The 144,179-nt window shown below is 39.1% G+C and overlaps 1 protein-coding gene across 1 annotated transcript in view; it reads left to right on the top strand.

Annotated features, from left to right (window-relative positions):
• Positions 1–136,969: 136,969 nt before the first annotated feature.
• PRNP (prion protein (Kanno blood group)) overlaps positions 136,970–144,179 on the top strand; it is a 20,341-nt gene continuing 13,131 nt past the window's right edge. Inside the window, exon 1 of the mRNA XM_020985342.2 lies at positions 136,970–137,144. The gene's annotated coding sequence lies outside the window, so the exon portion shown is untranslated. The remainder of the gene's footprint in view (positions 137,145–144,179) is intronic.

Genomic DNA, 144,179 nt, shown 5'->3' with positions numbered 1-144,179 from the left:
GGAAGAAATGACAGTGATGAATATGGAGAAGCACGAAATGATTCAGAGTGAAGTCAGCGGAGCCAAGAAAACTATATACACAGTGACAACAATAACTTTTCAATGGAAAGAACAACAGAACAGATGAAAGGGATGATGACAGAGTTACAAGGAAGCAGCACTGCCCCAAAGGAGAATTGTAAGAACGTACCACCCCAACTCCTTGGCAGAGAAGGGAGGTCCAAGGCTGAGGACCATTGCATAGATGTTCTGATTTTTTTCCTCAATAAATAAGTTGGATTTGCAGATTATTATTTCTTCTTTTTCTTTTTTTGTTAAAATATTCTAAGTTATTAGACTTTCTGAGAGGGGGGCAATTTAGGTGATATGAAAACAAAAGATATCAATAAAATTTATTTTTTCAAAAGAAACAACAAAGGTGATGAATACAGAGAAGTATGGAAAGACTCATAATATACACTACAATACTGTAAATGGAAAGAATGGCCACCACAAAGCAATCAGAAATGAATGTTATAAGACTACAAAGAGCAAGCTTGATTCTCAATAAGAGATATAGGAGGCTACCTTCTCCTGCCACTCCCTTCCCAGAGGTAAAAGATCTCTAGGTGTGGAATATTGTCTAAAATGTCAGATTTTTCCAATGTATTGATTGATTTTACTGATTCTTCTTCATCATATTTTTCCTTTTTTAAAAAGAATGTTTTAAAGGATGACTCTGGGAGAGGGTAGGGAAAGGGGACAGAAGAGGAAAACTTAGGGGTATAAAAACAAAAAATATCAATACAAATTTATTTTTAAATAAATTATAAATTTTAAACCACATATTGTTTTTAATCATTCATCCTCCTTCTCTCTCTCCTTTTTCTCTTACACACACATGCACACACGCACGCACACACGCACGCACATACAAGCTTGACCAGGTAATAAAAAATTGCTCTATTTTGACCCCTTCTGTACCTTCCCTTTTTTTCTCAGTGCAACTTTTTCTTTTTTTTCTTTTATTCATCTTATCTGAACTTAAGATATAAAAAAAGCATTTCCAAAACATAGTAGAATAGGAAAAAAAAGATGATGATTGCACATGAAACTATAAATCTATTATATACAACCTGCTGTTTCTTTTAAATATATAATAATCATGGAAATTTCTTTTTTCTCCTTTTTTCCCCTCCCCTCTCCCCCTACAGATGGCTACCATTAGACACAAATATGTATCTATATGTATACATACAGACATATATCTGTGTATATGTATATATATGTATGTGTGTGTGTGTGTATATATATCTATATCTATATCTATATCTATATCTATATCTATATCTATATATCTGTTTGTATGTAAAATCATTCTATACTTGTATTTATCAGTTCTTTCTCTGCCCTCAATTGGGGAATGGCTGAACAAGTTGTGGCATATGATGATGATGGAATCCTACTGGGCTATAATAAATGATGCGCTCGATGATCTTAGAAAGACATGGATAGACTTGCATGAAATAATGAAGAGAGGAATGAGCAGAACCAAGAGAATATTGTATGCAGTAACAGCAATATTGTTAGAAGAACAACTGTGAACAACTAAGTTTTTTTGACTATTATAAATACCCAAATTAACTACAAAGGACATCAGTGCAACTTTTAAAATGTTCTATTGATGCTTTTTTATAAAAAAAAATCTGTCACTGTCCTCAGTCCCTTTCATTTTCTCTCCCCCCAAAAAGAACCTCTATTTTATGACAAATATTTGTAAAATCAAATAAAAACAAGATATTGAGTATTTCTGTGAATATATGTCTTGTTCTTTACCTCTGAACTAGATTTCTAAAGTTCTTTCCATCTAAAAAGAAAATAGGGTCCTTTTGCAAAGCCTTTTTAAAAGAACTTTGTTATTATCAAAATCAGAAATGCCCAAGAACATTCAGGTCAACACACCTACTTGTACAAAATTATACCAGATGTTGGACCATTCATTTAAATTCTCTGGGCCTCAGTTTCCTCATCTGTAAAATGAGGGGATTGGACGTAGAATATCTGTTTCCTTCTCTCTCTCATGTTCTGTGTTCTATATTTGAAGCTTTCTTCCAGCTCTGACATTCTTTGTTCTAAAGTCCTTGACAGTTCTGGAATTTTATGCTCTATGTTGTAAAATCCAGACCTAACATTCAATGTTCTTTTCTTGTTCCCAATCACTGTCTCTTTCTGGCTCTGATAGTCTATGTTCTATTGTCCATTCTAGCACTAACATTCAATGTACTTTAAAAAAAAATTAATTTTTTCAGTTAAAAAAATTCTATTTTCTCTTCCTTCCACCTACCCCTCTTTTTTTTTCTTAAAGAAAAAGGTAAAATGTTCTAACTAATAAGTAATAAGTAATAATAAATGATAATAAACTTGGGCAGCTAGGTGGCACAGCAGATAGGGTGATGGGCCTGGAATCAGGAAGACTCATCTTCCTGAGTTCAAATCTGGCCTCAGATGCTTACTAGCTATGTGACCCTGGGCAAGTTACTTAACCCTGTTTGCCTTAGTTTCTTTATCTCTAAAATGAGCTGGAGAATGAAATGGCAGACACGTCTAGTATCTTTGCCAAGAAAACCCCAAGTCGGGTCACAAAGAGCTGGACACAACTGAAAAAATGACCGAAGGACAACAGTTATAGGTCCTAAGTTCCCTTCCAACTCTGACACTCCATTTTCTTTGTTCTAAGGTCCCTTCTAATTCTAAAATCCAATAATAAACCTGCCCAGCACCTAAGTTAGTGTCTCAGTGGTTGAAGGGGTCGGGAGACCAAAATTCAGAAGTTGGGCTTGTAGGTATAATTCCATCTTTACTGATAGATTCTGCTAATTTAAAAAAAAACCATAAAAACACAAAACCTTAAGCCCCAATTACAGAGTGTTATTAGAGGCCCTGAAGGCTCCACCAAACACCATATTTACATACAATAGTTATTTCAGCGAACCCATTCAAACTCGTAATTGGTGAAGGTCATTGACTCAGCTTATTAAGGGTTCATTCTTTATAGGCTCTGGTTTGCCCAGTGAAAGTGGGAGGGAAAAAAAGGCAAAGGAGAGCAAGATAGAGTCAGAACCACAGAGAAGGTTCTCTTTTGTTTCAGTCACAGACTTGGCACTAGAAGGGATTTAAGGGTACATTTTAGTCCAACTGCATCATGGTCAAGGCCCAAGATGGGGAGTGACTTGTTCACACACGAAATGAGTGGAAAAAGCCTAGGCAATCTCAGCCTAGGTTTTCTGATCCCTTTTTGTCCTAAACATTAGTTGCTTCCCTTTCTCTTTTAATTGTTGGAAAGTACTGCCAAGGAAGCCCTTCTACTACATGAGGCTCAAGGGTCTGTTTTCTTTCTTCATGATTAATGAACGGTGGAGACCCTTTACAAAGTACTTGTTTTGGAAACTCCAGAGAGCTATCAAACCCCCCTGATTCTATAAATATCATAGGCATCTCCAGCTCAAGATGCAGCTAGGCCTGGAGGGATGAGGAACTGAGTTCAACTGTAGCCTCAGACATTTGCTAGCTGTGTGACCCTAGGTGAGTCACTTCATCTCTGTCTGCCTCAGTTTCTTACCTGTAAAATGGGGGATAAGAAGCATATGGTGGCTTAGTGGATAGAGCACTGGTCCTGGAGTGAGGAAGACCTGAGTTCAATCCACCTCAGATACTTCCTAGCTGTGTGACCCTGGGCAAGTCACTTAACCTCCAACTGCCTAATAAAATGGATCCACTGGAGGAGGAAATGGCAAACCACTCCAGTATCTTTGCCTAGAAAACCCCAAATGGGGTCACGAGGGGTCGGAAATGACTGAACAACAACAAAAAACGGAAGATAACAAGAGCACCTGCTCTCCCCCAGGATCGCTGTGCTTAGCACGGGACCTGGAGCATCATAAATGTTTCCTTCCTTTCAACTTCCAGAGGCAAGTGATGTTCTCAAGGTGGAAGTATTACACTGGACTCATTTCTTAGGCATGAATTTCAAAAGGCCAGTGCCAGATTCAGCCTTCTGTTTGGTGCTTGCTGCTTGTAGATTTCAGCAGCAGCACAGAAAGATTGAGAAAATCCCCAGAGGCTGGGGTGGGAAAAGTTATCATCTGTGTTGCTCACTTCCGCCTAGGTTCAGAGGCTTGCCTCGGGGTTTTAGGAGTTTCTGAGCCCCTTCTTTAGTTTCACTCAGTGTCTTCCCGTGGGCTGTTTGGGAAGGAAGGACTGCACCCCAGGAAGGGTGGATAATAATGGTTTGTTCTGGGTAGACTAACAGTCTGAGTTAGCAAGGTGAGGCAGAGATTTTGTACTACTGGGACTCCAGAAATAGTTATGAGCATGTAAAAATGTGTGTGCAACTGTGGGGACTGGGAGGAGCATCAGAGAATTTTAGGGCTGGAAGATATCTTAGAGATCATTTATTTTAACTCTCTCATCTGACAGATGAGGAAGCTGAGGGGAAGTGACTCATCTAAGGTCATGCGCTCAGAACTGGAAGGAAGTTTGGAGGCTATCTACTTCAACCTCTTTATTTTACAAGAGAGAAAACTGAGACCTAGGGAAGTCAATGACTTACCAAAGTCACACAGGTGGCACAGACGACATTTGAAACTTTGTCACAGAGTTGTAAGGGACATCACAAGTGGCCTAGTTCAGTCTTTCTTTAAATAACTCAAGGAAGAGGGGCACTAATTCCCCAAATAACTCATTTTGCTTCAGTAGGGTTCTAATTATTAGGAAGTTTTACCTGAAATAAAATCGGGGGGAGGAGGTTGTTTTCACAGTCCTTTGACTTTGAGTCTTCAGCAGTTGTCACTCCCCAGCACTGCCTCTGGCTGGGGCTCAGGTATCCCCAAAGAACCCCAGCATGAAACGCTGTCTCTGTTGGAAAATGCTCATGTTGCTTCCTCACCTACTCCAGTGGGAAGATAAAAAGCCAATGTCACTAGCTTGCAGCCAAAGGGAAGAAACGGAGTGAAGAGGAAATAGTTGGTCAGCCAGCCACCAACCATTTATTAAGGATTCCCAGGTGCCAGGCACTGTGCTAAGTTCTTGGGGAGCTTAGAAATGCAGATGCCAAGAAAGACAAAACATAATCTTTAGAGGAGTGAAATCAGAAGAGGAGAATGGGAATCCTCACTGGGTCACTTCTTATCTGTAAGATCTTGCCTAGATCTCTTATCCTTTCTCCACCTCAGTTTTGTCAGTTGTAAAATGGGACCAGGATCAAAGATGGGGAACCTGTGGCCCTGAAGCCACATGTGGCCTTCTAGGTCCTCAAGTGTGGCCCTTTGACTGAATCCAAACTTCACAGAACAAAGTTTGGATTTAATCAAAGGACTGCACTTGAGGACCTAGAAGGCCACATATGGCCTCAATGCCAGAGGTTCCCCACCCCCGGATTAGGTGATCTCAAAGTCCTTTCCGACTCAATCCTATTAACTCTGCAGGGTGTGAGTGAATCTCTCCAGAGATTATCAATATGAAAAACACTCTCTTGTGGAAAGAATGGAGAAAGGACAGGGGATCTGAGAACAATGTAGCATAGGCCCATTTCCCAAGCACTATAAAAAACAGCCTTTCCTTTGGCCTTGAACTAACCCTAGGGAAGTCACTTTATTTACTTTGTGCCTCAGTTTTCCATATCCAGGAAAAGGGCTGATAATGCCTACCGCTTGGAGGCAGAGGGAGGATTTAATTAATGTTTCCAAGGTGTTTTGAGATCCATAGATGAAAGGTATTCTGGAAGGGCAGAGTATCATTACATTCCACAGTACACCACAGTTTATCCAGCCTAAGTAAAAAACAAGGACTGTCTGTTTAAATTGGCGATAAAGATGGCAAATGTGTTCACTAATTAGCACTCTATTAGTGTAACAGGAGTATCAGTATGGGGATTACACAAGAATATATTTGCTATAAGCTACCCTGCTTAGTTTAATATCCAACCAAGCAACTATGGCCCAATGGAGAACATTGGATTTGCAGTCAGAGGATCGAGGTTTCAATCCCGACTCCATGCTGGCTAGCTCAGTGAACCTAGACCAATCTTTCCCTTTTCTGGGCTTTAGATTCCTCATTGGCAACATGACAGGGATGAAGTAGATGATTTTTAAGGTCTCTGACTCCTCTAAAGTCCTATGATCCTGTCCTGGGAAGGAAACTTGAGCATGCCTCACAGCATGAAGAGATAATTGCTGAAACCTTCCCTTAGAGCCAAACAACCTACAAAGAATTGTGCTAAGGGCCTGGGGGGAGATGCCAACAGATGCCAGCCAAACAGGTGCCAGTTCAGGGAATATGATAACCAGTAACCTGAGTTAAGTGTTTACAAACAGAAGGCTCTGGATTTGTGAATGAAATCACTGAGGAGCCTGGATGTGGGAAGAGCGTCACCTGCTGTCACTTCAGGGCATTTTTCCTATCTGTGAGATCGTCCACCAGCCTCCTCAAGGTTATTTTGTTTCTTTGATAAATAAGAATCAAAGAAATTTTGTTTCTTTTCATAAGTAAGGGGAGCAGAAAGAGAGAGAAAAAAGACAGACACACAGAGACAGAGAGACAGACACAGACAGAGACAGAGAAAGACAAAGAGAGGCAGAGACAGAGAAATACAGAGACACAGAGAAAGACACAAAGAGAGACAGAGAGAGAGACATATAAACAGAAAGACAGAAACAGAGACAGATATACAGACCGAAAAAGTGACAGAGACAGACAGAAAGAAAGAACTAAAGTATTTCTTCCATGAGGCAGGCAGAGCAGTTGTACTTTGGTAGGAAGAAAGCTGGAGTGCCCCCAGTGAGGGCTCCCATGTCTTTCTCACTTTCAGGTTGCCTTGTAGGTAGCTTACATAGTCAGGGAGTTCTTGAACCTCTGGGCTGGCATTGCCTAAGCTGGCGCCTATTCTATGACTTGGGCTGAAGTTTCTGAACCAAAAAGAGCAAGAAAGCTGGATGAGAGAGCTCAATGCGGCATAGCAATGAAATGGCTCTGGGACAGCTTTTCTTAGTGTCTGTGTTTGTTCCCCTGTGCTATCTGTCCTTCTGGGAGAGTCTTGTGTATTTAACAGTGCTGTGAACTTCCTGAGGTCTTAGGCACAGAAAACGCTTAAAAGGTTGGGCTAGAAGTAGGCAACCTGTGGCCTCCAGGCCACATGTGGCCCTCTAGGTCCTCAAGTGTGGCCCTTTGATGGAATCCAAACAAAGTTTGGCCACGCAGTCTCAAGGCCACAGTTTTACATTCTATCATAGGGCCTCACTTGAGGACCTAGAGGGCCACATGTGGCCTGGAGACCACAGGTTTTCCACCCCTGGCACTGGGCAATGATAATGCCACGTCAGAAAATCAGTAAGAACAGAGACAGTATCTGTATACTGTATATAGTGTGTACATATATATGTATATATGTATATAGTGTACATAATATCTATATATCTATATATATCTATATACTAGGGATAGAGCACTATAGACTTAGAATCAGGGAGAACCGAGTTCAAATCCTGCCTGAGATATTTGTTGTGTGATACTGGGTAAGGCACTTGATTCCTCTTTGTCTCAGTTGTATTATCTGTAAACTGGGAATAATAATATCTGTAATTCCTATCTCTCTGTGTTGTTGTGAAAATCAAAGGAGATATTGTATTTATAAAAGAGATTTGAGAACTGAGGTGCATGCTGGGATTTGTAGTTCAGAAAGATAAGCATGCTGTCTCTGCTGTGAGTGCAATTTAAAACTATCAAAATCTTTGAGCCAGAGGGCAGATTAGACTCATGCCCAGGGGTTCTTAAAGAGATACACACGGTCTGCAAGAGGCATTGAGTGGAATGAGTAGGGATTGTAAAAAACCGAGCAGCAGCGGCTATGGGGAGCTAGTATCCTTAATAGGTAGCACAGAGGCACTGATGGAAAGGAGAAATGGAGAGGAGGGCTGGGCTGTGACAGAGAAGGGAGGGATTGAAGAGGACCACTGGGGTCTGTGAATATTTCTGAATAGAGAACTCAGAATGAGGCTATTGGTTATATTCACCTCCTCAAGGACTGAAGGACTGAAATTCCTAGAAAAAAAATTTGCTCTTCCTCCAAGTTTTCCTCTTCATGTCTGTCCAGTAACAGACATTAAAATATACTCTTTACTCTTTTATCTAAATATTTCTTGTATCCTGATTTTTGCCTCAAACATGAAGAGTCCAGGGGTTAAGTAGAGATTCACAAAAATTTTTAATTAAGATGAAGAGCTAACTGGGGACTCTGGAGTTATTATTATTGTAGTAATAACTTTTTCCTGCTATCAATTCCATAAGACAGTGAAGGAATCATAAGGCAATTCCATTGCCCCTAAGCTAAGACTGAGCAGCTGTTACGATTCAAATGTGGCTGATGAAATTTCTAGTCTCCCAGATGAGAAAGAAAAGGGGTCAGAGTGCAATCGGGTAAGGCCTAGGTGGTGGGATGGGGGAGACCAAGGTGAGATTCAGGTTTACCCCCTTCTAGAAGGGAGGAAGAAGCCGAAGCCTAAAGGACCAGGTATGTAATGAAGCGCCACCTACTGGTATTACACATGTAAGGCATTATGTACATTTTAAAGAGCTATATAAATGTCAGCTATTACCCCTGACAGCACCATCTGAGACCTTCTTTATTCTTTCTGATATATCAAAGGTCATGTGACTCTGCCACTTAGAATCATTTAATCTTTCTGAGCCTCTGTTTCTTCATCTGTAAAATGAGGGGTTGGATAAGACAGTTCCTGAGGTGCCTCCCAGCTCTAAATCTGGTGATTTTTTAGAATCGCAAAACAGTAAAGGACCTTGAGAAACATCTTTAGATCTCATTACTATTTTTTAAATTAAGTTTTATTTTAGACTGAAACACCAGAACACAAATAAATACAGAATAGAGAAAGGAAAAAAGAATATCATAAACTTAAATATTGGAACCTAATTACAAAGTAAGAAAAGAAAAAAAGCATGTCATGTGCATAGCAGAACACAGGAGAGGATTCAAAATATGAACGATAAATGTTCATTTCAAGAAATCCTGTACGATAAATACTACATGTGTCAAGAGATGTCCATCTTTTCTTTGCTTCCTTGTAAGTTTTCTTTGTTCTCTGCTGTGCACTTTTTAAACTTTGGTTTTTTTTTCCCTCCCCCACCCCCAAGGCTACAATTGAGTGTGGATATGTTTCTCTGTAGCTATAGATATATACATATACATATATACATATACATATATACACATATATACTTACATATATAGACATATACTTTCTCAAACAAATTCTATTCCTGATCTTTGTTTTCATGTTTTTATATTTGTGCACATATCCCATATCCTGTCTCTCCTGACTCCTCTACTTTACTTCTACTCCATTACCTTGCTCTTCTATTACTTAGCCTACTCCCCTCCAGAAGGATCCCTCCCCTATCCTCCCGTTCCCATAAATCTGAACACCCTTTTATAGCCCCCTATAACCTATTATCACCCTCCCCTCTAGAGATCCCTCCCTATCCCATTAATATTATTGCGCTACATATCAGGCAGCTACTGGCAGAGAGAATAGACAGCTGAACCTGGAGTCAAGAAGACCCAAGTTCAAATCTTGCCTCAGAAACTTACTAGTTATGTGATCTTAGGCAAGTCACTGAACCTCTCTGCCTCAATTTCCTCATCTGTGAAATAGGATACTAATAGAACTCACCTCTCAGGGTTATTGTGAGGTGAAATTTGTAAAGAGCTTTATAGACTTTGAAGTGCTGTATAGATGCTATCATTATCACTGTTATATTATTAGCAAAGTCTTACCCATCCATTCTGAGAACCTGTATACATAATATATGTATTTATATCAGAATTGCAGAGCCTGAATTGACACTTGTATTACCAACCTAATGATTTCCTTATTTAATTGATACCTGTGGTCTTCATTAGGGGCTGTTAGAAGATCAAAACAGTATTTACTGATGCAAGTCCTGACATGTCCTAAGTTCTGTATACATTTATTTTTGTCCACAGAGCTAATTGTTAGGGTTTTAAAAGGCCTCTTTGATGCACTAACAGTCCCTAATGAGGACAGTTACATAAATAGACAACTAGGTTAAAAACAGGATTGTCAACAGAGGTATAATGTGATGAGCTGTTGATCGTCAATGGACAGTAGCCAGGAATAAATATTAGCTAGGCCACAGAGAAAATGAATGAGGTTCGTCTTTGTCTTGAGCCTCATCACGATTCATTTACTAAAGAGGGCTGATAGCAGCTAATGTTCAGGAAGGAAACCATGGTAGTAAAATTCAGGTTAGAGGAAGTTAAAATATGGCTGTAGGAAGAATATGTGAAAGATATATTCAGTCATGTCCCACTCTTTGCGTTTTCTTGGCCAAGATACTGCAGTGGCTTCCCATTTCCTTCTCCAGCTCATTTTACACATGGGGACATTGAAGAAAACAGAGTTAACAACTTACCCAGGGTCATAAGCTACTGTCTGAAACTGGATTTGAACTTGGGTCTTCCTGACTCCAGGTCTAGCATTCTATCCACTGCACCACCTAGCTGACTTATTTTACAGATGAGGAAATGGAGGCTCAGAGAAGTTTAGCAGCTTGCCCAAGGCTACACAGTGAGTGGTAGAGCTAAGATCAAAATCCGAGTCCTCTGCCTTGAAATCCATTGCTTTCCACTTTAATGTGATATGATGAATTCATTAATGACTCGATTATTTCTGAAACCACTGGCAGGATATTTAGTCCTTTAGAAAATTCTAGTTCTTGAGTACAAGATCCTCTGATAGGATATCTGTTTCTTTGTTCCTACCAGTCCTTCACTTCTGCCTTCCTATCTCTGCTGAATTACTAGGATGGATGGTGGAATGGTAAATAGAGTGCTCTTACTTGGAAGATGGAGCGAGCAGCTCTAGTAAGTCAAGCTGACCATGCTCAGACCCGTTAGCCTTTTTAGGTTCATTCATCCATCTGGCATCTAGACCTCACCAAACCAGGACCCTCCATGGACACTTGGACCATTTGTTCTTCTCTTTTTGCTTTTTTCCCTCTCCCCATTCTCAACAGATAAGCAGCATTCATCACTGAAGCCTGGCCTTACTTAAAAAGTATAAAATCTCATTTTCACTTGCCAGGGTGATTCTAAGTTAGCATGCTGAGGTTTCACCCCATCATCCTTTGTTGTTATTGTTGTTGTTGAGTTGTTTGGTGACCCCATCTGGAGTTTTCATGGCCAAGATATTGAAGTGGCTTGCCATTTCCTTCTCTAGCTCATTTTACAGGTGAGGAAACTGAGGCAAACAGAAGTTAAGTGACTTGCCCAGGGTGACACAGCTAGTAAGTGTCTGAGGCTGATTTGAACTAAGTCTTCTTGACTGCAGGCCCAGCATCCTGTTTACCAGACACTTAGATGTTTCTAAGTTTTCCTTAGAGAATATTAATCACTGTTGTAAGGGAGGTGAGAAGGGAAGTGTAAGCCACCTAAACAATGTATAGGGAAAGAGGAGAGGTGTAAGCTCAACCCATATTGTGGGGAAATGCTGGCAGATATTAATCTTATCACACCCATCACTGCTACAGGAACTCTTGCTTAAAGTACTAGAGAAATTTGGGAATTAGATGACAGCATGCTCCCTCAGGTGGAAATGGAAGAAGGGTGTAAGGCACACCAGAAAGTCAGGAGAACTTGTATATCATTAGGGTTACTAGACCACTGATGTCTAGGATTCCACGATCACTTATATATACACGCCTAAGAGAAGAGAGAAAGGCTTAGAAAGTGGCAGAACAGATGTAGCCGGCACTGCCCTTGTGGCACAAGGTCACCATTGCCTGGCCCTTGGGTTTATTTTATGTCTAAGAATGTGGGCATCTTGCAGCCCATGTTGTCATGGACATGCTTGGCACAGAGGAGGTTAACACAGACACACGGGGAAAGCCGTCCAATTCATCGGAGCTGCTTGCTCTCAGGCGTCTCACCTGGCTCTCTTGTTCCTCTGCCAGTCAATACAATCAGCTCCTTAGTCACAATACGGAAGCTCTCCTATCAGGCTTTGCTGGTTTTCATAACTTGCTTTCAGGTAGCTTCGGAATGGAAGTGAGGCTGGTGTGCTCATTGGAATTTGTGGCAGTAGCTGCTACCTTTCTGCTGCCTCGGTTCAACTTTCCTGCCTTCCTGATTTTGGTAGCCTTGATTCTGAGTCCCACTTGGGGTCACCTTGTGACCTTGGGCAAGTCCAATCTCTTTTCCAGGCCTATTTTCTCATGTGAATGATGACAGGATTAGACCAAATTAACTCTTAGATACCTTCTAGCTCTAAGATCCTATGAATCCTTTTCTCAGGCTACAAATCCACCTCATATTTTCCTTTTCTAATAAGTGAAAGGATCCTTCTGCCCCATTCCAAGGCTCCCTAGACAATCTGAGCTATCTCTCGTCCCAGTGTTGGAACTAGATATCTAAGGCCTCTTCTTGATCCCATGACTGAAATATTGTCTATATCAGAATGCTCAGCTTCAAAGAATGAACAGGTCTGAAGGAAGGAAGGAAGGAAGGCGAGAGGGAGGGAAGGGAGGTAGGAAAGAAGGAATGAAGGAGGGAGGGAAGGAAGGAGGGAGGGAAGGAAGGAAGAAAGAGAAAGAAGTATCTACTATGTGCCAGACAGTCTGCTAAGTGCTTTACAACTATTACGTTACTTGATTCTCGCAGTAACCCTGGAAGGTAGGTGCTATTATTATCCTCACTTTACAGTAGGGGAAACTGAGGCAAAGGTTAAGTGACTTGCCTGGGGTCACCCTCCTAGTGAATTTCTGAGGTTGGATTTGAACTCAGGCCTTCCTAACTCCAGAGCCAGAACTTTATTTGCTATGTGGCCTATGGGGAAGACAAGAAACCACCTGTGATAGTTAAGTAACCATCAAGAAGGCCGTGGAGAATTAGGTGCCCAAATGAATGATGTGCAGCCAATAAGTGCTGCTGTGAAGCTGAACAGTAAGGAAGGCTTCCCAGAGAAGGTGGGGATTGAGCTGGACCTCAAAGGCTAGGGAGGATTTGGAAATGGGATGTGTATGAGAAGAAAGAGGAAATTCTGGAGGGCTGAAACAATAGAAGCAAAAATACAGAGGTTGGAATGAGGGTGGTTTTCTAAGAGATGATGAAGAAGGTGGCCTGGCTGGCATGGTTGGCATGGAGGCTGAAAGGCAAGGAAAACCCAGATTTGGGAGGGTTCTGACAGCTGGCTTCTTACTACTATGAGAGGTACAGAAGAACTAGAGCTCAAAAGAAACCACTGGTGATCCGAGGCTACTGAGGTTATCGGGCTGGTTGTCAAGCACAGTGGAGAACAGACAGACAGTCCAAGGTGTGCGTGGTGGTGCCATCGCTCAAGGGAAGCCTTCCAGGGTGTCAAGGGGGTCAATGGGAGGCCATCAACAACAACTGCGTGAGATTAGCAGTCACGACGGGAGTGGAGGATTTAGAACAGAAGGAACGGGAGGGAACATTCAGCCCAAGCCCTTCTTTTTCAGATGAGGAAATTAGGGCAAAGAGAGTTTTAAGCAACTTGCCCAAGGTCATATAGGTCATATAGATTTGAACCCAGGACCTCTGTTTCCAAATCCTCTCATAATTACACTATAAGGTTGGGATCTGTGTTGAGGGAGGAAATAGTCATGCCAATGAAGAAATCAAAATATCAATGTGTAATAGAAGAAAATTCTCTTATAGACTGGGAAATTTATTATTTGTCCCAAGACACCTCTAAATTGTCAGGTATATTGTCTTTTAAAAATATTTATTGTTGTGCCAGAAGTGTTTTCTTTGTTGCCTCTAGGGTGCAGCAGAGGACCACTGGACATAATTGAAAACCTTCCATTCAGATTCCACACAGGTTGATTAAATCCTTACTGAGTGAAAGACAAGATGCAAGATACTGAGGATAGAAAGATGGAGGGGGGGTGCTGAGGCACATGCACAAGTAAATCTATCGGAAGGAGAGGCAGCACTTTATGAAATAAAGTGCATCAGAGAACTCTTCATGAAGGTAATCCTTGCACCCAGGCTTAAAGAAAGATCAAGGTTTTGGGAAGTGGATATGAATAGGAAATGCATTCTAGGCACAGGGGGTGTTTTATGGAAGTCTATAGAAGCAGGAGGTGGAATGTGGAATTCAGAAAATAGCTAGTCATTGTGTTTGGTTGGAATGCAGAGATAAAACATTGAGTTGGGCTTGGGAAGATGAGTGAAATTTCAATAGGTGGAGATGGAAAGGAGGATAGTGCAGGTGCAGACAGTGTCCTGCCTAAAGGTGGCAGAAATAAGGACTGGACCTCCTATGATGAAGAAAAGCAAGGAGTAAATCAATCAATAAGCATTACTTAAATGTTCCCCATGTGCCAGGCATTGTGCTAAGTGCTGGAGTTACAAAGATAAAAAAGAAACAATCCCTGCCTTCAAGTAGCTTACATTCTAAGCAGGGGAGTACAATCTACAGCCTATACTTGTATATAGATATACCCAAGTTACATACAGAGGAGATAAAAAGTAAACCTTAAAAGAGAAGGCATTAGCAGCTGGGAGATTGAGAAAGGGATCCTGCAGGAGGTCATGTTTGGGCTTAGTTTTAAAGGATGCCAGGGATTCTAAGAAGTGGAAATGAGGAGGGCAAGCATTCTAGGCACGGAGGACATGAATGGTAGCATGAGATAAAGCTGCAAGGATGGAGAATGGGGCACTACATTATATCTCTTGCAGTGGTCTAGGTTGGTGGGAAGGAAAGGTTGTACCAAATCGGGGCAGTGGAAATGGAAAGCCAGGTGAATGGGTGAGGTGGAATAGATGGGGGTATAGATGAGAAAGATGCTGAAGAGATAGGATTGACAAGACTTCTCAACTTATTGAATGCGGGAAATGCAAGAGAAGGAATCAAAAGATGATACTGCAGTTTCTAACCAGGGTGATTGGGTGAATGGTGATGTCCCTAATAATAATGGGAAAATGGGGTATTAGGTTACTATTCTAGAACTGTTTCAGTTTCTAAAGTTTATTCTCCCAAGTGCCACCAGGGGGCGTGTTGGTATAACAGGACTAATTATGTACACCTTTACTAATGGACAGCTGGTGACCCAATTCTGTGACAGTTTCTACGGAATATATGAGCTGGAAAGGACACCCCAGCATACAGACTGTAAAGGTTCCTGTTGTGATCTAGAACCCAGCGGTGTCTCCTGACTTTAGGAATCCCATAGGGTCAATGCTGCAAAGATTGTGGCGCAGTCCAAATAGTTTGGTAGTTTAAGGATACTAGAACGGCAAACAAAAGCAGGGGTATACTGGAGCCAACTTCAGCTGGCTGGAGAGAGATGATTGTTAAATTTTCAGTGTGGGCATTTACACCTAAGAAATTGGAAAATACTACAAATCAGGGGCTGATCTATTGTTTTGTTGATTAGCTGACTTAAGAAAGTGATGGAGGAAGTATTAATAATACATGTTACATTTAAAAGTATGTTATGTTTACACTTTTCTTTTTTTCCCCCAGAGAACCAATCTTTAAACATTTACCAGCACACCCCTGCACGTACACATTCCAGCTACTGCAACATGCCTACTGCAAAGAGTTCTTGCTTTGAAGTCAGAAGGCCTAGATTTGACTCTTAGCTCTGACAATTGCTGGGTTTGGGATCATAGGTGAGGCAAGTCATAAAATCATTAGATTTAGAGCTGGAAGCGAATTTAGAGATTATTGAGCTCAATTTTACAGATGAGAAAATTGTAGCCTCTGTTTGGGGAAGTGACTTGTCCAACTTCACCCAGGTAAGAAATAGAACATCAGGCTCAGATCCTCTGACTCTGACCCAGCTCTGAAACTAGTGTGCTTTTGTTTGTTTGTTTTTGGAGGCAATTGGGATTAAGTGACTTGTCCAGGGTCACACAGCTAGTGTCTTTGAGGCCAAATTTGAACTCCAGTTCTCCTGACTTCAGGAGTATTCTGGTACTCTACCCACTATACCAGCTAGCTGCCCAAAATCCAGTGCTTTTTCAAGTACACCCTGCCAGCTCGATGAACCTCAGTTTCTTCATTTGCAATATGGGATCCAATCCAACTTAATAAGCATTTCTTAAGCAGTGTACAAAGCACTGTTCTCACTCCTGGGGATACAAAGTCAAAATGAAAAAAATGTTTCTGCCCTCAAAGAACTTAAATTTTCCTGGTGGAGGAGGGAGAAAAGAAGTAAAGTTAATGTGAACAGGATGCAGGAAAGTTCTCACATTTTATAAGTGAAATATCTTGCTTTCTTATCTTTTTTAGGACTAGAGATCCATACACATAAAGAGCAACCAAGTAGACCCTTTAATGCTTGATTCTTGAGCTATGGGGCATATGGAGTGGAGATGGTCAGCCTTGAAGTGACACTAGAAACTTACAAGGCCTACAGTAACACTGAGGTGACTGTGGATTGTTGGGAGAAAGGTAGTTTGTAAACTTTAAAAGCTATAAAAATGTGAGTTGTGACTACTGTCACAGTGGAAAAGAGGGTTGGCCTCAGAGTTAGTAATAATAGTTGTCAGCATTTCTATGGTGTTTAAGGTTTGCAAAGCACTTGACATGTTTTATTTCATTTCATCCCCCAACAACCTTGTGAGGCAGGTGCCATTTTACAGATGAGGAAGCCGAGGCTAAGAAGTCAAATGACTTTGCCTGATCCGTGGAATTAGCTGGTGTCTTAGTCGGGTCCTTAGGGCTTCCTGACTTCATGTCCAGCACTTCGTCCACTCCAAACCCTAGCTGTCTCTGGAAAGACCTAGACCCAAGTTATGTAACCATGGGCAAACCACTTAGTCTCAAGACAGTTCTCTAAGGCTATAAACTACAAATAAATTGCTGATTTGCAGTGGTGGAAGGAGTTTTTCCCATGCTGATGAAATCACTACTTACCTAATTTGGAATGGTTTTTGGTCTTACGTATTTTATTAGCTATTTATATATCTTAGATATCAAATTCTTATTAGAGATATTTGATACAAAGATTTTTCCCAGTCAACCACTTCCCTTCTTATTCTAGATGTGTTAATTTTGTTTGTGTAAAAGCTTTTCAATTTATGTAATGAAAATTCGCTGTTTTATCTTTTATAATTGTTTCTCTTTTTTTGGTGAAGAATCCATCCTTTATCCTATGAAAGACTTATTTTGACATTTATTCTCTTTGACCTAGAAATTGAACTGCTAGACATATACCTTAAGCTGGTCATTGACTAAAAGAAAGGCTCAACATATACGAAATATTTTTAGCGGCATTTTTTATAGTAGCAAAGAATGGAGACAAAATAAATGGCCAGTGGTTGGGGAACAACTAAACAAATGAAAGTAATGAAATATTACTTTAGCCTAGGAAATGATAAACATGATGAATACAAAGAAGCATGGAAATACTACCAACTGATGCAAAGTGAAGTAAATGGAACCCGGAAAACAATACCCATATTGAGTACTACAATGTAAATAAAAACAACAGCCACAAAACAATAAAAACTAAGTGTTATACATGACAAAAAACAAGCTTGCCCCAAAGAAGTGAGAGAATACCTGTCCCAGTTCCTTTATAGAAACTGTATCCGCGGATATGGAATATTGCATAAAACATCAGATTGTTTTTGATGCATTCATCGGTTTAGTTGATAATTTTCCTCTTTCTCTTTAAATTTTTTTTTCTGTTATAAGGGAAAGATCTCATTCTGGGAATGGGTATTGGGAAGAAGACAAGTGGAAGTGTAGACAATGTAAGGGTATAGTGGTTCCGAGTCCCATAGTATTAATCCTTTTGTTTTTGCATATAACCCATTATACTCTTCGAAGAGTTTTTCTAAAATTACTTCATTTCATTTGAACAAAAGCTGTGCGGCTAGGAGGCATAGTGGACTCAAGTCAGGAAGACCTGAGTTCAACTATGGCCTCAGACATTTACTAGATGTGTGACTCTAGGCAAGTCACTTAACCTGTCAGCCTCATCTTAAAATGGAGATATAAGAGCACCTACCTCTTAGGGTTGCTGTGAAAGTCAAAATGAGATAATATTTCTATAGCTCTTTGCAAACCTTAAAGTCTATATCAATACTATTAAGTTAAGTAGGACAAATATTATTGCAAGGGGCAGTAGAAAGAGCACTAGATTTGGAGTCAGGAGAACAGGGTTCAGGCCTGGTTCTGCTACTTTACTACCTATATGATTTGGAGCAAGTCACTCAATGTCACTTGGTTTGTCTGAAGCCTCTGCAAGACAATGGGCTAGGACTAGCTGAAGTCTCCTCCAGCTCAAACATTCTGGGATTCTGTGAAACTGAATAACCTTTTTTAACCTTAGGGAATCTTATCTGTAAAATATCTGTAAAAAAAAGTCTTTACCTGTAAAATCTATAATCATTCTTTCGTGGTCTACTTTATTCAGTTGTTGTGAAGAATATGCTTCGTAAGCCATAAAATACTGCAGTAATTTGAATTGTTCTAACTAGTCCTAACTTCATTTTGCTGATGAATAAACAGGCTTAAGAGTTCAATGACTTACTCAAGATCACGAGTTAGAAAGACAGGATTCCTGGCTTGTTCATTCCCGCTAGGCCATGCTGTCTTGTTACAGTCACCGTAACACCTTTCTTCCCAACAAGCAAGGAAGACTTAATTAATACTTTAAGAAGATCTAGAGATCCACAGATGAAAGATCTGAGAAGGTCAGGCTTGTCATTACATACATAGTACTTTTGTCTTATCTCTAACTTTTGAAGTTTTTCTCCCTCAGTGGGAGAAAACAAAGGATTAGTTTTCCCTTGATTTACCATGTGAGAGACTCAGTCGACAAGCTCACTTTCTGGGGTTCTCCTCCTAGCTCAGTAAGCCCTTATTGCCGCACCAGAGCTAGTCATAGGGCCACAGAAACACTGTTTAAGAGATGGAAGGTCCCATAGGGGTCAATTCATCTAACTTTCCCATTTTACAGATGAGAAAGCCAAGGGCCTAGGGAGGTGAATAACTGAAAGTCACATAGGAAGTAAATAACAGATCCAGCATTCTGACTCCTAGGTCAGTCCCATTTCCACTCTATTACCCTGCCATACATTCTGGCTTCATACACATTCTACCTATGTGCCTGATACCTGCTTGGGCTTGGCTGCCATCTTGTGTGAATGAAATTGTCAAGACTTTGACAGCCAGGTGGCAAGACGTAGGAAGAAGATAAACACATGGCATTAAAACAGGCATTTTTAAAGCAAGGAATGATTGAAGCTGTCAACACAGGGGAGAGAGAGGCTGCCTACTGAGGTGCAGTAGTTTGCTGCTTCTGGTATCATTTTTACCCCATACCTTGGCGTACTAAAGGAGTCTTGAACTTAAGACTCAGAAGACCTGGATTAGCATCTACTAGTTGGATGAGCCTGGGAAAGTCACTCTGCTTTATCTGTCTCACAAGGTTATTGACGTGAAAAGCACTTTGCAAAACTTAAAATGCTGTAGAAATATGAACCATCATTACATTGGGATCATAGATTTTGAGCTGGAAGTGATCTTAGAGACTATCATAACTAACCCCCTCATTTTAGAGGCAGACGGAGGTAAAGTGACTCCCCCAGGGTCACAGAGCTAGTCTGTGTCTCAGGCAAGATTTGAACTCTATCCATTGTATCCCCATGACTATCATCATTACTCACTCATTTCCCATTCTACCCATTGCCAGCCAAGGAATAAAAAGTCAGTTGAGAAGATATATTCTTTACTGGTAATCTGCTATTGATTGAACCCCTCCCCCCATAGGGGCTAAAATAATAATTTAAAAAATAATACCTACTATAAATCAAATTCAAGTTTATACAGTCCAGACTTGGGGGATAAGTGTAGCCTAGATACTGACCCAAGTGATGTGGATACAGACGGCAAAAGGTCTAAGAAAGACATTGACAGGACACATCTAATATACTGCAATCTAGTAGGTATAAATATAAGGTTCAGTGCTTGTATTTAAAAAAAAAAGTCAGTTGCACAAGTACAGAATGGGGGCTACATTGCCAAAAACAGTTTCTGTGCAAAAGACCTGGGGGAGGGGGAGGTTATATGAACCAATGGTTTTCAGTTCCAAATTCTCTCTCTCCCTCCACTTCCCCCATCTACTGGGAAGGCAAGAAATATGATATTCTTTCTGTCGTTGTTGTTAGTGTTTGGTTCTCAGCAGTGTCGGACTCTTTGTGGCCACATCAGGGTTTTCTTGGCAAAGATACTGGTGTGATTTGCCACTTCCTTCTCCAGCTCACTTTACAGATCAGGAAATGGAGGCAAACAGGATTAAGTGACTTGACCAGGGCCTTACAGCTAGGAAGTGTCTGAGGCCTGATCTGAACTTGTGAACATAAGTCTTCCTGATTCAAAGCCCTGTGTTCTATCTAGTGCACTACTTACCCATTATGTATGTATGTATGTATGTATGTATGTATGTATGTATGTGTATATGTATATATAATAGATATATATACACATATATAGATATATATTTAGTTATACAGTAGCCATGTTGGGGGAGGAGGAGCAAGGAAAATAAATAAAAAATTATACCTCTATCTATACGCTGAGTCTATCATTTCTCTGTCTGGAGGTATACAGCATTTTTTGTCTTGAGTCCTTTGTTTGTTTTTTAGTTTTTTGTTTTGTTTGTTTGTTTTTGGTTGGGCGATGGGGGTTAAGTCACTTGCCCAGGGTCACACAGCTAGTAAGTGTTATGTGTCTCCGTCGAGATTTGAACTCAGATCTTCCTGAATGCAGAGCCAGTGCTCTATCCACTGCACCCTTGTTTGTTAGTTTGTTTTTGAGTCCTTTGGAATTATCATGGATTTTGTATTGACTGGAGTTAGAGTATCGCTGTCACTGTGTATATTTCTTTGATGATTCTGCTTCCTTCACTTTGAGTCAGTTCACATAAGTCTTACCATGTTTTTATGAAAGCATGCTGCTCCTCATTTCTTATAGCACAACAGTTTTCCATCACAATAGTATATCACAGTTGGTTCAGCCATTCCTTATTTGACGGGCATCATCTCAGTTTCCAACTCATTGCCACCACAAAAAGAGAAGCTAAAAAGAATTTTGCTCATATGAGTTCTTTCCCCCCCCCTTTTTTTTTTTTAAAGAATCTCTTTGGGATACAGACCTAATAGTGATATTACTGGGTCAAAGGGTATGCACAGTTTTATTGCCCTTTGGGCACAGTTCCAAATTATTCTCCAGAACAGTTGAATTCATTCATAGCTCCACTAATAGTGCATCAGTGTACCTATTTTTCCACCCCCTTCCCCCAGCATTTGTCATTTTCCTTTTCTGTCGAGTTAATGGGTGTAAAGTGATACCACAAAATTGTTTTAATTTGCAATTCTCTAATTATTAATAATTTAGAGCATTTTGTATGACTATTTCTGTTTTCGATTTCTTCTTCTGAAAACTGCCTGTTCATATCCTTTAACCATTTATCAACTGGCTCTAACTTTTATAAATTTAACTCAGTTACCTATATTTTTTTGAGAAACGAGGCCTTTATCAAAGAAACTTGCTGTAAAATCCACCACCTCCTTCCCAGTTTCCTGCTTCTAAAGGAATCACTTTGAATCAACTGTGTGTATGTAGTTGATTTAAGGAGGGGAGAGGAGAGACTCGAAGAAGACCAGAGACCCAAAATATTTAGGAAAAGAGAATGGCTAGTCAGAGAAGCCAGAATATAGCATCGAAACAATCCTTCCAAAGTTAGTCAGTTCATCAACAAGCATTTATTAAGCACTTACTATGTACCAGGTACTGTGCTAAGCTCTAAATATACAAAGACAAAAAAAAAAGTTCCTGCCCATGAGGAGCTCACATTCTAATAGTAAATAGTTAGATATATACAAAGGTATATAAAGAGTATAGATGGGCCTATATTATGGGTATATTTTGGGTCACCTGCCCAAAAATAATTCATAGAAGAACTTTAAAAAGACTTTAAAAACCAAATAAGAGAGATTGAGGAAATTTTTTAAAAAATAAGAACAATCCAAGAAAAACAAGAAGATTATGAAAAGAAAGTCAATCAACTAGAAAAAAAGATTCAAAATCTTAAGGAAGAAAACGACTCCTTGAAAATTAGAATTGGGCAAAGGGAAGCCAGCAAAGTTATAAGAGATGAAGTAATAATAAAACAAAATATAATGAATGAAAAAATAGAAGAAAAAGTGAAATACCTCATAAGAAAAGCAACTGATCTGGAGAACAGATTAAGAAAAGAAGACATAAGAATAATCAGACTACCTAAAAGCTACAAGAAAAAAAAAAGAATCTTGATACAATAATATAAGAAATAATTAAAGAAAATTGTCCTGAAGTGTTAAAACAAGAGGGGAAAGTAGAAATATAAAAAAAATCCACTGATCACCACCTGAAAGAGATCCTATGAAGAAAACCTACAGGGAAAGCATAGCTAGATTCTGAAATCCCCAGCTCCAGGATAAAATATTACAAGCAACAAGAAAAAAAAACTTCAAATATGGTGGAGTCACAGTTAGCAGCAGCTACACTAAAAGACCTCAGGTCTTGGAACACTCTATATCGAAGAGCAAAAGAAATGGGGTTGCAGCCAAAAATATCACACCCAGCAAAGCTAGGCATCATCCTGAATGAAAAAAAAAATGGGCATTTAATGAATTGCCAGACTTTCAGGATTTTGTTGCAAAAAGACCTAAAACCAACAGAAAATTTGACATACAAGTTCCAAGAGAAATATAAGGTAAATATCAAAGACTGATTATAAGGGACTGAATAAGAATAGACTGTTTACTTTTTATATGAGGAAATACAAATTGTATGTCTAAGATTGTTATTAGCACTTGGGTAGTTCCCGAAAGATTGGGGTAGAACTAAGTATGATGTAATACTAAAAAGTAATACCGTCTAGGAAAAGGTAAAAAGAGTAATTATCTTATACAAATGAGGTGTGCGAGGAAGAACTGACACAGAGGAATTAGATAGGGGAGGAAGGCTGATAGTTCTGGAACCCTACTCTCATTGGGAATAGGTTAAAAGTCTTCTAAATTCAGAAAGAAATAAAAGGCTAAGGGGAAAGGGAAGGGGAAGAGGATAAAAAAGGAGTCTTTTGGGGGGTAGGTTAAGTAATAGGAGGGCAGAAGTAAAGTAGAGGAGTCAGGAAGAATAGGAAATAGGAGATACACACAAATATAAAATAAAGATCAGGAGCAGAATTTATTAGGAGAAAAAAATATCAGGAGTAGTAATCATGAGCTTAGACAAAGTTAAAGCTAAAATAGATTTAATCAAAAGAGAGGAAAAGGGAAACTATATGTCATCCATATTAATCAGTATTGTTTCAGACTATTTAAAATAACCAGACAGTGTAAGGTTGAAATATTGCTGTGGTATAGGAAACAATGAGTTGGTGGACTTAGAAAAATATGGAAACAAGTATAGTATGGTCTTACATAGATGTATGTGAATGTATATATCTATATTTGAATGTGATTATAGATACCCAAGTATATGTATGAGTATGTAAGCGCATGTATATATGCGTATATGTGTGTATATGTTTTTGTGTATGTGTTTATAAATATATGTATGTGTATATTATGTATATGTGTGTATATACATATGTATGTAAAATGTATGTGTGTGTATATATATATACATATATATATATATATATATATATACACATATATACACACATGTGTGCCTCTGTGATTAATTGTAGCCTTCTTTGGGGAGGCGAGGAGGGGGGAAAAAAGAACAAAGTAAAAAGTGCACAGCAGAGAACAAAAGAAAACTTCCAAGGAAGCAAAGAAAAGATGGACAGCTCAGAACACAAAAGATATAGGTTTTCTTGAAATGGAAATTTATTGCTGTATATTTTGAATCCTCTTTTATGTTCTGCTGTGCATGTGGCAATACTTCTTTTTCCCTTTCTTATTTTGTATTTAAGTTTGTAATGTTTCTTTTTTCTTTTCTTATTCTGTATTTAAGTTTTCAATAAATAAAGTAATACAAAAATAAAGTGTATAGATATGCAATATCAAACACAAATAGAAACAGGGCCCACTAAACTGTATGTAAGGATCCCTGCAGGTCACATATTTATTGCTTTAGAAAACCACACATTAATATTATATATTTTTCTATTATCATCTATTAGTATTTGTACTTATTTTGTTAAATATTTTCCAATTATATTTTAATCTGGTTAGGGATACTTCAGAGTGTGGTGGACATGGGCCTGCATGGCAGTAGCCTAGTCGCAGTGTATTTGACATCTCTGGTGTAAGTGGATGGTAATCTGAGAAGGGCAGGCATTAGCAGCTGGGGAAAGGCCTCTTTCAGAAGGTGAAGTTTTATTTAAGCACTGAAGGAAATCAAGAATTCAGGAGCAAGATAAGATTCCCCTACGTGCCACAGCCAGGAAGTTCGGAAAGTGAATCTAGGAGAACTGTCAAAATGGAGGAGAGGATATTCTGTCAGGACAAGGTTGTTATAGAGAAATGAAAACTAGAAGGGCTGAGCCACCTAAAGTTTCGCCAAATGGACACAAAACAGAGACAACCTTTAACCTAGCCAATGTGTAGTACTGCAACTGGGGTGAGAGTGAATTATTCTTTCTATTTCTTCAAAGAATGCTCAATCAGGCATCGATATGCTTGGGGCTCCCTCTTGTGGCTAAAACTTGTACATGACAGCCCTTTATTTCTGGTCCCCAGCCTGTCCTCCATGACTGTGGAGAACATGGCACATTCTCCTTCCTTCCTGTTCATTTTAATTAATACTCTGAATCTACAAAGTATAAAACATCCTGTTATTTGTTTAGGTATGTAGTCATTCTCTCTCTCTCTCATTTTGTCTTTCTCCTCTCCTCTCCTCTCTGTCTCCCTCCCCCTCCCACTCCCCCTCTCCTTCTCCTTTTCCTCCTCCTCCATCTTCTCCTCCTCCTTCTCCTCCTCCTACTCCTCCTCCTCCTCCTCCTCCTCCTCTCCTCCTCTTCCTCCTCCTTCTCCTCCTTCTCCTCCTTCCTCTTCTCCTCCTCCTTCCTCTCCTCCTCCTCCTCCTCCTTCTTCTCCTCCTTCCTCTTCTCCTCCTCCTTCCTCTCCTCCTCCTCCTCCTCTTCTCCTCCTCCTCCTTCTCCTCTTTCCTCTTCTTCTCCTCCTCCTTCTCCTCCTTCCTCTTCTTCTCCTCCTCCTTCTTCTCCTCCTTCCTCTTCTTCTCCTCCTCCTTCCTCTTCTTCTTCTCCTCCTTCCTCTTCTTCTTCTCCTCCTTCCTCTTCTTCTTCTCCTCCTCCTCCTTCTCCTCCTTCTCCTCCTCCTTCCTCTTCTCCTTCTTCTTCTCCTCCTCCTTCTTCTCCTCTTTCCTCTTCTCCTCCTTCCTCTTCTACTCCTCCTCCCTCTTCTCCTCATCCTCCTCCCTTCTTCTTTTTCTTCTTCTTCTCCTTCTTCTCCTTCTTCTTTGTTGCCCACAACTAAGTGTTGCATCAAATGGAGGAGTGTGCAGTGAAGAAATGTGGGCCCGGCGAGTCATGAAAGACTGAGCTGTTTATTATTCTGAGGGTCTTGGTTATATAGTGAAAGCTAACAATCAACCCCAAGGCATTCCCAGGATTCTTCCATGACTAATCCCAGCCCTTATGCGCATCTTTAATTGTTCACACCTCCTTGCCATCAAGGTTCAAGGGGCAGAGTATTCTAACACCTTCCAGGCATGGGAAATTGGTGAGCCAAATATTCTGAATAATTAAGCTCTTTTGGGTAGGAAAAGGAAAGAGTCAAGCTCTAACCTAAATTTCTTATCCCATATTAGACTCTTCAGCTCTGGCCCTCAACACTTCTCCTCCTCCTCCTCCTCTTCTCTGTCTCTCTCTGTCTCTGTCTCTCTGTCTCTCTCTCCCTCCCTCTCCTTTCCTCCCCCCACTGTACAACATTCCAGGGGTTTAATATTTCTCCAGAACAAGACTCAAGAAGTCAAATGTCTCTCTAGGGACGTCTTCTTGAGCCATAGGGGTGCAAACTATATACAACTTGGCCATTACAAATACAGTTGATAAAGAGTCTAATTTTGTCTGGTTTAGGAGACAGGAGACAGAAAAGGGGGCAGAATCTGTGATTCCACTGGTATAAGCAAATCCCTGGTGAGGAAAGTTCTTTTTGCTAATGCAGGCCGAATGTTCTTGGCACATTACTCCTGGCTCATCACTCTTGGTGAGTTCCTCAGAAAACTAAGAGATTATATGATTCGCTGGGGGTCATACAGCCAACTGGAACCCAAGTCTTCCTGACTCTGAAGCCAGATCTCTATTCACTACAACCAGGCTGCTTCTTTTAGGGGGATAACATACTAAAATCCCCAAGTTTGGGGTATCTCTTTTGTACCTCTCAAGTTTAGCCAGTTCTAAGCTGAGAGGCAGTATGGTTCCACTGGGGGAAAGTGTTGGGCTTGGAGCTTCAATACTTAGGCTCAAATTTGAATTCTGATTCTTATCAGCTGTATGACCTCGGGCATGTATTATAACCTCTATGAGCCTCAGTTTCATCATATGTAAAATTGAAGAATATTTGCATAACCTGCCTATTGGAATTGCAATAAAGAAAATGCTTATCAAGCATCATACAGGCAAGAGATAAGAACATGCCTTTCTCTCCTCTCTTTGCAGAGCTGGGAGAAGGTGTTGAGAATATTGCATATTTCACACTGCTAGGTGTTAGTTTTGCTGAAATGCTCTTTTCTCTTCCTTTTTCAATCTTTTCCCCATGGGATGGCTCAGTAGGTAGGGAAAGGAGAATAGGGAAGAAATATATTCTGAAACAAAGGTTACAAACAAAAGATATCCATACATTTCAAAAAATAAAGCAAAGTGCTTGATCTATTAAACACTATACAAATACAGGTTGTTATGGGTATCTGCCTGATTATCAAAGTATCCAGAGCTTAGCACAATGTCAGGCACAACAAGCACTTAATAAGTGCTTGTAGATTTGACTTGATATACAGATACCAGTCAGGCCAATTCCCAACTAAGCAGCCATGACTACCATGCTGAATAACCCTCCTGGTCCCCACATTCTATCAGATTCTTTTATTTTTCTGCTTCTGCCTCTCACTCAGATGCCCACTTTGTCTCTACTAGAAGAGTCAGAGAAACATACTTCTCCGTTAGCGATGAACAATTAAGCTATAGTCTTCAACGGTTCAAGGACCTGTGATTTCTTCAGCATGCTTCCTGTCTCCACCAAGGCAGATTACAACCCTTCAGTAACTTGGTAGGTGGTCTTTAAATTCCTGCGGAGAGAAACAACTCCTCATTCATCTTGTGGCCAGTCTGTTTATGAACCTCTGAACTTAGCTAGGTTAGTCTTTGGGCAACGAGTCTAGTTAGGTGAAACTGTGTATAAGTTATACATCTAGAGTCTGAAAGAACGTGAGTTCAAATTCAGCCTCAGACATTTAATAGCTGTGTGACTTTGGCCAGTCACTTTAACTTCTGTTTGCCTCAGTTTCCTAAACTCTAAAATGAGAATAATAATACTTCCTGCCTTCCAGGGTTCTTGTGAGGATCAAATGAGATATTTGTAAAGTGCTTAGCCCAGTGCCTAGCACATAGCAGGTGGTTAATAAATATTTGTATCATTCATCCATTCATTTATTCATTCAAAGCCTTTCCATCTTGGTAGGACCTGTCGGATCTTATGCTCTGATGGCATAGCTTTTGAAGACCCAGGGTCAATTTTATGCCATAATGAAGCATGAGAATAGGACACCAGTGAATTAAGCTCTGGTCACTGAATATTATACACAGATGTACACATGTGTATATGTGTATAATTAAATCTGCATATATGTATATAATTAAATATATACATATTTGTATGTATACATGCCAGATTCATTAAATCTACCACAAATATTTTGTCATTGTTCAGTCGTTTCAGTCATGTCTGACTCTTTGTGACCCCTTTTGGGGTTTTCTTGGCAAAGATACTAGAGTAGTTTGCCATTTCCTTCTCCAGCTCATTTTACAGATGAGGAAACTGAGGCAAAAAGCTAATAAGTGTCTGAGGCCAGATTTTAACTCAGGAAGATCAGTCTTCCTCACTCCAGTCCTGGTACTCTATCCACTGCACCACCTAGCTGTCTGCTAATTCTCTCATTTGTATAAACTCTTTATGTAAATGATATACATTAGGATATTCTTAATGAAAAGATTAAAAAGAGAATAGGTAAGGATTTCATAAAATTTTTTTAGCAAATCACATTTTTATAGTTATACAGCTGACTGAATAGTGGAGAAAATACAAGATCCTTCTCGGTTTATTATTCATTGATTTTCAAAAAATCTCCCCAAAATATGTTGGACTTGATAGAGCCCTTTAGGGTCATGTTTTCCTTTAATAAGAAGTCTCTCCTCCATATGTTAAAATCTACCTACATATGCATATAATTTAATTTAACACACATAAATGGTATATATAATGAGGCTATCATTGATACCTTTGGTTGATTGCTTACTTAGTGAGAGTAAAATTCAGCAAACCTTTGGGAAATGTGCCACTGCATTGTCTGAGTCACCCAAGGGAGCTCCTCTGACATGGATGTCTCTGCATTTCCACAATGGCATGTTTACCAGTAGGGAAGTATCCAGTGAAGAGCATATCACTGTGCAGCTCTCTCTTGATACATGTATATATATATATATATCTGTGTATACAAATATATACACACATATATTCCCTCATGTTGAGCTGAGTCGCCAAACTCAGACACATGACAGGAAATATGGGCATTTTTACACTCTTTTGAAATGTATTTTATTTTTAATATGTTTTAGGATTTCATCCTGGGGTTCCAAGGCAAAAGATCTCAGTCTGAAAGAAGGAATATATCTTGGTCAGGATCTTTTCACAGTAATTTGAAAGGGCTGTAAGAGGGATTGGATTTTTTCTGCTTCACAGTAACAGTAATACTGTAAGAATAATGAACTGTGAGAGACTTGGTAACTGATTAGTACAATTAATAATTATAATACCAATAAAATCAAAAACAATATTAATAAAAATAATATAATAAATAATAATAAAGTACAAAAATAATATAATCACCCATCACAATTTCAAAGGACTGAGATCTCAGAGCACAGACTGAAGTATACATACAAACATACATACATATATATGTATATGTCATTTTTCTTCTTTCTTTTAGAACCTAGCTAATGTAGAAATATATTTTACATGATTTCACATGTATAATGGGTATCATATTTCTTGCCTTCTCAATGGATAATGGAGGGGTGGAGGGAGATAGAGAGTTTGGAAGTAAAAATAAAATAAAATAAAATTTTCACCCCACAGAAAATATTTTTTCTATTTGGTCCCAGAAGGCAGAACAAGGAGCAATGGGTCAAAGTCACAAAGAGACAAATTTAGGCTTGCCATCAAGAAGAACTTGTTAAAATCTAGAGCTTCCCAGAGGAGGAATGGGCCACTCTGAGAGGTGAGAAGGTCTTCAAGCAGAGTCTGGATGACCTTTGTTGAACATGTAACACTGGAGACTGCTTTTGGGTCTGGGTAGAAGTTGACAAATACTGAGTTACTTTCCATCTCTCCAACTCTGTGATTCTGTGCTAATTCTCTCATTTGTATAAACTCTTTATGTAAATGATATACATTAGGATATTCTTGATGAAAAGATTAAAAAGAGAATAGGTAAGGATTTCATGAAAAATTTTTTAGCAAATCACATTTTTATAGTCATACAGCTGACTGAATAGTGGAGAAAATACAAGATCCTTCTCGGTTTATTATTCATTGATTTTCAAAAAATCTCCCCAAAATATGTTGGACTTGATAGAGCCCTTTAGGGTCATGTTTTCCTTTAATAATAAGTCTCTCCTCCATATGTTAAAATCATTCCTTAACAATGCAACCAGAGACACCCTCTGATTATTAACATAAAATGAGGTATAACACAGGAATATACATCCTCACCAAAGCTGTTCACCACTTGCATGGAGTATGTCCTTGCAGAGTCCAAATGGAGGAGAAATTCCCTATAGATGGTGAAGTCTTTCAGGTGCTTCCCTGTGTGGTTGACATTGTGCGTATTGCATGAATCTCCAGCAAACAACAAGGCTTCGTCAATAAGATCTATGAAAACTCAAGAGATCAGCTTAACAATACATGGAGGAAAAACAAAATAGGCTAAAAATGCCTAATGTACATCCTTAGACATACTGATGAATGGGCAGTCCATTGTGTTAATACATCAGTACCTATATGTTGGATAGAAACAACAGATAGACATCGATCTAGGCTGAGAATTGCAAAGGAGGAAGAGAATAGATTGACTTGAATTTGAGAAATTATTCCATGATTTCAATGCTTTTGAATTGCTGCATGACACAAAACCCCATTTTATTACACTTACAAATATGCTGCATGGTTTCAAATCTCAGAATGCCAGTTTCTGAAGCATCCAAATTCTGATTGAGCCAAAAGGTAATGTACATACTCATGGTGTGCATAAGCAGGCTACAGTATATTATCAGAGATTAATAACATACAAGAAGATTCATATAGGATATCATCTAGGAAATGTGTTATGGGAAAAAGCAGGCAGGCCAGGCAAGCAGCAGGAATAAGGAGTAACACCTGGATAACCAAGGTATTGTATTAATATCTCTGAAATATGAAAGAATCTATAGGAAAGATTCTCTCTTTGGATAGATTTTCTATGGAGAACTTATGGGAGATTATGGACAAGAGTCAGATAAGATGAGAAGGCATAGGTACAGGCAGGGGTGTGGTAGAGCCAGCTCCAACGAGCATAAGAGAGCTGATTGTGAAATTTTCAGTGTGAGCATTTACATCTTAGAAATCAGCAAACACAACAAATCAGGGTTTGATTTTTTTTTTTGCTGTTTGTATTGACGATTGTCTAGCCTTTTATTTATTTTTATTTTATTTATTTTGGTTTTTTTTGATTGTCTAGCCTTTTAAAAGGGATGGAGAAAATGTAAACAGTGCAGATCAAACTTACAAATATGTTGTGCATATTTTTTTTCAAAGAGCCAGTTGTCAAACATTTACCCATATACCTCTGCTTCTAGCTCTGATATTGACATTCTGTGATTCGGCAGGAAAAAATGGGAACATTCTTCCTTCTGGCTCAACATACTCATCCTACGTAAGCACTCAAGGTTTTGGTAGTCTGCCTTGGCCATGTCTGAGTTGTTCCAAGTAGTACAAGTATTTATTGCAAGACACTCTGTTAATTTCAATGGGAAATTCAAAGATGGATAATAATAACTAGCATTTATATATTAAGGTTTACAAAGCAGATTACAAATAGTAGCTCATTTGACCCTTACAACAACCCTGAGAGGTGAGTGCTATTGTTATCCCCATTTTACAGGTGAGGAAACTGAGGCAGACAGAGGTCAAGTGACTTGCCCAGGGTTACACAGCCAACAAGGATCTGAGGCTGAATTTGAACTCAGGTCTTTTCAACTCCAGGTCCCATTCTGTATCCACTGTGCTTTCTAGCTGCCTACAGTCCTAGCTCAATGAGCTTATGGTAGAGTAGCTGAGATAGGATGTGCATGAACAAGGCAGGAGGTGGTACACACCACAGAAGTGAGTTCACATACAGAAGAGTGTAACTGGTCAAGGGGATTAGGAAAGGCTTGGGCCTGACAGCCAATCAACAAGCATTTGTTAAGACTTCACTATGTGCTATGCTGTGGAAATATATAGAAAGTCAAAAATAGTACCTTTATTGAGTACCTCATATTCTTTTTTATATTTATTTTAATTTAATATAAATTTATTTATTTTTAGGCTTCAATATTTACTTCCACAAGATTTTGAGTTCCAAATTTTCACCCCATCTTGCCCCTCTCCCCACCCCAAGATGGCATGCATTCTGAATATCCCTTCCCCTAGTCTGTCCTCTCTTCTATCTCTCTCCCCTTCTATTATCCCCTTCCCCTTCTATTTTCCTGTACGGGAGGACAGACTTCTGTACACCATTTCCTGTATTTCTTATTTCCCAGTAGCATGTGAAGACATTTTTTTTTAAAGATATGTTTTTAAAACTTTAGGTTTCAAATTTTCTCCCTTCCTCCCTCCCCACCTACCCTCATTGAAAAGGCAAGCAACTCAGTAGAGGTTGTATATGTGCAGTTATGCAAAACTCTTCCATAGTAGACATGTTGTGAAAAACTAACTCTATTTCCCTTAATCCTATCCTGCCCTCCCATTTATTCTATTCTTTCTTTTGACCCTGTCCCTCCTCAGAAGTATTTACTTCTGATTACCCCTTTCCCAATCTGCCCTCCTCTCTATCATCCCCCTGCTCTCTTGTCCCTTCTCCCCCTATTTTCCTGTAGGGTAAGACAGATTTCCATACCCAATTGAATGTGTATGTTATTCCCTCCATAAGCCAAATCCTATGAGAATAAGATTCATCATTCCCTCTCACCTTCCCCTTTCCCCTCCACTGTAAGAGACTTTTCTTTTCTGTTTTTTTTTGTGAGATAATTTACCCCATTCTACCTCTCCCTTTCTTCTTCTCCTAGTATAATCCTCTCTCATCCCTTAATTTTATTCTCCAGATATGACCCCTTAATCTTCAACTCACCCTGTGCCCTCTATCTATATATACATACATATAATTTTTTTCCTCCAACTACCCTAATACTGACAAAGGTCTCATGAGTTATAAATATCATCTTTCCATGCAGGAATGTAAACAGTTCAATCTTAATAAGTCTCTTATGATTTCTCTTTCCTGTTTACCTCTTCATGTTCCACTTGAGTCCTGTATTTGAAAGTCAAATTTTCTATTCAGCTCTGGTCTTTTCATCAGGAATGCTTGAAAGTCCTCTATTTCACTGAATGACCATTTTTTCCCCTGAAGGATTATACTCAGTTTTGCTGGGTAGGTGATTCTTGGTTGTAATCCTATCTCCTTTGCCCTCCGGAATATTATATTCCATGCCCTGCGGTCCTTTAATGTAGAAGCTGCTAAATCTTGTGTTATCCTGATTGTGTTTCCACAGTACTTGAATTGTTTCCTTCTGGCAGCTTGTAATATTTTCTCCTTGACCTGGGAACTCTGGAATTTGGCTATAATATTCCTAGGAGTTTTCCTTTGGGGATCTCTTTCAGGAGGAGATCTGTGGATTCTTTCAATTTCTATTTTGCCCTCTGGTTCTCTATATCAGGGCAGTTTTCCTTGATAATTTCTTGAAAGATGATGTCTAGGCTCTTTTTTTGATCATGGCTTTCAGATAGTCCAATAATTTTTAAATTCTCTCTCCTGGATCTATTTTCCAGGTCAGTTGTTTTTCCAATGAGATATTTCACATTGTTTTCTAATTTTTCATTCTTTTGGATTTGTTTTACAGTGTCTTGATTTCTCATAAAGTCACTGTCTTCCAATTGCTCTATTCTAATTTTTAAGGAAGTATTTTCTTCAGTAAGCTTTTGGACTTCCTTTTCCATTTGGCCAATTTTTCTTTTTAGGGCATTCTTCTCCTCATTGGCTTTTTGGACCTCTTTTGCCATTTGGGTTAGGCTATTTTTTAAGGTGTTATTTTCTTCAGTATTTTTTTGGGTCTCCTTTAGCAAGCTGTTGACTTGTTTTTCATGATTTTCTTGCATCACTCTCATTTCTCTTCCCAGTTTTTCCTCTACTTCCCTTACTTGCTTCTCAAAATCCCTTTTGAGCTCTTCCAAGGCCTGGGACTGATTCATATTTTTCTTGGAGGCTTTGGATGTAGGAGCTTTGACTTTGTTGTCTTCTTCTGGTTGTATATTTTGATCTTCTTTTTCACCAAAGTAAGATAATATAGTCTGACTCTTTTTGCACTGCTTGCTCATGATCCCAGCCAATTACTTGAGTTTTAAACTCTTTGTTAAGGTAAGAATCTGCTTCCAATGTGGAGAATGTACTGTCCCAAGCTTCAGGGGTTTGTACAGCTGTTTTCAGAGATACTTGTAGGGACCTGTAAATTTTCAGTTCTTCCAAGGTGGTATGATAAGGGGTGAGGTGTTTACTCCTTTCCTGGCCTGTGACCACAAGTACTCCTTTCTGTCCTGTAACTGTGAGGAGGGATTCCTCTCCACAGCCACTACAAGCTCCACCATGCCAGTGCTCCTCCTCACCCTAGGACCACCACCCAGAACTGTGGCCCAGATCCAAACATGGGCAAAGCAAGAGATTCCTGCCTCAGCACTGGCAAAAGAGATCCCTGCAGTCCCTCTCTGATCAGCCACTGGATTCCCCTTCAGTGTATGGGCTGGAAGCTCGGGAAACAGCTGCCCCACCCAGGGCCACGCTCTTGGGGAATGTAGCTGAGACCCCATCTTCCTGTCTCAGTACCACAGAAACAGACTTTTCCCACTGACCTTCTAAGTTGGTTGGACATTACTGGATTGAGGAGTCTGGAAACCTCCACAGCTGCCGGATAGTCAGTCCTCTGAGGCCTGCTCCAGGTTCCCTGCGGCCTGGCCTGGCATGATATACCTTTCTGTTCAACCATCCAGGTTGTCTTGGGCTGGAAATTTGTTGCACTCTGTTTTTTTGTGGGTTCTGATGCTTCAGAATTTTAGAGCCATTTTCATAGTTATTTGGAGGGGTTTCGGGGAGAGCTCAAGCAAATCACTGCTTTCACTCTGCCATCTTGCCTCCACCCCCCAGTACCTCATATTCTAATAGGTGAAATAATATAAAAATAACTAGGAACATACAAGATATATAAGAGAGACAGATGAGACTTCCATAGATAAAGCCCTTCCTAGAGAACGTTGGAATTCTCCCTCATCACTACTACATTTTATCTTTTGCCATACATAATTGTGCACATGTTGTTTTGCGATGGCAGCCTCTATCTCATGTTTTCCCCAGCTTTTTATCTCTCCCAGCTCTGAATACAGGGCTTTGTATACAGAGGTGCTAATAGATGAAGGAGTAAAGTTAGGAAGGTGCTTAGCATCCTAGGATTGATGGCATTACAATGATCCTCACTTCTCCAAGTACATGGCTCCTCCTTTTGGGGGAAAATTCCATGGAGGGACATGAAAATTTAGGTCTGCAGGATTAAGGAATAGAAAAGACAACAGAGATCACCTGCTTACACTCCATATGAATAAAGTGAGGCCCCGAGAGATGTAATGACTTGTTCAAGAGTGATTTGGTGGTAAAGCCACCAATGGGGCCCAGATCCTCCTGTTCCAAAGCTATTTAACAAGGTTACATTTCTCCCCTTCCCTACCCAAGGCCTGTCTTCTCTAGGTCTTTCAGTTTTTTTTTTTTTCATTTTTTTAAGGCATTTGGGGTTAAGTGACTTGCCCAATGTCACACAACTAGTAAGTGTCTAGGCTGCATTTGAACTCAGGTCTTCCTGACTCCAGGCCAAGCACTGCACCACCCAGCTGCCCTACTTAGGCTCTAATATTTACTAAGTATGTAACTTTGGACCAGTCACTACACTTTTAGCTGAAGAATAGCTAAATAAATTGTGGTACTAATTCCTTCTATGATACAAATATGATCTTGCTACCTAAGTGAGGGAGTAACAAAACTGAGAAAGAAATCTACAATCAGTCCTAATGAATAGAAACACAAGTGTTTTAAATTAAATGTTAGCAAAGAGGCTGCGGCAACATAGGAAAAAGATTGTATGCTGTGGCCAGGTTAGATTTATACTAGGAATTCCAGGCTGGTTAATAGGAAAACTATAAACATAATAGACTGTCTCAATAACAAGAACAATACAAATCACATGATTATATCAATAGATGTAGAAAAAGCCTTTGACAAGATTCAACATCCATTTCTTTTAAAAACACTAGAAAGTATAGAAATAAACGGGCCTTTCCTTAATATAGTAAATAGTCTCTATCTAAAACCAAGAGGCAGCATTATATCTAACGAAGATAAACTAAAGACTTTTCCAAAATAACCAGAAGTTGACAGAAGAGAATTTCTTTGCCACCACTGTTACGTCACATAGTGCTAGAAATCATAGCCATAGTTACAAGAGAAGAAGATGAAATCGTAGCTGCCCACATCTGTATGCCAACCTCATAGTAAAAGGTTATTAAATGCTTTTCCATTCATTCACTCATTCTGAAAATCACTGTTCTGGTGATCCTATTTGGCTTTGAATCATGAGACATCATGATCTCAGAAGAATCAAAAATGGATTTCCAAAGAGCAATGTAGAGACCTGCGATGTTCATAAGTGGGGTCCATACTACACAGGCTCGCAGAATCTCTTGGAGTTAGAAGGCACCTCAGAGGACATTTAATCCAAATGGTGTTGAACAAATGTCTTTTCTACAATATTCCTAACAAGTCATCTGGCTTGAAGTCCTCCAGTATGGAGGAACTCACTACTTCCCAAGGAAGCCCATTCTTCCTTTGGGTAGTTCTAATTGTGAAGACTCTAAACTAGATGCTCTATTGAAGAACAGACTTGAAGTCTATTCTAAACTTGATACTCTGCAAGGTCTACCCACGGTCTCTTACTTTTTCTCTCTAGAGCCAGGCATAAGAAAATCTAAGCCCTCTGTCACATGAAAGATTGTCAAATCCTTGAAGATAGCTATCCTGTCTCTCAGTTCTCCCACTAGGCTAAAAGATCCCCTTTTCCTTCAACTGATCCTCATGTGACTTGATTTCATCACGGTTACACTGGTCTAGAAGTTTTCCTATTTACCAATGTCCTTCCTAAAATGCAGTGCCCAGAAAGTGAACATGATTCTCCAGGAGTCTGGGAGACCTCACAGAGCACAGAGGACAGAGCACATAAGGGCTATCACCTCCTAAGTCCTGGACATTATTCCTCTCTTAAGGTAGATCTGAACGTATTGAGCATCATATCACCCTATTGACTCATATTGTGCTTGTGATTCACTGCAACCCCCAAATCTTTCTCAGATGACCTGCTATCTAGTCATGCCTCCCTCATCTTCTACTTATAAAGTTGGATTTTTTAGCCCAGGTATGACTTTAAACCTCTGTCTACCTCAGTTTGCTTATCTATAAAATGGGGTTAATAATAGCACCTACCTCCCAGAGTTGTGAGGATAAAATGTAATAATAATAATGAAATAATAAATAATAATGATATTTGTAAGGCACTTTGCAAAACTTTAAAACATTATGTAAGTGCTAGCTACTACTAGCTGCTACTACTAATTCTTATTATTATAATTTACCCCCTATAAATTTCATTTGACTAAGTTTTAACTTAAAACTCTAGCTGTCAGGATCTTTTTTGGACCCTAACTCTTGTCATCTAAAGTATTAGCTATCCTGCCTAGTTTTGTATCATCTGCAAATTTGATAAACATATCAACTATGCAAGTTGCTGATAAAATGTCAAACAGTACGAATCCCTGTGGCACCCCACTAGGGACATCCAGACACATTGACATTGAATCATTAATCACTGACTATTCTTTGGGTCCAACAATTGGGTCAATAAGTTCCAAATTCACCTCTGGCTTCCCTGAAGGTGGCTGACTATTTCTTCCCTCAGGCCTCTAATAGTATCTCTGAGGGGCAGGGTTTCTGATATTATTACTCACAAACTCCCATCTGTTAAGTTCCCCAATCTTGTTTAATCAGTTAACATTTCCCCAAGGCAAATTAACCAGTTGACATTAAGCATCTTTTACAAAAGGATATTTACTGAGAAGGTATAGCAAGGATACAGCATCATCCCCCCAAATTGAGGTCACACTCTTTCCTCTGCACACCCACTCATTCCCTAGGGAGAATGGACTCAAACTTAAAGTGATTGCTACAAAACATTCTCCCCCTCCCCTCGTGCTGGGAATCCTTTTCTCTCTTCCGGTAATCCCCACCAAGTTCACTTTAGTATGTTTTTGGTGTGATCTCAGATGACTTTGATGGATCTACGACCCTCATAGGTCACCAAGGCACTGCCATCTTAGGATATTCATTGACCTAAGATCAAGGAGGTGCCACAACGAATAGAGTCCAGGGACTGGATTAGGAAGACTCATCTTCCTGAGTTCAAATCTGGCCTCAGGCACTTACTAACTATGTGACCCTGGGCAAATCACTTAACCCTATGTTCCTCAATTTCCTCATTTTTAAAATGAACTGGAGAAGGAAATTGCAAACCATTACAGTATTTTTGTCAAGGAAACCCTACAAGGGGTCATGAAGAGGTGGACACGACTGAAACAACCTAACGACAACAGAGATCAGGAAAGAAGAAACACACCAGGAACGAAGATATCATATGTTCACAGACACATGGTAGCCAGATAGAAAGACAAGGCCATCAAAGCTGCTGCCCTTTTCTCCACAAAGAAGTTCATAGCAGTCCTTCTTCTCTGAAAGCTGTTAGGGAAAAGAGAGATAGTCTGCTTGATACTTTTGTATGTGCACCAAGTTCTGGCTTAGTAGCCAGTTAAAAGGGTTCTTAGTATTGGGAAGTAAGCTGAGGAGTAGCAGTCAGAGGCTATCTGAGTGTGTTCTGAAATGGAGGAAAGGGGCTCTAGCATGCCCAGAGGCACATTCACTAAACCTCCATGTGGGTTGGAACCAAGCAAGGCATATTGTGAATACTCTAAGGATGAGGCCATCTCCCAATGCAGAGAAATGGAGACAGAATTACAGACTTAGAGCCATGACCTAAAGAGGTCTTCCAGTCCAATTTCCTCTTTCTATCAGTGGAGAAACTGAGGTTCAGAGTGACTTGCCCAAGGTCACACAAATAGTCAGTTACAGAATCAGGATTCAAGATGGTGCTGTGAATAGAGCATTGGATTTGGAGATAGGAAGACCTGGGTTTAAAGCTGGCCTCAGATACTTACAAATTATGTGATTCTAGGCAAATTGCTGAGCTCTGTTTGCCTCAGTTTCTTCATCTGTAAAATGAAGATAATAATAGCACCTATACTTAAAGTTGTGAGGAGAAAATGAGACAGTATTTGTAAAGTACTTTGCAAAATTTAAAGCTCGATATAAATGCTAGTTATTACTAATTATCATTAATAATAATATTTATCCTCTGACTGCAAATCTAGTATTCTCTCTATACCATGCCACCTCCCAATTTCCCTATTCTAGTGCTCAATCTGTAGATTGAGAAGGTTGTTCTAAATGCCTTTTAAGATTTCTTCCAGAGCTGTGACATTCCAGGTACTAATGTCACTTCCAGCTATAACTTTCTATGTTCTATTTCTAAAAAGATTATCTCATCCTTTCTAGTTCCCAAGAGTCCTGTTAGATACCTTTAAAACTGAGATATAAATAAACTTAACAATAGACAGTAGGGACCAAAATGATGACTTGATGACTATCTCAGTTTAGCAGAAAAGAGTCGATGCTTTGCTTTGATGCTGTCCTCATTCCCCCAGCTGCTGTTAATAAGACATCATCCTGCAATCTGTTAAGATGCAGCTGGGGGACTTCGACTTTTTATAACAAAGAAACTAAAAACAGGTGCTTTTTTTAATCCTTAATGATAAAATGACCTCAGCAGATCTCTGATCTCTTTCAGAAAGTTTCTGGGGAAAAAAACCCAAAACTTTCTTTCTGATTGATTTTTAGTTCAAAAGTTTGAAGGGTGTTCAGCCTGGCAAGGGAGTTCACACCAAAGCCAATAGGAGTTGGAACATGGCAGTAAGGTCAGAAATTAGGTGTCTATGATCTGAATTCTGGGCAATGAACAAGTCTGAGAAATCTGAATAAGCTGGTGCTATAGCTCCCTTGGCCTAACAAGGCTCACAGTATCCATTAGATATGATGAAAGAACCTGAGCTCTGGATTAATTTGCTGCTGGTAGAGATTCCTGGAGTTCCTACATGTCTAAAAAAATCCCAGATCCCATCTCTGTAACAAATCTCAGCCACAGGGAACCCTAGACTATTTATTTCTCAGGATGTACTTCAAACATAGGGCCAATCTCCTCATTATTTTCCCCTCACAAGTATTTTCTTTGTTAATTTTATTCAGCCTACACTTGGGTAGCATATACACTAAACTAGAATAAAATCAAGCCAAGTAAGGCTTTATTTTTTCCCTCCAAGGTCAAAAGCTTTATTAGGATCAAAGGATTTAGAGTTGGAAGAGGTCTTAGTAATCTTTTTTTCCCTTTTAGATGCATTAATTTATTTATTTTTAGTTTTTAGCATTCACTTCCACAAGATTTTGAGTTCCAAATTTTCTCCCTCTTTGTCCCTCCCCCCACCCCCAGATGGCATGCATCCTGAATATCCCTTCCCTTAATCTGCCCTCCCTTCTATACCCCCTTTTCTTATCCCCTTCCCCTTCTATTTTCCTGTAGGGCAGGATAGATTTCTATACCCCATTGCCTGTATATCTTATTTCCCAGTTCAAGAAAGGCTTTATTAAGCACTGGACACTATGCTAGAGATATAAGGACAAAAAAATAAGACAAATTCTATCCTTATGGAATTTGCCTTCCATTACGGAGCTATTCAAGGGAGATTGGCATGGTATCTATGCAAGATGGACACCCCCATTTGAGAAGCATTCTTTGTAAAGAGAGGCAGAGAGGAGTAATGGTTGATGAGTGGAGCTAGCTTTGGAGTCAGCAAGACGTGGGTTTAATCCTTTCCTCTAAGGTAGCCTAGTCATTTGACCAGAAACAAACACTTGATACCCCAGTCAACTCTGGAAAGCTATATGGATGGATACTTTTGTTGTGCAGAAGCAGAGGGTGTTCCCTCACATGAGAGTTGCCCATACTGGTGAGATCACAGATTCCTAACCCCAAAAAAGGAATAGAAAAAAATGTTATTCAAGAGAAACTTCATATTGTAATGACGATTCATTTGTATATCAGAAATCTCATAAGCATTCCATAGCAAATATAGACACAGCCAATGGGAGAAACAGTATATTGTAGTAGGAATCAATCAGAAAACATAGCAGGGGTTCTTAACTTTTTTAGTGTGATGGAAGGCTTAGGGGAAAAGGGAATTAAGTATTTATGTAGTTCCTACTATGTGCAGGTACTGTGCTAAGTATTTTTATAAATATTTCCTCATTTAATTCTCAAAGAGCCCTGAGGGTAAATGCTGTTATTGTCTCCATTTTACAGTTGAGGAAAATGAGGCAAACAGAGGTTAAATGACTTGCCCAGAGTCACATAGCTAGTAAGTGTCTGAGGCTGGGAGTAGAATTCAGGTCTTCCTGACTCCAAGTCTAGTACTATATTTACTGCACCACCACCATCACAGACCCCTTTGGCAGGTGAAGTCTAATATTGTGGTTTCTTGCCTATGTTCATAATGGAAGGAAATGCTATTTCAGCTAGAGAGTAGTGAAAATAAAGATGAAATTTTTCATGGACTCTTTGAAATCTACTCATAGGCTTGGGCTTCTGTGACCTCTAAGTTAAGAACCTCTCTGTGGAAGGATATGTTCAAACCATACAGGTGAAAGTGAGCAGGATGCCCCTCTGTCAGTCACTTTGTAGCCTAGATTCTCTGTCTCCCCTCCCCACCCTCCACCTCTTAACATGGATATGGAAGAGAAACACAAGACAAGTGGAAAGAGAGGTGATTTCATCCTTCCAGATGGGCCAGCCTCACCATACCAAGGATGCTTTCCTCTAATCCGTCACTACTTCCCCTCTCCCTACTAAGTTTTGTAACACTAAAATTGTGCAGGGAAATGAGAGATTTGGATGGCATTCAATCCCCCATTCACTGGGTTCTCATTTCTAAACTAGAGCTCTGGCAAGAAAAGGTGGACCTCTCCCTCCTATACATCATTTGGCAACTTACTATCAAGTGTGGTTGTGAAATGAATAATAATAACTCACATTGGAAGAATCATAGAATTTTAGAGTTGGAAAGAAGTCATCTGGTCTAATCTCTACAACACAGCTTCCTGTCCCCCAATTTATTGATAAGGACATTGAGGTAACACATTAGAAAGATTTTTTTGTGTGAATATGTTACATGTATGTACGTGTACATGCCACAAAACACCTACATTTTTGAAAAATCAATACTCCCCAAATACCCATCTGTACCATTATCATAACAACCCTCTCAAACCCAGCCCACAGCCCTTGTCACTGGGGGAATGGCAGAGTAATATCATGCTAAATGGTCTACAGTGGGGGTTCTGCATGCCTGAGGCCACTCCAACAGCTGTGAAGGCCTGGCAGGAATCTTGAAATGTTGGCTGATTGAGTCTGATGATGCTGTTGATTCATAGCTTATAGCACCCCATGCCAAAATCTATAAACACAAGAAAGTAATATGTTGAATAAAGAGCAAAAATTATGTCAGAAAGTCATAGGGAGTATAAATAGCAACTAATTATCATTCCAGTAATTATTGAACAGTCTGCCTAAATACATACATGCTGCTTCGTTGATCATCACAAAACCTTTGACTCAGTTCCACACCCATGGCTTATTCATGTATTGCAAACAAAGAATATAGACCCAAGTCTAGTGAAAACACTAACAGGTTCCCCACCCCTATACTAGAGTATTTAATATTCACATGGTGAACCACCCTCCTTAAAGCATGAAACCAACATAATAATGCTGAGATAAATTCATATTGAATATAGCATTTTCAAGGAGACATTATAAGCCCATTATGTTTCTGCCTGACCTAAAATCCGTTATCATCTCTTCTAAATAAATGTCTAAAAAATATCTTATCAATCACTTGATTTTCATGGATAGCATCAAACCATGTGGCTCCACTCAAAAACACATTCAACAACTTCCTTAATTTATGGAATCTTGATCCAGCAACATTGAATTGCCATTTGTACTCTCAAATATTCAAATGAATCTGATTTCTTTCATGTGGAAATTCCCTATACAGCTGCACATGGCAATTCATCCATGACTTCCCATCCTGTGTGACTCTTGTCTACATCTTTTCCAAGTCCACTATAAGGGATTCACCCAGTATACTGGATACTTTCTTTTTCTTTCTCCTAACACTGTGACAGTTCCAGTGGAGGACTCTGACTATCTACCTGTCTTCCTTTGCTGTCACCATGTGACCAACCTATCTATTCTTTCTGTCACACCATTCTTTGATCTCTTTTATTCCTGTTATTTTTTGGATTTCCTTGTTGGTTATGTGTTGCAGCCTGCTCACACCCACCATGTGCCTCTCCATTGCCCTCTGTGGGATACCAATTTTTAATTCTTCAAAGGTGGTGAAGTTCCATGTCTTGCTGCCATAAAACAACATCTGCAAAATATCAGTGTTAAAAAGATGAACCTTTGTTTTCATGGGAAGTTTAGGGTCAATAAAAGGGCTTTGCAATTTCCTGAAAGTAATCCAGCCCACTCCTTTTAAACTCTGGGTCCAGTTAATTGTCCTTCTGTACAGTATGTCCCAAATATACATGTTGTTGGACAAATTCTATAGGGCATTCATCCAAATGCATGGTGAAATCTAGGCACAAGATTCTTCTGACTCTAAATGTAAGATCCTTGTCTAATGGCCAATGAGTAGACATTGCTACAGGAGCTGAATCATATCAAAAATGCCACCATGAAAATAATTCCATTTTATGTACCAGCATACTGAGGATAAAGGATAAAGTGGGAGAAAAATTCTATAAATTCTGTAAAACTCAATAAGGCCCTTCATATCAAATCAACATATGCTCTGATACTTGGTGAATTCAATGCAAAGGTGGGAAAAGGTGAGGGTAGAAGAAAGTACATCAACTAATATTTATAAAGCACTTTAAGGTTTACAAAGCACTTCACAAATATCATTTCCAATTTACCCTTATGACACCCCTGGGAGGTAAGTGCTATCATCATCCTTATTTGACAGATGAGGAAATGGTGGCAAACAGAAGTTAAATGATTTGCCCAGGGTCACAGAATTAATTAGTGTCCAAGGCTGAATTTGAACTCAGGTCTTCCTGACTCCAGGTCCAGAGCTCTATTCTCTATTCCACAACATTGCCTCTAGGAAAGAAACATATGAGCTGGTATGATTCAAGAGAAAAAAGAGAACGGTCAAAGATTTGTAGATTATACAGAAGCCTCATGGCTTTATATCCTGAACCTTTCTTCAGAAAAAGTATTGGTAGGCACTAGATACGGGGAGCACCAAATAACGCCACAAAACCCCACAATTGACTATATTTTAAGAGACAGAAAATCTGTTATTATTGACAGGGATGGTAGTCCCTGAGTAAGCTGACTGTGTACAGTCAGACCATTAACTCCTTCGAGTTCATATCAGAATTTGTAGCAAACAAAACACAAGGAGAAAGAATAATAATGAGACACATGAACTCAAGCATCTCCTGAATCCACCACGCTCATCACTCCACCAGTTGCCTCTCTTACTAACTCCCACATTATTTACTTTACAGGGTTAATACCCAGATCCTCCCAACTCTCAGCTCAGCATTCGTTCCTTCCCATTACCTCTCTGACAAGCTGTTTGACCTGTAAATGGGAAAGTTAGATTAGGTGATTTGAAAAGTCCCTTCCAGATTCACAAGAAAAATAATCCACTTCCTCTGCTAGTTGTCACCTGTTTGAACAAGTCATATAACTTCTCTATTTTTTAGTTTTCCCATCTGGGTTATCACTAAAAGTTCCCCAAAGACATAGATTCCCATGAAATCCAACCTCCATAAAACCCAAATAGAAAAAGAGATAATATGTTCAGTTGCAACTTGCTCAAACCCTTGCCTCCTGATTCATAGGATTATAGATCATAGAATGAGAGTGAGAAAGGACCTTAGTAGTCATTTAAGCCATGAGCACAGGTAGTTAGGTGGCATGGTGGATAGAGTGCTGGGCCTGGAGTCAGGAAGTCTCACCTTCATGAGTTCAAATCTGGTCTCAGACACTAACTAGTCGTGGGACCCTGGGAAAGTCACTTCATTCTGTTTGCCTCAGTTTCTTCATCTGGAAAATAAGCTGGAGAAAAAAATGGCAGACCATGCCTGTATCTTTGCCAATAAAACTCTCAGTGGGATCACCAAGAGTTGGAAACAACTGATCAGTAACAACAAAGCCACGAGCTCATGCTTATTTTTATAAATGGCCGAAAATTTCACTGTTGGACCGAGAGATGTGTCACTAAATTCTGATTGGATTTGTTAACTTCCGGCTGAAATGACTGACTCATTTTGGAAGGGGCAAAAAATCTCCATTGCACACTTGTAGATTGGCATCAGCTCCAACTTGAATGTAAACTGGTCACAATATATGCAAGGCCACATTCATACACAGGTAGGCATGGATCATAGTTTGGGTGTGCCAGTCTCCCAGACCACATTCCATGCATGCCTATGATACCATACCATGTACTCCATACCATAAATACTAGTCCAAACTATACAATTTGAAACATATTTATTAAGCACTTCTGTGTAGAATACTTTTCTTCCTGAGAGAAATAAAAATATTCATCCCCAACGTGGTTTATCTCTTCAAGGAACTTCTAATCTAGTAGGGAATTTATAATATGGCTTTTTCTGTATAACTCCTGTACTTAACTCAGTACCTGGCACATAATAAGTACCTAATATATTCTTACTGATAAATATCAAAAGAAAATCTTATTAAAAGTAAAGAAAGGTTAAGGAAATTATAAGGCTTCCAAATCTCACAAGGCCCCAAATTTAGTGTCCCCCTCTACCCACACACATTCAGGATCAATGAGAATTTGCTCATATGGGCACCATACACTAAGTCCTCTCTTTCTTGATCTCTTCTGAGCCCTTGATGTTCCTTGCTGACATTCTCCTCTATTTCACTGGAATACTCTAGGTATCTTTTTATTGCTGCACTGGGAGAAGACCACTGCTCTCAAAGAACCCATGATGTGAAAGAAAGCTGAATTTAGCATCATGGTACATGCATTAGAATCCTACGCCTGCCATTTACTATCAGAGTGGCCTTAGTCAACCTGTCTTGGACTCAGTTTCTCACCTATGAAATGATGGGTTTGGACCTCTAAAATCCCTTCCTATGCATCAAATGGTATAGCATCTAAATTTTTAAAGTTAAATGATTTTTAGGAGGACATAGATAATAAAAATATACTAGTGGGGGACCTCAACTTTCCCTTCTCAGAATTAGATAAATCTAACCAAAAAATTAACAAGAAGTTAAAAGTTAAGGAGGTGAATATAATTCCAGAAAAGTTGAATATGATAGCTCTCTGGAGAAAGTTAAATAGGAATAGAAAGGAAAATACCTTTTTCTCAGCAGTACGCGGCACCTACACAAAAAATAACTATATATTAGGGCATAAAAATCTCAAAACCAAATGCAGAAAGGCAGAAATATTAAATGCATTCTTTTCATATCATAATGCAATAAAATCACATTCAATAAAGGGCAGTGGAAAGATCAAAATTTAATTGGAAACTAAATAATTTAATTCTAAAGAATAAGTGTGTCAGAGAACATATTATAGAAACAATCAATAATTTCTTTTTTTTCCTTTAGGCAATTGGGATTAAGTGACTTGCCCAGGGTCACACAGCTAGTAAGTGTCAGGTCTGAGGTCAGATTTGAACTTAGGTCCTCCTGACTTTGGGCTGCTGCTCTATCCACTGTGCCACCTAGCTGCCCCTATTAATAATTTCTTAAAGAGAATGACAACAATAAGACAACATACCAAAATTTATGGGATGCAGCCAAAAGCAGTACTTAGGGGAAATTTTGTATCTCTAAATGCTCACATCAATAAAACAGAAAAAGGGCAGATTAATTAATTGGGCATACAACTAAAATACATAGAAAAAGAATAAATTTAAAATACCAATTAAACACCAAATTAGAAATTCTGAAAATCAAAGGAGAGATTAATAAAATTTAAAGTAAGAAAACCATTGAACTAATAAATAAAACTAGGAGCTGGTATTATGAAAAAACTCAATAAAATAAATAAACCATTGGTTAATTTGATTTAAAATGAAAAGAAAGAAAGAAGAAAATCAAATTACCAGCATCAAAATGAAAGGGATGAATTCACCACCAATGAAGAGAAAATTAAAATAATTATTAGGAGCTATTTTGCCCAATTATATGTCAACAAATCTGACAATCTAAATGAAATGAATAGTTACAAAAATATAAATTGCCCAGATTAACAGAAGAAGAAATAGAATACTTAAATAATACAATCTTAGGGGGGAAAATTGAACAAACCATCAATGTGCTCCCTAAGAAAAAATCCCCGGGGCCAGATGGATTCACAAGCAAATTCTACTAAACATTTAATGAACAATTAATTCCAATATTATATAAACTATCTGGAAAAAAAGGCAAAGAAGGAGGGCTACCAAATTTCTTTTATGACACAAATATGATATTGATACATAAATTAGGAAGAATGAAAACAGAAAAAGAAAACTATAGACCAATTTCCCTAATGAATATTGGTACAAAAATTTTAAATAAAACACTAGCAAGGAGATTGCAACAATATATTACAAGGATCATACACTATAACCAGGTGGGATTTATTCTAGGAGCACTGAGCTAGCCCAATATTAGGAAACCTATCAGCATAATGGACCATATCAATAACAAAACCAACAAACATCACACGATTCTTGGAATAGATGTGGAAAAAGCCTTTGACAAAATACAATACCCATTCCTATGAAAAACACTAAAAAGCATAGGTATAAAGGGAGCTTACCTTAAAATGGTAAGTAATATTTATCTAAAACAATCAACAAGCATTATCTGTAATGGGTATAAGCTAGAAGTCTTCCCAATACAATCGGGATGAAGCAAGGCTGACCATTATAACCACTATTATTCAATATTGTACTAGAAATGCTAGCTATAATCAATAAGAGAAGAAAAAGAAATTGAAGGAATTAGAATAGGCAATGAAGAAACAAAACTGTCACTCTTAATAGATGATGTGGTGGCATACTTAGAGAATCCCAGAGAATCAGCTGAAAAACTAGTTGAAACAATAACTTTAGCAAAGTTGCAGGATATAAAATACATTCTCACAAATCATCAGCATTTCTATATACTACCAACAAAACCCAGTAACAATAGGTAGAAAGAGAAATTCCACTCAAAATAACTGCAGAATAGAAGACAATTCTGAAGGACTTATGATGAAAAATGCTATCCATCTCCAGAGAAAGAACTAAGGAGTCTGAATGCAGATTGGAGAATACTTTCTCTTTACTTTCTTTATTTTTCTTGAGGTATTGTTTTTTTGGTCTGTGTTTTCTTTTACTAACTTTTAACTAACATGGAAATATGTTTTGCATAACTGTACGTGCATAATCTATATCAATCTATATCAAATTGCTTGCCTTCTCAATGGGGGTAAGAGGGGACAGAAGGAGGAAGATAATTTGGAAATTTTAGAAAAACAAACATTAAAAATTATTATTACATGTAATTGGGGAAAAATAAAATATTAAATCATCAGAAAAAATAAACTAATTGTGAAGTTTAGCTTACCATACAAAAAGTAAACACATTAGTAAGAGCATGTGATCCACAATTTCAAGTAGATTTGGACCCATAAAACACCTGGAACCTGGAGTAGCTATTCTAGGGGTTCCATATGTGAAAAAGAAGTACCTTAATTAATTACCTTAATTAAAGTACTTTAATATGGTAATTAAGCCTATTCTTTACAAATGTAATTTTCAATAAAAATATTATAGATTACAACTTGTACATTTGTAATTTACCTTGCATTAATAAGTCATGTATTTTATAAATAATTTTGGACAATGAAAGTACTTGCCCCCCCAAAATGATATTATTTCAAGAAAAATAAAATAAAATACCTGCAGATGACATAAAATACTTGGGAGTCTACCTGCCAAGACAAGCCCAGGAACTATATGAACACAATTACAAAACATTTTTCATAGAAATAAAGTCAGATCTAAACAACTGAAAATATATTAATTGCTCATGGGTGGGTTGAGCCAGTATGATAAAAATGACAATTCTACCTAAATCAATCTACTTATTCAGTGCTATACCAATCAAACTACTAAAAATTATTTTATAGAGCTAGAAAAAATAATAAAATTCATCTGGAAAAGCAAAAAGGTCAAGAATATCAAGAGAATCAATGGAAAAAAACGTGAAGGAAGGTAGCCTAGCCATACCAGATCTCAAATTGTATTAAAAAGCAATGATTATCAAAACAATCTGGCACTAGCTAAGAAATAGAGTAGCAGCTCAGTGGGATGGATGCGGTACACAAGACACAGTAGTAAATGACTATAGTAATCCATTGTTTGATAAACCCAAAGACTCCTGCTTCTGGGATAAGAACTTGACAAAATAAATAAGAATTTGACAAAAACTGCTGGGAAAACTGGAAAACAGTATGGCAGAAACTAGGTATAGACCAACATCTTACACTGTATACCCAGGTAAGATCAAAATGGATACATGATTTACACATAAAGAGTGATACCACAAGCAAATTAGAAGAGCATGGAATAGCTTACCTGTCATATCTATGGATAAGGTGAAAATTTAGGACCAAACAACATATAGAGATCATTACAAAATATAAAATGGATAATTTTGATTATATAAAATTAAAAAGGTTTTGCACAAACAAAACCAATGCAACCAAAATTAGAAGGAAAGCAGAAAACAGGAAAAATTTTTGCTTATTGTAAGTATATCTGATAAAGACCTCATTTCTCAAATATGTAGAAAATTGAGTGAAATTAATAAGGATACCAGTCATTCCCCAACTGCAAATGGTCAAAGGATATGAACAGACAGTTTTCAGACAAAGAAATAAAAGCTATCTATAGTCATATGAAAAAATGCTCTAAATTACTATTGATTAGAGAAATGCAAATTAAAACAACTTTGAGGTACTACCTTACACATATCAGATTGGCTAATATACAAAAAAGGAAAATATTGGATATCAGAAAACTACACACTAATGTACTTTTGGTGCAGTTGTAACACTGATCTAACCATTCTGGAGAGCAACTTGAACTCTGCCCAAAAGAGCTATAAAACTGTACATATCCTTTGATCTACCAATATTTTCTTTATGTATGTACCCTAAAAAGATAAAAGGAAAGGGCAGGAAAACTATTTGTACAAAAATATTTATAGCAGTTCTTTAAATGATGGCTAAGAATTGGAAATTGAGGAGATGCCCATCAACTGGGGAATAGCTGAGCAAATGGTGGTATATGACTCTAATGGAATATTACTGTGCTATAAGAAATGACAAGAAAAACCTAGAAAGACTTACAAAAACTGATACAAAGTGAAGTGAGCAGAACTAGAAGAACATTGTACATAGTAACAGGAACACTGTACAATGAACAGCTGTGAATGGCTTAACTATTCTCAGCAATATACAAGATAACCCCAAAAGAGCTCATGATGAAAAATGCTATCTGCCTCTAGAGAAAGAACTGATGTCTGAATACAGACTAAAACATACTTTCTTTCTCTTTCTTTTTTCTTTCTTTCTTCCTTCTTGTTTTGTTTATCTTCTTGCACAAAATGACTAATATGGAAATGTTTTACATGATTTCACATGTATAACCTGTATTAGATTACTTACCATCTCAGGGAAGGGCGAGGGAAAGGAGAGAGGGATAGAATTTGGAACTCAAAACTTTAAAAATGAATGTTAAAAATGGTTTTTTACATATAATTGGGAAAAAAATAAAATATCATTTAAAAAATAAAGTCCCTTCCTAGTAGAAAGAATCTAAACATTGATCTGTTTTATGTGGGGCGGGGGTGGGGGAGTTAGGGGAAGGATGAAGAAATGATAAAGTGTTAGAGCTTCCCTTTAGAATTTTTAGAATTTAGGGAATTAGCACTGTAGTACCAAACTTATGTTTCCACTTTTGATGTAGTTAAAATAATAATTATTTTCTTCTCCAATTGTTTCCACAGGAATCCTCTTTTAGTGCTTGGAGGTGACCTTGGGTTTTCGAAAACTGTGTACCTTACTCGCCCCCACATACTCTCTAATCTGATGGCACTGGCTTCCTTGCTGTTCCTAGCACAAAATGCTCCATGTCCTGACTGAGTATTTTCACTGGCTGTCCCCCTTGCCTACAATTCTCTTCCTCCTCATCTCTATTTCCTGGCTTCCCTGGCTTTCTTCAAGTCCCAGCTAAAATCTTAACATCTGCAAGAAGCCTTTCCCAGTCCCCTTTAAGGCTAGTGCTTTCCCTCTGTCGATTATCTCTAATTTATTCTGTTCTTATCTTGTTTGCAGGATCTCTCCCCATTAGATTGTGAGCTCCTTAAGATCTGGGACTTCTTAGCACAATGTTGATTAACTGCCTGCCAGAACACTGGCTTTGGCAGGTGTTACCAAGCTAGAAATAACTTTAGGATGAGGTCATTAATGAATGGCATGTATATACTCTTTGAGCACCAATTTAGCTAAGCATGGAGAGACTCATCACCAGAAGGATGACCAGAAACGATGATTATTTTGTGTGTCCACAGCAATTTACAAAGACTATCTACTAAGGCAGGGAAGGGTTTCAGTCTACAAAATTACTGGAAAGAGTATCCACACTGGGAAAGAAGATTTATATTAATATACTTTTATTTAATTAAAAATGCATATGAAGCAGGGGTGTATCTGATTACGTCTCCCCATGCAGCATTTATGCATTTGGAGAAGGCCCTAGAATTCTATTTCCTAGTCAGGATGTGTCTGCATGTTGGACAACTACATCATAAGGCAAAAACTGTGGGGTGGAGACTTCTGAGAAGAGGAATCTGAATAGTGATTATTATGAGCACACAGTACAGGAATGGGACAACAGCTGGCCTGACTGCTAGTTATAAAGAATAAGCCAAGAGAGGCTAAAAGAGAACAGGGACCTTCTTGCAGTTACTGGGATGCTGCAAGAGGGTGTCTATGCGTGTGTGTGTGTGCGTGCGCTCACGCATGCACCTGCTAGCACACAAATGGTGAGTGTTGAGGGTGGAGGGAGTTCAGGTATTCCATGCGGAAAATTTCCTCCTGCCCTCTAGTTTGGCCATACAAAAGGCAGTGTGTCATAGTGACTAGAGAACTGGCCTAGAAGCTAGGAAGACCTCAAGATTAGGCCACTCTCAGACTTCGAGATGCAGAGAAAGTGTCAGCCTGCATTCATCAAGAGAGCTGCCTCATCCTAGATTTTCCTCTACCGATAAAATCACAGGTTGGGTTCCTAACCCTACCCTGCACACTGCAGCAAGAGCTCAGCGGAAACTGTTTTTGACACTGTTCAAACATATATGAAACCTTAATCCTGGGAGCAGTCTGTGGAAATTGCTTTCTCTATTCCTTTGATAATTCTTTTAGTTCCAATTAATATTTCATTTTTAAAATATATGCTTCATGACTGCTCTGCTTGGTGCGAATGGAATGCTGATGATCCTTGTGGCTCCTAGTTGAGATGAGGGAAGGTTCAAGCTAAAGACGGTATACTTTTCATCACATATTGACCTCAGTTGTATGTGTCAATCTATATATACATACATCTATTTCATTATAACAATAATAACAATATCAATAGATAACATTTATATAACACTATGTGCTAGGCACTGTTCTAAACACTTTGTAATTATTATTTTTTTGATCCTCACAACAACCCTAGCAAGTAGATACTATTATTATCCTCATTTTACATTCAAAGAAACTGAGGCAGAGGTTAAGTGACTTGCCCAGGGCCACACAGCTAATCCATGTTTGAAATGGGATTTGAACTTAGTCTTCCTGACTCCAGTCATTTACAAATGTTGTTGTTGTTTAAGTCATTCTCCTGGTTCTATTCACTTCACTTCGCATGAGTACATACAAGTCTTCCTAGGTTTTTCTGAATCCATTCTTTTTGTTACTTCTTAAGGCAGAGAAACATTCTGAAGAATTGGATGTCAGTATTCTCATGGGATAATGTGAGTGTCAACATTATATTTTAAACCATGGTCCAGAAAATCCAAATCAACATTTTCAATGCTATTTTTTGAAAATAATGTTTTATTTCCCTCCAATCACACATAAAAACAATTTTTAACATTTGGGTTTTTTTAAGTTTTGAGTTCTAAATTCTATCCCTCCCTCCCTCCCTCCCATTCTTCCTCCCTGAGATGGTAAGCAATCTGATATAGGTTATATATGCCCTATCATGTTAAACATTTCCATATTAGTCATTTTGTGTGAGAAAACTCAAAACAAAAAAGGGAAAGAGAGCAAAAGAAAGAGAAAAAGAAAAAAGAAAGAAAAAGAAAGGAAGGCAGGAGGGAAGGAAGAAAGGAAGGAAGAAAGGAGGGAAGGAAGAAAGAAAGGAAAGAGAAAATAGCATGTTTCAATCTGTATTCAGATGGCATCAGTTCTTTCTCTGGAGGCAGCTGGTATTTTTCATCATGAGTCCTTTGGGGTTGTCTTGGATCATGGTATTGCTGAGAGTAGCTAAGTCACCGTTCATCATACAACATTGCTGTTATTGTGTACAATGTTCTCCTGGTTCTGCTCACTTCACTTTGTATCAATTCATGTAAGTCAGTATCTTCTTAACCAGATATTCCCTAACCAGAGAAGAGTATCATGGTTGAAACTGTGCCACAGGAAGATCATTTTGCCAATCGTGTGGAGTATAGATTAGATAGGGGAGAAGGTGGAAGCAGGAAGGCTAATCAGCAGGCCATCATAGTAGAGGACAAAGGCTTCAACTAGGGTCTAGTCTTCTGCATGGAGAGAACAGGAATAATGCAAGAGCTGTTCTAGAAGTAAGATCAAAACATCTTGGTGACTGCAGGTGGTGAGAGATAAGGAAGTGTCAAGAGTGTCTTCAAGGTTATTTACTTGGAGGACAAGGAAGATGGTGATACCCTCAAAAGAAATAGGGAAGTTTTGAGAATGGGATGGTTTGGAGGTAAAGATAATCAGTACTATCTTGGACATGCTGAGTTTTAGTCGAAAGGCTATATAGTTGGAGATTCCAGTAGGAAATTGATGATGAAAAATTGTAGTTCAGAGAAGACATTAGGACTGGAGTTATTTGCATAGAGATAAAAATTGAACCGTTAGGAATTATGTGACCTTTAGGGTCGCCTCTAGGTTTAGATCCTATGATAAATCCTATAAAATCAGGGCTATGTCTCTCAGTGATGATTAAAGCAAGAATAACCTTGAAATTGTCCTTGCAATTCTCCTAGGTCAGCTTAAGGGGAAGAGCATATGTTTAAAGTAGCAATAATTCATATTTACATAGTGCTTCAGTGTATACAAAGGGCCTCTCCTTCTTATATTTCTTATTCCAAAAAGCCTCTAACGTAAAATTTGGAAAGTTTGAGATATCCAATTTAAATCAAGCTATCAGAAGTCATCTGATCTTGAGAACTCTACTATTCAAATGACACAGAACACCTGGATTTCTGTTCTAGGACTGTCATTTCAGAGGTATTTAACAATGAAGGCTGTTTAGCCTCTTCAAACCTTAGTTTTTTACTATGTAAAAATAAAAATAATTACAACTGTACTACCCACTTCCCAAGGCTATTGAAAAGAAAGTGCTTTTGGTAAGCCCTAAAGAGCTATATAAAAATATGATTTACCATTAGTGTTATTATAAAGTGCTACCCTCAGTAAAATGCCTTAGGCATTTTAAGAGATGTACCAAATGTAAATTATGCTGAATATAAATAATAACAACAACAATAATAATAGTAACCTGTAATGATTCTTATCTAAAGGACTGGAAGGATGAAAGTAATCTGATAAATAGCACTTCAAATATTTTTTCTTAACTAATCACTGTGACTGGGCTAGATCTAACAGGTCTTCACATTCCTGTTGTCTATGATTCATTCTGATATTTCACAATTTCCCCCAGAAGGTGCCAATAACCTAGACTTGTTACTGGGGCCTTTGTATCTAGGGCATCCATTTTGTGAAGTTAACAGTGTTCAGCACTTTCAATTCCTAGTTTTTACCTGGAAAGAAACACACTCTTGTGCACTGATTCTTATATTTGTCTGGAGGCCCAGCACTTAACTCCTTTGTTTGAGTCATGGAATTAGAGGTAGAAGAAGGGACGTTAGAACACACGATGTCAGAAATGGAAGGAATCTTAGAACATGGAATGTCAGAGCTAGTTCAACAGTTCTTCAAGAGTGGTCAATGCACCCTGGGAGTACCTGAGACTCTTTTAGGGGGTACACAAGATCAAAACCACTCTTGTAATGATACTAAGGCATTATCTGACTATTAAAAGACTCCTCCCTTTGCCAACTACATATCTGCGTGAGACCAGATTTTCTTCATATACTACAACCAAAGACAACATATCACAACAGATTGAATGCAGAAGCAGATATAAGAAACCAGCTGTCTTCTAATAAGCCAGATATTAAAGAGATTTGCAAAAATACATAAACCAATGCCACTCCTTTTATTAAATTTGTTTTGAAAAATATAGTTTTTTCATTAAAATATGTTAACACATAATGAGTTTACTGTTGTTTTAAATTAATTGGTTGTTGTTGTTCAGTCTTACCCAACTCTTCATTATCCCATTTGGGGTTTTCTGACAAAGATACAGGAGTGGTTTGCCATTTTCTTCTCCAGCTCATTTTACAGATGAAGAAACTGAGGCAAGCAGGCTTAAGTGAGTTGTCCAGAGTCACACAGCTAGGAAGTATCTGAGGCCAGATTTGAAATCTTCCAGACTCCAGGTTTGGTACTCTATCCACCGCTCCACCTAGCTGCTCCTTTAAATGAATGCATGGATGGATGGATGAATAAATAAATATTTAAAATTTTTATCAGTTTTCATTTCAAATATGGAAAATATTAATAAATATAACCCACATTTTAAAAAAGCTTATTAGGGTCCTCAAATAATGTTTAAGAGTATAAAGGGGTCATGAGACCAAAAAAATTTGAGAAATACTGATCTCATCCAACACATGAGTTTTGTAAGAGAGGAAATTGAAGCCCAGAGTGGAGAAGGGATTTGTCCCAGCATTCACAGTTAATAAGTGGCAGACTGAGAGAAAAACACAGGTCTTCTTATTCCTAGTCCAGTGCATTATCTGTAATACCATGCTGTTGTATATTTAGAAACAATTTAGATGGTTTCCAAAGTTCTTTATTTCCTGAATTCTATGATTCTATGTTCATATGTTTCTCTTTTCTAAAAAATGTTATTGTACATACATATATATGTAAATACATACAGGCATATATATACACACATGTAATTAAAGTGAGTTAAAATGAAATTTGCCTGGAGGAATTTGAAAACTTTCTGGATATCCCTTGAAATAAATGGAAAAACCAGGAGAAAGGAATAGAAACTGGGGCCAAGAATTAAGGCCTAATGATTAAAACAGGTTTTACATGCCTTGAAATTTATGAGTAACTGTTGGATTTCTAGCAATGTCCTTGGCATAACACAATTTCACACAGAACCTGTAGAATCAGTCCCACAAATGTAGAAGCACCAACACATACATAAACACAGAGGTATGAAAGGCGGGAGATAGCAGGGAGAATGTTGACAGGGAGGACCAGAGACACCTCATACCCAAACAAGAACATTTTTAGGACCCAGATGCTTTATACAATAAAGGGAGACTAAGTGCAGCCAGGTGGCACAGTGGATAAAGCGCCAGGTCTGAAGTTAAGAAGACTCATTTTCCTGAGTTCAAATCTGGCCTCAGACACTTACTAGCTGTATGACCCCAGGCAAGTCACTTAACCCTCTTTGCCTCAGTTCATTATCTGTAAAATGAGCTGGAGAAAGATCTGGCAAACCGCTCCAGTATCTTTGCCAAGAAAACCTCAAAATGGAGTCATGAAGACTCAGACACAACTGAAATAACTCAACAACAAATGGAAGAAGAAGAATGGGAGAGAAATAGTGAGAATACATTCTCTCCTTGGTGGGTTTAGAGTAGTGATGATGAGTGACAGTAATGAAGGATGATTGCTTGATAGGGCCAGTCCACATGCTCTGTCTTTTACACACACACACACACACACACACACACACACACACACACACACACGTACACAGAGACAGAGAGAGAGACACAGAGAGACAGAGAGAGACAGAGAGAGAAGAGAGAGAGAGACAGAGAGAGAAGAGAGCGTGAAAGGGGTGTAAAGGTATAAAGAGAGTGGAGGAAAACCACAGTTCTCATACTCTTTCCCCTCAAAAAGCCCAGAATATTTCCTTCTGATTTTCTCTTATTGAAGGAGGGAAAAAATGATGTCACCACTAAATTAAAAGGTCTTAAAGGGCTAGGACTGGTTTGTGTTTTTTTTTTTGTTCTCTCGTGTCTGATTCTTCATGACCCATGGACCATAGCATGGGGTTTTCTTGGCAAAGACACTGGAATGGTTTGCCATTTCCTTCTCTGGTGGATTAAGGCAAGCATAAATGACTTTCCCAAAGTCACATAGCTAGTAAGTGTCTGAGGTCAGATTTGAACTCAGGTCTTCCTGACTTAATGCCCGATGCTCTATCTACCCCATCACCTAGCAGAGGTTGCCAAACTTATTTGGCCTATCACCCCCTTTTTAAAAAAATTACTCAGTGCCCCCTTGAAAATCTACTTTCTTTAACCCTGTAATGTTTTTTTAAAAAATTTGTATCATTTCAAAAAAGTATACTTTTTTTAAAAAAATGACATCTTAAATTTAACAATTTATTGTAAATTTGTAGTTTTTTCCTGCATTGAAATTTTGATGATGCAATATTGCATCACGTAACTATATAGTATTGTATTGTGTGATAATTAATATTGATAGACTTAACCCTTCTCAGCAATACAAGGATCTAAGACATCTCCAAAGGCCTCATGATGGAAAATGCTACCTACATCCAAAGAAAGAACTATGGAGTTTGAATGCAGATCGAAGCATACAATTTGCTATTTTTTTCTTCTGTTGAGTTTTGTTTCCTCTTTCTAGTGGTTCCTCCTTTTGGTTCTAATTCTTACTTACAACATCACTAATGTGAAAATATGTTTAATAGGAATGTATATGTATAGCCTATATCAGATTGCATGCTGTCTTGAGGAAGGAGGTGGAGAGGGAGGGGGAGAAAAATTTGAAACTCAAAAGCTTATGAAGGTGATTGTTGATAAATCAAAATAAATTAATTTTAAAAATGATGCATCTTAAATTTAATAATTTATTGTAAATGTAGTTTTTCCGGCATTGAAATTTTGATGATGCAATATTGTATCATATAACCATGTAGTACTATATTGTAAACAAGTCATTTCATGCACATATTCCTGCTGATGCATGCTAGATTTCCCAGCAATGTGCAACACACCTGCCTGCCAACACTTGCTTGTTAAGTCTTGTTGGCAGATTTGACCACTGATGGGTTATAACTTGATTTTGTATGTTTATTTGGAAAATAATGTAATCACTATGACTTTAACTCTCTTACACAACAGATGAACATATACGCATGTTTTTTCAAAATTTTCTTCTCTTCTTTTCTTATGCTTCCACCAACCCCTTATTTTTATTCAATGCCCCCAATTGCACCCAAGGCTTGTACTGCCCTTCTGGATTGTTCCAGAGCCTCCAAGGGGGCAGTATCACCCACTTTGGGAACCTATGACTGGCTGCTTGCCATTTCTTAGTCTTCCTTCTATTCCCATAGAATTTGCCATATTGCCTTGCAACAAATATTTATGGAATGATTTCCCCAAATTCTTCCATGCAAGGTCTAACTTTATTCAAATATATGTTTCCAGAAGGTTTATTAATAAGCTATAAAAACATCTTGTTTCCTGTCTCTGTTCTCTTTGCATTCCAGTCATATCATTTCCAGATAACTCTTTCTAGGTCTCACATCTAATCACATTACTCTGCTGCCTACAAAATCCCTTAGCCTTGAGGCAAAACCTCTCCATTGCTTAATCCAATAGTCTAGTACTAAAAGCTACTTGGGGCAGCTAGGCAGTGCCATACTGCATAGAGCACTGGGCCTGGAGTTAGGAAGGCTCCTCCCTGAGTTCAAATACAGTCCCAGACACTTACTAGCTGTCTGACTCTGGGCAAATCACTTATTCCTGTTTGCCTCAGTTTCCTCATCTGTAAAATGAGCTGGAAAAGAAAATGGCAAACCACTCCAACATCTTTGCCAAGAAAACTCCAAATGGGATCATAAAGGGTGAGACATAGCTGAACAACATGTACAAAGCTCCAAACTCCCTCTCTAATTAGATTTTATTCTATTATCTGCTTACACCTCCTTACTACTCTTTGCATAACTCTGCTTTCCTGCCTCTCCCTTCACACCTATGCCCTCTTGTACCTGGAAGGTCCCCTATTTTAGTAATATTCCTGTAACTTCTGTCCTTGCTTTACCCAATGAAAAGGATACTACTGTTGTCTATGGGATCAGGAATGAATCGTTCGTGTATGCATGTACTTGTAAATCCCACTCCGCCTTTCCTTCAAGGTGGTCCAGACTCTGTTTTTTCTATGAAGACTTCCCTGATTCCCTTCCTGCACTCCAACAAGTAGAAGTGATAGCTTCTTCTGATCCCATCTCACATATGATTTGCTTGTGCACTTACCATATTCAAATGAATGTTATTTTCATGTATGCACATCCTATTGCACCAGACTATGACAGCCATAAGGGCAGACACCATCTCTTACTTTTCCTTGCATCTTTCTCATCACTAAGCATATATATCATACATAGTAGGTACTTAATAAAATGTTTCTGAGTAAGTGAATGAATGAACGTTTATCAATTTTGCTATCACATGGTAAGGATTCTGTAAAGGATTGAAAAAGGACTCCCAGGGCCAGGAATTACATGTACCCCTCAGCCCCTCATAATTTTCTGTGTGGGTATTAAATACCTTTTTTAGGTAAGCCTGAGCACACTCTCCCCAGGGACCTTGTATATGCAAGAGGAGAGTGAGCCCCCATTTCAGGAATGGGTTTGCAATTTTTGCTTTACCCAATGAAGTGGATACCATTGCTTTCTATGGGCTCAGATGAGAATCTTACATGTATACATTAATGTGTAACTGCAACTATTTATGTTTTGAGCCTGGTAAGCCCATGTCTTCATAAAGGGGACAAGGCACTGACTACCTTGGAACTGTGTCCATTATTGAAGCTCACAGCATCTAAGTGAGAACAACCAGCCGGTGAGACTCCCACAAAGTACACTCAGGCTTTCTGTGTCAGGAGGCAGCCTCTAATAAAAGCATTACATTTCACTAATGAATTATCTGGGAACAAATCTCCTCTTACTGAAGTCACTCCATTAACCAAGGGAGATGGGGAAACTTTTAGTCTCCTTAAAGTTATCAGTACTAAGCTACTACTGTTTGTGACAGGTAGTAATGCTGTCACATTTACAGGCTCACATCAGTCTGTTACCTAAGGAGATTGAATCCTTCAGGAAGTAAAGAAGCCTGGGCCTCATGGAAGCGCTAAAGCCCAATTTCCCTGGCAGGAAATTCCCTGGAGGGGAGGGGTATTGACATTTTCATGAAAAATTTGTAAGTCATAAAGTGAGGAAGGAAGTGAGGGTGTGCATGGTGAGCCAAGAGAGCTGGGGAACCTTGTACAGAAGCAAGGGAGTGCCATGCTAAGGGGTTGGGAAGGAATCCACGTATCCTTAAACTGCCTTCTCTTTCTAGCCAGGTGGTGTGTTAGATAGAGTGCCAGGCTTGGAGTCAGGAAGATTTCTCTTCCTAAGTTCAAATCCAGCCCCAGACACTTAATTAGCTGGATGACCCTAGGCAAGTCACTTAACCCTGTTTGTCTCAGTTTCTTCATTTGTAATGAGCTGGAGAAGGAAATGGCAAACCACTTTGGTACCTTTGCCAAGAAAACCCCAAATGGGGTCATGAAGAATTGGACACAACTGAAAAATGACTCAACAACAACGAATTTCTGGCAATGACATTTTTGACAATAAAATCACTTTTATAGTATTGAGAATTATCCTTCATTTCTGGTAATTTTATTTCTGACAATGGCACCATAATTTTTAGGGTTGAAAGCAACCTCAGTGATCTCTAATCCAACCACTTCACTTTACAGAGTGAGATTCAGAAAGGGGATGGGACGTCATGGAATCATAGGTTCAGAATTGAAAGGCACCATCAGGGTAATAACTCCACACTCAGATGAAGAACTGAGACTCACAGAAATTAAGTGGTTTGTTTAAGGTCATAACAGCAGTATGCAACAGAATCAAGGTTGCCAATCAGTTCTTCTGATTCCAAAATGTCTTACTAGTATAATGAGGGTCTGGCCAGTGAGAACCTAGTTCTTAGAGCATGCTCAAATGTACCCTTCATTGTGAGTTATAAAGGACATGTATAATATCTCCTGCCTAGTTTCAATACAACACATGAAGGCTTGGTGAATTTTCTGGCCGTGAGTGATTACAGGTAAATGCCAAGGTCGGGGGGGGGATAGGAGATGTTAAATGAGGAGCCAGAACTAAGTTCAAATACAAAATATTCACAGAGGTGATCTCTCTCTCTCTCTTCTCTCTTTCTCTCTCTCTCTCCTTCCCTCTTTCTTTCTTCATCTTTCTCTCTCCCCCTTTTTCCTCTTCCTCTGTCTCCCTCCCTCTTTCTTTCTTTGTCTTTCTCCCCCTTTTATTCTCTCTTTCTCTCTCTCTTTGTCTTCCTCCTCCCTACCCTACCCTCATTATTTGAGTAAGGAAGGATTACAGTGCACTTCCAGGTGGAGGAAGAGTCAACAGCTGTCTTGTCTCCCTACCTGGAACATATGATTTCTGGTTCTTTTTTGTTTATTCTTCCCCAGTTTTAAGGAATGAGTATCCAAAGACACTATTGACTAATTTATGACCTGGTAAATTTCTAAAGATGGGAAGAAACATCAGAAGTTCCTTCAACAGCCAGTCAGAAGCAGAGACTGAGGAGGTGATTGAGACAATAGCTGAGCCAGGTGAGGGCCCAATCCTGAGTACCAACCTGCTTGACCCAGCCCAGCAGTAGACTGACCTTTCAGCTAAGAGGCCAAATCCTGAAAAGAGCCAACCCAGCTAAGTCAAGGAAGTGACTTCCATCAGTGACACTACTCCCAGAATGAACCTTGTAGTTGGTGAAGATTCCAAAAATGGGATAAAAAAAACTCCCAAGGGTAGGAATCACAGTATTCTTCTTGGTCCCCCACGCTCTCTACGTGTATACCTGATTACCTTGGTAGTTTAAGCTCTCTGCTTTAATCCCACTCTCCCCAGGGACCTTGAGTATGCAAGGGGAAGGTGGTGCCCCTGTTTAGAGGATGTCTTTGCTAAGCCCTCTCAGGAAATAGCCTTTTGTAAATTATAATCAATGTCAATTCTTTGACTGATATTAGAGGAAGCTCACCAGATGGAGGCTAGGGTTACCCCTAGAATTCTGAGAAGGGGAGTAGCAGTTGTACCCTGGGAATCTGACTTGTTAATTCAAGTGGGGTTGGGAGAGTGAGCCCAGAGGGATTGCAACACTGGAATGCAAAGTAATTAATTATATTTCGAAAAGAGTTACCAGTAAAGCTGTGGCATCTGCCATTCTAAGAGCTCAGAATACCACATGACCAAAAACTCATCAATGCTTATGGTTACTGTAAGCTTAGGGACCAAATATTCTGTGAAGTGATTTGTGAATAGAACACCTTATCAAATGAGGTGTTAGCAACATAATGTCTGAAATTTCTTGCAAGAACAGAGGCTATAAAATATTCAGTGATACACTGTTGTTTGCTAGGGCAAGTCTAACTGAGAAATGAGTCCCAGATCAGTAATGAACATTTCAAAGGAACAAGATTGAAAGAATTAATTAGAACTTGCAAATAAGCACATTCCATCCATATAAATTAAAACTGGCTTTTATGAACTACTGTTTATCCTTATATTAATCTGTGGATTATTTCATTTTCATGCTAAGGACTTTCAACTATATGCACAAAATCAATTGCAAGATATTATTAAAAACTATTAGGGTTTACAACTTTTAAGAATGCAAAGAATTGCTATATTCCAACAATCTGTATTTTGAGGGACCAGAGCCCATCTTTCTGGGCATTTGTAGTTTAATTCAGGTATGTATGTATGTATGAATATAGATTTGTTTGTAGGTGTGTATGCGTGCATGTGTATATATATTTATGAGGGTGTGATCATAGGGTGGTGTGATGGAAAGAACTAGATTTGAAGTCAGAACACCTGGATTAAAATTCTGATCTTTGCCACTTACTAGCTGTGTGATCTTGAACAATTTCTTCTCTTCTCTGAGTCCCTGTTTTTTTATCTTGTAATTGGAAGGGTTAGATTAGAGAGCTTTAAAGGTCTCTTCCCGCTCTAAATCTAGAACCATATGAATCTATATATCTGTGCTGTAAACAGTTCATACTGACTCGTGAGAGCTGATTGTTAAACGTTCAGTGTGAGCATTTACACCCTGAAAATTCACAAATCAGGACTTGATTTATTATTTTGTTAAAAAGTGATGGAGAAAATGTTAATAATGCAGACTAAACTTAAAAGTACGTCTTATAAAAAGTATGCTTATATTCCCCCCTCCCCCCAAGAGAACTGGTTGTTAAACATTTACCAGAACATCCTTGGTTCTATATGTATATGATTCTGCTGCTGAGAACCTACAGTGACCCTCAGGATGAGACCAGTTTCTATACGAGGCAGCAAACTAAGGCTTCAGCTGCTTGTTTTCTGTATCACAGAGGAAAGAGGACCTGGTGTATGGCCCTCACTTGAGAAAGATCACAAGGAGCAAAGGTCAGTTCATTATGCATTCTAAATGAAAAAGATACCCAAACTATGAAGACAAACTCCACTGATGCTCATGGAATCACATTGTCACCTAATCCAATCCATACCTGAACAGGAATCCCCTCCACAGCAATGCCACAGTGGTCATCTACTCTGTGTTAATACCCTTAGGGATTGGGGGCTCTCTACCTTCAAGGCAACCCATGCCACCGTGAGGCATCACAAATTGTTTTACTTTGTTCAGTGTCCATTCTCCCTACCCTCTCTTTTGCTTTGGTATCAGATAGTGGCAGCAAGGGGGTGAAGTGAACTTGAATTCAGTAAAACCTGAGTTCAGATCCTGTCTCAGAAACTTAATACCTATGTGACCCTGGGCAAGTCACTTAACCTGTCTGTCTGTTTCCTCATCTGTAAAATGAGGATAATGATCCCTCACAGGATTGCTATGAGGATCATATAAGATAAGATATGTAAAGTGCTTTATAAACCTTAAAGCATTATATAAGAGCTAACTATTGTGTTTCCCTAGTAGATGCCCCAGAATTCAGGCATCTCATTTTAGTCTCTAACACTGAGGCAGTAAAGACCTCAAGATTTTTCAGTTACAAAGAAGCAAGCATAAATCTGCCTCCTCCCCCTTCTGAGTTGCTAGGGAACGTCTCTTGTTTTTTTCTTCTCCCCACTGTGACAGTTTATTTTCAATGCCTTTTAAGCAGGCTGCTCCCCCATAAGTCTGGAAGATTCTGGTCACACATCTATACAGTGTGGGTGAAACTTCAAATTCAGGAAAAGATGTTTAATCCTTTGGCTGTGGGCAGCTTTGTCTGTTCTATGTCATGTAGCTGTTTCACCATGAGCAGCCTCAGATGCCCTATGCTTCACTTTCTCATGTTTAAAAAGTTTTTTTAAAAAATTCTCTACTTGGCAAAGGCTAAAAAAAAAATCAGAATGAATTATCCATTCATTCAAGTAGAATTTCCAGAATAGTGAGAAAACTGAAGACCGTGCCATATAAGGCTCTGTTGAAAGAACTGGAGATATTTTGCCTGGAGGAGAGATGTTTTAAGTGAGGTGGACATGATAGCCATCTTCAAACCACTACTACACACAGTGCTGTCCAAAATTGAAATGGGCTGTCTTGAGAGGTAGTGACCACAAACGGGGGGGAGACACAGGAAGAGATTCTTAATAAGTTTGGGATTGTGCTTGATGGCTTCAGAGGGGAAGTACATCCTGATGTTCTGTAATTCTGTTAATCTTTTTTTTTAACAGATGCCAACTGTAACACTGAGCGATGAGATAATGAGCATTTTTACAACACGCTGTCATAGCTCTTGATAAGTACTAATTAAATCTATTGTCTCCTTGGGAACGGAATTGGTGTTGTTACTCACATTTTACAGGAGAAAGCAGACATGGGGACCACACAGTAAGTCCCAGAATCATAGATCTTAGGATATTGGTCTGGAAGGACCTTAGATATGCCCTACTCAGCGAGGTGGTATGGTGTTTGGAGTGCTAGACTTGGAATTAGGAAAACTCAAATTTAATTCCTCCTCAGACACTTGCAAATTACTTAAATCTAAGCTTCAGTTTTCTCCCTGTAAAATGAGGATGATAATTATCTGACCTCACAAGGTTGTTATGAGGATCAAATAAGATAATATATATAAAGCATTTTGCAAACCTTAAGCATTATGTAAATACTAGCTATTATAATTAGCCCAACCCCCTTCATTTTACAGATAGTGAAGCCAAGGACCGTGAGAGCCTATGACTTGCCCAAAGTCACACAAATATTAAGTGGCAGGGTAGGGATATGGGAACAAAGTGAGTTCTATGGCACCCTTGTCATCTTGTCTACTGCTAGGTGAAGAAAGAAAGAACAAGCATTTATCAAGCAGCTTCTATGTGCCAAACACTATGCTAAGTGCTTTTCAGATGGCATCTCCTTTGACCCTCACAATAATCCTGGGAAATAGGTGCAATTATTATTCCTATTTTGCAGGTGAGGAATCCAAAACAAACAGAAGTTAAGTGGCTTACCCAGGTTCATATACCTAATAAGTATCTGAGGCTGGATTTGAACTCAGGTCTTTCTGACTTTGGATTCAGTGCTCTATCTATTGCGCCACCTAATTGCCTCTGAGTTACTAGAATTGTCCCAAAGATGCCTTCAGTTAATTTGGAGAAGCTGAGTTTATATCTCCAAACTCTCATGACATCTGTTTTTAAAAAGTAGTCATTTTATTTCCCCTGCCAAACAGTCCATAGAACATTACATATAAATGAATAGCAAAATGGCAACTTGTCCTTCAACCGTTTCCATTTGAACCCTGCAAAAAATAACAAGAACAAGATAACAATGACAATAATATTTTTCACTTCTACAATATGGGAACAAATTGTTCATTTCTTTACACAATGCTTACAATAGCCCCATAGGGTAAGTGGCAGAGTATAGTGCCCTAAGCTTCAAGCCAAGACCTGGATTTGCATTTTATCTTGGAGAGGACTGCATGACCCCAGGGCCAGTACCTCTGTCTTAATCTCAATTTCCTCTTTTATAAAAAGGGCATACTAATAACACTTACTTCTGGGAAGCTAGGTGGCACAGTAGTGCTGGGCCTGGAGTCAGGAAGACTCCATGAGTTCAAATCTGGCCTCAGACACTAGCTGTGTGACTCTGGGTAAATCATTTAACCCTCTTCGCCTCAGTTCAGAAAATTAGAGATATCAAGGGAACGTTTCATGCCCAAATACGCATGATAAAAGACAAAAATGGTAGAGACTTAACAGAAGCAGAAGATCTTAAGAAGAGATGGCAAGAATACATAAAATAATGATACAAAAAAAGACTTTAACATCACCGATAACCATGATGGTGTGTGGTTACTGATCTAGAACCAGAAATCCTGGAGAATGAAGTCAAATGGACCTTAGAAACATTATTAATAATAAGACTACTGGAGGTAATGGAATTCCAGCTGTGTTATTTAAAATCCTAAGTGATGTTGTTAATTTAGGAAACTCAACAGTGGCCATTGGATTGGAAAAGATCAGTTTATGTCCCAATCCTAAAGAAGGACAATGCTAAGGAATGTTCAAATTACTGATCAATTGTGCTCATTTCACATGCCAGCAAGGTTAAGCTTAAGATTCAGTAAGTTAGGCTTCAATAATACATGAACTAAGAATTACCAGAACAAGCTGGTTTTCAAAAGGCAGAAGAACCAGAGACCAAATTGCCAGCATTCACTAGATAACGGAGAAAGAAAGGAAGTTTCAGAAAAAAAAATCTGCTTCTGCTTCATTGACTATACTTTTACTGTGTGGATCATGATAAAATGTGGCAAATTCTCAAAAAGATGGCATACTAGACCATCTTACTGGTCTCCTGAAGAACCTGTATATGGGCCAAGAAGCAACAGTTAAAACCAAACATGGAACATCTGATTGGTTTAAGATTAGAAAAGGAGTACGACAAGACTGTACATTGTCACTTTATTTATTTAACTTATATGCACAGTACATCATGTGAAATGAAAGGCTAGACAAATCAAAAGCTGGAATGAAGACTGCCAGGTGAAATATCAACAATCTCAGATATGCACTCAGATACCACTCTGATAAGTGAAGAAGAATTAAGAAGCCTCTTGATGAGGGTGAAAGAGGAGAATATAAAAGCTGGCTTGAAGCTTAACATAAAAAAAAAAAACAACTAAGATCTTGGCAACTGATCCCATCACTTCCTGGCAAATAGAAGGAGAAGAAATGGAAGCAATGTCAGATTTTATTCTCTTGGGCTCAAAGATCATTGCAGACAGAGACTGCAGCAATGAAATTAAAAGATGCTTGCTCCTTGGAAGGAAAGCTATGGCAAATCGGGACAGCATACTAAAAAGCAGAGACATCACCTTGCTGACTTAGATCTGATAGTCAAAGCTATCTTTTTTCCAGTAGCAATGTATGGCTGTGAGAGTTGGACTATAAAGAAAGCAGAGCACCACAGAATGGACGCTTTTAAATTATGGTGGTGAAGACTTTTGAGAGTACCTTGGACAGCAAGGAGATTAAATCAGTCAATAGTTAAAGAAATTAATTCAGACTATTCACTGGAAGGTCAAATACTGAAGCTGAAGTTTAAATACTTTGGCCACATAATGAAAAGACAGGACTCACTGGAAAAGACCCTGATGTTGGGAAAGATGGGAGGCAAAAGGAAAAGGGGATGGCAGAGGATGAGATGAATATAGTGTCATGGAAACAACAAACATGAACTTGGACAGAATTCAAGAGACAGTGGAGGACAGAAGGGTCTGGTGTGCCATGGTCTATGGGGTCACAAAGAGCTGGACATGACTGACAACAACAACAAAATAACACCTACCTCATAGGATTGTTGTGAGGATCAAATGAAATAATATATGTAAAACATTTTGCAAACCTTAAAGTATGATGTCGGGTTTAGTAGTAGTACAAGTGTTAATAAAGTAAGGAATTCTCAAAAGTTTTCATCATCATAATTCAAAAGTGTACATTCTATGGTGCTCAACTTTCCTTACAATTCAACTCTCACAGTCACACATTGCTAATGGAAAACCAGCTTTGACCATATGGACTTTTTTCAGCAAGGTTATGTCTCTGTTTCTGTCCAGATTTGCCCTAGCTTTCCTTCCAAGGAGCAAGCATCTTTTAAGTATTTCAACAGACATTTGTTAATTACCTATTAGGTAAAATGAACCATGCCAGGTGCTGGGAGAGACACCAAGTTTAGATAAGAAAAGAGCCCTCATGGAGAGTTTACATTCTAGTAGGGGGTTAAGGAACAATCATAGGTAACTATAATACACACTATTGCATTGGAAGAGTTCATTCCAGGAAAGTTATATGTGAAGTATGAAGAAAGAAAGACCATCCCTAGCAGGAGAAATCCAGAGTTTTGAATCCTGGAGGAGGAGGCATATCACAGAACCATAGGCTTTTAAAGTTGGAAGGAACTTCAGTGGCCCACTGCTCTAACCCCTGCCTGAAATGGAATCCCCATACAGCACACACAACAATGGTCATCCAGTCTCTGCTTGAAGATTTATAGAGAACTCGAGGGAGATGGAATAGGTCTCTTCTACTTGAAGGCTGTGATTTGGATCAGGGAAGAACCTTGCTCTGCGTGGCCTCAAGGACAGAACTAGAACTAATGAGTAGAAACTAGAAAGAGAGAAAATTAGGTTTGATTGGAGGAAAAACGTCCTACTGGTTAGAACTCTGTGCAAGTGGAATGGGCTGCCGTAGGAGGCAGTGGTCTCCCCCTCACTTGATGTCTGCATGCAAATGGCTGCAAGGCAAATGTCCTAGGGGATGCTCTTAGTCAGCCTTGGCAGGACTAGATGGACTCTGGAGTACTTCCAGCTCTCAAGTTCTGCGACAGATTTCATGCACTGGACATTCAGGCTGCTTCTGATGACTAAAGTCACAGAAGTGTTATTGTTTTGTTTTTCTGTTGTGAAACAACCATAAACATGCTTGCATGCCTTATTAAAAAAAAGTCTGGAGAGGACCATGATCATGTCTGAGTCCTGGTGTCCTGGAACCAGAAATTCTGACACTGGATATACCTCAATGGGATATAATTGCCTTGGGGCGAAGACTATTTCATTTTTGTCTTTGTATCTCTAGTCTCTTGTACAATAGCTGGCACATGCTGTTGTTCAATCTAGTGACCCCTTTGGGGTTTTCTTGGCAGAGATACTGGAGGAGTTTGCCATTTCCTTCTCCATCTCATTTTACAGATGAGGAAACTAAGGTAAACAAGGTTAAGTAACTTGCCCAGGGTCACACAGCTAGTGTCTGAAACCAGATTTGAACTCTGGTCTTCCTGACTTTCTGACTCCAGGTCCATCCACTGTGCCATCTAGCTGCACAGTAGCCACTTAACAAATTCTTACTGATGGATTGATTGTGAAGCCACTTTAGCCATAGACAAAACTAAGTATTTCATTCTACCCATTCTATATCCTTACTCAAATTTGTGTTTAGTGATAATGCAAACAGTGAGCCACAGATAATAAAAATAATATTCTTAACCAAACAAGGGATAGAAGAAAATGCAAAAGACAAAATAAATGTTTTAATTATATAAATTAAAAAACATCTGGAAAAATAAAATTAATGTATCTAGAATGAGAAGCAGTCAAATGGAGAAAAAATATTTGTATCAAATTTTTCAGATAATAGTTTAGTATCTAAGATATATATATATATATATATATATATATATATATAAACAACTAAGATATATATCTCTATATGTAGGGTGTATATACACATGTATGTATGTAAACACACACACATATAAAACCAAGAGCCATTCCCCAGTGAATAAGTAGTCAAAGAATATGGACAGACAGTTCTCAAATAAAGAATTCTAAATTATTAACAACTACATGAAAGAATCCTCCAAATAACTAATAATAATAGAATTACCAATCAAAACAAGCCTGAGGCATCACCTCACACCCAGAAAATTGTCAAAATGATGAATAATGAGAATAGCCAATGTTGGAAAGGTTGTGGGAAGACAGGCATGTTAATGCATTATAGAGCTGTAAATCAGCACAAACCTATTTGAAATTATGCAAATGAAATGAATAAAATATTTATATCTTTTGATCCAAAGATCTCACTTGGAATGTATTGTGCATATATTCCAAGGAAGTAATTGATAAGAAGAAAGTTTCCATATACAACAAAATATAACAGCATTTTGTGTAGTAAACAACTGGAAACAAAATAAATGCCCATTGATTGGGAAATAGCAAAACAAATTGTGGTACATGAATGTAATGGAATATGGCATTCCTATAAAAATAGGAATAAAGTATAGGAATAAGACAGGGCAGCTAGGTAAACTCAGTGGATAGAGTACCTGGCCTAGAGTCACAAGATTCATCTTCCTGAGTTCAAATCTGGCCTCAGGCACTTATTAGCTGTGTGACCCTGGGCAAGTCACTTAATCCTGTTTACCTCAGTTTCCTCATCTGTAAAATGAGCTGGAGAAAGAAATGGCAAACCACTCCAGTAGCTTTGCCAAGAAAACCCCAAATGGGGACACAAAGAGTCAAATATGACTGAAAAATGACTGACTGAATAAGAAATTACAAATATGATGAACACAGAGAAGTACATAAAGATTTATACCATCTAATGCAGAGTGAAGCAAGCAGAGTTAAGAAAACAATATATACAATGATAACATAAATGAAAAGAACACTAAATACAAAATAATAGAAAGTGAATATTGCATAATTACAAAGAAAAAGCATGGCCACAAAGAAGAGGTAAGAGAAGATACCTCCTCCACTCCTTTGAGAGGTGGGGAGGTCCATGAGTATTGCATACTGCATAGAAATATTTTCAATTTATTGATCAGTTTTGCTGATTTTTTTCTCTTCTTCTTGTAAAAAAAATTAATAATTTTTTTTTATATGGGATGACTCTCTGGAAGAAGGAAAGATACCAGAAGAAATTAAGGAGATATAAATACAAAAGACATCTGTCAAAATTTTGAAAACAAACAAACTGATCTAGAGAGATTCCTTCACTGGAAAAAATGGAGGAGCAGCAGAGGATGGCCTTTCTAGAACTCTAGTGGCATCTATAGACCACTTCCACAAAATCACTTTGGTCTTCCTTAGGATTGCCAGCTAGCCCTTGGTGTACACATTAAAGCTTTGCAAAGTAGTACCCTTTCCATTTCTAAAGGAAACTCACAAAGGTCAAGATCATACTAATAGATTTCATTTTTAGTTCTACGACCTCCTCTATTTCCTTTTTGTGTATTGATTGATACCTTTTGGTTTTGAATAGCCCATACTTCCCAATGTATCCCCATTCCCCTTTCAGAGGGCTATGTCTTTTAACAAAAACATTTTTAAGAGAGGAAGAAAAAGCAGTTTAACAAAACTAAGACCTCCAAAAAAAGTCTGACATTATCAGTGTTCTATATCCAGGTTCCCTACCTCCACAAAGAAGTGGGCGAGTTGACTTCTCCAATATCTTATTTGGGGCCAAACTGGATCATTCAAATTTTACAGTATTCTATTTTGGTTTTGTTGTTCTTTCTAATTACATTATAATAGTCATCGTATAGATGGTTTTCCCGGTTCTGCTAACTTCATTTTGCTGCAGTTCCTATATCTGTCTTCCAGTGTTTCTCTGTTTTCATCAGTTATTGTTCCTCATGGCACAGTAATATTACATTATATTCACATACCACAAGTCCTTCAGCCATTCCCCAAACAATTAGCAACTCAGCACTACTTCTAGAGCACTTTAAGGTTTGCAAATTAATTCAACAAGCATTTTTTTAAAATTTTTAAAATTTTTATTTTTTTATGTTTTTTTCCCATATGCTTTTTGAGTTGAAAATTTTTCTCCCTTTTCCTCCCCACCACCCTCCCCAAGGCAGCACACAATCTGACATAGGCTTTACATTTACATACCCATTAAAACATATTTTCACATTAGTGAAGTTGTAAGTAAAAATTAAAACCAATAGGAGGAACCATCAGAAAGATGAAACAAAACTCAACAGAAGGTAAAAATAAGTGATAGTGATTCAACTTCCATAGTTCTTTCTTTGGATGTGGACAGCATTTTCCATCACGAGGCCTCTGGAGATCTCTTAGATCCTTGTAATGCTGAGAAGGGTTCAGTTTAACATTCTTAGTCATTGCATAATGTGGCTGTTATTGCATACAAAGTCCTCTTGGTTCTGCTCACTTCACTCAGCATCAGACCATATAAGTCTTTCCAGGTTTTTCTGAAGTCAGCATGTTCATCATTTCTTATAGCACAATAGTATTCCATTACATTCATATACCACAACTTGCTCAGCCATTCCCCAATTGATGGGCATCCTCTCAATTTCCAATTCTTTGCCACCACTAAAAGAGCTGCTATGAATATTTTTGTCCATGTGGGTCCTTTTCCCATTTGTTTGATCTCTTTGGGATATAGCCCTAGAAGTGCTATTGCTGGATCAAAGGGTATGCATATTTTTGTAGCCCTTTGGGCATAGTTCCAAATTGTTCTCCAAAATGGTTGGATCATTTCGCAACTCCACCAACAATGTATTAGCATTCCAATTTTCCCACATCCTCTCCAACATTTATCATTTTCCTGTTTTGTCATGTTGGCCAATCTGATAGGTGTGATGTGGTACCTTAGAGTTGTTTTGATTTGCATTTCTCTAATCAATAATGATTTAGAGCATTTTTTCATATGACTATAGATGGCTTTAATTTCTTCATCTGAGAACTGTCTGTTCATATCCTTTGACCATTTATCAATTGGGGAATGGCTTTCAACAAGCATTTATTAAGCAGCCACTGTGAGCCAGGCACTACGCTCAGTGTTGGCAATACAAGTGAAAAGAATGAAGTGATCCTTACTTAGAAGAAATTTACCTTGGGAGAGACAACAAGCACATATTAAAATACAAACTGCATAAGTATGAAGTGAATAAAAACAATAAATACAAAATACTTAAAAGAGGTTGGGCACTAGCAGATGGATGGTGGAGATCAGGAAAGGCTTCAAGACTGCTGGCTTAAATCACTTTCCTCACAATAAGCGTGTTAAGCAACAGAGGCAAAACTGGGAATTTGGACAACTGAAGAGAACTCATTTGAAGGAGAGGGGAGAATGACAGGGCAGAGGCCCGGGTGTATAGCATCATCACTGCTGACCTTGTTGGTGGATGCCAGGCATCCTGCACGTATGGGTGCGCAAGCCAGCTGGTGCATAGGCATTCTGCCCTGCTCATGTCCAGTTGTGCCTGCGCATGAGGAGGGAAAGGTAGGTTTAAAGACAGGAGGGTAATTGCAACCAGGACCCTCTGCAGGGTCTTACTAAGATATGCTGCCTCTTCCCAAATGCTGACATGGGGGCAGGCATCATGCTTCACTTCCATGGAAGCCTCAAGGTTCTTGATCTCTGCTCCCTGGAATGACCATACAACCCCTCCATCCCAGCATGGATATAGATACCCTGGGGAAAAGTCCTGAGGGCTCAGTGCTAATTCTGAGTCTGGTCACTAGGTAGTATAAATACATTTAGAAACTGTATGCTACAGTGGGAGGAATAATGAGTTTGGTCTATGTCGTTGGTCAGTAGTTTTTCAGCCATGTCTGACTTTTCATGATCTCATTTGGGGTTTTCTTGGCCAAGATATTGGATTGGTTTGCCATTTTCTTCTCCAGCTCGTTTTTTTCAGATGAAGAAATTGAGGCAAATAGGGTTAAGTGACTTACCCAGGGTCACACAGCTAGTGTCTGAGCCCACATTTGGACTCAGGAAGATGAGTCTTCCTGACTCTAGGGCTGGTGTTCTATCCATTGCACCTCTTAGATTTGGTGTAAGAGATTCTTAACTAAAATCCTGGTTCTGCCCCCCCCTTTTTTTTTTTACCTTGGACAAGTGACTTAAAATTCTCTGGAGATCTGTTTCCTGGCAGATCAGGTGTTGGATTCAACCTCTAAGGTTCTCTTCTAGCTCTAAATTCGATGATCGCAGGAGTATGAAATTCTATGATGCACATTTTACTGATGAGGAAACTCAAGAGAGTTCAACAGATCCATGACCGAGAGCTGGAAGAGGGCATTTAGTTCAGCTCCAACATTTTTACAATTGAAGTGCAGGGAAATTAAATGATTTGCCCAAAGTCACACTGGTAGTAAGCATAAGGCAGGGAATTTGAACCCAGGTCCTCTGACTCCAGAGTTGATGGTTTTTTTCCCCCTGTTGTCTGATGCCCCTGCTATTTGGCCCTAGTTAGTAAGTGCTGGAGTTGGGACTTAAACCCACATGTCCTGATTCCAGAGTACTGGACTTGGAACCAGGAAGACTTGAGTTCAAATCCTGCCTCATATGCATGACCATGGGTAGGTCATTTAAGAGCCACATTTTCCTCAAAATCTGTAAAATAATGATAATACCTCTCGGGGTTGTTATGAGGCCCAAACAATATAAGGCATGTAAATTCCTTTGCAAATGTAAAAGTGCCATAGGAGTGTTAGTTATTAAAATTATTCAAATGTTATTTTGAACCAAAAGCAAATTGAACCTAAAGGCAAATGTGGAACTGAGGGAAACCATTCTCGAAATCTGACACACCCCTCAGAGGATTTCTCAGGCCAAAGAGCTATCTCTGTAAACTTTGTCTCCTTTCTCTGATGTTTAAATGTAATTTTGATGTCTGCCAGATTTAAATTACCTACTTGACCAATTTATTTTTTGGAGCCTTAATGTCATAATTATCCTTAATAAGCTTAACTGCCAGGGTGTTTACATTTAATGATCTCAAATTTTTTCCTGCCCTTTTAATAATCTTCCCACAGAGAAAAAGATCTTTTTTCCTTCCTTTCCTTTTTTTTTTCTTTTTTTGCCCATGGCTGAAATTCTCTGCAGTGTTTCAGAAAGAAAGAAAAAAAACCCCAAACAATCTGGCTTTGTTCACACAGAGCAACAGCAGCTTGAAAGAGTGGGTTTGAAAGAGAGAGAGAGAGAGAGCGATCTTTCCAGAAAACCGAATATGCCAGCAAAAAGGAATGACTAGGCTTAGTAGAATGCACAGGTTTAATAACAAAAATACCTGTCATTTCTTTCTATAGGACTTTAACATTGACAAAGCTTTTTACACCTGTCATTTGATGCTCATAAGAACACAGGGAGATAGGAAGGCTCAGTTATAACTAGGCCTTGGTGCCGATATCTTGGAGGAAAGGATGAACTTCCTCCCTAAGCGGAGGGGTAAACTCTGGTTTTCCACAGGTCTGTATCATACAGTGCATCCCTGTTCCCTCTCCAGGCCCTGGGCAGATACCCCAAGTTCCCATCACCCTTGACCCCCTCTTGAAGTCTTCTTTTCTTCCTAAGCTCTATGATACAACCTGAGTTGTCTCAGGGACAGGCCACTGTCTCCATCCTACCCCCCTGAGGTGCTCCACCCCTCCACTCAATTGTTTTTGCCCCCAAGTAAAAGAATTCCTTGTGCAGCTCAGTGGATAGAGAGCTCTGGGCCTGGAGTCAGGAAGACCTGAGTTTAAATTCAGCTGTATGACCATGGACAAGTCACTTAACTTCTGTCTGCCTCAGTTTCCTCAACTGTAAAATGGGGCTAATAATAACACCTACCTCTCAGAGTTGTTGTGAAGATCAAATGAAATAATATTTATAAAGCATATAGCAGGCACTTAAAAATGCTTTTTTTCCCCTTTCCTCCATAGTAGTTTTTGTCATTGTGGATTTTCTCAATTGAGAGTAAAAATTATTGACATTTATTGCTACTGCATTAGAGTATAAATTTCTTGAGAGTAGGAACTATCTTTCTTTTTATTAATTGTATCCCCAGGACTTAGCACAGTACCTGGCACAAAGTAGGTGCTTAATAAATGCTGATTGAATTGGATTGGATTTATAGAACACTGTAAAGTTTGCAAAATGCTCTAGGATACTGATACTTTATCTCATTAATTCTCACAACGGCCAAGTGAGTTACTTGGTATAGGTGACAGTATTCCCATTTTACATGAGAGACAGTGCTGTGTAGAGGTTAGAGAGCTTTTCTCCAAGCCAGGAAGGCCTGAGTTCAAGTGCTGCTTCTGACACATACTGGCTGTGTGATCCCAGGCAAGTCCCTTAACCTCTTCCTGCTTTAGATTACTCCCTAAGACTGTAGGTTACAAGGAAGATGCCAACCTGTTGTGTCCCTATCTTCCTATTTTACAGATGAGGAAACAAAACTATGGACATTATTTGATTTCCCTCTGATTTCACAGTACCACTGTGGATCTGGAAGAGGCCAGGCACCTTCACTGCTGGCCAGCTCAGCCTGACTGTCCAATGTGCTTCTTTTAGTTGAAAGATGAGCATCTCCAGTTGTTTCAGGGGGACTTTGGTAGCCCCTTGGGACTGTTGGCACTCCTTCTCATTGGATAATTGCACTGGCTTGCACTGGTGCTGCTCAGCACAGCAAGCCTGGTGCTCTCTTTATCTGGCAGTCCTGTGTTCTGCCTGCCAGCCTGCCCTAATTCACTGCTCCCAGACTTAATCTGAGCACGAAATTTCAGGGGCTGCGGTTTTGATGAACTTTCCTTTTCTTTCTCCTCCCTCAAGCTGGATTGAAGTTTAGAACATATTATTTTTTTTTCCATCTGGCTGCTCTTAAAGTCTGGGTCCAAGATGTTATTAGACATTCACTTATGCCTGGCTTCTTTCTAAGGAAAAAGGAAGGTCTGTGTTCTCAGAAGCTGTTTTCATGACATAAGTCTTCACTTTGAAACATTTCTCTCTTCCTTTCAATGGGGTTTCCATTTCCTTACGGACAGGAATTAACTTTCGGTCTACTAAAAAAAAAAAAAGATTTATAGCCCAATAAAGTCACTCAATTTTCTATCATCGACATTGACTCCTACATTCATTCATTCAACAAATATTAAGTGCCTAATCCATGCAGAATAGGCAACAATTCAGGAGTGTGCTACTAAATGTTTAACAACTAGCTCTGCAAACTCCACACAGTGTACAGTTTATTTTGTATCATTAATATTTTCGCTATCATTTTCTTAAGTCTAGGAAATCAATAAAACAGCAAGTCCAGTCCTGATCTGTAGCACTTGCCAATTCCCCAGGTAGAAATGGCTCACACGCAAAATTTAACAATCTGCTCTCCCCAGCTCATTCAAGCTGGATCCAGCACACACAACATAGTAGGTAAAGAGCTAGCCTCAGAGACAAGAAGATCTCTCTTCAAGTCTTGCCTCTAACACATTGGGGCTATTTGACTGCAAATTACTTAGCCTCTCAGTTCTCTATAAATAAGTACTGAGCACTAGGACTATAGTTTTCAGAGAAGATGCTAATCTACATGGGTAGAGAGTTTCTTCACATGGGGCTTCCTTCTATCAATGAAATCAGAGGTCCTCTGCCTTTTCTGAATATATACCAACCATCATTCTAGGTGTTAAGTAACAATTTAGGTAGGATTTTATTCTGGCCTCCACAATCTCATAGTCTGGCAGAGGGCTAAGACAGCAACCCAGACCACTGTAATTAATGCGCAGCTGTTCATGATAAATGCACAAGAGGAGTATAAAACAAAGGGCCACAAGATGCCTGAGAGGAAAGATTGCCTCCATCAGGGAGAATGGGAGAAGAACCCCTAAGAGCATTATGGTATATTGGAAAGAAGATGGGACTTGAAATTTAGGACCTAGGCTAAAATTACGGCTATGCTACTTAGCATGGCTATCAACTGGGACAAATCACTGACCCAGAGGGGTGGGAAATGTTTTAACAACCAGCTCTCCAGAAAAACTATTTGTATTTAAGAGTATTCTCCATTATTAACATTCTCTCCATCACTTTCTTAAGTCTAGGCAATCAATGAAACAATAAATTAAGTCCTGTTTTCCCCAGAAATAAATGAACCCACTGAAAATTGAATAGGGGACTCTGTCCAGGTGGTTGGAGCACACCCATGGTAGCTGGGCATTAGTTTCCTCATTTATATATAAAATGAGATTAGAATACTTCCAGTTCTGGTATCTTCTTTATTTCTTCCCTAGCTTCTCCCCCCTCCAGTGCCCAGCCACTATACCTTACACTATATTGAGTACTTTATAAATGCTCGTTATATAACTGAATAATCCTATGAGGACTATATGGGCTGTAAGATATGGGTAGAAATTCAACCAATTATGATGGAGAGAGAGAGGGCATTCCAGACCTAGGGATCAGCTTGATCAAAACTAGGGAGGTGAGAATGTGCAGGGCACATATGGAATAGCAGAGAGCAGTCCTTTTTAAAATGTTATGTTTAATTTATGGAATAAAACAAGCATTTCCATAACACAGTACAATAAAAAAAAGATGATTATACATGAAACTGCACATTTGTTACGCACAAATCGCTATTCCTTTAAAATATACAACAAAATTATCATGTAAATTTCTTTTTTCTCTCCCTCCCCCAGATGACTACCATTAGACACAGATAAGAATATGTATGGAATATTATTCTATACATGCTTCTGCATCCGGAGTCCTTTTTGACTAAAAGGTCAAGTTCATTGGAGGGGGGAGGGGCAAGAGAAATGATGCTGGGTATTATACGATGGTGCCAGTAAGCCTATTCTCTTTGCTACCTTATCATTCCAAGTCAAAACAGACTACTTTCCTAATTTCTACTTTCCAAATATTTCTAAGCAATATTTAACCTAGTTTTAAATCAAATGCTGTTTGGAGAGAAGTCTCCAAAACATCGTCAAATAGTCAATGAAGGGGACCAAGAAGAGGGCGGGTAATCTCCCTGATGGGGGGTCATAGAAAAGATTCCCATTTCACACAAGGATTGTACTAGATGATGTCTGAGGCTTCTTTCATCTCAGATCTTTAATTTTTTTCCTCTAGCCTTCCCCTGATATCTAACTGCTCCTCTCCCCCCTCAAAAATTATAGAACTAGTTGAAGCATACACCGTATTTATGGTCCAGGAGAGAGGGAAGAGGAAAGAGATATCAATCTTTCAGAGTTGTATCAATAAAATTCCCTTCCCTCTTTATATCTCACCCTTTTGTTGTTGTAGCTATAAAACCAGCATTGCCATAGAGACTATAGCTAATAGCTACAAGGAGATGCAGTGTCCATGGCAACCAGATAACCCAAAGCAAAGGTAAAGTTATCTGTCCCTGCCTATACTGTACCTTAATGCTCCTATTCGCATCATACTCAACACTTAGTGCTTTCTCTTCAAGGCACTACTCTCAATCCATTCACTCAAGTCCACTCTTCTACTTGGTATGTTGCTAAACAGATTTCAGGTTCAATCAGGCAAATTCATTCAACATTCTATCAATAAATATTTACTGAGCACTACATTAAATATTTACTTGAAATCTGCCTTAGGACATCAAATTTTAAGGCATGATCTCTGTCCTCGAGTATCACAGGTATAGAGCTGGAAGGAATATCGGAGGCAATCTAGCCAAACTCCCTCCTTTTACAAATTTGTAAACTAAGGCTAGGGAAGTTAAGTAACATGCCCAAGGTCACATACATAGTAACTGGCGGAACAAATCCTGGGACTCCAAGTTCAACCAACATTCTTTTCACCATGTCACCACCACCTCCCTAAGGCTAATAGGGGGGAAAAACACACCTAGTTTTGATTTTAAACACAAATTGAAAACACAATTTTTGCTATTTGCAAAAATTGATCCACTCTTAATCCCCTCTGTTGATTGGAAGCTCACTATCTGATAGTGTTTTGGAGACTTCTCTCTACCTGGTATTCAATGTAAAACTAGGTTAAATATTGTTTTAAAATATTCACAAAGTAGGAAAGTAGACTATTTTGATTTCAAATTACAAAATAGCAAAGAGAATAGGCTTAGTTATGTCAATTCACTGGTCAAAACGCGCGCGCGCACACACACACACACACACACACACTTTATAGGTTGAAAGACTTTTAGAGCTGCAAGGAACCTAAGAAAGATTTGTCCAAGTCTCTCATTTTTCAGGTGAGGAAACTAAAGTCTAGAAAGGGAAAGTGATTATCAGGATTTTCATTTTTGAAAATAGCAAAGCTAGAACTCTAGAATAGTATCTATCATTTATCTAGAGTGGGAGTTCCTAATCTGAGGTCCATTAATTAATTTTTAATTCTTTTTGATAACTGTATTTCAATACAATTGTTTTCCCTTATAATCCTATTTTATTTTATGTATTTGAAAAATATTCTGAGAAAGGGTTCACAGGCTTCACTGGACTTCCAAAGAGGTCCATCCAAAAAAGATTAAGGACCTCTGATCTAGTTTTAACATATATAAAGTACATTAATCAATAGATCAGTAACTACACATGTTACATTTCATTTTATGTTCATGGTAATTCTTCCCATTCTTCCTATATTTCTCCCTTCCCCTAATCTATTCCTTTTTTTTTCTCCCTTTCCATTCTCTTTTTAACATTATTGAATAAAGCAGATCCACTCCCAGGCCATCTGTCTAATTAGAATCTTTCTATGATCCCTGATGATGATGGAATTCTAAAGGGATACATATATCATCTCCCTATATTAGAATGTAAATAGTTTGTTCTTGTTTAATCCCTTATGATCCCTTTCTTATTTTATTTATGTTTCTCTTGACTCGTGTGTTTATATTGCAAAGTTTCTGTGGAGCTCTGGTATTTTTATCAGGAATGCTTGGAAGTTCTCTATTTTATTAAAAATCCACTTTCCTTCTAAAATGTATTTAGTTTTACTGGGTAAATTATTCTTTGTTGTAAACCTATATCTTTTGCCTTATGGAATATTGTATTCTGAGCTCACTGCTTCTTCATAGTAGTGTCTGCTAAATCTTGCGTGATCTATTTCCTTAGTACTTGAATTCTGTCTGGCTATGTATAGTATTTTCTCTTTAGTCTGGAAGCCCTGGATTTTGGCTATAATATTACTCTGAGTTTTCATTTTGAAGTTTTTTTCAGGAGATAATCAATGGATTCTTCCTATTTCTACTGTGTCTTCTGGTTCTAACAGATCTAGGAAATTTTCTGATTTCTTAAAATATGATGTCTAGGGTCTTTTATATTATTATTATGGTTTCAGATGGTCCAATTATTCCTAAATTATCTCTCCTTGATTTTTTTCCATATCAGTTGTTTTTGCTATGAGATAACTTATTTCCCCCCATTTTTTCAGTCTTTTGAATTAGTTTTAATATTTCTTATTATTTCATAAAGTCATTAGCTTCTATCTGGTCAATTGTAAGTTGAACATGGTATCTGGTAGCAGAGTTAGAATGGGGCACACCATGCAACAACTGGAGAAAGTTTGAAGGCACAGTTGAAGGAACAGAGCCATATGCACTAAGACAGATATGGAAACAAAGAGGTGATCACTGAAGGGAGTCAACAGCTTTGATGAGCAGTACCTCTGGAAACAAAAGAAACAGACATCTGTGGACTCAAGAAGGATAGCCCTGACAACTGAGAGTTGAGCTGTGGAAAAGTAGCTAGGTGGCACAGGAGATAGACCCCTGCACGAAGGTCAGGAGGACTTGAGTTAAAATCTGGCCTCAACAACTTACTATCTGTGGACTCTGTGCAAGTCCCTTAATTTGTCAACCTTGGTTTCCTCATCTGTAAAATGGGGATAATAACAGCATCTACCTTCCAGGGTTGTTGTGAAATTCAAATGAAATGATACTTGTAAAGCACTAGGCACAATGCTTAGCACATGGTAATTGGTTAATAACTGTGTTGTCAATCAATTTATCTATCCACACCTCTCCATTATTTTCACAAGGACAGAGCAAGAGACTGTCAAATATTTTGCTAAAATCAAAGTTAAAAAAGATCTCATGGAGAGCAATGACAGAAAGAAAAGTCCCATATGAACAAAATAGCCATAGCAACACTTTTGTGATAGCCAAAAACTGGAAATAAAGTGAGTGTCCAACAACTGGAAAAGGGCTAGATGAATGAAATGGAATATTAGTGCTACCATGGAAAGGACAAATACAAAGAATTGAGAGAAACATGAGAAGATTTATGCTAAAAAAGAAGATGGGACCCAAAAGCAATATACGCAATGACTACAGTAATGTCAGTCAGTCAATAAACATTAAGAGCCTACTGTGTGGCAGGCACTGTGCTAAACACTGAAGTCGCAAAACTATGCCCAAAAAAGAGAGACAGGACAAATTGAAAATGAAAACACTGAAAAGCAGTTGAAGTCAAATTCAATGTGAAGACTGGATTGGTCCTGGAGAACAAATGGAGAAACACATTTCCCTCTTCTTGATAGGAGAGGTAGGGGATTATGCAGGATTATGAAGGATAATGCATATGCTCTAAAGTGGGGTTATAACATCCTCCCACATATACCTTCTCACCTGAGGAGTTTGCCTCAGGCTTTTCAAAAAAAGCCATTTGCTGAGAACGCCTTCTTTTCCTCATCTCACATCACTCACACATCTCACCCTTCGATCTCCTTTTTCAGTCCTGTCTCTGATCAAGAGGTGGTATTTTTCTTTGCTAAGACCAACCCCTCTACATGCATCCTTTTATGTTGTTTAGAAAAAAAAATTATCACTAGGACATTACACCTTTTTCAGAATAAGTATAACATATGGAAATTAAACACAGCAAACTTTTATCAAGTGTTAATATTTACTATGTTATTTTTGTTTAGCTGAAATGTCATTATGCTGTAAAAGCAATCTCCAGTTATAAAAAACTAACTTAATGGATCTAAGTTGCTTTTAAAAATGTACTAACAAAGTCTCAAAATAAACAAAATTCTACATGCATCTTTGATCTTATACAATCCAATTTTCTAGCCCCTCCCCCACTCCATATTTCCCCCCACTTATTATCTAGATTCTAATTTTCAATCTCTCCCTATCTACTGGCTCCTTCCCTATTGCCTATAAACATGCCAGTGCTCTTCCCCCCATCCTTCAAAAAAAAAAACCCTTTTACTGGATCCTCATATCCCTTCAAGCTATTATTCTATATCTTTCCTACCTTTCTCAGCCGAACTTCTTGAAAAAAATTCTCACAGTTGCTGACTCTGCTCTCACTTTTTTGCCCTTAGTACTGTGGCTTCCAACGTCATCACTCAATTGAAACTGCTCTCTCCAAAGTTACCTGTGATCCCTAAATTGCCACATCTAATCGTCTTTTCTCAGTTCTTAATCTTCTCTGTTGCCTGTGACACTCTTGACCACCCTCTCCTCCTCAATACCGTCTCTTCTCTGTCTTCTTATGACACTTCTCACACTGGTGACTGTTTCTTCCTAGTCTCCTTTGTTGGATCTACAACCAAATTGTGCTCCCTAACTGGGTACTCCCCAGGGTTTTGAACTGGGGTTTCTTCTCTTCTCCCTCTACATTGTTTTTCTTGTTAATCTTATCAACTCAACTCCCATGGATAAGTTTATGGGCTCTATTATCTCCATGCTGATGACTCACACACCCACACACACATACATGTACACACATATCTAGCTATACATAATGTTTATTTACATGCATACATATACATGTATTGACATTTGTAAATACATTATGTAACTATGTGGGTATATGGGTAGGTATGTATCCAGCCCTAATGCTCATGTCTTCCATGAACTTTAGTCAGGCATCACCAGCTGCCTGCAGGATATTTCAAAATAGATGTTTCAGAGGCAACTCAAACTCGACATGTTGAAAGTTGAACTCATTATCTTTGCCCCAAAGCCTTCCCCTTCTCTCAAACTTCCCTACTGCTGTCCAAAATATCCCACATATTCAACCAGTTGCCAAATCTTGCTGTTTCTACCTTCACAATATCCCTTCTCTCCACCCACACAGCTACCTACCACCTTAGTTCAGGCCTTCATCAACTCTTGCCTAGATTATTGCAACAACTTCATAATTGGTCTCCCTGCCTCAAGTCTCACATCTCCAGCCCATCCAAAATACTGCTGCCAAAATTATTGTCCATAAGCCCAGATATGACCATGTGTAACTCAACTTCTCCACCAGCTTCAGTGATTTCCTAGTTCTTCCAAAAGATATGAACTCCCATTTAGCTTTCCCAACATGGTCCCAACCTATCTTCCCAGTCTCATTGCACATCCTGTACCCTCCCCTATGCTGTGTTCCTGACAAACTGGCCTTCTCTCTGTTCCTCATACACAGTACTCCATTCCCCCATCTTCATGCCTTTTCTCTGGTCATTCCACCTGCCTGAAATGCACTCATTCCTCTCCTCTGGCTCCTAGAATCCCTCTCTTCCTTTAAGACATAGCTCAAAGACTTTCTTCTGCATGAAGCTTTTCTTGATCCACCCAACTGTAGTTTCCTCCCTTCTAAACAACCTTGGATTTAACTACTTTTGTTTATTCATTTTATATTTATGTTTTACATGGTTATACATGTTCTTGTTATCTTTCCCATTAGAATGTATGCTCCTTATGAGTATGGACAATTTATTCTCTTTACTTGTATGTCCAGCAACTAATTTAGTGCCGGGCACATAGTAGGCTCTTAATAAGTATTTGTTGATTGATTGATTGATGTAAATAATGCCAATAGTGTTATCCTTATTTTACAGATGAGAAAGCAGAGATTCAGGGAGAATAAATCACTTGCCCGTGATAAGATGGCTAATATGTATGTGAAGCAAGATTTGAAACCAAGTCCCCTGGTTCTAAATCCAGTACTCTTTCCACTATATCAGTCAGCTTCAATTACAGTGACTTGCCAGGGACAAGATCTTTAAAGTGGAAATTAGAAGCCATTGGAACCCAAAAGTACTATGTAAAGGGGAATTCTTAAGGGAATACAATGTGTTTTTTTTTTAGCAAGTTATTAATTTATTAAGCAATACCATTCCTCCTTCTAATTCAAATAAAAGGTACTGCCTGCATGCAATTAACCATCCTTACCCTTAGGGATGTGGTGAGAAAACTACTTTGTAAACCTTAAAGAACTATGGGAAGTAGGCACGCAAGCCTACTAACCACTAAAGCAGGGTACACGTGAAATGGCTTGAAGAGATGAATGTCCTCAGAACACGCTGATGAGTCCTCAGAACAAAAATGCAAAAAGACCTTCCCAGTTACAGGCAAGGACTTCATACTGCTTTTTTGTCAGCTCCAAGTTATGCAACAAGATAGAGCAGCTCAGTTTGGACCACTGTTAGAAATAACTTCATTCCTACATCACCCAGATTGGATGAAACAAGGGCAGCATTCAAAGTTTTAATCAAATGAAAGGAAAAATGATGCCAGTATTGAATGATTTCAAGAATGAGAGGGGCATTTTTAGTTGGATGGCATCAATCCGACTAATAGACCAACATACTGAAACAGTAATTTTTTTTAAGCTGGTGTCTGTTGCAACCATCATGAATCACCATGTTAACCCATAATTTTTGACAGAAAATGTAAAAATATCCACCTCTGAGTCTATCATGATAGTCTATGCAGAGGAAAGATGGAAATATTTAGGAATACTCCTCAGGACAGACATAAAAGTCCACTGTGGCAAGAGTGGCTTGAGAAAATGACTGAACAACTGTAGAAAGATAATGGAAGATTATTTCAATAACTAGCAAGTACCCATAGTGGTTGGCAGCTACATGGTGCAGTGGATAGAGTGCTGACTCATCTTTCCTGAGTTCAGCAATGGTCTCAGACACTTCCTAGCTGTGTGACCCTGGGCAAGTCACTTAACCCTATTTGCCTCAGTTTCCTCATCTGTAAAATGAACTGGAGAAAGAAATGGCAAACCACGACGGTATCGTTGCCAATAAAACCTCAAATGGGGTCACAAAGAGTGAGACACGACCAAAATAACTGAGCAACAACCGCAAATACATAGATGACATCAAGTTTATATGGCCCCACTGAAAAGAACATTAAACAGCTACTTTATCTCATAGAAACTTTGCCCTAAAATATTTCATGTGTACCCTGTAAGTGTAAAATTTCTATATGTACCAAGGAAGAATGGAAACTGAAGGCCTTGTACTTGGATCCGTAGGACAAATTAAACCAATAGATGAAGCTGATACTTACAGACACTATGGTCTTCTCCAGGCAAATTAAGAATAAGATTATGATCAAGGTGAAAGTTGAGGTTGTATGTGTCAATAACCTTACCGGCATCCTAAAATCAAAGCTCAACAGAAAAAAAAACCATTTAGAGCAATTAACATCTATGCCATTTCACTCTTAACATATACTTTTGGCACACTAAATAGATGACAGATTTAGCACGCATAGAATACAAACAGGGCTCATCATCTCAAGGTAGCTATAGAAAGATTGGTATTTCCCCATAAAAAAGGAAGGAAACAATTGAAAGTTAATCTCAGAGTACACTATAAACGGATTAAAAATGTACCTAAATACTTCTGGGAAAAAAAAAGAAAACCAGACCCCATTTCACAAAGCAATAGTAAAAGCTGACAACCTATGCTACTGGATTTGCCAAATGGAACCAGGAGTGCTTCCTTTCAAGATGGAGCTTATGAAATGGCACAATTCCAAGAGCACAGCAAAAGCAACATCCACATGGACACAACCAATAGTAAATGGAATAAAAAGACATCAAATAAATGCTAAGTGGTGCAGATTTCTTTACAGAAATCAAGGCGTTAATACTAGCAATTCAAGATCAGGCCATTGCTCACTTTTCACACAAATAAAATCAGATCTAAATAATTGGAAAAACATCAGTTGCTCATGGGTAGGCCGAGCTAATATACTAAAAATGACAATCCTACCTAAGCTAATTTACTTATTCAGTGCCATACCAAACTACCAAAAATTATTTTATAGTTAGAAAAAATAATAAAAAGATTCATTTGGAAGAACAAAAGGTCCAGAATATCAAAGGAACTAATGAAAAGAAATGCAGGGGAAGGTGGCCTAGCAATTCCAGATCTTAAATTGTATTATGAAGCAGCAATCATCAAAACTGCTTGGTACTGGCTAAGAAATAGGGAGGTGAATCAGTGGAATAGTTTAAATATGCAAGACACAGTAGTCAATGACTATAGTAATCTATTATTTGATAAACCCAAAGACCCCAGCTTCTAGGATAAGAAACCACTCTTTGAGAAAAACTGCTGGGAAAACTGGAAAAGAGTATGGCAGAAACTAGGCATAGACCCAAATCTCACACCATATACCAAAATAAAGTCAAAATGGGTTCATGACTTAGATATAAAGGCTGATACCATAAGTAAACTGGGAGAACAAGGAATAGTTTACCTATCAGATCTATGGAGAACAGAAGAATTCATGACCAAACAGGAGATAGAGAACATTATGAAAAGCAAAATGGATAATTTTGATTACATTAAATTGAAAAGTTTTTGCACAAACAAAGCCAATGCAACTAAGATTAGAAGGAAGGTAGAAAATTGGGAAAGAATTTTTACAACCAGTCTCTCTGATAAAGGCCTCATTTCTAAAATATACAGAGAATTAAGACAAATTTATAAGAACACAAGCCATTTCCCAACTGATAAATGGTCAAAGGATATGAACAGACAGTTCTCAGATGAAGAAATTAAAGCCATCTATAGTCATATGAAAAAATGCTCTAAATCATTATTGATTAGAGAAATGCAAACCAAAACAACTCTGAGGTACCACATCACACCTATCAGATTGGCCAACATGACAAAACAGGAAAATGATAAATGTTGGAGAGGATGTGGGAAAATTGGAATGCTAATACATTGTTGGTGGAGTTGTGAAATGATCCAACCATTTTGGAGAACAATTTGGAACTATGCCCAAAGGGCTACAAAAATGTGCATACCCTTTGATCCAGCAATAGCACTTCTAGGGCTATATCCCAAAGAGATCAAACAAATGGGAAAAGGACCCACATGTACAAAAATATTCATAGCAGCTCTTTTTGTGGTGGCAAAGAATTGGAAATTGAGAGGATGCCCATTTGGGGAATGGCTGAGCAAGTTGTGGTATATGAATGTAATGGAATACTATTGTGCTATAAGAAATGATGAACAGGCTGACTTCAGAAAAACCTGGAAAGACTTACATGGTCTGATGCTGAGTGAAGTGAGCAGAACCAAGAGGACTTTGTACACAATAACAGCCACGTTATGCGATGACTAATATTGTTAAACTGAACCCTTCTCAGCATTACAAGGATCTAAGACATCTCCAGAGGCCTCGTGATGGAAAATGCTGTCCACATCCAAAGAAAGAACTATGGAAGTTGAATCGCTATCACTTATTTTTACCTTCTGTTGAGTTTTGTTTCATCTTTCTGATGGTTCCTCCTATTGGTTTTAATTTTTACTTACAACTTCACTAATGTGAAAATATGTTTAATAGGAATGTAAATGTAAAGCCTATATCAGATTGTGCACCGTCTTGGGGAGGGTGGCGGGGAGGAAGGGGGAGAAAAATTTTCAACTCAAAAGCATATGGAAGTGATTGTTGATAAATCAAAATAAATCAATAAAATTTAAAAACAATGCAAAAAAAAGATCAGGCCATTCCTGCCAGGAATTATAGCATGGTTATCCTTAAGGGGGATATAATAATCAACGCACATTTTACAAAAAAAGTTAGAAAATGGTAACATCTTTGTAGGCTGTACAATTTTAGTGCCTATTAAATATATAATAAGATATAACCTGGAGCTAGAATTATATACCAGAAGTTTACTAACTTTGATGAACTAATAGACACCAAATATTTATACTATAAACACATACCTCAAATCTTTGAAGATTCCATAAATAAATTTTACTTTAATATGGCCATTGTTATAGACCAATTATTATCCATAATTGCCCAACATAACATTGATCCATAAAAATACAAGATCAATATTCTTCAAGGCTGTCATCATTAAAAATACTTATAATTTTGAAGCTGTGCGGTACAAAATGCTTTCGAAGTATAGTGACAGAACAGAAGAAACCAACAATACATGGGAACAGGATGAGTGATATAAAATCCCTACTGCCCTATCTGCTCCTGGGGTTGTCCGGGGGATGTTTTCAGTGAATCCACTCAGAAAGAACTTAGATCTACCCCTTTTATTCAACTACAAAGAAGTATCTTATTTCTTTATTAAATGTATTATTTATTAAAGCATTTATCTACTTAGAACATTTATCCATCTCAGTACATTAAATATAAAGGAAAAAGAGCAGGATGGCAACTGGTCAGGGTCATTTCTAACTAAATCCTATTTAAAAAAAAGATGAGGAAAACTAGATTAATAAAAATAGCAGTAGCAATAACAATAACAATAACAAACCTATCAGTTGTTAACCATATTCTCTATGGATTAGAAAGTTTGGGGACCATTTTATGTGACTTAAAAAGGCATCAGAAATAGGAGCCACTGCTTACAATACTCATTCCAATGAAATCTCACATAAGAGGATTTCCTGAAAAATTGAAACCCTGGAAGAAACATTACTTGATGTGCTTGCTAATCAAAACATTAAATGAATGTGTTCTCTTACTGAGAAAGTAACTATCTGGCCTACCCGCTCGGGGTCAGAGCACTGCGTCGTAATCAGAGGAAATGCATTAGCATTAAGGCTTTATCACTGCACTAATTTGCCAACCAAGACCCAAAGGGGAATAAGCGGAACTTTGAGATCCGTAAGAACCCCACAGACTGTTCTCTTTTATTAAAGAGGGGCAAAAGAGACAGTCACAAAAAAGCTGGTGTGGATGCAGGTCACAGAACCATCTAGGACCCTTGTCAATATTAATAGTATTATGTACTAGGGCTATTGCCCAAAGAAGTCAGACCATATCAGCTCCTCATGTAGTTTAACAGTACATTTCTGAGCACACAGACAAGACTAGCAGCTTAAAGGCCTCACAAAGGGCGATTTCTGTTTCCTTTTTTCTGGTTTATTTATTTGAAAGGGGGTGGGGGTGGGGGTGCAAAGACACAACAGTGGTTGTTCCCCAGCAAAAGTACAACATGTCTCTTCATCAGATAATGCATTCAGCCACAGCAAACTGTGATTGAGTCACACGTGAAAGAGAAGGAATTCAAAATCCTTAATCTACTGCTAGGGCCAACATAAGTTTTCTCTTACAATAAATTAAACTGTAGGCATTCCTTGCTGTTGACAAGCAATATGTAAAATCCAGATTTATTAAGTAAGAATTTAGGGAGTAGTATTTTCTTTATAAAAATGCTTTAAAATCCAGCTTTGTAGTGATTGTTCAGTATTTTCTCATAGGAAAGATCAAGACAAGATGTTATAGATCTGTGTCAGTGATTTGCCCTAGGGAATTTAAAATATCATTTCATATGAAAATATTTCAATTAACACACAAATGTACATGTATGTGTAAAGTAAATATATAAGTAACTTAGATTATAGAATCCCAGAGTTCATAGTACCAGAGGTCAGAAAATCTCAGAATGTTCAAAGTGGGAAGGGATTTTACATATGTATATGCATAGTACTAATCCCTCATTTGACAAATGAGGAGCTTGAGGTTCCACATTTAGTGAGTTACTACCAACTCCCCTTGCAAGCACATGGTTCATAATGCTCAAAGCATGAATAACTTGTTGCTTCTACCCTGGACTCTCATCTAGAGGCATGTCTCCTATTGAGGCTTTTCCACTGAAGGTCTTCACAGCTCTGGTCATATGTCTTTTGTCACTCCTCTTTGGCAACACAAATCTCCTAGTCACTTTGCCTACTCTTCTTCAGGAGATGGTGTCATTGCTCCTCTGCTATCCATCATGGTAGAGTTTGTCCTACAGATTTCCTTAGCAATCAGATGACGTTTATTATACTTTTTGATACTTTTAATTTGGGGTTTATATTTGATCCTGAAGATAACAGGGAATCATCGGGGCTAATAGAATAGGTGGTGACATGGTCAGAATCACACGTTAGAGAAGTTACCGTGGCAGTTAAGTGGAGGATGTTCCTGGAAATTTTCGTTTTGGGGTTTCTTTCAAGGATTCTTTCAATTTCCACTTTGTCCTCTGGTTCTAAGAGATTTGGACATTTTTCATTCAAGTTAGCCTGTTTATGTTTCTTTTCACTCCAGTGTTTGTACTTCAAGCTTTTTTGGAAGCTCTGTTCTTCTCAACAGGAATGCTTGGAAGTTTCGATTTCATTAAAGATTCATTTTTTGCCTTTGTAGCATTATTTTCAATTTTTCTGGGTATTCTTGGTTGTAAGCCCATATTTTTTGCTTTTTGAAATATCATATTCCAAGTTCTCTACTTCTTTAGAGTGGTGGCTGCTAAATCATGTGTGATCCTGATTGTGGCTTCTCAGTACTTGAATTCTTTTCTTTTTGGCTTCTTTCAATATTTTTTCCCTTGACCTGAAAGCTCTAGATTTTGGCTGTGATATTCCTGGGAATGTTCATTTTGAGATTTCTTTCAAGAAGATGACTAGTGAATTCTTTCTCTTTCTACTTCATCCTGTAGTTCTAAGAGATTTTGACATTTTTCTTTTAAGATTCCTTGAAATATGATGTCTAGACTTTTTTTTAATCATAGTGTTCAGATAATTCGATAATTCTTAAATTTTTTCTCCTCCATCTGTTTTCCAGGTCAATTTTTTTTTTTGCTATAAGATACCTTACATTTTCTTCCATTTTTTTCAGACTTTTGGCTTTGTTTTAATATTTCTTGTTTCCGCATGGAGTCATTAACTTTTATTTGGTCTCTTTAAACTTCCAAGAAATTTATTGCTTGAACAAGTTTTCTCAAGTGTTTTCATCCCATTTATTAAAAAAACATTTTTAAACTATTGCTTCATCTCGTCCAGCAATTCTGGTTAAGTCTGTGCCCATGCTATGTTTTTCTCTGAGGAATGTTTAATGATATTTTGGAATTATTCTCTTTTGTGTTTGTGCCTTAAGCTTCCCACAACAGCTCACCATGGTGGTTTTTTGTTTTGTTTTGTTTTTTGCCTTCATGACTTACGGCTTGATATTAGGAATAGGTTTTACCACACTTCTAGAGGGAAGATCTAGGCTGGTCCTGTTGCTGCTTTCTTAGAGTATTGATTATTGTGTTATTCCACAATTTCAGAGACAGGCTGGGGACATGCTAACTTTCAGTATTTCTGATCCAGGACAAAGTTCAATTTCTACCCTTCCTAAACTGAGATCTTCAGGTTTCTGACCTGGATTTGGGTCTGTTGAACTAAGTTAACTCAACAGCAGAGTTGACTGCTGCTGGACCCTGCCCCTATCAGTCAACTGGAAAGCTCTGGTGAGAGTGGCAGAATTTGTGTCTGAGGTCTGAAACACAGCACTGTTGCTGCTGGCTTCTGAACTTCTTCCTTTCTCCATACACTGACTAGAAAGTCCCGTGCAGATCCTCTTCTCACTCCACGCTGGATCTGAGACCTGGAACTGGGTGCTGGGCAACAAAGCTGCCGATTGGCACATGTACCCACTGTAGTGCCTCAGTGTGGGTCTGGGAGTGCCTTGTTATAAGTCTGAGACCTCCTTTTGTCCTGGCATACAGTCTTTCCCCAGGCACCGGAGCATTCCACCCTTAAAACAATTTTTCAGCCCATTCCTTCCCCTACTCCCCCCATTCTTTGATCCAGTGACACAGGCTTCTTTGCTGCTCTCTAAACAAGATACTCAATCTCTCAGCTCTAGGGTTTTTTTTTTTTGTCTCTCATGCCTGGAATGCTTCCTCTCCTCATCTGTGCCCCAACTCCCTGGCTTTCTGAAAACTCTTACCTCCTACAGGAAGTTTTTCCCAGTCCCTCTTAATTCAAGTGACTTCCCTCTGATGACATTTTCCTATTTGTCCTGCATATGTTTGTGCATAGCAGTTTGTATGTTTTCTCCTCCATTAGATTGTGAACTCCTCAAGAGTAGGCACTGTCTTTTGACTTTCTTTGTATCCCCCTGAACTTAGCACAATGCCTGCTACAGAGTAAAGGTTTAATAAATGTTTAGTAACTGATTGAAAGGACTGGTGATAAAACATGTTGCCCCATTTCCTAACAGAGAAGTGACAAACTCAAGGTGCCAAATGAAATATATATTCTTGGTTCTAGTCCCATGGGGGGGACTTGTTTCACTTAAATATGCATGATACAAATGGTTTATTTTTATTTCTTTTGATAGGCAGGAGGGAGAATAAGTGGGGTGTTGGTTAGTTTCAAAATTGAAAAATTAAACTAAACTAACAAAAAATAACTGGTAATTTTGGGGACTGTTTAAGGCCTCAGAGTCCCTTTAGAAATGACAGAGCAAAATTCAAAATGCTGGCTCTTAGAGTCACTAGGTAGAGAAAAAAATTGTTCAACTGTAACAGCGCATCAGCTTCAAGTGATGTCAGATGGAGATTTTTGCCAGCGTTTCTTTAGGTAATTAACATCTTAATTTTGTGATTGAGCAAAGTACACATGCTGAGATTGCACTGTGGTTTGTTTTTTTTTTTCTAATGTTGCATTCTCTAGCTGTGACAGCAGGAGGTATAATCCCATTTTCTCCAGCCAGCCCATGGAGTGAGAGTAGCTACAAGAAACACACACACACACACACACACACACACACACACACACACACACGACCTGGGCATTCTTCAAGAAGGGACTCAGTGATTTAGACAGAAATTATTTTTATCTTCTTTTTACAGATGAGGAATGTCATAATCAGAGAGGGGAAGTGACCTACCCTTTTTCAGCTAATATGACAGGAAGAGCCAGGGGTCAACTCTAGATATTCTGACCAAAAATGCATTGCTTAATTCTCCAAAGAGTCGCAAGATTTAAGACTATCACATCAAAGAACGATCAACAACATTAATAATAATAATATTCAATTGTGCCTGACTCTTTGTGACCCAATTTGAGATTTTATTGGCAAAGATACTGGAGTGGTTTACCATTTCCTTCTCCAGCTCATTTTACAGATGAGGAAACTGAGGCAAACAGGGTGAAGTGACTTGCCAAGAATCACATAGTAAGTGTCTGAGGCCAGATTTGAACTCAGAAAGAGGAGTCTTCCAGACTCGGGGCCTGGCACTCTATCTACTGTGTCACCCAGCTGCCCTTAACAACAACAACAACAACAACAACAACAATAATAGCTAGCATCTATAGAGCACTTTAAGGTTTGCAGATCACTTTATACAAATATTATCTTATGTCATCCTAACAACAGTCCTGGGAGGTAAGCACTACTACTATTATTCCAATTTACAGATGAGGAAACTGAGGCAGACAGCCATTAAATAATTTAACCAGGTCCACACAACTAGTAGATATGTGAGACAGGATTCAAACTCAAGTATTCCCAACTCCAAATCCAACCTTCCATCCACTGAATCACTTAGCTGCCCCCTAGAAAACAGAGATGAGCTTAAGTGCTTTGACAAGGGTCATATCACTAGTGTTTGATTTGACACTTGGGTCTTCCTGACTCCAGGTTTAGCATTCTATCACTGTTCTGCAGGACCCCAGAAGACAGAACTGGGAACAGTGGATGAAAGTTGGAGAGGCTCAAATTTAGGTTTAGGAAAAGCTTCCTAACAAGTAGAAATATCCCAAAGTAGAGTGGGCTATCTCTGGAGATAATCATAATCAGAATAAGAATAGCCAATATTTATACAGTGCTTTACAATTTTAGCTTATTTTATCCTCACAACCTTCCTGCTAAGTAGGTGCTACTATCATCACAAAATCGGAGTGGGAAGCATCTATAGAAGTCCTTCAGTCTAGGGCCCCCATGACAAGAGTCCCCTCTATGACATCTCCAAGTCAAGGTCTTCAAGCAAAGGTTGGCTCACTTATGTGGGCCCTGTTCACAAACCCAAGAGCCAAGACAATGGGAAAGAGGTTTTTCATAGCAGCTGAACTCAAGCCCTCTTAAATTCAAACACAATAGCACATGGTAATTGAGATATTTGGGCTTTAAAACTTTTGCCTTGCTGGCTTTCAAAAAACAGAGAGGAAAGACTCTCACTCAGAGGTTTGTTTGCCAAGCAGGATGAAGTTGAAACTAAAAGTCTGAATGATTTTGAGTGGACTTAGTGGTTCGTCTAACCTGGGTGGGGCCCAAAGGCCTCTGTGAATGGGCAATATTACCGACTTAATGGCTTTCAATGTACTGGTAGGATTGGGAGATGGATGCTTCTTTTCCATTAACCCCTTCACCCCAAAGCCATCACTGTTCTTTGTACAGGGTTGTTGTGAGGTTCAAATGAAATAATATATGTGAAAGCGTTAGGCAAAGACAAAGATGATTATTATCATTAATAAACCATTAAAGAGTTTCACAATTCATCTGATCCATCAGGTTGAACTCCAAACATTTCCTAAGAGCCTCCTTCCTATGTGCCCAGCCCTGGCTGTATGAAGTTCTCTGAAAGATACAAAAGAAATAGAAGATGCCTTCCTGATAACTATACATTTAGATAAGACACAGTTCCTGCCCTGCCGGAAAGGAGAGTATGATACTCACTGAGGCAGAGATGTGATACGTGATGCTACATGCTCCTCAGCCTGGCATTTAAAGCCTTCCACAGTGTGCCTCCCGCCTACCTTTCCAGACATTTCACGCAATGTTCCATCATCTCTCTCATAGCTTTCTTACAGTCTGTTCCCTGGGTTCCTCCTCACCCCCACCTCTTCAAATTCTTTCAAGGCTCAGTTGAAGGAACACTTTCTACAGGAAGTCTCTCCTGATCTCCCCAGTTGTTACTACTGTGTCTCTCTTCCTATGATCTTGAACTTAATTAAATGTATATCTTCCCCTTACCTCCACTTTTTTTGGTTTGTATCCTCAGTAGAATGTCTTGCATACGGCAGGTGCTTAATAAATGGACATTGGAGAGATTCAAAGCTAAGTGAGGTGCTAGGAGGAAAGTCCTTACTGATTAAAATGTCATTCATGATTGAGGCAGGGTATTTGTCTTAGGCTTTAAAGGATAGGTTCAACAGGTGACAAGTTGTTTCTCCTTCATTCTTGAAGAGGACCATGATATCAGGAAAGTGATGCCATGACATGCGAGTGAATTGGATTTAAGTGAGAGAGGACTGTGCAAAATCACCAGCCTCACTCTCTCCTCTGGAGCCAATTGGGTCCAGTGGCCAGATACACATCAGGACTACTGGAGATGGCCCAGGTAGAACAAGGAGGAAGGACCTTATAGGTGTAGCCCATATAGACACTGCTTCTCACCTTGTCAATCCTTATGAATGCTATCTCCTAGCATGTTGCATCCTCCCCTGTCCTGCCCACTCCTTTCCTGTTGTTTAGTCTTTTCTGATTCTTCATGGACCCAGCTGGGGTTTTCTTGGCAAAGATACTGGAGTGGTTTGTCATTTCCTTCTCCAGCTCATTTTACAGATGAGGGAACTGAGGCAAATAGAGTTAAGTGACTTGCCCAGGGTCACACACCTAGTAAGTATCTGAAGCTAGATCTGAACTCAGGTCTTCCTTATTCTGGGTCCAATCCTCTATCCACCATGCCACCTAGCTGCCCTCCCCTACCCCACATGTACTCAATAAACTCCAGTAGCTCCAGAAAAAAAATGTAAAATCTCCTCTTGATAGTTTAGAGCCTTTCACAATCTTGCCTCTTCCTACCTTCCAAATCTTCTTGCACTTTTCTCCTTTCCAAATATGTTGCAATCCAGCAATGTTGGCTGTTTCTCACATAGGCCCTTCATCTCCCAGCTCCTCGCCTTACAAGAGGTTGTCCCTCAAGTCTGGAATGCTCATGCTCCTCACTTTTGGCCTGCGGACTTCCCTGGCTTCCTCCTGCCTCCTGCAAGATGCCTTTTCCAGCCTCCCTCCCTCTTGCCACCCCTCAATGCTAATGCCTCCCTCTGAGATTACCTTCCATCCATTCTGCCCATATCGTGTGTATACATAGTTGCTTGTATATCCCCCATTAAAAAGTGAGCTCCTTGAGGGCAGGGACCATGATTTTGCCTTTTTTTTATATTCTCATTGCTTAGCACAGTTCCTGGCACATAGTAAGTACTTAATAAATGCTTGTTGACTGTCCCAAAAATTACTAATGATCTCTGATTGATGAATATAATGGCCGAATTTTCTCAGTCCCTGTCCTTCTTGGCCTCTCTGCAGTATTTGATCCTGTTAGCTGTTAACCATCCTTTCCTTCTTTCTTCTCTGGGTTTTTATGACAGCTTTCTCTTGGCTCTCTTCCTACCTATCTGACAGCTTTCTCTTGGCTCTCTTCCTACCTATCTGACCATTCCTTTTTGGTCTCTTTTGCTGACTATTGTGAAGGTTCTGTTTTTAGCTCTTTTCTCTCTCTGCATTCTATTGGTGATTACTTTTTTTTCCTTTTTCCTTTTTAGGCAATTGGGGTTAAGTGACTTGCCCAGGGTCACACAGCTAGTAAGTGTCAAGTGTTTGGTCTGAGGTCAGCTTTGAACTCAGGTCCTCCGGTATTCTATCCACTGCGCCACCTAGCTGGCCCCTCTATTGGTGATTTCATTAGCTCCCAGGGATTCAATCACCTTCTCATTGTAGATGACTCTCAGATCCATACAGCCAATCCCACCTTCTCCCCAGAGTTTCAGCCCCACAAGACCAGTGTCTACTGGACATTTCAAATTAGATGAACCATCTAGTCTAACCTCAAGCTCAAAATCTAAATCAGAAATCATTATCTTTCCTTCCACACTCATCTGTCTTGCTCACTTCCCTATATCTGTAAAGGTGTCATCAGCCTGGGAAAGTCACCCAATTTTATAATTGTGGGGCTTTCATTGATTCCTTACTTTCCTTTACTGTACATCTCCAACCAGGTGGCAAATCTTGTCATGTCTAACTCCACAACATCTCTTGTATACATCCCCTCCTCTCCATTCATGTAGTCACTACTCCACTTCAGTCCTTCATCCTCTTCAGGATGGATTATTGCAATGTTCTTCTAATTGCTTTCTCTGTCTCATTCTCTGCTCATTCCTATACATTCTCCACACAGCTGCCAAAATGATTTTCCTAAAGCATAGTTCTGATCACATCACTCCCCTACTAAATAAATTCCAATTGTCTCCTTTGTTCCCTCTAAGCTAATATAAACTCTTCTATTTAGCATTGAAAGCTCTTCATAATTTGGCTCCATTCTACTGTTCCAGATGATGGCCCAGGATGCACTGGGTGACTTTATATAAGGTCACCCAAAGCATCCTGGGACATTGATAGTTGTCTTGACTGTTGTCTTGTCACGGGACTTTGATGACTGGAGGAGAGAATGAAGCTTACAACTGCACAGCCCTGCCTCACTCAAATCCAATCCATGCACAAGTCAAAGACATCACCCTCCTGATGTCATTGGCCCTCTTTGAGAATGATGGACAAACAACAACAATCTTTCCAGACTTCTTACAGGTTTCTCCCCTGCTACATGTTCTACAATCCAGCTATGATGTCCTTCTCACTATTCCTCATACGGAATGTTCCATCATCCTTCTTCATTGGTTGTCCCTCATGCCTGGAATGCTTTCCTTTCTCCTCTTCACCTCTTATAGCTCCTAGATTCCTTCAAAAATCAGCTCAAGACCCAGTTTCTGCATGAGGCCTTTACTGGTTTCCCACCCACATAACCCCTAGCTGACAGTACCTTTTCTTCAAGATCATCTCCTAACAGTTTTTATCTACACCTAGATGTGTGCATGTTGTCTCTCTTTCATTACAATGTAACCAATCTTCTTGAGGACAGGGACTGTCCCACTTTTGTCTTTGTAGTCTTAGCACGTGGCACATGGTAAACAAATAATAAATGCTTGCTTATTGATTTTTCCCCAGATAGAATGTAAGCTCCTTGAGGGCAGGGACTATTTCATTTTTGTCTTTGAATTCCCAGCACTCAGCACAGAGCTTGTCACATAGCAGGTGAATAATAAATGTTTGTTGATTGATTCATGATTTGCTTTAACCAAAAAAAGATCATCCCCTGGTGGCCAATGTTAAGTCAAACTTAAGTTGACTGGTCTTTGACCAACAGATACACATACTCGGTCCTTTCCAACATCATGGAGCCAACCAGGGTAAGGGCTCTGTCGGCAAACCTTTGAGAGCCCATTATCTCTGTCGTCTGTCTGTCTGTCTGTCTCTCTCTCTCTCACACACATACCCCATAATGAAATATGAAAGGTGGATTTACATATTTAGATCTCACAAATTCCAAAGTTCTCTTCTGATGCCTCATAATGGCACTGAGGTACCATTAGACTTTTTGAAGGCTATGCCTACTTTTTTCTCTACACTTGGATATGTCTTTTGCCACGGAGGTCTGGAAAATTTTCTTTGTGAAAAGGCAATGTGCCCAGCACTCTGCATTCCAGGCCAACCAGACCAAGTGCATTTGGCAGCAAAGTAAAATTTGAAATGGACTCCTCCCACTAGCCCAGAAAAGGAGTGAATACCCTCAGAAGCCAACCGCATTATGAAGAAGCCAAATTAAGCACACGTTAGCCTTTTATCTGAGAATTCTCAAATGCTACATGATGGAATTCTAATAAAGCTACCCCCAGACCCAATATTCTAACTTCCTTATGAGTTTCACTTAACAGCAGGAATGTCCTAATTGGACCACAAAATCTGGCTTTAACCACACCATAGGCCCCCCCTCCCCAAGACCCAGTATCCTAAAGATGCCTCACTAGAACTGCAGGCATGTCCATATGATGGAATCCTAGCCATTGCTTCTAGCTAGCCACTGCCCCCAGACCCAATCCCTATATTTCTCACAGAAACAGCAGGTGTGTCCATGAACTCATATTTCTCACAGAAACAGCAGGTGTGTCTCTATATACTCAACCACAATCGCATCCATCTAATCTCAGACACAATAGCCAGCCAATGTGGACCCCAAAACAATAGAAGGGACTTTCCCTAGGTAAGCACTGTGCAGTAATAGCAAAAGCTGTCTTTTAGGTGAACTTATGATGTAGAGAGGCTTATTATAATATTATTACCATACACACATGCCCCCCCAAAGGGTTTTTCTGTATGCATTGTGGGTAATCGCATGCACAGTTCCATCAATGCTGAGACCCCTCCCCTATTACTTAATCCTTTGATAAACCCCTCCTGCCTTTTTAACATTCATATATTCTGTTTTGTAATTGCATCTTTTGCCCTATAAAAATCTGTCTTGTTTTCACTAAGCCACTGGTTCCTTCTTGGAACTCAGCCTGCTTACTGAGAGGCATCACTCTCAATAAATGACTTTTTCTTGGGTTGGAGATGGTCTGAGTCTGTGAATTCATTCGAGATGACCCCACAACACACCATGAAACTGCAATACTGCATACATTTTAATTAAGCCTAAACATTAACCAGCTAGATGAAAAATTATTTCCTTACTAAAGGTGGGGAAATTGAAGGACAAGGGTGACTCTGGATGACATTTGAACAGTTAATCAGTGGGCCTGGAGTACAAGTGAGGAAGGACAGGGATGGTTCTGCCCCATTGTGATTCAACAGCCCTTATCTTTCCCTATAGAACAAAGTATCAGCTCCATAGACAGGACAGTGGTAGAACAAGGTCTCCAAAGGCAGGGCCATCAGTCCTCTTGAAGGTGAAATTATTTTGGTGGCTCTCAGTCTTAGAGCACATACCATGTGAATAACATAACATTCCACTGTAATGTTGGAAGGCATGGTGCCTATGAAGCATTGGAAGGGTCTTTGGTCATTTTCAATTGAAATTATTAAAACTACTCAACTCCATGAGAGGTGAGTAGACTACAGGGAAAGCAACCCACAGAAGGGTCCTTTCTGGGCTAGAGGGCACCAGGGAAAGTCCAAGGTATTCAGTGCTTCCCTTTGGCTGAAGGCCATTGAAGGTTGTGGTTCAGTTTCTCAGGCTAACAGCTCCTGTTTGGCCTTCCTATGATCCCCACTAGTTGCAAGGCTACCTACCCCTTGTTGGGAGAGGTTAAAGACCAAGCAGCTTCTGGTCAAGAAACACAGGGATTAATAATACTAAGGGAAGCCAGAGATCTAGTTCAATTCTTTATTTTCTTTTTGAAGCATAATCAATTCTTTCTATCTCTAATCAAGAAAATAAAAGCTAGAATGGAAAAAAAATTAACCCTACTCAACCCCACAAATTATACCTATGCAGTAATTTCTTCTGAATAGATATATGTTTTTGATTGATATTTTCAAGTAAAGATAGTTTTCCTTTAATATCAGTATTCCTGGGGCAGCTAGATGGTGTTGTGGATACAGCTCTGGCCTTGGAGGCAGGAGGACCTGAGTTCAAATCCGGCCTCAGACACTTGACACTCACTAGCTGTGTGACCCTGGGCAAGTCACTTAACCCCAATTGCCTCATTCCTCCAAAAAAAATCAGTATTCCTCTTAACCCTATGCCAACAAAATCATAAGTATAGTCCCTGTATAGACATACTTCTCAACAACAAAAATTGTTAAATATTTCAGTGCTTTACTAGAAAGATTATAGAATCTTTTTGCTTAGAAATCTTGTAAAATAAATCATCTTCTGAGATGCCTTAGGTATCCCAATTTAATAGTAGGATAAATAACCTAACTTCTTTTTTTATTTCAACTGAAATAATTACATTATTTCTTCTAACACAAAGACTACTAACTTCTTACAGCGTTCCTCCCTTAGCAGTTTCAGCTGTAACATCCTATGATTTCATAATGGATTTATACACTTTTCAGACATAATATGATGGGGAATTCTCACTCAGGTCTGGGACCAGATAACTTCTTAGGTCTTTTCTAACTTTGAGATTTTGTGATACATCTTCAATAAACCAAGTAAATTCCAATAGAAATAGAAGATAGTTTGCTTTGAACCCTCTGAAGAAAGTAGCGATATGAAGTCTAAGTATTATTTTTCATGTCAATGGCATACATGATGCTATAGAAGTAACTTAAATACTGCTTGGCCAGTCCACTTGGGACAAGAGAGGCAGTATGCTATAATGGAAAGAACACTGCATATAAAATCACATGACCCAAGCAACTCGATACAGGTTATACATGTGTATTCATGCAAAACACTTCCACAGTAGTCACGTTGTGAAAAATTAAGTATATTTCTCTTCATCCTATCCTACCCCCCATTTATTCTATTCTCTCTTTTGACCCTGTCCCTCCTCAGAAGTGTTTGCTTCTGATTATCGCCTCCCCCAATCTGCCCTCCCTCTATCAACCCTGCTCTCTTGTCCCCTTCCCCTCTTATTTTCCTGTAAGGTAAGATAGATTTCCCTACCCAATTGTGTATGCTATTCCCTTCTTAAGCCAAATCCTATGAGAATAAAATTCACTCATTTCTTCTCACCTTCCCCCATTTCCCCTCCACTGTAAAAGTCTTTTCTTGTATGTTGCATGTGAGATAATTTACCCCATTCTACCTCTCCCTTTCTCCTCCCAGTATAATCCTCTCTTACCCCTTAATTTTATTTTCCAGATATCACCCCTTCATCTTCAACTCTCCCTGTGTCCTCTATCTATCTATCTTTCTATCTATCTATACATACATACATATAATTTTTTCCCTCCCACTACCCTAATACTAACAAAGGACTCATGACTTATAAATACCATCCTTCCATGAAGGAATGTAAACAGTTCAACCTGAATAAGTTTCTTATGATTTCCCTTTCCTGTTTACCTCTTCCATGTTTCACTTGAGTCTTGTATCTGAAAGTCAAATTTTCTATTTGGTCTTTTCATCAAGAATGCTTGAAAGTCCCCTATTTCACTGAATTTCCCCTGAAGGATTATACTCACTTTTGCTGGGTAGGTGATGCTTGGTTGAAATCCTATCTCCTTTGCCCTCCAGAACATTATTTTCCATGTCCTCTGGTCCCTTAATGTTAGAAGCTGCTAAATCTTGTGTTATCCTGATTGTGTTTCCACAATACTTGAATTGTTTCTTTCTAGCTGCTTGCAATATTTTCTCCTTGACCCTAGGAATTCTGGAATTTGGCTACAATATTCCTAGGAATTTTCCTTTGGGGATCTCTTTCAGGAGGTGATCTTTGGATTTTTAAAATTTCTATTTTGCCCTCTGGTTCTAAAATATCAGGGCAGTTTTCCTTGATAATTTCTTGAAAGATGATGTCTAGGCTCTTTTTTTGATCATGGCTTTCAGATAGTCCAATAATTTTTAAATTCTTTCTCCTGGATTTATTCCTTCTGCTTTTTTATGCCTAGTCTTTGAGGGTTTCTATGGACAAGAAATACATCATGCCATAGCCTATCTGGTGAGAAGTCATCCCAAATTAAGGTAGGCTAGTATTGGTAGGATAAAGATACAACCCACCTAGGATACAAATTCATCACTCATTATCATCAGCTTTGGTACTCACAGCTCATCAGTACTGGCAGTAGCCTCTGTTGCTCTGGATGGAAGTCTGGAAGGTAAAACAAACAACTCCTCCCACGCCTCCTTCGGAAGAAGGATCAGAAAGCACCCAGCCCAGCAGCTTCCCACCAGCTGCACCCCTAGATTTGCCTATACCATCATCGTGCCCCGGTGCTGGGTACCTCCTCTCTCCCACTTTTCAGCTTTCTTTGGTTTGTAGTTTCCTCTCATTAGATTGTAAACTGAGGGCAGGGATTGTCTTCCTTTTCCTTATTTTTATGCCCAGCACTTAAAACATAGTAGGTGCTGAATAAATGTTTATTATATTATATCGTATCCATGCCTGGGCCCACACTCAATGCCTTCCCAGATTGCTAAGACCTATCAGAGCTTCTGCTCTGTTAACGGTCTTCAAGAACAAAGAGTCACCTCCATATCACAAAAAGGCATCAGAGGAGGAGTTTGGTGGGATTTTTTTCTTCCTTAAAGCAAATCAATTTTTTTAAAAAATTTCATTCCACAAGAGAAGCAGCACCTATTTGTCCAAAGACTTATTTTTTTTTCAGTTAACAAAAATGTATTTTTCTCCTTCCCTCTTCAGAAAAGAAAAAAGGAAAAAAATCCCTTGTAACAAATATGCAAAGTCAAGTAAATCAAATTCCTTCCTTGGCCATGTCCAAAAACATATGGGAAAGCTAGATGGCACAGTGGATAAAGAGTGCTGGGCCTGGAGTCAGGAAGACTCATCTTCCTAAGTTCAAATCTGACCTCACACACTTCCTAGCTGTGTGACCCTGGACAAGTCATTTAACCCTGTTTGCCTCAGTTTCCTCATCTATAAAAATGAGTTGGAGAAGGAAATGGCAAACCAATTCAGCATCTTTGCCAAAAAATAACCCTAAATGGGGTCACAGAGAGTCAGACATGACTGAACAACAATAACAAAAATATATGCCTCATTTTTTTATCTTGAATCCATCACTGCTCTGTCTTGCTTTGTTTTTGGCTCTCTGAAGTCCTGGTTGGTCTTTATATTGACCAGTCTCTCAACATTGCTTGTCTTTACAATGTTGTTATCCTTGTATATGTTGTTCTCCTGATTCTGCTGACTTCATTCTGCACCAATTCTAATGACTTTCTAGATTTCTTGGAAACCATCCATTTCATCATTTCTTACTGCACAACAACAAAGTCAACAAACATTATTAAACACCTCCTATATGCCAATCACTGTGCTAAGCACTGAGGATACAAAGAAAGGCCAAAAGAAAGTCCCTGTTTTCAAGGGGCTCACAGTGTAACAGGTTCCATTATATTCATAGAACATAATTTGTTCAGCCTTCTTCAATAAATGGGCAAACCATTTATTTTACAGCTTTTTGCCAAAAAAAGTTGTTATAAAAATGTTTGCACATATGGGTCCTTTTCTTCTTTCTTTGATCTCTTTGGAGTATAAACCCAGTATCTCTGATATCCCTGGGTCTAAGAGCATGAACAATTTAGTAACTTTCAAGGCATAGTTCCAAAATCCTTTCAAGAATGGCTCTTCCAATTCAGAGCTCCACCAACAGAACAGGTGTGCCTATTTTCCCAGACTCCCTCCAATATTTCTCACTTTCCTTTTCTGTTATCTTTGCCAATCTGATGAGTATGAAGTGGAACCTCAGAGTTGCATTAATTTTCATTTGTCCAATTATTATTGACTCGGAGCATTTTACATATGGTTGTTGGTACCTTGGATTTCTTCCTCTGAAAACTGCCTATTCATATTTTTTGATCATTTATTAATTGGGAAATGGTTCTGATTCTTATAAATTTGAATCAGTTCTTTATATATCTTGGAACTGAGACTTTTATTGGAGAAACTTGCTGCAAAGATTTTTCCTCCAGTTCCCTGATTTCCTTCAAATTTTAGCTGCACCTTTTTTTATCCAAAAACTTTTTAATTTTGTACAATAAAAATTATTCATTTTATCTTCTGTGATACTCTCTATACCTTGTTTACTCATGAACTTTTTCCATTCCTAAAGATCTGAAGGATAATTTCTTCCTTGTTCCTCTAATTCACTTATGTCATCCTTTATGTCTTAGTCATGTATCCATTTAGAGCTCATCTTAAGAGATGATGTGAAACGCTGGTCTATGCCTAGCTTCTGCTGGATTGCTTACCAACTTTCTCAGCAGTTTTTGTCAGTAGTCTAAGTCTTTAGCCTTGTAATCGGGGGCCTTTGGGTTTATCAAATACTACGCTACTGGGATCTTTTACTTTTCTATGTAGCGTACCTCATCTGCTCCACTGATCAACCTTTCCATATTTTAACCAGTACCAGATCATTTGTAATATAGTTAGAGATTTTGTATTGCTAGGTCCATTTTCACTTTTTTCATTACTTTTCTAGATATTTTGTTCCTCCGGATGAATTTTATTACTATTTTTTCAGGCTCTATAGAGTATATATTTTGGTAGATTGATTGGTATTTGGCACTGTATAAGTAAATTGTCTAGAGACTTATTAAGGAAGACAGATGGGGAAATGCTATATACAGCACTTTGCGGTTTATAAGTTACTTTGCTCAAAACAATCCCGTGAAGTGGGTCATACAAATATTATTATACTTAATTTACAGATAAGGACACTGAGGCTCAGAGAGATGTGGCTTGCCACTGGTCATAAAGCAAATATGGGAACCAGCAAATAAACCTATGTTCTTTTATGCTGTGTCCATTCCTCTTTCCACCACACCACATTGCCTCTCATGTTTGCAACCACTCCTGAAACAGTTACAATAAACAGTGCAGTGAGCATTTCCAAAGATCATGCTGATTCCTCATTATATAACAAGGGCAGGCAGAACCAATCTTTTGCAAATCACTATGGTTTCCAGGCTACTAGAACTGAAGCCTCTTAAAATTGTGCAAGGGGCATAATAACCCTGCCTTACTGAGTCATACTTGGCTTTTTCTTTCCCTGCAGTAATTCACACCCACCTGGCTCAGTCTTCCTTTCCTCTTCATTCTAAGCCATCAGCCTCAGTGACATTCACGTTTGTGGTTCTTCTTGCACCCTTGACTCTCATTTCATCCCTCTTCTAACACCCACATTCCCTCTACTTCACCCCCCATGGAGATGTGACACCTTAGACCTCACCTGATTCAAAACTGCCGCACCTCCAAGATCTTGAATTCTGGTATTCACCTCTCTGATCACCATCTCCTTCCTCCCACCTTCTCTTACTACCTATATCCTGTTCAACCTTCTCTTCGCTCTCCCTGCATCCTCCAGTTCCTCCATGTCTCCCATTAAGTCACCTCTGTTCTGTCTTTACTTCCCCACCTTTGTAGTCTTAACTCCATAGCTATTTCAACAATCCACTTAAAATTTGTTATAGTATATGGTATGAGGTATGGTCTCTATTCCTATTTTTTGTCATATTGTTACCTAATTTTTAAAAAATATATAATTGTCTTATGATTCCCTTCTTGTGATCTTGGTTTTATCAAACACTAGTCTATTATATGGTCTGGCTTCTAATTCTTAATTACTTACTTTGTCTCATCAATCTATTTTCAAATTTTTTGTCCAGAACCAAGTAAATCTATGATACCATTTCATAGTATAAAGTGAGATTTGATAGTGCAAGTCCCTCTAACTTCTAATTTTTTCTTCAAATTCTCATTGATATTCATGTTACTTTTTTCCTCCATACATACTTTGTGATTACTTTAATCCTATGAAGTAGCCCATTGATATTGTCATTTATAGTGTTAAATCTATAAATTAGTTTGTATAATATTGCCATCTTTACTATATTGCTGCTTTTAGCCATGCATGTGGTATATCTCCAATTTTTAATCCTGCCTTTATAACTTCTAAAATTCTTTTGTAGTGTTCTTCATTCCATATATATAAGTAGGTAGAATGCCATCTTTCTCAAAGAAGTTTTTATGATTTCCTGATAGACAGAAAAAACTGACCACTGGACCAGATCCTACCTGTGGGAAGAGCAACATCTATTACTTATCTGGTTGGGACCCATGTCAGTAAGCTTGGAAATTCCCTGCAAAAGAATAACTTTTCCCTAAAAAAGACAAGACCATCCTTGAAATCCAACTGGTCTAGGAGACCAAGGTTCAATCTTAGCTTCCCATTACCTATGGCATAGAAGCCCAGTAGTGACTCATTAGTTGTATTAGCCATAGGATATTAGGTAAGTCCATTTTTCCTACCTGTAAAGTAATGAGGAGCACCAACTACTTGTATAATGGGCCTGATGGCCTGATTTTGGAGCCTGACACCCTGTGGCCCCCATACTCATTGACATACACCAATTCCTCTTAATGGGACAAAAGGATGAATCTACTGATCCAGTGGGATTAGCCCATTGGGTTTTTAGAGAGGTTGATAGGAAGAATATTGCTGGGTGTAGTATTCCGTGGTTGTCCCTGACAGCCCTTTAAAAAGCTCTGTTGTCAGCATAAGGAAAAATAAACTATTCATGCACATACTCAGGCTTGATAGATTTCCTTTTGCCATTAAAGTCAATAAGCCTTTCTGACAGAATGTGCCATCATGGCAAATGTGGAAGTGAGAGTAGTTATAATCAGCTAATAAACATTTATTAAGTAGCTGATATATACCAGACCCTGTGCTAAGCTGCACATAACTTGACCAATGATTTTTCCTTACTGAATATCTTTTCCATGCTATTATCAAATAAACTTCCTTTAGTTGAATATTACATGATCTATGAGTATCTCATTTCACTCCAATCCTGAGCCTGACCCACTTGACCAGCCTGAATCAGGCCTGACCCAGAATACTGTGTCCATTTACAGCTGACTTAGTGTGAAGACTTCCTACGTGGGCTCTGGAATATTTTGTAAAGGATCTTCCAACGCAGAGACCCATTGTAGATTATTCCAGGATCTTGTGCATGATAGCCCAAGAACTGGCTGGCATTGATGGACCACTTTGTAGAGGATTAATGGATCTAGCCCCACACAAACTACACAGAACAGAACTGGAAGAGATCCTACGAAATGCATCCCCAAAGAAACCCATCTCAACTCAAACCCAAGTCACCTATAGCATTATTATAGGCTGCATCTATGAAAGATAATAGGGAGTAGGAATTGGGAGTGATCCTCAGTTTTGCTGGCCCCTACTCAAAAGTGGAGATAACCTCTAAGCCACCTACATGGCTGGACCTACTAGGGCAGAGTAGTAGTTAAGGGATTTATTTGGGCTAGAGAATCCTCAAATAGCAGGAGCAAGACCTCCAGAAACTGATATGTCAGAATCAGCTCATTTATCGGGTCCTCAAACAATCCTCATGTATACTTCCGGATGCCCTACGTCAACCTTCCAGGCTCATCTTTCACTCTGCTGAAGAGTTCAGTCATTCCATTCCCTCAGAGTTGTCTTTGAGACTTCCTTCATCTGGGCAGGATTTAGAGATAGCTAGGTGACACAGTGGTTAGAGCTCTGGGCCTAGAGCCAGGAACACCTGAGTTAAAATCCAGCCTTAGATATTTCCTAACTGTGTGTCTCTGGGCAAGCAATTTCTGCCTGCCTCAGTTTCCTCAACTGTAAAATGGGGATAATAAATAGCACCTACCTTGCAGGGTTGTTGTGAAGATAAATTAAATATTTGTAAAGGCTCAGCACAGTGCCTGGCATATAATCCATACTTAATAAATGCTTGTTTCATTCTATTCCATTTCATTTTCCTGAAATGAATTCAGTACTGGATGTAATGACTAACTCTGACATTTAGCCTAGAATTGGGAAGATGTAATTGCATGATCACTATCTAAATATTTAAATGGCTGTCACAGATAAGAGGGATTAGATTGGTTTTCTCTGTGAACTAGGAGCCATAAATATAAGTTGGGTAGAAGCACATTTATACTTGATTTAAAGACGAAATTCCCAACAATTAGACACAACTATGCACACACGTTGCCAGGTCTTACAGCCCTGAGGCTCTCATTTCTCCCTCTCTCATAAAGGTTCTTTTCAGCCCTGGACTGGGTTCAGTCCTAGAGGAGCCTCACCTTCGATCCAGGGTAACTTTCCCCCCATCTTCTATGACTCTTTAGCCCTCACCTAGTAGCCCTGGGATCTAAAAAAAAAATCTCTCAAATCCTATATTTGGCTCAAGCCTAGAGTTTCCCTAAAAGGACAAAGAGAAAGGTATTCAATTTGCATAATAAATCACCTGCCTATTCATCTCCTCTATGCAAAAGAAATGCTTAACAGTTGAGACAAGCTGGTGTGGTAAGGGCAATATCTTAAGGCCTCACTTCATGCAGGCCCTATAGGATAACGTTTCCTTAAAAGGTATTGAAATCATCATCTTCGAAACTTATTTGTCCAGCAGACTAAGATTCGAACAATTGAAGTAGCTTCACCGTAGCCTAAGTACAAAAGCTAACACAAAAGAATACAAAGCCAGTAGATAAACAAGGCCCGGCATTGAATTGATACTATATCATTGTTGAATATCCTTTTCCTGCTAGCTAAGTAAACTTCTTTTTATGAATGGTTAGACAGTCAATGAGAATCTTATTTCACTCAAATTCTGAACCTGAAGCATCAGAATTGCCCGAATTAGGCCCGGCTAACTAGGTGGTGCAGTAGATAGAACACTGGACTTGGAGTCAGGAAGACTCCTCTTCCTGAGTCCAGATCTGACCTCAGACACTCCCTAGTGTCCGAGTGACCCTGGACTAGTCACTTGCCCGTTTGCCTCATTTTCCTCAACTGTAAATTGAGCTGGAGAAGGAAATGGCAAAGGACCCCAGTATTTCTTTGCCAAGAGAACCCTAAGCAGGGTCACAAAGAGCTGGACACAGCTGAAAACACTGAACATGGTCATTAATGAAGACTTTTAAAAGTATAATAATTTATAACTACTACTAAAGCTTGGTACTTGTTAGTTGATTGGTAGACCAGCAAGCATTTATTAAGTGCTGACTATGTGCCAGGCACCATACTAAGTGCTCGGGATACAAAGAAAGGCAAAAACACTACTTCTGCTCTCAAGGAGTTCCCATTCTAGCGAGTCCCAATAACCTTCAGGATCAAAGATGAAATCCTTTGTTTGGCTTTTCAGTCTCTTCAGAATCTTGCCCCTTCTTACCTTTCTAGTCTTCTTACATCTTAGCCCTCTCTATATCCTCTATACTCCAGTGACACTAGCCTCCTTTCTATTATTTGCACGTGACTCTGGGCATTCTTCTCCTTCCCCCTCTTTTCCTCCTGGCTTTCTTCAAGTGTCAGCTAAAATTCCACCTTCTGCAAAAACCCTTTCCCAGTCCTCCTTAATCTTAGTGTCTTTCTCTGAGCTGATTTTCAATTTATCCTGTGGATAAATAAAGACATATGTCTTGTATGTACATAATTGTTTACATATTTTCTCTCCCAATTAGTTATAAGCTCTTTGAGGGCAAGAACTGATTTTTGCACAGTCCCTAGCACATAGTAACTACTTATTAAATGCTTCTTGATAACTTGTCGAGTTATTTTCAGGTTAGGGTCAAGCTTGGAGTTCTCAGCTAGAAGAGAGTATTCCTCATCTGGCTTGCTACAGCAGGCCCACCAACCTGAGCTCTCCCCTTTCTAGTGTCCATGATGCCAGCCTGTGTGGTTTTTCCATTCCAGGGCAGTTGTATGTTCTGTGACCACATGCCTACCCTCTTGTGTATTTTCTACCACTGATACAATTGTCTGTGTTATTATTGCTTCCAGGGTATCAAGGAATTCTGGATTCTCAGAAATAGAAGGGACTTGATGATCATCTAATACAGGCTGGATTCCGCTCAACAGCTTCAAAGTCCTGCTACTGCTTTTCCTGAAAACTTGGAAAATGTATTTGCTGTACTACGCAGCTACCTAGACTTAATCTTCACCCTCTAGATGGTATTCTTAATATTCTTGTATGTCATGGACCATTTTGGCAGTCTCAAAACAATGTTTTTAAAGCATAAAATAAAATACATAGGAACAAAAAGAGAACCAGTTATATTGGAATACAGTTATCAAAATATTTTCAAAAGTTCACATACCCCAGTTTAAGAACCCCTTATTTAAGAAAATCATCTTTTTTTCCTTTCCTTCCTTTCCCTCCCCTCCTCTTCCTTTTTTCCTCTCCCTTCCCCTCCCCTCCCTTCTCCTTCCCCTGCCCATCCCATCCTATTCTATGGAGATGGTATATCAATCTGATAACAAGCTATACTTCACCATTTCTCACTAAATGACTTATAAAAAGCTTGAGTGCATGCAGTAAATGCATTGACTTTTTAGTATTTTTTCCCTCCTTTCAAAAAGCTGCCATTTTAAGAGTGTGTCTGTATTCAGACCCAAATAGTGTATTTTGAGTGCTACTTTTATACAAGACATGAAAAGACTTATAAAAAGCAGAATGAAAATAGGATCCAAACATAAACAATCAAAATATAAGCTTTTTGTCATAAATAGGTGAAGGCTGAGTTCATATTGGGCATGAAACAAAGGTATATCTTTGATTGGCTAGGGAGCAGAAAAGAGAAAGCAACCATAGATATTCAACACAGGAACTCCAAATTGTAAAAGGATTGAGTTTGAAAAGTTTGTTTTTAAGTCAGTCATTGTTTTTAGAACTTGGGGCTTGTATTCTCATAGAAACAATGGAATGAGTGGTGATGAGATTCCTATAGTGGTATGTGAATTCCTCCAGAAAAGTGAGACATTCGATAGTTTCCTTTTATGGCAGCAGTGGTCAGGTGTATGCTCCTATTGACACTGGGAATACTCCCAATAGCTAACCTTGGCCTGATGAGGTGACCTTGGGCTGGTTTCACCACCTTTAGCTGGAATTCATGCCATGCACCAATGGCTCTCTTTGGTAGTGCTTTTAATTGTTTGATTTTTAGGAATGCATATTACTCCAAAAACATACATACAAGAGCTGTAGCTTCTAAAGAACATAATCCAAAGACTTGTAGCGATATTTCAGTAGGTTTTAGTGTGAGGGTGTTAAATGTTTCAAGGATCATACAAGCCCACAATGAAACAGAGTTAGTTGCACTGAAGTGCAAATGGAAGCTGGGGTCATGAAGAGTAGGACACAACTGAACAACAGAAACAAAGGGAAGCATTGTCAAAAACGGAAAACATCCCCAAGAACTGACCAACCATTGCTGGGAAACGGCCCGATTAATTCTCAGAAAAGAAGCCAAGCCCTTGAAAGGGAGCTGCCACTGGGAGGCTCATAAGGACCTCTACAGCGATGAGTCTAACACTCCAACTTTTAAAAAATGAGAGCCCTCCCAAAGAGCTTCTGTGTACATGGGTTATATCTATCAGTGTTCACCATAACTGACATTAAAATGTCTTAGTGTTTTTATGAAAGTAATTTTGACTTCATGGACCTCCTGAAAGGCTCTCAGGGACCTCCAAGGGTCCAATACAATGTAGATTTCTTGAAATTGAAAGAACAGTATTGTTTGGGTTTTTTTAAGTTAAAAAAAAAGTTGCTAACCATTCCTATTAAGAAGAAATAGTTGTCATGGATAAGGAGATACAGATTGGAGTACCAAAGAATGGGAAAAGGTACTTGTTAATAATGAAAACCACTTTTGTACTTAAACCCATATCAAGACTTATTTTGGGGGGCAACTAAGTGGTACAATGGATAGAGCACCGGCCCTGAACTCAGGAAGACCTGAGTTCAAATCTGGTCTCAGACCAAACACTTGATACTTATTAGCTATGTGACCCTGGGCAAGTCACTTAACCCCATCTGCCTTTAAAAAAAATTAATTAATTTAAAAAAAAGACTTGTTTTTGGCAAAAGTCTTGATGCGGGTTTAAGTACAAAAGTGGTAACATCTTTATTAGACCATAAAACATCCACAAAAAAAAGATGTTTTGGTGGTTTATTTTAAACTTTTGATGAGCCTGGAAGGCTTGCACTAAGAAAATTACCGACCTTGATAAATAACTTGATATGCATGGAATTACATGACATTCCCAGAATTACAGACATTCCCAAACTAAGACAGAACACTGAAACTTGACCTTGCACTATACCATGTCATGAAAGGTTAAGAAACAGATCCAAGAGCTGGAGATAAGCATGCTCTGGTGGCCTGGGAACTCTCCAGATTTAAATCCCTCTGAAAATCTATGGGCTATGATCAAGGCTAGACTTGAAAAAAAAATAAACTTTATAAAAAATATACCTAATATCCAACATGATAAAAAATGTGGTCTCACAATAAAGAATTAAAGAATTCTGTCAAAATCTTGTAACTCAAAGCCAAATGGTGTAAAACAAGTGCTTTAAATAAAAAAAAAATTACTGCATATTAAAGTTTTAGATGAAAAACATAAGTTTATTTGGTAAGCCAATAAATCAAATTATTTTACTTTGTCCCAAGCAATTCACTAACCACTATATTGCGGCCCTCAATGCTTGTTTAATCCACAATATAAAAAAAGCTCACATTTATATACCATTCTAAGGTTTACAAAGTATATTTCCCAAATGACTCTGCGAGGTATAGCTTGCAAGTACTATTATTCTAATTTTACAGATGAGAAAACTGAGGTTTAGCAAAGTAAAGTGACTTCTCCACAGCTTGTCAATGGACTAGCCAAGATTTTAGCTGAGGTCTCCTATTGAAAATATAATACACTTTCCACTATATTGCTGTCACATGGTAAGAACAAAGCCACTCACATTTCCAGAGCATTTCAAGCTTTACAAGAAATGTTTCCCACTTAATGGTCCTGGAAGAAAATACAAATGTTATCCCAGTTTTACACATGAGGAAACTGAAGCTCATTGATTTCATCAAGGTCATGTATCCAGCTTGTAAGTGTCAGAGCTAAGACTGGAACCCAGGTTTCCTGAATCCCACCCAGTCTAGTATTCGTTCCACTACACAGCAGCCTTGCTATTTGCCATAAGGTACAGGTTAACAACGAGAGTCTTTTAAGCTGAAAACTGATCTAACAAATTATGGTTCTATTAATATATTAATAGAAGCATACCTTAAAACACTGTCCAACACCATTTCAAATAAACCTTGTTAATGCATTATCAAGCCTGGCAGCTCTGCCTCCATGCTCCCCACCAGGATTCTTCTGGTTTGTCTCTAGCATAGTTCCTGTGGAGGTTAACTGCCCCTAGGAGCATAATTTCACCTAAAGTCATGTTTACATGAAACCAATCAATGACTGGAGGTGAAACATGCCATAGGCATTATTTTTTAAATCACTTTTAAAAACCATAAATCATGATTTCATTGGCATAAGGAACTCCCAATGAAGAAATTTCCTCTGTGGATGTAGATAGACAACTTATAGTCTCAAGAAGTTAACTTAGGGACACTGAGAGTCAGTCAGTCAAGTCAATACACACTCACTGTTTGAAAAGAATCAAAGAGTGTAAGTTATTTCCCTGTGATAGCACAGCCATTATGCATTAGAACCTCGATTTGAACCCAGGTCATCCTAAGGCTAGCTTTTCACCCTTGACTCCATATTGCTTCTTTCCTGGAGGCTAGATTATGGATTTAAAAAGGGTTTGGGGGAGGGGACTAAATTGGCCATTTATACCATTGTTGCTATTAGAAAATGTGTTCCCTGTCTTCCCTCAACTCCTACCCTACAGACAGGCATAGGAAATCCACCTTTATCCTGTCATAGATCTGGCAACAGCATCATCTCCATGGTTGAAGTTGAGACTTGACTCCTCAGTCTCCTTCACAACCAGTGGTGGATACAACTGGGCATTCCAGCGGCAGCCAGAATAGGGAGAGGATAGTGGTGGCTCCAGTCAATCAACAAGCATTTATTAAGCATCTACTATGTGTCAGGAGATGAGGATAGTAAGACAGTGACTGCCATATTCCCAAAGAGGAGTCAGCTTCCCCTTAAGGTAGAAAGTCGCCATCACCTAAGGTTTTCCAGCAGAAGTCAAAGGCTCACTTGAAGGCTCACTTGCCAGGAATGTTGTAGGGGGGGCCTCCTGCTCGGGAGTGGGCTGAACCAGGTGACGTCTGAGGTTGATTCCAGCTCTGAGATTCCAAGCATGATGTGACTGGCTGCCTACCTACGCTTTACAGGGGAAGGTTATCACTGAACGTGGAGCACAGGGCATGCTCCACAGTAAAAAATCTTGGGTGACCATGAAAACCAGGGAGCTTCTCGTCTGCTGTATTGAAGCATCTCTTGTTAATAGTGATATTCGTGAACAGGGAAGAAACAAGAACCCTCCCACAATGCCTTTCACTTTTCAAACTACTTTCACATATATTATTTCATTCTGGCCTCACAAAAATCCTTTGTGGTGGGTAAATCAGGTATTTTCATGTCTGTTTTATAGATGAAGAGATCGATTCAGAAAAGCTAAATAAGAGAATACAGCCAAAGGTTTAGCTGAGATAAGACAGGTACCATTATTCTACTAGGAGTATTGATGACCCTTGAATGACTTCTCCATGCTGCCACTAGGGGGAGGTCAGACTAGCAAGATCTGGCACTGACTCACTAAGTCCTCTTCATAACGGGCAACCTGGCTAAGCTGAGGCTGGTCCGACCATGCCCCTCCAGGCGCCTCCCCTCCTTCACATCTAGCCATGGCTAGAAGGCTTGCCTCTATGTATTCACACATGGATTCAGCAAGCCATCCTGGGGTCGACCCAACCTGCAGAATTGCAATGGCCCAGTGCCACCATGGTCTAGGAGGAATTACTGGAAGTACTCACAAGTGTTACCTTGATTGGTAACACTTTAACAGTCTGATGGATATGGCAGGACAGTTAAACTAAAGTCCTCGAGCACTGTTTTGATCACATCACTAGAAGCCCCGTGGCTTGGCGGACAGAATGCTGTACTTGGAATCAGGAAGACATGGGTTCAAATCCTGACTCACACAGTCCGTCTACTGCATATGTGACCATGAGCAAATTACTTAAACTCTCTGAGCTTCAATTTCCTCAGCTGGAAAGTGGGACTATGAGTACCTGCAGAACAGGGTTGTCAGGAGAATCTGACGAAACAAGGTTTGCAGAGGGATTTGCAGATGAGTGGGATTGAGACCACCCACCCAAATAAAAATTCAGAGGTTTCTCTCAGTAGAAACAGAAGTTTTATTCTAGCAAATCTTGCACAAGAATTGGGCATCACCTACCCAGGACGGACTGGAGTAGGGAGGCAGGATACAAGCAGCAAGCAAGTAGTTACATACCCTTAGACAAACACCTCTAAGAAAACCCACCCCCACACTTGTTTACCTGAATCTCTTTATCCCCATTGGCTGAGGTAAGAGACAAACATTTTACCCAGGAACTAAGAGATACATTTTACCCAAAACAAGCTTGGAAGCTAGCAGATTGCCTTATTTGGCAAAGATAAGGCTGGGGTAGTAGTTACAAAACCAGGGAGATGGTGGGCAGCTGGTGTAGGACTTTATTTCCCCAAAACATGAGATTTACAGGAAAGTGAAACTTAGACCCAGCTCATGCTAAAGTCTTACTGCATTTTTGGAGCATAGCTTCCATTTTCTATGAGAAACTTTTAGTTGTCCCACACAGTTTCCCCCCCTGATTTCATAGTTGAAAGTTTCTCACACCAGAACTGGTAGGTTTCTTCAGCCTCCCTATTTGCTATTCCATCAGGATCTGGCCTTCCTTCCTCCTGATCGACTGTTATCCACCCTTGATTCCTTGATATCATTAGTCTTATAGACTTACCAACAGGCTCTTTTCATATAATCATTCTAGAGAGGGTCTTTTGTACAGTAGTAGTAATGAACTGCACCATGCAAGGGACACACACTGGGAGTAGTATGACTCCACTCACTGCTATCAATAAGAACCATAAAACCTGCTTCCACCAAGTTCCCTCAAACCAGGACCACCCCTTTAAGTAAATATGGGAAGGATTAATCTGAGCATTGACAAATCAAAGGGGCAGCCCCTTCATAAATGTAGATACAGAGACCCAAAAGAAAACAAAAATGCAATTGTCCCTTTAAGATTCAAAAATTCTTTTCCTATACAGCTGTTTGGTAGAGAACATCATCAATGAAGTCCTCTGGTCCTTGGTATTTGTTCCAGCCACCTCCAGCACAGCATCTCAGCATCTTCTTCTTCTTGTCTTCTTGTAGGAACCAGCTTTCTGTCCATTAAGCTCATTTTACAGATTTTAAATTACTATTTCTAGTCCTTAAAACCCTGACCATTTTTACGAACTCAAAATTGGAATCATGGTCAATTGTCATGTTTAAGAAATTCACATCAGAATCCAGTGTCTTATACTTTACATTAATCCATTATTAATTTCCTCACCAGGGGGATGAGATTTCACTAAGGGATTAATCACAGGTTTCAGTACATACATATCAATTTTTAACACAGTACATATAAAATCTTAAAATTTTAGTCATGCCTTGTTTCTTTGATGGTATTTACAACACAAACCACAAGCCATTCTCCTTTTAACATTATTAATCAATGGTAACAAACCTTTGGGTATGATATTATCCAACTAACCAAAATGCCATTCTCACAAGCCCCTGATTGTCCCCATACCATTACCAAGAACTAAAGAATCCTAACTCATATAGGAGCACTAGTCCCAGTTCTATAATCACCCAAGATGTTCCATAATCAATTATTTTAGCAAATTTGTTACTGTACTTATAAAACCTTCTGGTTATGAAAACTAGCCACTAAGAGATTAGAATAAGGGAACAATATTTCCCTCAACTTCCTGTCAACTCCAGACAGAGTGTTATGTCAAACTGCAAACTGCACTGAGCCAGACTTAAAGTCCGCCAGGTTTTGGTTAAGGACACCTGGAGTTGGACTCAGAAACAGTCAGTCATTAGACCCAGCCAGTTCCAACAATCAGTTTAAGATATGACTATAATCTAATCTTTTTCTTATGTCTCATGCTGACTGCTTGCTCTGATCATAGAAACTTGCTATAGAACGAAAAAGAGCAGGGACAGATGAAGTGTCAAATATGACAAGATAAAACATCCTTAGCTTTGTTTAAATTCAGATAGAGTTGCAGCTCTCCAATCATACAGTATCTGCTTCTCCTCACAGCCAAACTCAGGAATAGTCAGGTGGGAAACATTCCTTTCCAAAGGAACACAATGGGGAACTGGGCCAGGAGGATCCCATCCTAGATTGCCCCCTCAGCCTTGAGTGCGACAATGTGAGATCTCTCAGATGGACTGAGTGTAACAGTTTTGTAGACTGTTACAAACTCAAGGTTGGTTACACTAGCCTGAACAGGCTCAAGTTTCAAGTTCCTAGAAAACACATGATCTGTACTGTTACATTAGTATTAGGTAATGGCTAATGCTAAATAAGGATAAAATAGCTAGGATTGGTAGTATTATAACGAGATTCCTTTTTTCTGGGGTAGATTTTCGCGTTTTAGATTGTAAGGCTGAAATTCCTGTCCAATGGGAATTTACAGCCAGTGATGGGTGGGTGTCCCTGCGTTAGGACTATATAACCTTTGTTCTGACCTTTGTGTCTCACCTCACTTCATTTGGACTGCTGGAGGAAGCAGACGCCCACTTCTCGTGAGAACATAATAAATCTTTCACTTTATACCTAGAAAATCGCCAAGTGTTATTTTTGGGTAACTGTAGCACGCAGCCTTTTTCCGAAATGAATCACATTTCCTCTAAGTAGACCTCTACCTGTTCTTGTGGCATTTCTTTCAGATACTGATTTGATGCAGATAACAATACCCAGATTTAAACTCAAAACAAAATTAGTTATAGTCCCAAGAGCCTTTTACCTCAAACAGCCAGTCTCACTAATCACAGTTTAAAGCCATATGCAGTTAATTTTACTCTCATGGAGTTGCAATAAGCAATATAGATTTACCAGGATTTACCAGGACTCATACATAAAAAATCTCACTTTACATCTTTCCTCCTCAAATTTAAACTTGCCCTGGTGTAAAAGCCAATCATTAGAAATCATTTCTATCTACTGTACATAAACTTGCAACTTCTCAGCAAGTCAAGTTCATTGTCTAGGAACTGCATAATCCTAACAAGTTCTTTTCTCAGGACAAATGACCTTGCCCACACAGATGCAGTAATTAATTAACCCTTTCAGGTTTTAGCATTAAAACAGTAACTCCAAACAACTTACTTAAAAATCTCACAAATTTCATAAATGATAACAAAACAATTTTAACTAAAAATTCCCTTTAAATAAAAATTTGGAAATTTTATGATTTCTTAAATTCCCAACAGCCAGATTCATTCCTTTTTCTCTTTTCTCTGAAGACACGATTAAACAGTCTAGATTATAAAAGAAATTGCCATTCCAACAACATAACTAATACAATTGAAAACAGGCACAATAAAAAATTTTTCTTTCTTTCTAAACCCCTTCACCAGATTCAACAGTCTCCTGGGGCCACTTAGTTAATAAATTTCTTAATGCCAAATAACAATATGTGCTCTTAAAATTATACAAATACACATTTCTAAGTTCAATACCCTTGGCCCTTTTATAAAGGGATATTATCCACAAGTTCATATATTTCTTCAATATTTCAGTTCCCCATTCATGTCCACATTTTCTTGCAAAAGTTTTACAAACAGTTTGGAATCACCTATTGTAATCAGGTCAGTTTAAAATGTACTGGGCCAGTATTCTAACTACTTCTTTTTGCTTTCCCTCCAGGTAGGCACCTCTGGGGCTTAATAATTAATTGAACAGTAATAATCATAACTCACAATAACCAATATCTTTATCATAGCCAGTATCCATATTAGATTTAATAGAATCCACCCATGGATCTAGCCTGAAAGGTGGGTGGACATAATTCCTTCCATCTCTCCACAATTTTATCTACTGGTTTTTAAATTAGGCAAAAAAAAAAGAATTTTATTTTTCCATCCTTCTACTTTAAAACATACCATTTCTTCACACCTTCTCAACTTACTTAAACTATCTAAAGCTATTCAGAGGATATCCTCATCCAAGGGTGAGGAACTTAAGACCCCCACCCAAATTATACTCATCAGGACTACTACACAGCTTTCTTTTTGCATTTCTGAAGGGAGATAATTGCTCTCCCTCCCCTTCTCTCTTCCCAAACTGCTTTTACAACTTTACTATGCATGCTAAACAATTCACTCGTCTTACACTATTTTTCCACTGTTCTTTAGTTTCTTTCAATTTACTTTAGTGCCAAACAGTGTAACAAGTTCTGAAATTAAAAACATCACATTTTTACCAATTTGAATGAGTTAGGGCTCATGGGGAAACATCATGGTCTCAGCAACAGTCGCACCCAGTCATCCTCAACAAGCCACAGCCCTCAGCACAGCCCCCAGCTGCCCATAAATTATCTTTTGTTTATGTTCTGGTACACAAAAACTTTTCTCTTTTATAAGAGGCAGAAAAGATTAAGTGCTACCTCTCTTTTTCATTCTGCCATCTTGGCTCTACCCCCCGCTACCTCTCTTGTTAATCTGAGGGGAAAAGGTTCCCTTTTTCTCTCTTTGTCTCCACACTCAAATCTGGCCAGAATTAGAATGCAGAGAGAGAGAGAGAAATTATTTTTTTTTCCAAAAGTTTCAAAACCTTCTTACTTTCAAAACTTCTATTCACACACTGTGCAAATAAACTATACCTTCCTTAAGCTTTCTATACATACTCTTCTCTCCTACATGCTTAAACTTTCTTGCCTTTCTTTCTAATGGACTTTGATTAAAGTCCCTTTAAAACTGATATCTTTTGAATTCTGACCTGACACTTTGAAAATCCTTCTCAACTTGCTTTTTACCAATCATATAACCTAAATAATAAAGTATTTTTCTCTCTTTCTCTCTCCCATCCACCTGCTCCTCTGAAGCTGCTATTACCAGGGAGGGAAAGGGGGAGAGAAAGATACCACAGTTCAGCTGCAGCCTTTTGCTGTCTGGCTGCAAAAGATACACACTGACACTCACTCATACCATGCACAGACACAAACAGACACACAAAAAAACAGACATACAACAACCCTCTGCCCTGTAGAATCCTCAAATCCTCAAACTATACTTAATCATTTTTTTCCTACCCTTTCCTCTATATTTTGGTAGTTCATTCCAATTCTGCAATCGATTGCCTAAAGGACTGTCTATAAGTACCTCACATTTGTGCTCCAACTGTGAAGATTTAAATTGTCCCTTTCCCATTCTTAGGGAACCCCTAGGCCCTCACCTAGGGAATTTACAGGAGCTGTCACCCAATTCCCTGAGTCTGAAGACTCAACCGAATCATCGAGGAGGGTCACCCACTCCTCACCAGTCACCCACGAAGCTTTGTCAGCGGCATCCTTTCAATAAGGTATTTATTCTGCAATTTGGTTAGGCCCGGACTCCGCCTAAACTAGAGTCTGCCCTAAAGGGCCCTCACCCTATGCCAATTACCTCCAGACCCCTGAGTGCTTACCTCTGGGTTGCATGCGTACAACTTATGTGACTGCTCTCATTCACCGGCCGGCGGAATTTCTTAGTTTTGTTTTTAGTCGTTGGAGCCCTAACAAGCCTTCTGTTTCTCCGAGTCCCTCTCTTTGGGTTTATTTCAATGACTGGGCGATAACCTCCCTCCGGGGCTCAAGACCTCCGAGAAATCTCAGATGCATGCTTGGTCTTGACCTCAGTAGGAAAGCCCCCTCCCTAACTAAAGAAAATCCCAGATGATTCCCCAACTGAGTGGGATTGAGACCACCTACCCAAATAAAAATTCAGAGGTTTCTCTCAGTAGAAACAGAAGTTTTATTCTAGCAAGTAGAATTGGGCATCACCTACCCAGGGCGGACTGGAGTAGGGAGGCAGGATACAAGCAGTAAGCAAGCAATTATATACCCTTAGACAAACAACCCCCCCACACACATTTGTTTACCTGAATCTCTTATCCCCCATTGGCTGAGGTAAGAGACAAACAACTTTACCAAGGAACTAAGAGATACATTTTACCCAAAACAAGCTTGGAAGCTAGCATATTGCCTTATTTGGCAAAGATAAAGCTGGGGTAATGGTTTCAAAACAAGGGAGAGGGTGGGCAGCTGGTGTAGGACTTTATTTCCCCCAAAACACAAGATTTACAGGAAAGTGAAACTTAGGCGCAGCTCATGCTAAAGCCTTACTACGTTTTTGGAGCATAGCTTCCATTTTCTATGAGAAACTTTCAGTTGTCCCACACACAGATTTTTAAATGCTATATAAATGTTTATTATTATCAATACTTCATTATTATTGTTAATTATTATCGTCAATACTTTATACAAAAGTCTTAAGTGACTCCCCTATTGACCTGGCCTATTGCTCAGGGTAGGATACTAGGAACTTATATTTAGAGCAATGGGGGATTTTACAGACTATCTTGTTTAATTCTCTCAACTGAGGCTCAAAGAGGTTGTCATCTGCCCAGCTGCTAGCCCAAAATCACCTTGGAGATATATATATATATATGCACACACACACATACACATACTATACACACACACACACACACACACACATACAATATAAGCATGTATCAACTTCCTTAACTAGACTGTAAGCTCCTCAAGAGTAGGGACTTTTTTCACTTTTATTTTTGTAGCCTAGCACAATGTAGTAGGCATTTAATAAATATTTGTTAATTTATTGTTAAATGACTTGCCTGAGTTCATACAGGTTGTAAACATCAGAGGCAGAATCTGAACCCAGGTCCTTTGACTCTAATCTTTCACAATCTGGCCCCTTTACAACTTCATCTTATACAATTTCTGTCATTTTTCTCTATTTTCCAATCAGACTGAATGATTCTTCATCCCTGTTCTGGCCCTACATGCTCCATTCCTTTGCTCACACCATCCATTGTACTTGAAATAGTTTCTTCTATCTCTACCTGTTGACTCATTTCTCTTATTTCAAGGGAAATACACAAGTTAGGTGGTTCCTCCATCAAGGAAGCCTTCCTTAAATCCACCCTCCTCCAAACCAGGGCTTTCTTCCCCCTTAGAATTTCTTCTGGCCAATAGCCTGGCGCTTTCCTTCACATATCCTTATTGTACTTGGTATGACATTTTCAGGTAGGTGGCACAGTGGATGGAGTCCTGAGGGCCTGAATTCAGGAAGACCTGAGTTCGCATCCTGGATCATGCCCTTACTATGTGACCTTGGGCAAGTCGCTTAACGTCTATTTGCCTCAGTTTCTCAACTGTAAAGTGGGGATAATAACAGTACCTACCTCCCAGGATTGTTGTGAGGGTCAAATGTGTCTATGCCACACCCAGAAGTGAATTAGGGAGTGGAGGTGAGCAGAAAGAGGATGTTTTGCAGCAATTACTTTGAGTGCAGTCTTTCTAGAGATCAAGAGGATGTACAGAGCAGATCATGTACTTGGCTTCAGTGCAGAGTTGTACTTTGGTCCTCGATATACCTTCTCAGTAAATATCCCTTTGTAAAAGCTGATACTAATTATTTAATTGATATTGGGAAAAGTTAACCAGTCTATTGATACTAGGAAGAACACACCATATAGGGGCTCATGGGTATTAGTATTAGATAACTCAACCCCTATCAATTCCACTATTAAACTGTGAGCTCCTAATGAGCAAAGATATTTTTTTTGGCCTTTTCTTTTTTGCTTGGTGGTTAGCACAGTGCATGGCACATAGTGGTGCTCAATAAATTCTTGTTGACTTGGACTTGGACAATGGTCTGAAGTGAGGAGTCATTTGAGGCCAATTAAGATTATGCGGGAATAATCTAGGTAAGAAGTGATAGCCTGAAATAAAATGGTAGGTATATGAATAGGCAGAAAAGGGTTATATGTAAGAGAGACTGTGAAGGTTAGAAACAGCATGATTTGGCAGCTGATATGATATGAACCTGTTACACTGCAAGAATTAGTGCCTTTCCCAGTATAGTCAATCCTCAACTTTCCCAGGGATAATATTCCTAAAAATAGTGTGAAAGTAAAAAATGTGAGTGTTGATACATTGAACTTATGGAAAATAGAGGGTCAGGTTACTACAACCACAAAAAATTGTAATCTTTCACTGAAAATTGTTGAAAATACACTTTTCTGTGTGTAATTCTTTGTAACAAAACATTAATTCTGATAACATGCACTTTTCCTAACACAGTAATCATGAAATAACTCATAAAATACAGTACACAAAATAAAACTAGTAACATGCAAAACATTTTTCTTACAAGTAATTCTCTGGAATTCTGTGACCTTTCTGTGCTAATACCTTAATTTAAAAAAAACCCAAACATTAATTTCAGACAATATTCACTTTTTATGACATGAAATTTCCAGCACCACAAATTCTTTACTCCTTTTTGCAGATAAAACTAATCATCAATTTATGAACATCAAACTTGGTGTGATAATAGATGCAGATATTTCAGTACCAAGTTTGCTCAACACTTGTATTTTCTCAGTAAGCTGCATCACTGACTTTGCACACTTGGCCTTTGAATCCAAAGGATTTGCACTAAACTCTGGGGGCATAATTGCAACCCCAGCTTCCCTCTGGGGACCCAAGCAGCCAGCTAGTTCATGATAGGCATTGGCAGAAGGAGCCCAGAGTCTGCCTGGGAAGCCTAAATCTGACTGTAACATCCAGGCAGTACTTCTAGTTCCATCCTTAGGGACCCAGCAGAACAATCGAAACCCTCTTCCTCAGACTCTCCTGTCAAAGAGTTGAAGATAAATATTGTTCTGTCTTTGCCATTTTCCAGCAGCGTGATCCTAGGCAAGTCATTTAAGTTCTCTAGGCCTCTGCTTTCACATCTGTAAAATAAAACCACATGGGATAGTAGAAAGAACAACATGCTGGGACTTAGACAACTTGCATTCAAATCCCAGATCTGTCACTTACTAGATCGGTAAATATGAGCAAGTCAACTCCACTGGCCTCCATTCAACTGTTTTCATTTTCCCTTCCAAGCCCCAGGTCAAAGTATTCCTAGTTATGGCCCTGGTGCATGAAATTGGGTGACAGCCCCAAAATGGCAGTATGGTCTTCACTAGTGAGGATATGCTTTGTTCTGAGTCATTCTCTGGTTGTCCTGCAGAGCATACACAGTAGGGACATCATCAGTAGCTCCAAGAGAATGACAAGTTACAGGGGCAGTATTACATAGTGGCTAGAACGCTGTTCTGGGGAGTCTGGAATATTTGGACTCAGATCTCACCTCTGCTTCTTAGGTTTATGACTCTGGACAAGTCTCTAAACCTCTGTGTGCTTCTCTAGGACTTATATCACAGATGGGTTGCAATCTGGCTTGGGGAGGGACTTTCTACAATAAGAGTTCCTTACACTGGCAAAATCACAATTCCTTCTTGTAATCACTTTTGTCTTTATAAAGTCACCAGCATAATCAATACTGCCTAAGCTGGGGGATAATGGCTTTATACTGACCACCACCCCATCCTAACACCATACCCTGACCTGACCTAGAGGAAAGAACCATGGAGAATGGAATGGTTCAAGCATTACTTTACAAGTAGGAAAAAGGGACTTAAGATCCTATGACTAATATAACTAATGAATCACTGCACATAATAGGCTCTTGAGAAATGATTTATGAATGATGAATGTTACTAAATATGAATAAAAATTAATAAATGTTACTCTGGCTAATTCACTCTTTGACCTGGTGCAAATTACTTTCACCTCCCTCGGGCTCCTCACTTGTCAGATAAAGGACTTGGATTAGGTATTTTGGGGGACGCTTTACAACCAACATTCCATGACAGGGAGGAAGCATAGGATAGCAGAAGGCGTGACGGATTTGGAGTCAAAAGACCTGGGTTCAAATCCTGCCCTTACCCTTTACAATTTATGTTACCTTGGGTAAGTCACAACCTTTCTGGGCCTCAGTTGTTGCATCTGTAAATTGGAAGTGGTTGGGTTAGATGGCTTCTAAGGACCCTTTGGGATCTCAATCTATAATCCTATAACCCCAAGTTGCAAAAAGGCTGAGAGCTCAAGAGGCACAAAGGGCTGCATCAGATGATCTCTTCAATGGAGGACTTTAAGCAGAGAAATAATGGCCACTTGCCATGGATGTCATTGATGTAACACACCCTCTGGACTACCTCCCCAACCTGGCACTGGCAGTTGTAGGTTAGGTCCCCAGGGAGGGACTACTCCCAGGTTTCTAGGTACCCTATGGGACTGTATTCAGACAACCATTCAAAGCTGAAAGGAACCTCCAAGGTCAAACAACCCAACCTTCTCCTTTTACAGATGAAGACACTAAGGCCCAGAAAGGTGAAATGACTAGCCTCAGAAGGTAGATGGCACAGTCAAGCTTTGAACTCAGGTCTTTTGACCCCAAATTGAGCCTATTTTCCACCTAGATATGTAGCTTTTCATAGATCCAACAAAGGACAGAGCTTTTTTTCTTACTATTCTTAAAATAAATCCTTAGTCTCTAAGGAACTTTTATGGGGTTTTTTCTTACTAGTAACCACACAGAAACTGAAAGAAGATAAGAATAACAAAAACAAAAAATTACAAAGTTTCCAATTTCACAATAAAAATTAGCCCTCGTACTCAGTGAAATGTAAAGATAGGTACAGAACCAAGGAAACAATTTATTCAATAACAATATTATAAAGAAAAACAACTTTGAGCAACTTAAGCATTCTGATGGATTCATTGACCAACCACTGTTACTGGGGGTTAATAAGGAAGCATGTTTCCCACCTCCTGCCAGAAAGGTGATGGATTTAAGATGCAGAAAAAGACGGATTTTTAGAAAAAGCTGACGTGGGAATATGTTTTGCTTGAGTATGTACATTTGTTACAAGGGTTTTCTTTCTCCTTTTTTTCCTAATCTGTGGGTGGATGGGAGGGAGAAGAAAACTTCCAATAGGGTAGCCAAATTTAAAAACAAAAACAAAAGCAAAAGAGGGTCATTGAAGCTTTCTTAAATGAATAGAAGAAAGCAAAACAAAAAGCCAGAAAGAATCAAGAGCAGCTTCAAAAGTTACATGTTGAATTTATTATTTTAAAATTATTTTAAAAGCAAACTATACATAATAGAAATTTATAGTTTGATACACAACATTTTTTTCTATTCTAACTGTATCCATGGAAATGTTACTTTTATTTTGGTGTTTAAGTTTAAGGTGAAAAATAAAATTATTTTTTAAAAAACAATAAAGGAAAAGGCAACGAGGCCTACTCTTGCTTGGTTTCTTTCACTTCCCCCACTGTGCTCTCTTCTAGAGAAACAGCCCAGTTCAACCTCTATTTAATTTTGTTACTGTGCCTTCTGGATGCCTCCAATGTCTAGTAAAGAATCTTCCTTCTTCACCTCTCCCTTACCTTTGCTTTTACGGGTAAAACTCAGAAGGTGCAAATAGTTGCTGATTAGCTCTATGACCATCAAGAAAGTCACTTCATTCCTGGGAACCAGTTTCCTCCTCTGTAAAATAAAACAGTTGCAAGTCGTTTATTGGTAGGAAGAAAAATCCAATATTCTGCATGAGAACATTATTTGTGATCACAAAAGGGGGAAACAAACTATGAATCCAGTGGTTGGGAAGTAGCTGAACAAATTTCTATATGTTAATGGAAGAGAATTTGGAGTCAAAGGACCTGGGTTCAAATTTCCATTCTGCTACTTACTATCTATGTGACCTTGGGCAAGTCACTTAATGTTTGGGGGGCTCAGTTCTCTCAAATGTAAAATGTGGGGGTTGGACCAGATGACCTAGAAGACCCTCCCTAATCTAAATCTCTGTATTATGAACCTGTGAATGATGGTTATGAAGAACGTAGAGAAACATGAGGTGATCTGTATGAACTGATGCAGAGTAGAGAAAAAGCAGAGGTAACATAATCACAATGCCCATATCAATGTAAATAAAATCAGCATGGAGAGGCAACAAAACCAATCAGATACAATTGCCAAGTTTAGCACCATGTCAGTCAAAGTTGAAGGACACAACTCTCCTTTTGCTTAACGATTGACAGACTGCTTTTCAGGGAATGTGTTTTAATGAGGGTTGCTTGGGTAATTGTTGTGAAATGCAAATTACATTAAAATAAAATGCATCAATAAATTAATAAAATAAAATGAAAGCATTCTATCTAATGAGCTCTAATAAGTGTAGATATAATTACTGAAAAAAGCTCCCTAAGTGAAAATGGTATCATCATTGTAAGGGCCAAGGACCAGCTGAAATGTGGTTTACAATTTAATAATTTCAGGATATATGATTTTTTTCAGTGTGAGTAACCCTACACCAAAAACTATCATAGTTCTTCTATAACTTAGTAAATGATCTTTGAAAATTTCTGTGGCCTCATTTCTCAAATATATAGAAAACTGAGTCAAATTTGTAAGAAAAAAAGTCATTACCCAATTGATAAATGGTCAAAAGATATGAAGAGGCAGTTTTCAAACAAAGAAACCAAAACTATCTATAGTCATAGGAAAAAATGATCTAAATCACTATTAATCAGAGAAATGTAAATTAAAACAACGCTGAGCTATCACATCATACCTATCAGATTTGCTAATGTGACAGAAAAGGAAAATGATAAATGTTGGAGGAGATACAAGAAAACTGGGACACTAATACATTGTTGGTGGAGCTGTGAACTGATCCAACCATTCTAGAGAGCAATTGCTCAAAGAGCTATAAAACGCTGCACATACTTTTTTGATCCAGCAATATCAACACTAGGTCTGTATTCCAAAGAGATAAAAAGGGGGGAAAGAACCTATTTGTACAAAAATATTTATAGCAGCTCTTTTTTGTGGTGGCTAAGAATTGGAAATTGAAGGGGTGCCCATCAATTGAGGAATGGCTGAATAAGTTGTGGTACATGATTGCAATGGAATATTATTGTGCTATAGGAAATAACTAGCAGGATGATTTCAGAAACACCTGGAAAGACTTACATGAACTGGTACAGAGTGAAGTGAGCAGACCCAGAAGAATATCGTACACAGTAACAATACTGTATGATGAAGAACTGTGAATGACAGCTATTCTGAGCAAAAAAAAGGACCCAAAACAATCCCAAAGTAATCATAATGAAAAATCCTGTCCTCCAGAGAAAGAACTGCTGGAGTCTGAATACAGACCCAAGCATACTATTATCACTTTTGTTGTTGTTGTTGTTGTTCAAGTTTTCTTCCACAAAATCACTAATATGGAAATGTTTTACATGATGGCACATGCATAACCTTTATCAGATTGCTTACTGTCTCAGGGAGGGGAGAGGAGAAGGAGGGAGGAATGGAATTTGAAACTCAAAACATTTTTAAAAAGAATGTTAGAATTGTTTTTACATGTAATTGGGGGGAAATATTATTTTTTTTAAAAGTTTCTATGGTCCAAAAGTTCATTACCCATAGGACAATCTGGTGATAACTTCCCAATCCTAGTTAGATTAACCTTGGAAACACAAAAAGCATTTTGTTATCACAAATAGTGATACAGTCCATCATAGAGACTATACTAAAACTTCCAAATTTATAAGACCTGCCAGAGTTTACTGGGAGTAAAGCCTTTGAGAACCCCTGGGTTCTCACCCACATGTATTACTATGAAGGATCAGATGAGTACTTTAGGGGAAGGGAATTAGCCAGAGAGGATTAGCTCACATTGGTATTCTTTATCTATGATCTGCATTCTGCTAAAGTAATTTCACAATTGAGAAAGCAAATGAGAAAAATTGATAGGTCTCAAGTATTATCTTAAGGCAAGAGGGCAAAATCATCTCTGAACTTCAGGCATTTTATAAACATTAGCCCAACTTTCTGGAAGATGGTAGGGTGTGAGACTGCAAGTGAACAAGACTTCTGGTTATTTTCCACTCTCTTACAATTTTTTATAGTATGATATATAATATTTTGGTCATATATCCAAATGTGAATTTATTCTGGAACATTGATATAAGATACAAACCTAAACCAATGTCTGCCCCTTCCAAAATCACTAACAATCTCTTAATTGCTGAATCTAATGGCCTTTTCTCAATCCTCATTCTTCTTAAACCATTTCCAGTCTTTGACACCGTCAATAACCCTCTTCTCCTTGACGCTTTCTTCTCTCTAGGTTTTCAGGACACCACTCTCCTGGTTCTCCTCCTACCTCTCTAACTATTCCTTAGTCACCTTTGCTGGACCTTCATTCAGGTCACAAAGGTAACTGTGAATGTCTCACTGGGCTCTGTTCTGGGTCCTTTTTTCTTCCCCCTCTCTACTGTTTTACTTGGTGATCTTATCAGCTCCCCTGGATGCAGTTATCATCTCTCTGTTGATGATTCTCACATCTATTTATCCAGCCCTAACCTCTTCGCTGACCTGCAGTTTCGAATCTCCAGCTGCTTACTGGACAGCTCGAACTGTCCTGTTGACATCTTAAATTTAATGCGTCTAAAACCAAAATCATTATCTTTTCCCCTAAATCCTTCCCTCTTCCAAACTTCTCTATGACTGTTGAGGGTACCATCATTTTCCCAAGTCACTCAGTCCCCAAACCCAGGAGTTATTTTCAACTCTCCTCTCTCACTCCTCATATCCAATATTTTGCCAAAGCCTGTTTATTTTAACTTTGTAACATCTTTCAAATATGCCTCCTTCTCTGCTCTGACACTGCCTCTATCTTGGTGGAGGTCCTCATCATCTCACACCTGGATTATTGCAATAGCCTACTGAATGGTCTGCCTGCCACAAGTCTCTCCCCCACTCTAGTCCATCCTTTACTCAACTATTATATGATCTTCATAAAACACAGGTCAGACCAAATCACCCCATTCCTCCCCTCCTACTCAATAAACTCATCCCTCCAGGATCAACTTTAAAGTCCTCTGTTTGGTGTTAAAAGCCATTCATTACCTCCCCACTACCATGACCTGTCTAGTCTTCTTACACCTTATACCACCCCCTTGGGCATTTTCACTGGCCTGGAATGCCTCCTCATCTTCTGGCTTTCCTCAGGTCCCAACTAAAACCTTACCTGCTATAGGAAGCCTTTCCAGATCCCACTTATTTACAATTTCTCCATATGTAGCCTGTTTGTACATAGTCGTTTGCATGTTGTTTCCCCATTAGACTAAATTCTTAGAAAGAAAGGACTGTCTTTTCCATTTTTGGGTGTCCCTAGCACTTATCACAGTGCCTGGCACAGAGTAGGCATTTAATAAATGCCTATTAACTGACATGCCTAGAAGTAAACTGACCAAGTCTCTGTCAGGCTGAAACCAGAGAGTGCATACTGTGTATGTTCTAAGCCCTGCATCCTTGCCCATAAAATGTGTGTCTGGGGCGGGAGGAGAGAGAGAAAGAGATAGAGATGATGGGTGCTTGTACTTGGACCTCAATTTCTCCCTAGCCTCAGAAACACTATCCCTCACAGTTTCTCCCCAGCCCAAGGTCACTGTGCCTAGCAATTACTCATGAGTGGGCCCCAGCAAGACCCTTATCTCTTTCCCTGGTGCAGTTCCAAACAGCACCTGAAGGAATTATTAGGTTGAACTGGCTTTGCACTGGGTCATAAAGACATTTTTACCCACTGAACTATCTATACTACTGCCTTACCCCATTATCTACATCCTGGACTCCTCATTATCTGTATTCTAGACTTAAGACATAGGTATACTCCCTACATCTATCTTGTCAAACAAGACATTGATTGGTGGCAAACTGGACAACTCTCAGTTGTCCCTGACCGCTAGTTAACTTAGTGACATAGCAGGCCTAAAACTGCACCTCCATGTGGCCCCCCCTTGTGGGCTTTTCCCAGTGAACTCTGGGTAAAATGCCTGCGCAGTAGATACAAGAGGTGCACATTTCTTTAACAACTGACCACTCCTTAACCACTCCCTAATCCTGCCCTGAATCACCTAGTTAGCATATTTGACACACGTCTTATATTTTATACTATATAAACTTTAACTATACTGTTTTAAGATTGCAGGTTCCTTAAGAATCCTTGCCTGCTGAAAAACTTAACAATAAACTTTTTGCAAATTGACTTAGAGATTGCTTGAGTTTGTGAATTCATTCCAGACGGCCCCTCTCAGCTCTCATCCGAGAGAGAGAGAGAGAGAGAGAGAGAGAGAGAGAGAGAGAGAGAGAGAGAGAGAGAGAGAGAGAGAAAGGAAAAAGATCAAAATCAATGCCTAGGGTGCTTTGCTCTGTATTGCCTTGCTAATCTTTTATCAGCTATAATCATTAGCATAAGAAATAATGTGTGATTTATAGTAAGAACATGGTCCCAGGGGAAAAAAAATCTTCATGTAACCAAAATATGATGTAGTTCCAGGGAAATTCCTATATTATTAGTTAACCTTAGATGTGTAACTAAATCATTGTATAGTATGTATCTTAAGTATGTGACCATAATAATCATATCTATATATTAATCTTTATATTAAAATATAGTTATTTGCCATGAGCTTCTGATAAAAAGCACCCTGTTTTTCACAAGAGCCTTCTTGAATAAAAGAGAACTGATTTGCGCAATAGCAAGCCTTTTAAAAAAAAACCATATATGAATCAAGAAAACTATAAATAACTGAATTTTGTATCTCCAGGTCTTAGACCACAGGGCAGAGTGTAGACCCCATTTTTGTTTCTCTTAATAAAGGTTGGTTTCTTTCTTATATATTTTCTTATATAGTATTTCATATATATTCTTTGAATATATATGTGTATGCATATATATATACATACACACATACATAAGTACATACATACACAGACATATATATCTAACAACTGAAGAATGGTTGAACAAGTCACTGTATATGAAAGTAATGGAATGCTGTGCTTTAAGGAATAATTAATATGAAGAAATCAGAGAAACATGAGAAGACATATGAACTTAGGCAAAGTGAAAAAAGCAGAACCATGAAAACAATATATCCAATGATTAACAAAATAAAGTCAACATAGAAAGGAAAGGAGAAGATACCAAAGGAATGGGAAAAAATTGTACCTTGATAATAAAAATGGCTAAATGTATATAGCACTCCAATGTTTGCAAAGTGCTTCACATATGTTAACTCTTTTGATCCTCACAACCCTAGGAGGTAGGTGCTACTATTACTCTCCCCATTCTACAGATGAAGAAACTAGGTATAAAGAGGATAAAAGTGATTTGCCCAAGGTCACACTGCTAGTAAGTGTCCAGACCAGCATTAGACCTCGGTCTTCCTGACTCCAAATCCCACACTCTCTGGGCACACTGGACCACTTAGCTCCTTAGGTGACCAAGAGAACACCAATAAATACTGACTTATATGCCTACTACACAAAATCTTCAGAAGAGTTATCTACACATGAATAGAAGGCATGCTGGAAGACAATATTAGTAGGGAAAAAGCAGGCTTTCAAGCCATATTTAATAATGGACCATATCTTAAGCATTCCACAATTTATTGAAAGATATTTATGATATATGAATCACACTTAGCTTTAGTAATTCTCATGCACAAGATGAGGGAGTTAGAACAGATGGTCTCTAGTAAATCAATCAATCGACCAGCATTCTTTTAGATTTACTGTGTGTGGATTAAAAAAAATTTTTTTTCATTTGGTCAAGCAAAGCACTCCTTTACAATATGCTTTTGCAACAAGTTCAAAATATCAAGATCCTCCCAAATTCCCTGGAAGATATAACCATCAAAATAACCCTGTTCAAATCACCCTCTGATAATAGACATTGTTGTTGTTTAGTTGTGGCTGACTTTTTATGACCCCCATTTTCTTGGCAGAGATACTGAAGTGGTTTGCCATTTTCTTCTGTAGTGCATTTTACAGATGACAAAACTGAGGCAAACAGGGTTAAGCGACTTGCCCAGGGTCACATAGCTAGTAAGTGTCTTAGGCCAAATTTAAACTCAGGTCTTCCTAACTTCTGGTCTGGTGCTCTCCACTGAGTTACCTAGATTCCCTTAGGCAAATGGGCAAGGCATAGGTATAAAACAGGGAGCCATATGCTCACCAAAGGTTTTCATCACAGTGATAAAGGAGCTCTAACAAGTCAGTTTCCTTCTCTGTAAAAGTTAGGGTCAGGGGGGCATGGACTAGGTAATGGGAGGAAAACTAATCCAGTGGAAATATACCAAATTTGGAAACAAGAAGCCAGTCTGTTACTTCCTTCCTGTATGACATGAGGGAAATCAGTGAATCACTTTTGGCCTCAGTTTTCTTACACATAAAATGAAGGAGTTACAATAGATGGTCTCTACTCAATCAACAAGTAATGTTGTACATGACTAATATGGAAATATGTTTTACATGATTGCACATATACAACCAACATCAAATTGTTTATTGTCTTAGGGAGTGGAGGGAGGGAGAAGAAAATTTAGAACTCAAAATTTTATAAAAAATGAATGTCAAAAATTGTCCTTAAATATAATTAGAAAAAATAAAATACTATAAAAAGCAAGTGTTGTATACTGCATTATATATTATACACATATTGTATACAATATTATAAAATATTTATGTTCATACACACATATGCACAAACATTATGTATACACAAAATATAGATACTTGATATTTTAGAGGGAAATGTGCTAGCAGCTAGAAGACACTAGAAATAAAATGAAGTCCCTGAGCTGAGACAGGAAGGAACTAGAGATGCTGAGAACTGGAGAGTGTGAGGAGAAAGAATATTCCAGGTATGGCCCAGAGATAACAGATGGGGGGCCTCCTATGAGGAACTGTACAATTTGGCAAGACCACTGTGTGCATGGAAAGGAATAACACGTGATAAGGGCCGGGTTGCTAAGGGTTTTAAGCACTGAACAACGGTGTGTATATTTGATCTTGGAGGTTATGGGGAGCTACTGAAATATATTGAACAAGGGAGTACTGTGAGATTGAATTTACAAATAGAATCTGGCCTTGGTTTTAGCAACACCTAGGTTCAAAATCTGCCACTGATAAGCACTGGCTATGTGATTCTGAGAAAGTCACCTAATCTCTTAGAACCCCAGGCAACTGCCCCTCTTAGTACCCAAGGAGAAGAAGAGTATTAATTGCAGAAACTTTGCTGACCTAACTTGCTAGAGGGACTTTCCTCACTGGGAGCTTCCCTTACAGGGATGAAATCAAGCCTGGACCAAACAAACAAAACTTTATATGTTAAGAGAGAGAGAGAAACACAAAGTACCACAGAGACTGAGACAGAAAGAGAATCTTTCCGGTTGCATAGGTAATTGGGTCTTGGGTTTTTTAAATTGCTCAAATCGTTTCCGTTCATAGTAAAAATTATTTTTTAAACAATCTTTTCCCTCCTCCCCCTCCAAAAAAAACCCAATCAGATCTTTCCTTTAGAGCTGGAAGAGATCTTAGAAATCATCTGATCTGATGTTCTTGTTTTACAAAGGAAGAAAGACTGAAAAGGTGGTATTTATTATGACTACTCGCCTGAGGGTCGATAGGACCTAAAGAAGAATGGGTCATGTCGAGGTGTAATGGAAATTCTTTATCTGTGTAATCGTCATCATTGAAAGAACTGCCAACTCTTACAGTATTCATTACTAATGGTACCAGTCTATTACTAATTTCCGAGTTGGAATATCTTGCTCATGTATTGTTTGGTTTTGTTGAATATTCTTTCCTTTTTTTTTTTAAACAAGGAAATACTAGGGAGAAGGGGTAGAGATATCCTGAAATGAAGGTGATATAAAAACCAACGGTCTCAATAAAAATAGGACTTCTAAGCCTGATTCTTTGGCTCTAAACACGAACCCACTCCCCCAAACCCCACCTCTCCGATTACAAAAGTAGCAGAAATTGCCCCCAGCTCAAACACTTTTTTTTTTTTTGCCCTGGTGTCTCATTCTAGTCCCGTAAATCCGCAGCTGTGACTTCATGCCAACTCCCTATTCCCTCGCTGTTTTTATAGCTAATGAATAATCCCTTATAAATAGGCACTGAGCGTGTTGACTAGCCAATAACTGCAAAGGCGAAGTAATTCAGGCGGGGGAGAGGAGGTGGGGACGGAGCTGTCAGCTTTTGCTAATGACAGATCTGTCCTCAAATGAATGCCAACCCCTTTTCATGTGATGCCTTGCAGGCGCTCCAGCAGGGGCAGGGCGATCCATCGGCCCCTTGCTCAATCAGCAGGAGGGCTCTGCGATTGGCTGGCAGAAAGGCGCTGCGGCCAAAGAGATTGGAGGCGAGGAATTCCTCCTCCTCCTCCCTCTGCCAGTGCCCCAGCCCTCGCTCCAGACCTTCCTCCGGCTGCCTGACAGTTAAGAGCAGACAACGGCCCGGTTGCTGTCCATCTGCGCACTACCAGAGTCCCTAGCCTTTCTCCTGCGGACCTTGCGTGGTTTGGATCCAAACGAAGGTGAGTCTTTTTCTCATTTCCAGGAGAGGGGCGATCCGCACCTGGCTTAGAACATCTGGGAGCCTAGATAATCCGTGCCTCTGCAACTGAGTATCCTAGAGGAGGGCTTGTTTGCGAGGATGAAAACCGGGGATTCGAGCCGGCGTGGGATGAGACCCAGCTGAGTGCAGCCAGATTGAGGGCTCCTTTGAGTCTGAGAGATGGCAGTTGTCCCTTTTTCTCTCGCCGCGGGAATACCAGTGCTACAGAATAGTTGTTTTGGTGTCCCGAGTAGATAGAATGTATGAAAGGAACAAGCTCGTAGACCTGTCCAGCTTGGCCCTGATTTTTTTTTTTAATGCACCTGGGATTATGATTGAGTGAGAAGAGGATGATGATACTTGTATTGCGCCATGCAATCAGTTACTGAGAAGTGTGTGCGTGGGCTGGAAGAAAATATGTTGTTTTATTTCACAATGGGAGAACTTTGGGAATTGGGAAGGTTTGTGCGAATTGCTGGGGGAGGGGTGACTTCAGAAGTGGGCACTCAGATCTTGAGAACAGGTGTGTCTGTGTTGAGGGAGATGGTAGGTGTTTCCATCCAGGTGTGAAGAAGAGATGCTTTGTATTGCATCAGTTGTTAAAGAATGCCTACCTTGTGATTGTGTGGGTAAGTGGAGGGATGCTGTGGGAGGCTTCACATACTGACCATGTTTCATCTACGGAAAGGTGTGGGCTGCTCTGATAGACACTGGTCCTGGGTTGATTAGTAGGTAAGCAAGGAGGTGTCATGGAAACACCCCGGTTTTAGTCCCAGCCCTGCCCAGCTAGCCGATTGACCTAGTCTCTTGGATTCTATGAGCCTCGTCTCCAGATGACCCAAAATTCTTTCTGGCTCTCATCCTGTTAGCTTAGCAGTTTTATCAGATGACAGAAACCTGTGAGCAAGATGTGTCATGGGGCCTACTCCCTTTTTCCTAAGCCTACTTACAGATCTGATAGCCTGTTGCAAATGTATATCGCCAGCAGGGTTACTGTGAGGCTCAAAGGACATTATAAAAGCACTTGGTAAATTGTAAGATGCTAAATATAACACGACAGCACATTGCACCTTCTCTCTTGGTATAAGGGGTAAACAAATTTTACTGAGAACAGATTGATAAGAGTGCCGGAATGGGGCCCTAGAGATTATCTAGTCTAAACCTCACATTGTACAGGTAAGAGTTATCTAATGCAGCATTAAAGGAAGGGATAAAGCGTGAGATTGGACATACCTTGAAGGATGGGGAGGAGGGAGGAATAATATGGTAACGTATTCAGGGACGGCAGAAGAGGAGACGCAAAACCCAACGGGAATGTGCCGAGGAACTGCGTAGCAGCAGCAGCAGCAACAAAATATTCAGTCTGCCCGGACCTCGAATTCTTTCCTCCAGAGAACCCCATCCAAGGGGCGCCCACGCCTCGCTCACCCCTACATCTCCTCCCGACCCATCCCTCCTTAGCACTTAGAAGGAAAAAGAATCCGCATATCTCAGCGGGAGGGGAGGCAGGAAGGAGCAGAGACATCCTCCGAGGGTATAGAGTGCTTTGAGCTCTCAGTTCTCGGAGCGGAGGAGAAGGTGTGTGGACAAGCCAGGTGAGGAAGCGCGTGGGGGGCGGTTGCAGGAAGGACCGCGCCCAGTTGGTTGCTGGCAGCTTCTAGAAAGAAACGTTGTGGCCTGGCGTGGCGTCCTGGGTGCGGGCTGAGGGAGGGGAGGGGCGGGACCCAGGGGAGGGGGAGGAGCTGGAAGGTAGGAGGAGCCACGTGGGGGTGGTAGGGTCCAGAAATGTAAGGACTGATTAAAAAGAGGGCGGGATGCTGTAATGCCGTTATAAGAGAGAAAGAAAAAACCATCTAATTTAATAAGGCTCCAGAGGAATATTAAGTCTGACGTGATGGGAAGGCGTGGGTTTGAATCCAGCCTCGGGACACTGAGGAGCTGTGTACCTTGGAAAAGTCACTACCTTTCTAAAAAAGTGATCTAAGAGGAAGTGGACCAGAGACTTCAAAGGTCCCTTTTTCAGCATCACTGATTTTGAATTGGCAGAGATCTTAAGGATAACTTTTTTAAAAAATTAATAACTATTTCAGTATAACTTATTTTCTTTTTAATGGTGTGCATTCTATGCATTTAACTACTTTATTTTGATAAGGATTCCATGGGCTTCGCAATTGCCAAAAGGGGGCCATGATCCAAAAAAAAAAGGTTAAGAACCCTTGATTCTAGCCCATTTTTCAAATGAATAAACTGAGGCTCATAGAGGTTTGGTGATTTGCCCAAGGTCACACAGGTAATACATAAGTGGCAGTTAGGATGATCATTAGGGTCCTCTGATTCTAAATCTAGCTATTCCCACTCTACCATTTTGTCTCTCAGATAGAAGTTTATTGGGGGTGGGGAGATGGGGGTGGGAGTTAGACCCAGGTATGTATTGAATGAGGGATGTGGATGGAGGCAAGTAACCCCTTGGCTCTTGAGACAGTAGGACTGGCATTCACTCCCTCTCCACTCCCAGAGACTCTGCCTTAGTTCAGTCCCTCACCTTCTCAGCCTCCTGATAAGACTTCTTTACTCCAGTCCTTACCTGCCCAATCCCTTCACCACGTGATTGTGACCCCTGTTCCTCTTGGGCTCAAAAGCTACAGTTCTTCTTTAACTCTAGAGTCAAATACAAATTCTGTTATTCATTACTTCCTGCCCTTCACCATCTGGCTCCAGGTTACCTTTCCAGACTTTTTACCCATAACCACCCTCCACCCAGTTTACTTCCCATTGGCCTACCCTTCTCTCTTCTTTCCAAATACAAAGACATTCTTATTTTATCCTAAAGGCAGTAGGGAGCCACTAGAGATTTTTGAGCAGAGGAGTGGCAAGGTGAAATATACTTTGGAAGTAATTTTGACAGCTGTGTGGAGGGTGGATATGGGAAGGAAGATGCTGAAATCAGGGAAAACTAAAATTGGCAAACATTTCTGGTGAGAGGTGATGAAAGCCTGAATTCATCTGGTGCCTGAGTGAATGGAGAGAAGAGGCAGATGGGAGAAATGTTATGGGCATAAAATCATCAGGTTTTAGCAACTGATTGAATTTAGGAGGATAGGAAAGGAGTCAAGGATTCCCCCCAAAAGTTTTGCACCTAGAGGAATGAATCAGAAATGACAGATACTAAGTATTCCTGTTAAAAAATCACTTTACTGTGACTGTATCAGAGAAAGCAGATGTAAGATTTCTCCAGCCTGAGGCCCAGAGCAGCCTCAGAGAACCTCTGTGTGTGCGTGTCTATGTCTTTGCTGTGTATTCGTATACTCACCCCCCACAGAAGCTGATGAATTCCCTGAACCCAATTAGTGGGAAAAAAAAAAAACCAGGCTTGTGACCAGCACAGAAAAGGAAGTGGACAAAAGAATTTTAAGTATAGTTATCCCTTCCAAATTGAGGGGGTTAGGGGCATGGCACCCTCCCCCCCCATCTGGAAAATTCACATGAAATTTTTTGGCCCTCCCATTGTACCAGAGAGGAAATCTGAATTTTTTCGTTTTCTTTTATGGGATGTTTACAGTACCTTACTGTAAAATTTGGGTTAAGTATTTGGTCATAAGCTCTGGGTCATCTGCTGGCCTTCTCATACTGTCTGCAAGCTTTCACAAAACTCCCATTTAATTTCTTATGCCAACCCATGACTTGAGATGGGGAAGGGATAACTGTAACCCTAACCCTAGCTCACAGTAAACTTTCACACAAATTTGGTTTAAGAGCCTGCTTACTAGCAAGGAGGACTTTGGGAGTCACTGGGAAAGAAACAACACTTAAATAGACACAATCTCTGCTACAGTTTATAGGCACAGACCTGGGTAGATGCTCCCAATACATGACGCTTCCTGTGGCATCTCACCATCTATCCTAGTTAGCCATTTCTGTCCATATAAATCTGGGGTTCTTAAACTGGAGTACCCAAATTTGGTTTTGTTGTTGTTATTTTAAAAATATTTTGATTACTGTTTCAAACTCATGGAGCCTCACCACATATGGGTTCTTACTACGTATGTAACTGGTTTTCTTTTCTTTTTTTTTTTTTTAGTGCATTTAAAGACATTATTCTGAGAAGGGGTCCCTAGACTTGACCAGACTACCAAAAAAAAGTTTTAAAACTCTTACTATAAATAAATCTTTGGTTCAAGCATTGACGGGGTGAGCAAAAGAGAACATAAGCCCAGATAAGGGATACCAGATAGGAGAACATGGCAAATCCCTAAGCTCACAGTCGTGCTTGAAGGCAATTCTCTAGAGACTTCCCCAAACCCTTGATTCAGCGTTTCAGTTAGTGGCCAGACCCAGGAGACACTCCCAGTGCAGCGTCAGCTCCCTCTGCTCCCAGCCTTTCCTTAAATAACAAGCTGGAAATGTGCAAGAAGAATTAAGAAGTTGCTGCATCAGAAGAGAGTCTTGCGTGTTGTTCTTTCTGAACAACAAAAAAAGAAAATTCACTTTTTCTTTTCTTGCTAATTGGGGCTTTTTTCTTTTTAAGAGAACTTATTGTGTGTGTGTGTGTAATTGAGAGAGAGAGACAGACAGACTTATACCTATATATCCATGTACATACAAATATTTATGGTATGTACTATATATACACACATAGATCATGTATGTGTGTATGTATCTTTATGTATATAAATATGTGTACACATCTATGTATATATAATTGTTTTGTCGTTCAGTTGTGTCCAACTTTTTGTGACCCCATTGGGGTTGTCTTAGCAAAGATACTGGAGTGGTTTGCCATTTCCTTCTCCAGCTCATTTTACAGGTAAGGAAACTGAGACAAAGAGGGTTGAGTGACTTGTCCAGGGTCACATAATAAGTGTCTGAGGCCAGATTTGAACTCACAAAAGAAGAGTCTTGCAGTCTATCTACTATACCACCTAATTGCCCCTATATATATATATATATATATATATATATATATATATATAGTACATACCATAAATATTTGTGTATGTACATGTACACCTAGATGCCTGCATATGTATGTGTATATATTTATGAATATAAATATGTACACATCTATCCATATATGGTTGTTCAGTTGTTTCAGTCATGCCCAGCTCTTTGAGCAGCCTGCATCTATATATAGTACATAACCATAAATACTTCTGTATGTAGGGATACACACACACACACACACACACACACACACACACACACACGCACGAGAGAAGAAAAGGAGAGTGAGACAGAGAAAAGTGACATTCCTTCCTCTTCCAGAAGGTCTTGGGTCCCATTGGACTGGGATAGAGCAAAAGGCCTTCCAGTTCTCCTGTTGTATTTGTTTCAAAGTTTTGTTTTGTTTTGTTTTGTTTCTTAATTGGAGCATGGATTTGGGAGGGAGAGGGGTCTAGGGATCGTGATGCCCAAAACCAGGAGAAGAGAAGAGACAATCTGGGGCATTTTTTAAAAAGTGCACCAATAGGGGGCAGCTAGGTGGCACAGTGGATAGAGCACTGGCCCTAGAGTCAGGAGGACCTGAGTTCAAATCTAGCCTCAGACACATAACACATACTAGCTGGGTGACTCTAGGCAAGTCATTTAACCCCAACTGCCTCACCAAAAAAAAAAAAAAGAAAAAGAAAAAAAAGTGCACCAATAGAAGGAGGTTCTGCAACAAGCAGTAAAACTCTGAAACTAAGTAAGTTGTAATTTTTTTTTAAATGCAGTCTGTGCATAAGGGAGAGATTTGTAGCTTCCTGGATAATCTTATTTTTTACGTTCTTCCCTGTATGTGGAAATGCTTGAGTTTGTCAAGTTCTGAATGTCGAAAAAGTTTAAATTTTTAAAAAAGTCATTAGCTGTTGAAAGGAGGGCTAGAAGGGAGGGGTGGGAAAGCCACAGTAAAATCCTCATAGGACCTTTTCAGCCCTGCCTCTGCCATTCACCACCTGGGTGGCCTTGGGCAGTCTCTTTGCCATATTGGTTTGGGTCTGTTTCTTCATGTCTCAAAGGGGGGGGGGAATTGAGCTAGATGTGCTCTAGAATCCTGTCCAATTTTCCATCAATTATTCTCTGATTCCTAGACACTCCCCCCCCCTTCACCTTATATATGGTTTTCATCCATGATTAATGATCATGGCCGAAGAGCTGGAAGGAACCTCCAAGGTTTGTAGTCCAACCCCAGGTTGTACAAGTGAGGAAACAGACCCAGAGGGGTTAAGTGATTTGGCCTAGATGCAGTTGGTAGAGGCGAGATTCTAACCCAGTTCTCTGACTTCAAAGCCAATGCTCTTTTCTCTTGTACCATAGCATCTCCACTGCACCGTGTTTTCTGCATGTTAGTCTGATTTTAAACTGATGGGATTTTTAAAATTAATTTTTTTTCCAGAGCTGCCCTTAATTATGTATTTTTCAGTTGGCAACCACTTAAAAATTAACAAACGCTTATGCCCTAAATTAATGATGAAAGCTTGTAGGTCTTCTTAAGGGAAAATGAAGATAAGGCTTTGTGAAATCTGTTCTAATAATAGCTGATGATTTTGCTATAGCATATTAAGATTTGCAAAGCACTACCTTGTTTTAGCCTCACAATGTTCCTGTAAGGTAGGTACTAGAGGAATTATCCCGTATTTACAGATGATCAAACCGAGGCCCAGAGAATATGTAACTTGCGCTAGATCACACAGCTAGCAAGTGTGGGAGTCTGGATTTGAACCTAAGTCTTCTTGACTCCAGCCCAAGCACTCTTCCTTTCCCCTGCACCATGTTGCCATTTAAACCTCAGACTGGATTAGCAAACATCAGCACCACCAGCCAATGTCCTTGTTGCATGGCAACAGTAGCAGCATTAAATATTCAAAACGCTTCAACATGCAAAGTAAAGGGGTGACCGCATTACAGTGCTATTAAATGTCTGGTCAACTTTGCTCCCTGGGAAGTCACCTTGGGGCCCATGTCCCCTGCAAAATAAGAATCCACGAAGGCCACTGCAATCATGGGATGCTGAGGGAGAGGCTGTTAAGTGCCCTTT

This window comes from Phascolarctos cinereus, unplaced genomic scaffold, assembly GCF_003287225.1.
Source record: "Phascolarctos cinereus isolate Bilbo 61053 unplaced genomic scaffold, phaCin_HiC Scaffold_2;HRSCAF=192, whole genome shotgun sequence".
Classification (NCBI taxonomy): Eukaryota; Metazoa; Chordata; class Mammalia; order Diprotodontia; family Phascolarctidae; genus Phascolarctos; species Phascolarctos cinereus.
The sequence above is the reverse complement of the archived record's forward strand: the minus strand, read 5'-3'. Positions and strand labels throughout refer to the sequence as shown.